Source organism: Phoenix dactylifera, chromosome 4 (genome assembly GCF_009389715.1).
Source record: "Phoenix dactylifera cultivar Barhee BC4 chromosome 4, palm_55x_up_171113_PBpolish2nd_filt_p, whole genome shotgun sequence".
In the NCBI taxonomy this organism is placed as follows: Eukaryota; Viridiplantae; Streptophyta; class Magnoliopsida; order Arecales; family Arecaceae; genus Phoenix; species Phoenix dactylifera.
Window position 1 is genome coordinate 7,214,396 of NC_052395.1, and position 141,310 is coordinate 7,355,705.

Sequence of the window (141,310 nt, forward strand, 5' to 3'; positions counted from 1 at the left end):
TTATGTACACTGATGACCAAACATACTTTAGTGTTGGAGAGCGTTTATTTGATGTATCAATACAGGTAGCTTTCTTTATTTTTACAATCTTTAGGTCTCACATTTTTTTTGCTTACTCTAATAATACTTTAAATGCTACGTTCATTATATTCTGTATATATATTCTACCATGTCAATGTCAAAAAGTGAGCATGTAAATAATACTTCTTGTATGATGAAACTGTATATTTGTGCAGGGAAAAAAGGTTTTACAGGACTTTAATATTGCAAAAGTAGCAAATGGGACTGGTAAGAATATTATTCTACCATTTTATGCTACTGTAAATGGCACCTTGGAAATTCACTTCCAGTGGGCTGGCAAAGGAACAAATGCCATTCCACAATTAGGTGTATATGGACCTCTTATATCTGCAATTTCAGTTACACCAAGTAAGTCTTTAAAAGTGCATTTCTTATTTCCTTTTGAATTACTTATATAATGATGAGGTCTGATAATTTCTTCTTCAAAATAATTTCTTCTTTGAAGACTTCAAGCCAGATACAGAAGAAAGCAATCTATCTCTTGGAGCTATTTTGAGCATAGTTGCTGCTTCTTGTGTTGCAATTGTGTTGACCTTAATCCTGTTATTGCTTTTCTTCAGAAGGAAGAATGCTGAGAACGATGGTAAGATAATTAAGCTCAGTTTAGTTGATTGTGCTTTTAAAGTTTCCTTTAGGAATTATTGCAGAACATTTATTTTCAATGGAGACCTTATGCCTTCAAGAGTGCAGCTAGAAGACTGTATTGTCGGCATCTGACATCAGTTTCTAGGATCTCTAAGATTTGTGTGTGATTTGCAGTTTGGAGACCGAAGCAAAATGGTTTCATTCTCAACCATTTTTTTCAAAAAAAAAAACAAGTGGCTGAACGAAGATCCCCATCTATTTGAGATAACTGCTTTCTTTCCTTTTAAAATACTCTTTTGAGGGGTTCCTAGGAATTACACTCATCAGACAATCTCTGGTTCACCGCATTAAATATTCTTCAAGTTGGAGATAAAAAGAAGCAAATATGATTTCAGCAAGTTTATGGGGAATAAGTTTAGTGGAAGCTCTATATTTATGGTTAGGGTATTTTACATTTCACGTCCAATATTTTATAACTATTGCATATAACAGCTCCTCTTATGTCTATTTACAAATTGAACCAGATAAACATATTTTTATTAGTGGAACCAAATGAAGGTAGCGTCAACCTTGCCCAAGGTCTGTTTGCAAATAAAAACAGGTTTATCTGGCGTGATTTGTAAATAAGCATTAGGAGAGATGTTGTACACAATACTGATAAAATATGTAAGATGCCAAAGAAAACTTATGGTTATCATATCTCATATGTTCCACTTGACAGCTGTATTTGTCTAGAACTTTATTAAATTATATCTTGCATCGATATTTCTCATTGTATGTTAAGAAATTAGAGCAATATAAATCATGGGCATAGGTGGTTGGCATTTTGTTCATTGCTTTCCCATATATAGGTGTTTCAAAGGCCATGTATTAGTAATACATGCATTGATCTAATAGTTTCTAAACCATAAAACCTATACATGCAGAACTTCGAGGCCTAAAGCTGCACACCAGTTACTTCAGTTTAAAACAGATCAAAGCTGCCACCAATAACTTTGATCGTGCAAATAAGATAGGTGAAGGCGGCTTTGGTCCAGTTTACAAGGTATGCATAAGCAATACTAAATCGATACTTTCATTTCTCCCTCTTTGTTGTATTTTGATTACTTTTTCTCACTTTAAGTAATTTTATGTTTAAATATTCTACATCTTATCCTTTGGTAGAGCTTTGATTGTAAAATGCAACTACCTGGTCACAGGGTGCGGTGCCCGATGGTTCTGTAATTGCAGTTAAGCAGCTTTCTTCCAAGTCTAAACAAGGGAACCGTGAATTTCTCAATGAAATAGCCATGATATCAGCAGTGCAGCACCCAAATCTTGTGAAGCTTTTTGGTTGTTGTATTGAAGGAAATCAATTATTGCTAATATATGAATATATGGAAAATAATAGTCTAGCTCGTGCTCTATTTGGTAAATGTTGCTGTTGTTTTACCATAATTTCCAATACTTTGCATTCAACACCCTTTTTCATTTTATGTTTTTTGTTTTGACTAATTATTTTTTCCAGAAAGGATAACAAGAGCATAATTTTAACAGGTCCTGAAGAACACCGACGGAAATTGGACTGGCGAACAAGGCGTACGATTTGCCTAGGAGTAGCAAGAGGTTTGACATATCTCCATGAAGAGTCGAGGTTGAAGATTGTTCACCGAGACATCAAGGCGACAAATATTCTGCTTGACAAAGATCTCAATGCAAAAATAGCTGACTTTGGTTTGGCGAAATTGGATGAAGAAGAGAATACCCACATCAGCACCCGAATAGCTGGTACATTGTAAGTAGATGATGTATAAGATATTAATTTGTCAAAATGGTATTTTATGCATTAATTAGTGAATAGAATATACAACCTGAGAAGATACTTAGTAGCAAAATACAGTTCTGTGGTACTTATGGTAATTTACAGTGTCATGCACTGTCAGCCTTTGAACACTTAATATCATTTGGTTGGTCTTACTGCACATTCAGTACTTTTTGTATACTGTATGAAGATGATCTGTATTTATGCAGCGGATACATGGCTCCTGAATATGCAACAAGGGGTTACTTGACAGACAAAGCAGATGTTTACAGCTTTGGAGTTGTTGCGTTGGAGATTGTTAGTGGAATGAGCAACACAAGTTATAGGCCCAAGGAGGACTTCGTTTTTCTTCTTGATTGGGTAAGGGTTATTGGATCTCATATTTTTGTTCAGGAACTTTTGTTGACATGATCATTGTTAGGTGAACGACAAGATCTTACTTTTATATACTAACAAAAACGTGAATGTATAACTTTGAGTTCATTTTTTTATCCTCAGAAAACAAAAAACTACGAGTTGATTTTCATAGTAGATCCTAATTGCTTTGGGCCAGTAAAGCAGATAATAATGTTAATTTGTTGTAACTGTCTAAGCCTCCTTCTGAATGGTCATTTCTGACATTTAAAGGAACATGATAGAACCACCTAAGTTGAAGTCCTTCCAAAGCATTCACTTAGGGATGCCCTCTTTATTATTTTAAAAAGAATCTCAGGAGCAAGAAATGATTAGGGGTTGCAAAAACTGAACCAACCCAACAACAGATCTGACTTGACCATGTTTATGCTGGGTTTTGGTGAAGATTTTTCCAATTTGGGTGAGGTTTGGGTCAAATTTTTTGACTTGAACTTCAGATATAGCTCCATTGATCTAAGGTGGGCGCCAGATCCTCTTAAACTGGTTGGGTTTCTTATACCCAACGGTTTGGTCAAATTAGGTCTACCTAGATAATTTGTTCCATAGGTACCCTGGAACGGCTTATGCCCAACAATTTTATTTAACTCATAAATTCCCCTTACAATCTCAAACAGTACCCTATGTTTAATAACAGTAGTATTATTCAATGGTATTGTTATAGTATAATATTTTTATGTTACATTATATGAATATATCCTTATTATCTACCAACTAATATATAAATTAACATTTATATTCTATAAAATAATACAATATTGATAGTACATTTGTTATTAGAATATATTACATGGTATGGTTATATGTTATATTGAAAAATGTATTATATTATTATTATGTTGGGTTTGTACTTGATATGTTTAATATCAAAATAATTTAATATCATTCTTTATTTTCAAATGGCCCAAGAATGAAGGAAATTGCAAGGGCAAATTTGTCTATTTTTGAAAGTTACCCCTTTCTTTTCTTATCTTTAGATAGCATCGAATAGCACAATAACAAAATTGTAATCATTACTTTGATAGCAACATTTATCCTCGAGAGAAACTAGACGATATCCTGCTAAATTTGTATTGGTTGCACCCACCTGCGATAACAAATCACTGAAAATGCATGCCCTTCCAAACTTGGCCTAAACAGGTTCGATTTGGATTAAAGATTTTGATCCAACTTGGACCATGCAGATAGAGTTCTTTAATTGTGTGAGTTGGGTCATGCCTAGTCGGGTAATGACCATGACATTAGGTTTTTAAGAGTAGTTTGTCTTTTCAATACTATTCGTTTAGTTCACCTTAGAACTGAGACACCAAGTCTTTAGTGCCTGGATCTGGATGGGTGGAGTAGGTTTGCAGTTGGGTCATGCAAAGTATAGTAGGTTATGGGACAATGTAGTCAGGATTGTTCATGCAGGTCAACCCATGGGTACTTATGGGTGAAAGAGTTCTTGTTTGACGCTGACTCACATTAACTCTGGGTTAACATTATATATGGTATTATTCTAAACTGACCAAACCCAACCAGCAACGGCACCTATTTTCATGCCTAGAAATAATTGAAAAGAATCCCTTACCGCCACTGTATCAAATATCATCAATTCCCAGTTTCATTTATACTCGATAACCAACTTTCATTTGACCATTGTGTTGGAGAGACCATTATAGACGAGCCAATTTAACCATGCAAATCTCTCTTCCCAATCCTTTTGTTAATAAACTTCCTCGTCCCTTGCTGCCTAGCTTGGATTAAGCCATCTCCAGCAGCATTAATTTCCTTGTATTGAATATTTTCTGTAGGATACCATTCAGCAGCGGCCAAATTGGCTTACCAGACTCATCACAAAAATTTATCCAATTGAAACACATTTGTATGGTATTTAGTTTAATCCAACCTGCTTTGAAAACTGCTGACAGAATATCTGCTGTTTGCTTCGCCTGAATCACTGAATTAACCTTTGCTTTGTACTCCCAAGACTCGCCAAGTTCTTCACCCATCTGGCTGTGTTTTTCATCCTACTGCTGGGTCATGCCATAGCCTTCCTAACTGTCAACAAAGTGAACATCCATGCGATACACTCTTATGGGTAGTCTACTTGAGGTGACACAAGTTTATTAAAATATAGTCATTCTTTTTTTTCCAAATATGACATTGCCTTCACTTTAATCTAAATTCGTATTTTGTAGTGTTTTCTTTGTCGATTTATCACTTGGATGTTCTTTTTTTCTTTATTGTAAGATTTGAATTGAACATTGATGCTTACTCATTTTTCTTCTACGTGGCTTGCAGGCCTATGTTTTACAAGAGGAGGGAAGACTGCTTGAACTCGTCGACCCAAGCCTTGGTTCGAACTACTCAAAGGAAGAGGCAATGCAGATGTTGAACCTGGCTATTATATGCACCAACCTATCTCCAACTCTCAGACCAACAATGTCCTCTGTGGTGGGCATGCTAGACGGGAAGATGCCTGTGCGGGTACCTACTACAGAGTCCAGAGGCTTCAGGAGCATGGATCTGAGAAACAGGTCCTTTGAGGAAATATCCCAAGAAAGCCGAGCACAGAGCATCCCGACTGATGAGCAAATGTTTGATACCTCAATGTCTGCCCAAAGTAGCAAGGAAGAAATCGCTCCACTTTCTTCATCAAGCAACCTTCAGATTACAGAGATTAGTTTATAGTTGAGGGGTTGGGGAAAAGTAAATTAGGAGATGATATAGTTAAGAACAGATCATGTGGACGCATATCTGTCATCTCTTCTGTTATAGTCAAGATTAAAGTGGGTGTCTTGTCTCAAGCAGACTAGTGACTCTCCATTACAGATACAGTGGTTCTCGTGCAGCAAAAGCTTATATTGTTATGAAGCTAGAGCTCACATGGTTAGTTTCGTCTTACAGAAGAAAATAGAAGGATATTTTTCTTAAATTTCCACTAGTTGCATTGGTTTTTAGCAGGAAACTGTGATATTTGGAAGAACAATAATACAAAGGCTTCAGTATTTCTGCTGTACTTTGAATTGGATCAAGTAGCTCTTTTTTGCTAATATAACTATAAATTTCAATGGCAATTAAGTATTTCATATAAGCTTTTTTACTGACTATGGCTGATTCTGGTCTTTGCACACCGGACGCTCAAATTTGTAAGCCGCACCAACCTGCTTATTGTGACTTGTGGACTGGAGCAAGACCTTTGATCATATAATTCCAGTGCCTAGAGCCGAGGGATTTGGTCCACGGACTCAAATAATAAAGCTAACCTTCTCCGGTCCATAGTTGGCTGCTAATTACAGTTGAATTGATTAAATTAAACTAGATTTCTGATGCAAAAGATCGAGTTTGCTAATTAATTAGGTCCGTCTATAATTATATTTTGATGAAAGGATTTCGGCAAATGGCCAAAATCATCTATAACTACAACTGTGAATTGGTGGTGACTTCAACATTTGGCTTCAAAAAATAATGCTTCGGATCCTCGACTGTGATTCTATGATTTGATAGATAATTCTTAATTGGTTTCACCGAGGTCATTAGTCATAATCCACCATGGTGTGCAACCAACCGTCTCAGGAATTTGTCATGCATAAACAAGATGGGCTGAGTGCTTTGGGGGAAAAGAAAAGAAAAATAAAATTATTTTACCCGTGTAACCTCAAGATATTTTGATGCAAGTTTCATCGTGATTCACTGAAAATGCCATGATTCCCCAGTAAGGCCATGCCTGCTTCGCCATCGACACCTCTAACGATGGAAAAGATGACCGAGGTGGTGACCATTTTGCAATGCATATTACTTGTACCCCAGAGGAGCTGAATGTCGGAGTCATAACAAGAAGTTTATTATTTTTATTATTTTTATTTGCTGATTCAAGTTAGCTTAGGATGAGTCACAGGCTCAATAAATTCAGCCTAATAGAATTTTGTCATGTAGTAATATTTTGTATTTTAATGAGAATTATAAAAGAGAAGAAAGATGTGTGACATGAGGTGTTTTTTATGCATAGTGTGAAGTTCTAGTTGTTTGTAAGAGAGCCGATCTCGATTTATAATTTTTTAACAATTTTTTTTCTCTTCTATATTTTTTCTTCTAGTATTTTTTTTATTTTTTATTTTTTTGATATTTGTTTCGGTCCGCAACAAGTGTTCTATAAAGATTTCACCAAAGATCGGTGACACCCAATGACATCCATTGACTCGCAAAATATATTTATTATTTTTCAGGGTATTAAATAGCATATTATGTAATATATGAATGAAAATTTAAATAAACATGACCAAACTTAATTGTCAAATGATAGTTATTCTAAAGACTCAAATTAATTTTTTCTCAAAAGGATTGAGATTACCAATTCGATAAGTTGGTATAGATTTATCTACAATTTTAAGAGAGGTTTAGTCCCAATCTCGCTCAGTTTTGCCCTAGCTCTTGTTTATCCTGCGAAAAAGAAATCAAAAATTTTATTCTTAGAACTCTATTGAATATTTTAAATAATATTTCTTGCATACAATATGCACAATGATTTAAGAATAAAAAAAAAATTTGGGGCCAAATCTAGCCTAGCATATCTAATTTATAAAGATTTTTTTTTACCAAGCTTGAGCATACTCTTTAAATGAACATGGGTGCTTCGCCACCTTTACGGAAATGATGCACGTGACCCAATAGGGTGGTTGCCATTTTACGGTGCATATTAGTTGTACCAAAAAAAAAAGAGAGTAAATATTGGAGTAGCGAACTCGACAATACTTATTATTATCATTTTTAATTTTTATGTGCTGATCCCAGTTAACTGAGTATCGGCTTTAGGTCAGCCTAGCATAATTGTGTCATGTAGTCGAATTTTGTCTTTTAGTAAGAGTTATAAAACAGGAGGGATGCCTGGGGGCATAAGGTAAGCGAGAGAAAAAAAGATAGAAAATTTTGTTTGTTTGTCACAAAACCAACCTTGATTAAATATTTTTTTAATAAATTTTTGTTTCTTGCCTCCTAAATTTTTTCATCCAATTTTCTTTTCTGTTATTTGTTTTCTTTTATGTTTGTTTTAGATCCTATGTAGGAAGGAACGATCTATTTTATTCCCTTCCTTCCGGACCCCGGTGAAGTCTATGCGTGCGTGCGAAATTCCTTTTGTCAGCTTGCGTTGCACGGAAGCTACAGGTCCCACCACCTTATCCGGCTTCTATAAATATGCCCCCGTTTCAAACCACCGCAACTTCCCGTTCCTTCTCCCCCCTCCCGGTTCTCTTTCTCTCCTCGCGGGCGGTCGTCTCCGCTCGCACAAGAAATGGAAAGAGGAAGTCGAGGAAAGGTAAACCGAATCGCAGAGGTGAGTGCTTCCAAACCCTCGATCTCCTCGTTTGGAATTCCCTGGCCAGATCTCGTTCTTGATTGCATTTCTTTTTTCTTGAGTCAGCGGATAAAAGTTTGGTATCGTTCTTGGTACGATCATTTGCGAACCCTAGTTTTCTTTATCCCTGTCAAAGATCCTTAAAGTTCAATATAAAGAAAAAAAAATCAGATCGTTTGCGAAATCCGCGGCAGGGCCTTCTCTGTCTCCCGCTCTTCTTCTTCGCTGAGGCTTCGAGGCTTTCCATGGCGTCGAACCGAGGCGCCTCTCGGCCATTGATGGCGGGGGAAGGTGGAGGAGGCCCATGACATCCCCTATTATCAGAGCAAAGCAAGCGGATAGCTATGGAACTGTCCGAAACCCTAGTTTCCCGTTCGTTCTTCGTGATTCCTCTGCTCTCGATGAATAGATTTCACGTTTTTGGTTGGTTTTCAGTGGTTTTGGTTCTGATCGTTGGACGCGTCAAGACTGTGTTTTTGTCTTCATTCTTCCCATGAAAAAAGGTTGGAAATTGCGATTCTTTTCTTTCTTTATTCTCTCATTCTTTTTGTTAGAATAATTTCAAAATATGGGCTTCCTCTAATTGCCTATTTTTATTTTATAAAACGAGTTAGACGTATGGTTCACAATAGTACTATAGTTAACCCTAATATAATGTGTGATCATTTTGTTTTATGGGCTTTTGTGCATCTTGGACGTATAGGATTGAGTTATATTTATTGCGGTAATTTTGGTATCTAGGCCAGAAAATCCAATTCGAATTTTGGAGCCTTTAATGGGAAAGCTCTTTTATGTTTTCTATATAAAGGCTAGGTCCCCCTCTCCTCTCCATATAGTTGATAGCTTGCCCTATTGACGGCTATCTTTTGAGAGGAGCAAGAAAGGGAAGATCCAACGGCTATTATTCCAGGTGATTGAAGAACGCATTCAATATGTCTTCCGCAGGTATATATCTCAAACTTGAATACGGTGTTATTGTAATTCTAAATCTCAGCATTTTATTATTTATGATTAACAATTGGTATCAGAGCCATTATGTTAGGTTAGAAATCTTTATACACAATTATTATTTTATCTGGATTTACGGATTGATTTTATGCATTGGTGATATATGGTGCATAAATCTTCATACACATATCTCCCATTGATAATCAAATATCTGATTTGATTTGATTTTAGATTTGCATGAAATATGATTGTATATGATTTTTGGATTAAAAAAAAAAAGAAAAAAGGAAAAGGATTTCACTGTTCATCCTTTTTTTTTCCTTCCCGTAGACTTCTCCTCCCAACCGCAGGCCTATTCCTTCATCTTCTTCGTCGTTTTCTAATCACTCTTTCTAGATCCATTCATGAGGATGAGTAAACATAAGGGAAGATGAGGAGAATGGCATAGGATCTTCCTCGCCGCCGGCCGGCGCCTTTGCGCTGTGCGGGCCGGCAGAAGGAAGCCGAGGTGGCTTTCGCATTTCCGCCGCAGAAGAACGCCCGACCCCACGAGCCTGGCCACCCCATGGCCAAGCTCGGCAACTCCACGGACTGGCCGCGCGCCTCGTGGCGTCGCGTTGACCTAGAGATGGGGGTTGTCGTCCACGGGTGGTGGCCAGCATGGTGGCTTCCATGGAAGGCAGCCACAGGTTGCTTTAAAAAAAAAGAGGGCCTTCCTCCCCGCTCGCCGACGCCTCTGTGTCGTCCAACGGCCGGCGGAGGGAGGCCGAGGCGGCTCGTCCGCCACCACCGCGGGCGGACAGCCGCCCCATCAGATCCGCCGCGGGTAGAAGCGGCCGCCTCACAGCACCACAGCGGGCAGACGCCGCCGCTGCTGCGGGCCGGGGCGTGTTCCGAGCCACCCCACGGCCGGCCGTAGGCCGTGGGGCATCGCGGCAGCCCGGTGAGTGTCGCTGGCCACTTGTAATGGCCGACATGGTGGCGGCCATGGGTGGCAGCCACGAGATGCCTCCCCAAAAAAAAAATGGGAACAGTGACGACGCTGGGAAGAAGGAAAATAGGAAGGAATCATTTAGGATTTTTTGGCCTACTAAGCCCAAATCTAAATAGGTCCATAGTTGCAAGTTGGGCCTTTTATTTAATCAGCCCATGTTTATTAGATTATTTTATTTGCATTGCATCCTATTGGATCAGAATGGGTTTTGAGCCTAGGGCTAAAAGTTAGTAACCCATTTAATTATTGTTTAAATACTGAATAATTTGAATTAGGCCCTCATCCATATTAATTATTAAATTGTTAAATTAATGAGGTGATAAATTTTGGACATATCTTGTTGTCATATATGCCATAAATTTTGTGATTAATATTTTTGTTTGATTAATCACATGTGATTTTGATTATGATTGTAGCATGTTTGATGGTTATGTTTTTGTCACATAAACCATTATTTTGTGATTGAAATTGATGGGGACATCAGAGTCCCTCATTCAGATGATGGAGTTAATTAGTTGCTTTTGTTATTGGTCGAGTCGATTTAGTCATTTGCTTTAGTCAAGTCAATTGGGTTAGCTATTAAGTCGTGTTGAGTCAAGTGATTGGATCAATTGATCAATGGAAGGCCTAATTACAAAGGTCAAATTTTGGGTGTGATCAATTGGTTTAATGGTCTAATGTTAGTAAGGTTTAATTTGGTTTGTAATCAGTTAATTGACTGAGTCAATTAATTGAAGGGTCCAAGTTTGATTATTTGTTAATTGTTGACTTGGTCAACTCATGATGTAGGGCCTATATAAGGGCACCCCGGTCATGAATTAGGAAAGTGGAATGATTGAATAAACGCTAGCCTCCTTTTTTCTTCTTCCTCCTCTCTTTCTCTTCTTCTTCCTCCTCTTCTTCTCTTCTTCCAGCGTCTCTATAACCTCTTCTTCCTCCTCCTTTCCTTCTTCTTCCTCTTTCTCTCTTCTCCTTGCAGTGGTCCGCCATTAGAAATTTTGTTGGGCATAAAGACTATCCTTATTTTTCCATTAAGAGAATATTTTGAAATTGAAGTGACTAGTAGCCGTCAAAGTGGCACACTCACTGATATTTATCTGATTTCCTCAAAAAAAAGGGTAGCATTGCATTTTTTCAGATCATTGCATGCAATATCTTGCCCGAAGGTGTTATTGTGTATGATGATTTAGAAAAATGACATGAAGTGATTAATTGGATTGCATTAGCCTAGAATCATCCTTCTACCCAAAGGTGATGGTGTTTCGAAAGTTGATGTGATTTTGTTAATTAGCTTCATATAGTATGATGTATTGTCAGCCCAAAGGTGGCTTTACAATGATGCACTAAGGCTCTTACCGTAATTAAACTTATATGATTTTCAAGTTTGATTACAGACTATCTAATTAATGGCCCAAGTTGATTAGATAGATATGTTGTCATCCATTGATTGCATGCATCACATTTGGATGATATTAAATAAAAGATGTTGTTTCCCCAGTTTTAAATGCCTCTTCCCTTTCAAGCCAATTGTCTGCCATTGAAACCTTGACTGAAAATAATTATATGAGATGGAAACGAGACATAGAAATAGCACTGGGTCTTTTGGGTTTAGATTTTGCTTTGGAGGAGTAGCCTTCAAAACCAACAGATAGGAGCACTGTCAAATACAAAGCTAAGTATGTCAAATGAGAAAGAGCTAACAGACAATTCAAGTGCTTTGATATCTGTGCGATATGTGACCCATTCAATAGTGGATTCGCACCAAAAATACAACCCTTCTCCGGCGTTGTTTATGTAATTAACCATCTACATCCAATTCAAGTCTGGTTAGAGGGAGATTCAACGACAATTGTGCAATGGATCATTGGTGTCTTAAGGTTGAAGACCAGACTACCCACATTTATTGAGAGATATACCTGCGGAAGACATATTGAATGCGTTCTTCAATCACGTGAAATAATAGCGGCTGGATCTTTCCTTTCTTGCTTCTCACAAAAGATAGCCATCAATGGAGCAAGCTATCAACCATATGGAGAGGAGAGGGGGACCTAGCCTTTATATAGAAAACATAAGGGAGCCTTCCCATTAAAGGCTTCAAAATCCTAATGGGTTTTCTGGCCTACATACCAAAATTACCACAATACATAGGACTTAATCCTATACATCCAAGATGCACAAAAGCCCATAAAACAAAATGATCATACATCATATTGGGCTAACCATAGTACCATTATGAGCCATACATCTAACCCGTTTTATAAAAAAAAATAGGCAATCAATGGAAGCCCATATTTTGAAATTATTCTAACATTCTTCCACTTGGGCGAACACGGATTGCCATATTAATTTTAAAATTTTGTTTTGAAAACGACTCTCGGGTTAGACTACATAGGTGGCCACACATATAGCTCAAATGATAATCACCTCGGATACATGATCCGGTCCAATAAGAACATCAACATCGAACGTGGAAGTCATTACACCATTCAATCGATGTAAGACCACTCCACAGCTACAAATGCTAACATTCTTATCGTCATGAATCCCCATCCTCCAACCAATGTGACAGTATGTAGCATGAACTTAGCACCAAAATATGATCAAAAGGTGTGCTAATTCACATCGGTCCACATAAATGCTTCAAAATGAAGCCACATGTCTCAAAAGAGACTCACATCATGTCTTTATGCATTATATCTCGAGATTAAAATGATATCATAATAAAAGACATAGGTGAAATGCATGCTCAAATATAATTATAAGTTCTGTGCACAAAATACAAAATTATAAATAAAGAGATAAATATTATTATTATTGGAAGAGGCTATACCCGAAGCATATGGGTTGCCTACATATCCCATAAAAGGGAATCAAGCCAAAATGTAGTTCTTTTACATAATTAACTCCCACTAACAAAAAAATCAAAAGTTTCCACAATGCCCATATTAGCAATATGTGTCTTAAAGATTTTTGGTGCGATTTTTTTAGTCAATGGTTCTACAATCATTACCTCCGTATTTATATGCTCTATTTTTGCCTGCCCTTCTTTAACTTTATCTCTGCCACCAAGTACTTGATGTCTATATGCTTGGAGCCACCAAAACTCTTGTTATTCTTTGAAAATAACACTGCTGCACTATTGTCACAATAAATAATAATTGGTCTCGAGATGGAATCAACAACTTTCAGTCCCGAAATAAAATTTCTCAACCAAATGGCTTGGACCATAGCTTCATAATATACCACAAATTCAGCCTGCATAGTAGAAGAAGCCACTAGAGTTTGCTTAACGCTTTTCCAAGAAATAGCACCACCAGCCATCATAATAACATAACTTGAAGTTGACTTCAGATCATCTTGACATCCTACAAAATCAGAATCTAAGTAGCCTACCACCTCAAGATGACCTGTACGCTGAAAGGTAAGCATGTAACCTTCAGTCTTTTTCAAATATCTCATAACTTTCGTAGCTACTTTCCAATATTCTTGTCCTGGATTCGATTGAAATTTATTAAGGACACTCACTGCATAGGCTATATCTGGTCTAGTGCAAACTTGAGCATACATCAGGCTCCCTACAACACTTGCATACGGTTTGTTCTTCAAAGATTTTCTTTCAAGTTCATTTTTTGGACACTGGGCTTTGCTAATATGGGCATTGTGGAAACCTTTGATGTTTTTGATAATATGTTTTTAAGATACATATTGCTAATATAGGCATTGTGGAAATCTTTGATGTTTTTGGTTAGTGGGAGTTATTTATGTAAAAGAACTACGTTTTGGCTTGATCCCCTTTACGGGGTACGTAGGCAACCCATATGCTTCGGGTACAACCTCTTTCAATAATAATAATATTTATCTCTCCATTTATAATTTTGTATTTTGTGCACAAAAATTATAATTATATTTGAGTATGCATTTCACATATGTCTTTTATTATGATATCATTTTGATCTCGAGATATAATGTATAAAGACATGATGTGAGTCTCTTTTGAGACATGTGGCTTCTTTTTGAAGCATTTATGAGGACCGATGTGAATTAGCACACCTTTTGATCACATTTTGGTGCTAAGTTCATACTACATACTACCACATTGGTTGGAGGATGGGGATCCATGTCGATAAGGATGTTAGCATTTATAGCTGTGGAGTGGTCTTACATCGATTAAATGGTGTAACGACTTTCATGTTCGATGTTGATGTTCTTGTTGGATCGGATCATGTATCCAAGGTGATTATCATTTGAGCTATATGTGTGGCCACCTATGTAGTCTAACCCGAGAGTTGTTTTCAAAATAAAGTTTTTTAAATTAATATGGCAATCCGTGTTCGTCCAAGTGGGAGAATGTTAGAATATATTTAAAATATGAGCTTCCACTGATTGCGTATTTTTGTTTTATAAAACGGGTTAGACGTATGGCTCATAATGGTACTATGGTTAAGCCCAATATGATGCGTAATTATTTTGTTTTATGGGCTTTGGTGCACTTTGGATGTATAGGATTGAGTCCTATTTATTGTGGTAATTTTGGTATGTAGGCCAGAAAACCCAATTAGGGTTTTGGAGCCTTTAATGGGAAGGCTCCCTTATGTTTCCTATATAAAGGTTAGGACTCCCTCTCCTCTCCATATGGTTGATAGCTTGCCCCATTGACGACTATCTTTTGTGAGGAGCAAGGAAGGAAAGATTCAGCCGCTATTATTCCAGGTGATTGAAGAACGTATTCAATATGTCTTCCGCAGGTATATCTCTCAAACTTGAATACACTATTGTTGTGATTCTAAATTTTGCGATCAAAGGGAACAGTGGCGTCGCGGTGCCTTAGGGATAAGTTATTGTTGATCATAAATAATAACATGCTCCGCTGCGCCATGAGGATAAGTTATTGTTGATCATAAATAATAACATGCTAAGATTTAGAATCACAACAATAGTGTATTCAAGTTTAAGAGATATACATGCGGAAGACATATTAAATACGTTCTTCAATCACCTAGAATAATAGCGGCTGGATCTTCCCTTCCTTGCTCTTCACAAAAGATAGCCGTCAATGGGGCAAGCTATCAACCATATAGAGAGGAGAGGGACCTAGCCTTTATATAGGAAACATAAGGGAGCCTTCCCATTAAAGGCTCCAAAATCCTAATTGGGTTTTCTAGCCTACATACCAAAATTACCACAATAAATATGACTCAATCCTATATATCCAAGGTGCACCAAAGCCCATAAAACAAAATGATCACGCATTATATTGGGCTTAACAATAGTACCATTATGAGCCATACATCTCACCTGTTTTATAAAATAAAAATACGCAATCAGTGGAAGCTTATATCTTAAAAATATTCTAACATTCTCCCACTTGGGCGAGCACGGATTGCATAAGGGAAAAGCTGACTGTATGTTTGTTTGCTTAAAACTTCTTCAGTTGTAGGTCATGCTGCTGTGAGGAGCTTTATTTGATCATAAATGCTGCTCAACTATTCAAGACTTTTGATGTTGCAGGGATCTTTCTTACAACTCCTTTACAGGATCCAATGCACTGTCTACATGTCAGCAAGGCAATGTGTAAGGATTTTCAGATTTGCTCTTTCTCTCTCTCTCTCTCCCTCTTATGATCTATGAGTTGGTGATTTTGTTTCTTCTTACTCTTAGAACTCTCATTCTCTTTCTCGTAGGAATCTGGTTTCTAGTTATTTATCAGCAAACAGTTATTCGTAAGCTTCTTATAGCATTGTCACTTCTTTCTTGAATTGTTGCCAATTCCAATTAACTTGATTTTTTAAGTTTCAAAACTATGCCTAACATTATTTTTTTTAATTTTGTCTTATAGGATAGCATCATGATTAAGGAGGAACCTCCCTTGTTCTGGAAAAGCTGAAAGTGAGTAATTTGCAAAAGAATTTCCACTCTCTGAAAGTTTTGAAGCTTTTGTCTCATATCATGAGGGTGTTCTAATTTTACTTTAGAAAAACCATATTGACAATTAAATATATTTGCAGACTACAACTTGTTTATAAATTGTGGTGGTAGCAACGTGACTATTGGTGGCAATGAATATGAAGAGGATACCACTCATCTAGGTTCATCAATATATGCTGAATCTAATAGTGGAAAGTGGGCTTATAGCAGTACGGGAGGCTTTGTAGGAAATAAGGAGGCAAAATACATTGCTATAAATTCATCAATATTGAACATGGCAAATCCGGAATTGTACATGACTGCTAGGCTTAGTCCTCTGTCCCTTAAATACTATGGTCTCTGCTTACAAAAGAGATATTATACAGTGAAGCTTCATTTTGCTGAGGTTATGTTCACAGATGACCAAACATATTCCAGTGTTGGAGAGCGCTTCTTTGATGTATCAATTCAGGTGACTGTTTTCACCATCGCATATCTTACATCAATTCGTCACATTTCTCATGTTTTATCTGCGGCATTGACTGCTTTAAGTATTACATTTATTGATTTTTATGCATATCCTATTATGACAAGATTAAGATTTTTTTTTTTTCTGATATTTCTCTCTAAGCCTTTATATATATTAATGTGTTGCTAGTAGTTAGAGTATATAATAGTAACTTATATGTTTCATTGTGGAGGGTGCGACTACTTTTAATGTTGCATTCATTGAATTACATGCATGTGCACATAAGTATGTACTTATGCACATACAATTTTTATGCCAACATTGAAAATATAAGCCAAATCTATTCATTTTTATTTTCTTTGACTTTTTACATAGACTTTTTTCTACGTATCTCTTATTTATCAACAAAGAGCACATAGAAATAATACTTCTTGCATGGATAAAACTATAAATTTATGCAGGGACAAAAGGTTTTGCAAGACTTTAATATTGCAAAAGAAGCAAATGGGACTGGAAAGGAAATAATCAAGTCCTTTACTACCATTGTACATGGTACTTTGGAAATTCACTTGCAATGGCTTGGGAAAGGCACAAATTCCATTCCATGGAGAGGTGTATATGGACCTCTCATATCAGCCATTTCAGTGACACCAAGTAAGTTTTCAAAGCACTATCCTCTCATTTCCTTATGCATTATTCATAACGATGACGTAAAATAATTTCAAATTTGCAGATTTCAAGCCTGATAAAAGCAAGTTATCTGGAGCTTTTCTGGGCATTGCTGCTGCTTCTTGTACTGGGATCGTGCTGACAATAACATTAATATGGTCTTTCTTCAGAAGGAAAAACAATGAAAACAATGGTATGATCAATTGTTTAACCGAAATATGTTTAGGAAAAATGGAGCTCGAATTTTCCAAAGATGATCTATCTTTTTGAAGATGCCATGTATCATATACCGAACATCCTAATGCTTGAATATGAAAAAAGAACAACAGTTTTAAAGAGTTTTTGGCCAATTGGTTGAATTTGTTCTTGTGAGATCATCAATCTGCACTGCCATTATTAGTTAGCATATGCACTCTATGCAGATGATTATGATATCCTATACATGTTAGGGCTGATGACCTTGTTTGCCACAAATTCAATGTCAGATTAATATCTCATTTATGAAACGTAAATCAAGGTCGTAAATGTTGTTTGCTTTATCATTGCATTTTGTAAAATGTTTTTTGAAGGTTATTCATCGTTCATTCTTATCTTATATATAATAATTTTAAAGAAAAATTACAAGATGTATGCATTCAGGCCTCAGAGGATTAGAGTTGCAGACAGGTTACTTCACTTTAAAACAGATTAAAATAGCCACCAAGAACTTTGATCCTGAAAATAAGATAGGTGAAGGTGGCTTTGGTCCAGTCTACAAGGTATGCACAAAGCATTTTTAAATTAAGGCTTTTATATCTTGCCCTTGGTTGAACTCTTGTATCTTTTTCTCAGTTTAAGTGATATTCTGCGTATGAAATCCTAGATCTTATCCTTAGGTAGAATTTTGATCCTTTTATAATTTGCATGTCTCAGGGGGTGCTGCCAGATGGTTCTGTAATTGCTGTGAAGCAGCTTTCTTCCAAGTCTAAACAAGGGAACCATGAATTCATTAATGAGATAGGCATGATATCTGCCTTGCAGCACCCAAATCTTGTTAAGCTTTTTGGGTTTTGTATTGAAGGAAATCAATTATTGCTAATATATGAATACATGGAAAATAATAGTCTTGCTCGTGCTCTATTTGGTAAGTGCTTCCATTGTACTAAATATCTTTTTCAAAATTTTGCACTCAGTGATTTCTTCTCTCTCTCTCTCTCTCTCTCTCTCTCTGTGTGTGTGTGTGTGTGTGTGTGTGTTTGTGTGTGTGTGCTCTGACCAATTGTTTATGCCTTGTGGATGACAAAAAAATTTATAATGTTTACAGGTCCTGAAAGACATCAGCTGAAACTGGACTGGCGAACAAGGCATAAGATTTGTCTAGGAATAGCAAGAGGTTTGGCATTTCTGCATGAGGAATCAAGGATAAAGATCATTCACCGAGACATCAAGGCCACAAATATTCTGCTTGACAAAGACCTCAGTGCTAAAATATCTGATTTTGGTTTGGCTAGACTTGATGAAGAAGAGAACACTCACATCAACACCAGGATAGCTGGAACTGTGTAAGTAGAAATTATTGCTTTGAGGAAGTGATTCTTTTTCTCTAGTTATGCTTTTCTCAAATGTATTGACCAGACAATAAAATATAATTAAGGGTAGTTCGTCAGGATTCTAGAATAACATAATAAATTAGAGTATTCCAAATCATGTAGGACACTATAAAATTCTGAAAGATAGGAGTCAAGAGTATGAACTTCTAATGTTAGCATATTATACAACAGTTGAGAAATGAAAAATATGCAATGCCAGATTATATTTAGTATCAAACATACAGAATGCTAATTTTCTGTTTTTGTAATGCATGCTAACATCTTCTAGGCTAATCTTCTTGTCTATCTAGAAAATATAATTTATTTTTTTTAATTATATTTGCCTGACAATGGCTCCTAAAGAATGCATGAGTCCTTGATTGTTTATTATTGAAAGTATGATTTACAATATTCTACACTTTCTTCCCTAGAGAGCTTCTTTATATACTTTATGAAAAACCTACTCGTGCAGAGGATATATGGCTCCCGAATATGTAATGAGGGGTTACTTGACAGACAAAGCTGATGTCTACAGCTTTGGAGTTGTCACGTTGGAGATTGTCAGTGGAATGAGCAACACTAGTTATGGACCGAAGGACTTTGTATATCTTCTTGATTGGGTAAGTGAAAATTGTAGAATCTCACATGATCACGAATTTTACTTGACATACTCATTAAGTGAAGGATTATACCATATATCTTTTATAATAAAACAAAAAGGTGACAAACACTCGCACAAACAGAGAGAAAGAGAGTTAGGTTAGAATATTTATGAGAATATTTAGCCTCAAATGTTTCCTTGTGAAAATCAGTGATAAACCTCTCAGAATCAAAATCCATATCATTGATCATGATTTACATTATATAAAACGCTTGGAGGCAAAAAAAAATTATGCATTTTTAGATAGTTTCCCTGTGCATCAAATAAAAATGGATGATTTTAATGATGACATAGCACATTTTGGTTTGATATATATTTTAAAGACATCCAAACCAGCTAAAATTTGGTTTGTATATATTTAGGTCAAGATCAATGGTTTAGATTTATAAATTATGCAGCCTATAATATTATTTTTCTTATTAGGTTTATTTCTACTGTCATTTTGTTCAAGTTCGATGCATGGAAAAAAGACCTTCAAAATAAATTATGTTTATTCTCTAGATACTTTACACAATGTAGATCATAATCAATGGTGTGGACTTTGATTTTGAGAAGTCCTTCATTGATTTTTGCCGGGAAGTATATAAGGCCAAATATTCTCAGAAGAATTATTCTAGAAGGGTATCTACTCTTTTCAAATCCAAAATTAATAATATGGCATGCCAATCGAAGATCGGCACCATTGATCATGATCGATCCTAGTAAGATAGTTTAGCAATCAAAAATCATGTATTATAGTAGCTTCTAATCTATGCATTAAGTGGGTACAAAAATGAAGAGTGAAAATGATGTAAGACCTTGTTTAGCTGGAATCTGAGCATTAAAATCTATTAATTTTCAATTATATAAGTTGTAGCATGTGTAAATTATGATAAATAAGTTGAATTTCCAATTTAAATGCTTCATCATCTATTTGAGCATACTTATATAATGGAAATTATTTGTTTTTGTATCCCGTTGATGCACAGGTTGCAAAAGTGCCAAAACATATAATATTTGGCTTCTAAGAGGTTTTTGTAGTATAGATCATGATAAATGATATGAATTTTCAATTTGAATAATTTATTATAGTTTTGCACTTGAGAGAGTAGATGCATTCTCCTCTCGAGAGAAGCATTATATGTATTCATGCAAGTATGCATACATACAGACATGCATGTGCACACACAAAGTTCACGTATATCTTGAACAAGGATGTAGCTATTATATGTCAGGAATCAGGATGTTCTTGCTAGAGCCAGTTTCACAACTCTGCGAGTTCTCAGAAAAAGTTAATTAAATAAAAATAGACTTTATAACAATCAAGTTATGCATATATTTATGTATATATACATATGTGCTTATAAGACATGCACACATGCATATGCACATCCCTTAAACAAAGATATAGCATATTAATTGCCAAGATTTTCTTGCTCGAGCCAATTTCATTACTTTGCTAGCTGTCAAGAAAAGTTAATTAAATTGTACCCAAAAAAAAAAAGAAAAGTTAATTAAATAAGAATATTTATTATAATCAGGTTCAATTTACATCAACTTTCTCACTTAAATAAACTATGTCGTGTTCTTACTTACCATTATTATAGATGAATCTGGTGATAACATCCATTCCATGTGTACATCATCCGCAGGCCTATATTTCACCAGAGCAGGGAAGCCTGCTTGAACTAGTTGACCCCAACCTCGGTTCAAACTACTTCAAGGAAGAGGCGTTGCGGATGCTGTCCATCGCCCTCGTATGCACCAACCCATCTCCAGCTCTCAGGCCCACAATGTCCGCTGTGGTAAGCATGCTAAAAGGGAAAACGCCGGTGAGTTTCCCCGAAGTGAAGCGCTCAATCGACAAAACTGAGGATTCGAGATTCAAATCCTTAGAGAGAATGTGCCGTGAGAGCCAATCAAAGAGCATTGTAATGGATGGACCATTGATCGATACCTCGATATCTACCCTAAGTGGTAAAGAAAGCGCTCCACCTCCCTCAGCAAGCAAGAGCAAAGAGATATTACAAGCAGGCACTTCTCAAAACTGAGCAAAGAGACGTGTATACGGAGCAACTCTTTTTGTAGTCGGTTCTGTGAATAGATCAAGCACACATACACCAATCTTTTCATCCACATCTATTGTACTTAAGAACAAAGCGAGTGAAGCTCAAAATAAAGTGTTTTAAGTTCTTAAATATTATTTCTAGCTTCACCATGCCTATGCTTCTTTTCAAACTACCAATCGATCCATTGGGAAGGCAGGAAGGAGGATAAAAGATGAAAGAACTTACGGTAGGCAATTAGTGCTTGGCTCAGGCAGTTGCGCACAGCTTGGGGGCGAATCAGCTGGAACTGGGTCACGTGGGCCTTGAGGCACACGCACACTGGCCATCAGGCTCCCGAAGGGAGTGCCGTCATTCTTCTCGGCGACCAGAGCGGCTCCGCTGCGCAGGGCCGGCTTAACCCTTAGGCGACTGAGACGGTCGCCTAAAGCTCCGGCCCAAAAAAAGCCCACCATAGGAAAGGCCTCAAAGATAAAATAGAAAGGAAAAAAAAGTCCTCCTTAGTGAGTTTGCCTCAAGTTGGCCCACTGCAGAAAGGCCTCAAAGACAAAACAGAAAGAAAAAAAACTTCTCTTAGTAAGTTCGTCTAAGGCTTTCAAATGTATTGAGCTGTTCCTACCGCTGCAGCACATGAAAGATGGAGTGTAGCTACTACCATTGCAGCTGGAGAAGGGTGCGAGGCACAGAACGAGCAGCATCATGACCACATCACAGGCATCGACGGCACCCACTGCCGTCGCATGCTCCGCAACGAGAAAAAGGAGAAAGAGAAGGGAGAGGAAGAGCTGGGATTTAGAACAAGTTGAGGCCATCTCGAGGTAGGTTTTATTCAGGGTTGGTTCAGGTTTGGGGACGTGGTGGTGCTTAAATAAGAAGGCATGCATGCACGTAGAGAGAAAGAGGAGATAGGGAGATTTGGTTGATAGCGGTTAGGTGTTTATTGGTCGGTATGACCGTGACGGGACAGGCACAGCAGCAAACCCAGAGTAATTAATGAGGAAGTTGAGGGGGCTCGGTGATGATGAAACTGGTGCATGCCCGAGCTTTCAATTTTCCGCAATGCCAACCTCCCAAAATGTTAAACGTCAGAATACCCGTGGATTATCCGGAGTACTTGGATTTCATAAAAACTGGCTTTTATCCACTATTCATGCAGCCTATTTGAACCAAAATTTTTGTATTATCCAACTAATGTTTCACACACGAGATGGACGAGTTTTGATTTATACAAGTCTCTGTAAAACACCAAAGAGCACACAAGATCCTTCAAAACCTCTGTTAATTAGGACAGTATATAATTGACAAGTCCAAAAGACATTATAAACTAGTTCCTGTTTGATCCATCATCATCCTTAAGATCAAAGATATTAAAACACCGTATTTACTATTTTTAAATGCTAGGTCCTCTTTGACAGACATTGGGAAAATCACCTTCTTGACAAGGCACATGAAGTTTTCAGCGGGTGGGATTGTCGCAGCAGAAAAACATCTAATCCACCATAATAGATTTGGGGACGCCATTAATCCCTCTAGAAAAGTTTTGAATGAATCCCTCTAGCAATTCGCACAAGCCTATGATCCAAGTAATGTGCAATGCTGGAGAGCAGGAGGGTCGAGTAAATAGAAATGTATGCATATCTTTCTCGAACATTTTTACTTCGGCAGGAAACAGAGGCCTCTGCGACTTCTCTTTTTCTTCATGCTCCTCCAAACAGATCTCATTTTTGACAACCATGATGTCAAAATCTTATGAAAAACTTTTTGTTTTGCAGAAATATGTTTGTTTTTAACTCATCTTGCAATTACGCTCTGTTCCAGCTTCTCCAAACAAGAACATTTTCGATTTAATCTGGGTTGCAGCCTTCCAGGTTTGAGTACAAGAGTCACCTTGGCAAGCAGTAAACAGAAGCATAATTACTGCATGAAAATAGACAGTTCTGATGTATTGCTTGCAACCATAAACTTCGGAATCTGAGCCTGCAAGCATCTCAGCCATAGCATGCTATAACTTTCATATTCAAATTTGATGCCACTAATATTTAAAGGAGTAATATGTTTTCCTTCGCTTTCACCCAAAAAAGAGTTTTAAGACTGTTCACCAAATCCAATTCTAAGATTATTTCTATCTTATTAACAACAAAAGGGATGAGACCCAAAAAATCCAAAATCAATTTTAAATCCACCATCAGAGACAAGAAACAGGCAAAGAAATAAACTTCTGCTGAAACACAAATTCGCATATGAGGTAATCGAATACTTCTTGTTCATTAGAGGCTGTAAATTTACCAAAGAACTAGACTGTATAGGCTGCTACTGTTATGTGAAACTGCAAGTACCTATAGTGGATCAGCTAGCCATTACTATACAAGGCTTAATGGAGATTTGAGGAGAATCTAGGAAACTTTTCCAGAAAGTTGACAAAATAATTAAAATTACACCGACCAGATATTATGTATATGCAGGAAACCATCAAAAGGATCCAATACCGATCATCTAGGCAGCAAGGAGTCAGGATCTTCAATGTGCAGTTAAAGCATGAAGAAGAAAATGAGAACTTCACTTTTATATCAGAAACTTCCGTACCTTTTAATACGCAAATGATCAAGCCATGTTCTCTCTCACAAACATTAGTGTCCTTTTCTTCAATAAAATGTGCTTTTTCTTGAGAAAAAGATTAGGCCAGAAGACCAAACCATCTTTCATTAAGAGACTGGAATTTACAACTCCAAATCCTGCCCTAAGGCAGGTAAAAGAGGGAAAAAGCCTCTGAGACATCAGTATGTAGACAACTATTCCATCCTTGAACTCATTGGCCTCTTGCCTTTATCAGCTTGACTTATAGATGGCACCACAAGATGGAAATCTCTGTATCTCTTTCTTACGTTTCTGTTATGCACAGCTTTTAATGCTCCTGCATTTATTAGATGCAGTAATGTTAGTCGGTTTACAGTTATGGCAAGTTAGACTGGTTTTGGCATATACAGCATCATACTTCATGCATCTAATAGATGTGGTATTAATATTTTATTCTTACACTTGTGATAACCAAGAGGATCCACCAAAACTATGCACGCTAGGCTTTAACCTCATTAATAGATGATAAACTTCAATCTCATTCGAGTCCTTCTAGACCTAATCAACAATCAAAAGCCATGGACATCGAGATGGCTACCAGAGTTTCATGCAAAACAAAACTTCAATGGGGGCTTTTTTGGCATCTGAAGGTATTCGTTACCCACAAAGGGATTTCATTTAAGACAACCCTGAAGACATAGTTACAGCACTCAAAGCATTGCCCATCATCATAAATGACACCATTTTGATGATTTTTCTCCTTGTGTTGACAAAAAATGAATCTTATATTACATTTACAATAATCCTACAAGGATTTTTTAAAGCCCCTCAAGGATTTATACACCAACTTAGGGGGAAAAAATACCTACAAGGCTTTCCTTAAAGCCCCTCAAGGAATAACTGTCTACCTAATTCAGTCAGGCATCCATTTGATGAATACTTTAAATTTAGAGGAGACTAGAGACTCTTGATATCTTAGTTTTATTGGTCGCCTACTCGTTAACTGTAATTTTTCTGGTTTCCCATCAAATGTTTATTTAGGCCATCCAAATTCCGTTCTTCAAATCTCTATTCTGATCCATTTAGAATTGTTTGTTTTGTGTTACAACACAGTCAAGGTTTCCATCTCAGCTGACATCCCTACCGAGTTCTTGGTTTGTATCAATACCGGACAACCCCCAATATGATATGTATGAAATTCTTGGTTCTAGTCTGATATAAACCGATAAAATCCAAGATATCAGTGGATACAATTTTATTCCTATCAATCGATATTTTTCAACTAGTTTCTTTTTTCAAAAATAAAGTTTTTAATTAATAAATCTTGAAATTAATGCTCAAATATAGTTGATAATCTCCGATCAACTATACCAGCTGAGATACTCATTCTAATATATCAGCCAAGATCTCAAAAAATCTTGGTTTCCTTCAAATTTACCCACTTACCACGTCGAACAAGATAAACTGAAATCTCGGTTCATCTCAGTCCTTGTCGTGATTCATCTCCACCTGCCAACTATGGAAACTTACTTATGAATCTAACTCTTCTGAATAAACCATCGGCTCATAGAGCTACTAGCTTCAATACAGACCCCGAAAATACCAATAATACTAGCAATCCTTCCTATCATATTGGATGACCAGAGGTGGAACCCAAGCTAAAGGAACCATACCCAAACAGGGACGCTCTGCAAGTGGTCTTTGCGGACATCCAATCCTCTTTTCCATTTTCTTAGGATGAGAACCCAACAACCAATAAGTCAAGCTCTACCTTGGAGCACTTTGGAGCCATTTTCCCCCAGCAGAAATTGAAACAGAAAATAGCCATTCATTTTGGAAATGATCTCAAGAGCTCCTCTTGGTAATCACTGCTCTTTGGGCAATAAACCCTTCCTACTTCCTTGGCCATATGTTTGAATAATACAGTTCTGCCCCTAGCTGTTGTTACATTTGGCATGAGAGACATTTGGATAACCATAAAGGCTATTGGTGGAATCGATGTGAAGTTTTTTGATTTATATGGTCCATTTCAGCTAACTTTCACATGAAATTTTTCAATTTTATACTTTCTGCACGGAAAGCAGAAAAAAATGACTTCTGTCTACCAAGTGAAGCTTGAAACCATACATCCGCATACTCACTGACCAAAATATTAGAACATATAATACCTTGATAAGCAACCAAAAGGTGATGGTAAGGCTTTCGAGCGATCCACTGGGCTCCATTTGGTTGCAGTGGCAAATAGATGCACTCTCTATCAGCATTTTGCAGTCAAACTCGAAAAACTATGAGCAATTCGACCTAGGCATGGTGACTCTCAAGAAAAATTCTGGAAAGAACTCTATAAACAGGATTTCAATAGAAGAGGACAGCTTGTGACAATTCCAAATCATTTTATCATGGCTATTCAAATGATGATTTGTGTATTTTTCTTTTCTTCACATGCGCCAAGATTCAATGGTTCTATTCTATTAATTATCACAGTTCCTCTTCAAACCGCTAAATCAAGGAAATAAATTGAAAAAAGAACAACAGGCTCGGATCAAATAAGCCCTTCTACTGGGGGTACTTTCAATCGAAGACTCATAATTGACCCCGATTCACCAATCTTTGCCAAGACTCCTAACATTGTAAAACAACTCTAAACTTCGATCGGATAAGAGCACCATCAACTTCCATTGCGTCCACAAAATGATAGAGCAAAACACGAGATTTAGAAATCAAAGCACACACATATCCGAGGTAAAGAAAAGTAGATCCGGGAGAGCGAGAGAGAGAGAGAGAGAGAGAGAGAGGAAGTCGGTGTCACAACACAACAAGTAGTACAAGTGAATCGGAGGATATGAAAAGAAATTTAAGGGGAAGGCGTTCAAATCAAGCGGACTGGTTCGCAAGAGAAGACCTGGTGGGGAAGCCGCCAGGCCTCGGCGGATCCGAAGCACATGTCGTCGAGGGCGTCACTGCGGCACCACCGGCAGCGCCTGGAGCTCCGCTGGCACTCGCTCCTCGACGCCATCTCCCGGCACTCGGGGATCGCCCCGGAGCCGCTCTCGTTCTTGGCCGTGGCTACGTGGAGGAGCAGCATGAGGAGGAGGAGCAAAAGCCCAGGCCAAGATCTGGCCATCATCGGGGGAAAAGTGGTTGGGCGATCGGTCAAGCGGGCGGCAGCTATTATTAGTCCATCTCTAATGCCTTCCTGGACCTGGAGGAATATGTTCGAAACCCGATGGTTCCGGTGGGATGTAGCAGATCAGCTCTGGGATTATCCGCACTTCATTGGCTCAGTCACAAGCTCAGCTCAAGCTAAACACAAAGCCCAAGCGGGATGTATTAATTATTATACATCGAGCTGAACCTAACAACGCAACCTATAAAACGTTCTGATTTCCAATGCCGTGTCTTGCTTAATCTGGACAACATAAAATTCAGAGGCCCTTGAATGACATGATAGGACCTCCCGGTACAATCATGAAAGAATCCTCAACTCAAATAAACGAAAACCACAAAGACATGAACCTGTTTCATGAAGTACATCAATATTCACATCTGCTTTAGTCCAGACAGACGTGTGCAAACTACTCTACAAGAAAACATACTTCACCGCCAAACAACCAGTAGGAAACATTGATCAATGAACTCGATGAAGATTATGCCTGGTCGGGTCATCTGCAAATCCTTCAAAAAATACTTCAGCCAATCCTATGAGAAAACCAGAAACAGACATCCAGGAGTGGACAATACCATGCTAAAGTGATATCTTCTGTAATTAATTCTAATTTCTACTCCATACAAACCAACAAATAGTTCAGTACGCTTGCACATTATATCAGCTGAATCTAAACATCATTATCTTAGTTGTGTTTACAATTTTCCGGGGAAACAAAATTGCATGAGCTCAAAACTGTTGCATTATGGTTATACACAATTTATGTGTCAATACTATCCGCTTATGGAGTGCTGGATGCTAGAACGAAACGTCAACCATCACAAAACCGTGGTCTGACAGGCGCAATTGTTATAGGCATCAAAAAGAGGGAAGAAATGGCGAGCAATCCGAGTATCAGGAAATACTGATGTTACGTTCAGAAGTCTTCCTAGACCCAATTGCAAGCGACATTTCCCGGTCCATGGAATTCAAATTTTCTTCTGAGTTCATCTTGGCTTCCCTCACCTTCAAACTGTTAGGACCACTTGGTTCTGGACTATATCTCAGCAATCAAGATGCCATGGACAAGATGTCTGAACACTCTGAGAATCTTCAAGAGGTGAATTTCTTGGTAAAATTATGAGGTGGCAAGAAGGTTAAAAAAAAAATGAATTTCTGATCAAACATTTGGGTATAAGCAGTATATTCACAAATATGGACGTCGGTGCTTGATGATATGTACAGATATATATACATTTGGCGGTGTAAAGAGTCAAAACTCAAGACCACTATTTATCTGAACCGACAACGATGGCCTGCCAATATTGCTGAGAGGCGTTTCCACTCTAATCACTACTCCTGAGCTCCCTAAATGCCCATTCCACTTGGATCTCCCAAGCTGCCATGCACAGACGTGTATTAGTATCTTTAAAACATCAGATACGTTCCAAACATAATTGAAAAAAGAGCTATATTATGATAGAAAAGAGTTCAATAAGGGCCGGACCATGCCACCAGTCCAGGAATAATTAACTTACAGATAATGAGGCAAAAGCAGAAGGATGCACCGTGCAAGAACAACCACAAATCAGATTGAGTTCTTCCTTGATAGAATGGATGAGCTCTACATGAACCCCAGGATTGCTTCCACCAAAAGTGGGGCATATACTAAAGAAAAGGGTAGGAGAAGAAAGAAAACAAGTTTCAACAGCAGGAAATCAAAGTAGTAATAAGCAACCAAATCAAGAGTTAGCCACATGATTAATGTAAACCAAGAGCAAATTATATGTTTTACCATTAACTGCCTCCTTTTCCTACAGCAAATAAAAAAAATGCGTAAAATATCAGCAGATAATTCATCTTGGACCATGGTCAATCTATGTCAGAAGTAAGATTACTCAGATTTGTTCAGCATTTCATGAAAAGCAAATTTCACAAAGTATCTATCTTCACTGACCAGATCGGCGTTCCAGTCCTCAGATTTCCAATCTCTCTCTCTCTCTCTCTCTCTCTCTCTCTCTCTCTCTCTCTCTCTCTCGGTTATATACAGAAAAAGAGGAAATTGAGGTTCATTTACAGAATGCACTTGTTTGGTAACGCTTCACATATCATAGAAAGCAGTAATATCATATATTCTTTATTAACAAATAAATCATAAGAACAAAAGAGATTTTAGCATTAAAATTACAAGTTACAAGGGCAGATAGAGAAATTATTTACTGAAAACCAGAAGAATGAATCAGGATGTCAATAAAAAATTAGCATCTTTAAATCCATAAGCTGCTTAAAATGCAGGTCATTACTTGGTTTATATGAAATCTAACCAAATTGGAAAGCACAAGTTTATCCTTCCAGCATATGAGGATGAAAGAACTGATTACTATCTACCTGAATTGGATGCTTGGTCGCACCATGAGACCAGATCTCTTCCATGCTATGGCTTGTGCAACCCCAAGAGAAAAGGACTTGTCAGGCAACTGCATCATCGGGGTAATCCGTGTTCCATGCTTATTCTATAAGGTAATGACAAAGTTGTCAGGCATATATATCAGTGGAAGGAGACATAACAAGGACATAATACAAGTGAAGATACTGCAGCAGCATGAGTACAAAAATGCCCCAATGAAGAAACACTATCATCCAAAACATAGAAAATACAAAAGAAACACAAACTGATTTTATAGCAGTAAACCAGCAGAAAATTCCATGGAATCTACTTAATATATCGAGCTCATTTGCATGCTTTGTCGAACTTAACAGCTAAGATAAGAAAATAGTCAGGTACAATAACATAAAATGGTTTACATCATTTCCAAGTTATGGTGTCCCATAACTAATACTCAAAGTCTTTCTTCGTTGATTTGGCAGACAATCTTCTTGGATCTAATGGCTAACCTTGTAAGAGAAGCTAATTCTTGTTTCTCCTGGATATTGACCTTGAGCTTGAAACAAGCCACCAAATACAGGAAGAAAAGCACTAGAAGTCAACCCTTCACCAGCCACGTAAGTAAGCTGCCCACTTGGGAATTGCAAATCCATGAATGACTGGAGGGAGAAAAAAATGCCAGGTTAACAAATTTCATTATTAGGATAGAGCTGTTGCAAAAGAAATTACTACAGCTGCTCCAAAAGACTGAACATATGAAAAAACTATAATCACACTCCCAGAAATGGGCATTTAAAAATCAATTATACAGAAAAAATGAAATTAGAATAACCAATTGAAATGCCTTGTGCTGATTATGCATAGAATACAATTATGCCGTTAATATGATTATTCGGTAAAAAGAATAGCAAAAGATCAGTTTTGTCAAATATCATGTAGCATAAAGGATCATATAAATAAGTCTACTACTTCACATTGCCTTGTACTTTCTGATTTAGCATGGTTGTGTGAGTAATCATCTCCCCACAAACAAAATGCATTGGGTCATCGGCTGAGCCATTTGCAAAGTTACTTGGCAGAGCTTATAGGCAAGAAAATCATAATTAGTCATTAAAATAGCCAAGAAGCATCTACCCGTATTATTTGGGCCGCTAGAAAAATAATTCATAATGAAATTATTTTCATATTCCTAGGAGGAGTGCTATGATACAGAATTATAAACAAAAATAGCTCGGAGAAAAAATTATGTAGCCTTACACAAGCAGGAGGGTTGAGACAGATCATTGACATCAGCAACCATCTTCTATGTTTGGACCATAGTGCTGGACAGAGGGAATGCATTCCATTCTAAAGACAAAAACATTTTGTCAGTAAGCCGAAAACATAGAACCATGGAATAGCTATCGCCATTTAAGTCCACAATCAAGAACTTGCAAGCCTTCAACTTGACTGGTGTGTAAAAGAGTCATAAACTTTGGAAAGAGAAAACTAACTAAAACTGTTCTTGTACATTACAAGGAGAATGCAACTAGAAGATATAGAAATATAAATAAGGAACAAATCTACCGCCCTGCAAAATTGGATAAAGTAGGGGAAGTAACCTGCAAAGAATGCAGGAAGGAGCAAATTTTGGTCAACTTATCATAATGGAGTAAGAATTACCCCTTTTTATGATAAATATTCTGCAGCATCAGGATGATCATAAAGAAGAACATCAGAAAATTTCAATTAAGGAAAGAAGAGACTTAGGAAAATTCATGCCATTTAGCGACTATGGTCCATGTGAATGTGACTGCTTCGCTCTATTAATCTCTGCTAAAGTTTCTGACAGTCCAGAGCTGTGGTTAGTGTTGAACTGTTGACCATATCAATCTCCAGCTGCAACAGTAAGGTGATATTTGGAAAGACTGCATGGTTGGAAAGTTTGGTAAGACTGCCATTATACAAGGTACAATGGCATACTGAATCCTCTCAAAGTGAAGTTCACTGTTGTTAATATTAACTATGATTTTTTTTGTTGTTTTTTTCACACTTTATAATAGAGAACCAACGTTTGAAATGCCGGTGGGATGGAAGACATCCCCACCATCTCAAGTATCGGGACAGGAAACCATCCGGAGTGTTGGGATGGGATAGGTCAGGAAATAGATCGGCACACCATCCTAATTGTTGGTATGTGGGGTTTCTCTTTCCACGAAAAAGCCAAGACGTCATACAGTATTTACAACCTTATAGAGAATACTTGGAAGTTGGAGCTTACCACTTAGCCGTTTTTTGGTGAGGATGTTGTCCAACAGGTTAGGTATATGCCTCCATTTCAAATTCAATGGATAGTTGGGGGTGGAGAGATGCCAAGGCCAGTCAAAATCTCTTACTCTGAAGAATGGATTCCGGTTCTCCGATTAACTGAAGACTATGCTCTATTAGAATAGATCGTAGAATAAGAAAGCGGATTCTTACTAAGCAAATCTGCAACTATTTGTCTTCTCAGCGTAGTGGTTGGGTCATCTACTGATAGTATGGAATCAAATTTGGAAAGTTCAACTCTCTCAGAGAGTTAAGAATTTTATTTGGAAAATGGCTCGAGATAGGCTTCCTACCAATTCTTGGCTAAGCACCTTGCATTAGAATTCCCATCCTTCATGCCCTATCTGTTGTCAACTTGATCGTGAAGTTAATAACAATTTGTTTGCTAACAAACTTGGCAACTACTTTCTACCAAGTAGAGTGGGAGGCCACAAATCCGAGCCTACAATGGTGGCTTGCTGTTGAGGACCCCGCTCCGCCAAGCCAAATTTCTTGCATGCACGATGACTCGGCGGAGCATAGCATCGAGTTCAGGCATGATCCAGGCTAGATCAGCAGCTTGGAGGCAAGTCTTCAGCTTGCTGGCCAAGCAGCCCAGCAGCCGACCGAGCCATGCACAGGCCTAGACCAACGCCCGTGCAAGGTTCTCGGCCCGCCAGTAGCATTCGCGCGTGCCCAGCACTTTGAGCTCGCGCGCACCTTGCACTCAGCGACCACGCGCGCCCAACGCTCTGCGCCCGCACGTGTTTGGCGTCCAATATCCAAACGTGCCCAGCGCTCAATGACGGGCAGCAGCCAGCTTAAGCCCGTTCACATCGGAGCGCGCCCGGCAAAGCCCGGGGATGACTTGAGAGGCCCGATAAGCGGGGCCGAGCAGTAGCAAGCGCGCCCATGCGCACCACCTGGCTTGGCCAGCCATGCAGAAGCCGAGTCCAAGGAGGACTCTACCTCGGCCACACGCCCAGCAGAGTCCTAATTTCAGCAGGACTTTTCCAAGCAATCAGAGGGTCAAGGGAGATCTCCAATGGGTGCCACGCAGGGAGGCACCAAGGGCCAAGATCGCAGTGGAGTACACCACGCCAAGGAGTCTTCCATGTAGGCCATATCCAGCCCAAGTCCGAGCCAAGGGGACTTCTCATTCATCCAACCGAGCCACATGGAAACCGTCCAAGGGAGCCACATGGGACGGCGCCACAAACAGCAAGTTCAATCCTCATGGCAAAACCAGCCAGTCCACCATACCAAAGATCAGTGGACCATGCGCGCGCCACATCACCCATCCGCACACATGGAGAAATACTTTTATGGAAAGAAATCGAGCGCCAACTAAAGAGGCGCCAAGAGGCAACAGTGCGCGCACATGGGAAAATCCTTTTATGGAAGGAAATCAAGTGCTAACTAGAGGGGCGCCAAGAGACGGCAGTGCAGCCAAAGGACTCTTCGGGCGTGAAACCTCAGCGATCCAAGGGCCTAAAGATCCAACATGAGCAACGACCGAGAGAAGTTCCATTGCAGAAAGAACTCTTCATCCCACGGACACATGTCCTGACCAGCCGGGTCTCGCATCCCGGCCAACCAAGACTAACCAGGATGCACGTCCCGGGAGACTAGCTTACCAAGTTGGGAAGATTTGCAAGAATCTTCAAAGGGAAAGCCAACAAATCAATGGAGGAGTCCATGCCAAGCAAGGACTCTTCCATAACCATCCGTTCGGGGAGATTCAGTGGCCTAGATTCATTAGGCCTTGGTGATCGATGACCCAGACCCATGTGCACAAGCCACGTCACCAATCCGTGGCATGGAAACTTCCATATGCAGAGGGACTCTACAAATGGCAGCATACGGCAGAATTGGCAGCAATCCTAGGCGCAATTCAGCATGTGTTTCATGCCGTTTTGGACTCCTTTGGGTGCCATTCATAAGCGCCAACCAGCGGTTCAGATTTGCGCCACTTGGATCCTTCAAGGGTGGTCGCAGAATTTAGTGATGTTTTACCATCTTTAGGAGTCGTCATGAGTCATGAGAATATTTTCCTTTCTTAGGAGTCTTAGGTCTATATAAAGATGTATTAGGGCTTTTTGTGAGGATCTTCGAGTAGAAATCTGATTATTGTCCTTCTCTTTGTAAGAGTCGGTCGTAAGGCTTGGGAGGCGCTTGCGCCTATGTTTCTTCGGTCTTAGATCTATGTTCTAGGACTTGGGCTAGTATGGGATACATCAATCCCTACTAGATTATGGGCTATTGAGGGATCCTTACGATTCTTCATTCGATTGGGCTAGTAGAGATCCTTGAATGCTCTACTAGATTTTCTTTTCTTTGTGTGTTCTTTGTTCTTTGTTCATCAATTTGAGAGTTGAATCCATCAGTTTGCTTTATTGACTGTCTTTGTAATTGTGTGATTCAACGAACGTTACCTACAAATCGGTCCAAACCATCCACCATTGCAAGGGCGGACGCCAAGGAGCGGCGACAAGGGCTTGGTGTGGGGCTTGGGACTGTAAGCCCCCCATCACTTGCTTGAACCTTCCTTTTGGAAATGGTTTCCTTGCCATGGATTGGGGCATGGCATTGCTTGCCAATAACATTTGACAACTTTGGAAAACTAAAAAACTGCTATGTTTGATAACATGCTCTAAATGCTCAAGAGCTTGGGCTATGGCTTCTAATTATTACAACCCAATTCCCTAGTTGTCCTTAGATAACTATGAAATTTGGGTTCAATGGTTGGCGCCAGCTAAGGACTGAATCACTCTTTGTCAAAGCTACTCGTGTAGACCTCCTTTGTATTACGATGGAAGCTTGGGCCATTAGACAAGCCTCAATTCTTGCCAAGTAGAAGGGCTACAATTGCATCATTATTGACACTGATTGCCAGACGCTCGTCCACCTTCTTAACTCTCATAGATCCCTGTTGCAATACATTTTCCCTAATTTCACATTTTTTGAAGGCTAATATGCTTGCAGATTGGGTTAGGTGAAATTTATGCATAGGAAGGAATTTTTCTCGTGTAACTGGGACAATTGCTAAGGTCTAACATCTCTGGTGCTCACACCAGGAGAGAGTTTTGTAACATAAGGTCTGCTTTAGATCCTTTTGTCAACAAAAAAAATCCTAAAACCAAGATTTGCAATCTTGATACCGGACCCATATGGTACCACATTGGTACAATATCAATATATGTCCGGTACAGAGGTCAATTTGGCGCACCAACACTTGGTACGTCCCCTTTCCTAAGTATCGGTTTGACACTAGTACAATATAATGGGCTCGATAGGGGGTAGCATGCATTGATACTGCAAAACTTGCCTCAAAGTTAATTGACCATCTTGGAGGCTTTTATTTTGTATTGTTCATTTTGTATCATTCTCCATTCTCATTGTCACCTTGGTAATGATTACAAGTTGGTTATGTTGCATCCTCATTGATTTTAATGATTTTGGCTGCTTTCAAGAAAAGTTAAAGGCATGTGCTTGAAACTTAAAAGTCATCTTCAATATACTTGATAAGAAGTTATGATATTAGCTAATAGCTACATTACATAGACACTTGTGTCTGGCGTGTCCGCATGACAGATATGTATCCAAATCAAATGCTCAACACTTGGATAATCCTTTTTCTTGATTTTATAGATCGGTGGGTAATTTGACTCTTCCCATGATGAGTTCAACCCACCCTAACAATGTCAAAAGTGACTTTTTCCTTTCTAACAATTAGTCGAGGATGTAACTCTAAAATAACTCAGCAAAATATCTTTTTATTGTATCCCTCAATAAATTAAGAACTTCATGAAACACATATTGAAAGATACTACCAAGTGTTGAAACACATCTTTTATACAAATATTTAAAATAAATACATATTTTAATTAAAATTATTTTTCAACGTATCGCCTTTTCTCTTTTTCCCTATTGCCCAATCAGATACTTGGACACGTGTCCGAATTTAGTTACTATATCCTTGTCCATGCCACAATGGAGAGTACTTGGTACAAAGCAAATAAGAGTCATTTGCAGAATGGTTAAATGTAACAAGAAGTTGCAAGTTACCTGTTAGTCATGACAGAAGGCACCTCTAATAACATGGGAGCATAACAAGACCATGTTTTCACAATGAAAAGAACTAGCATCATATGTGAAAAGAAGAACTATCAACTGATATCCCAAAATCAGTGTACTTCTCATCAGAAAATTGCAAATAGTTTCAGGAAGATGTAATCTTGGAACCATAATGAGATCGCCTGCAATATAAACCAATAAAATGACCAACTACCTTTGTCCATCTTCAAATCCTTGTGACACTTGTTCCAACAAGGATTGCACCTTCAACCCATGCAAGCTAATCGAAATCTTGTCTTGTGACTTCTGTTTTAGTTAGTTGGATCCTTTCCATACTCTTCTTCGTTAAGAACATGCTCATGACCTTGTATAATACTATCTTGCATTTTGATATTTTATTTGAAGTCCTTTTAAGACATTTTATTAAATCCTTCTGCACAAAGAAGTTATATTTTAACAGCAGCCTTTTCAAATCCCCTCTTGCAACTTCCAGAAATATTTTCTTCAAAAATATACATCTTTCTCCTTCGTTATGTTTCATCTGTCCTTCCTTGCATGTGTAAGTCCATCTAAAATCGATTCCGTGTTGTTATACTCTTGATTATGGATTTTCATGCTCATATACATTCTCCATTCTGAACATTGTCATTCTTATTCGTATCACACATCGACCATAACATTCTTATTTCTGGTTAAATGCATAATCTCTCTGTATGGTTGAATATTATAAGACATGTGACATTTATAGAAAGAAAGATTACAAGTATAAAATGATTCAGTTGATGAAAGAAGACGACAAAGAAAGAGCACTTTAACAAGAGTCACAAGAATATAAACATTGCACAATTAAAATTCATTAAACAAGCATAAAAAATTAGAAGAAAAAATTCTACGAAAAGTCAATAGAAGTTCATCCTATGTACTTGCTTACAAGCCACTTCACCGGAAGATAAATTAGAAGAAAAAAAAGTCCAGACCAATTACGACAAATTGTCTTCACATTAAGTAGGGCAGTAAACAAATGGATTTACCTTCCTATCATAACCATACCAAAGCAAGTGTTGCTTTGACAAATGAACTGGTAAAAGAAGTGTTGTATCCCGAATAAATAGAACAGGTCCCAGCTGAATGAGGAAAAGAGGTGAGGTCTCACTTCCTGTGGTTGAACCACCACGTGATGCCTCTACTCTCCACAAGTCTCCCCTTGCGACCAAGGAGCTTTCCATTTCATGGGTTCTAGTGTCATATGTTGATGTGATATTAATGATCCCCTGCATTTGACATATTACAGCAAAACTTAAGATGGTAATCAGTTCTATGTCATAGAGTATGCATGAATTTAGGCTAACCAAGCATTAAGGAAACTACTATTCAACTCCAGATGCAAGTTGCAAACTGCAAAAGAGGTAAGTCCAAATAATTTGTAAATATATCCTTGGTAACACATAAGCAGTGCAAGAAGTTGATAGCATACCAACTGATGCATAGAATTAATGCATATGAACAACAGCAAGAACTATAAAGCCAGCCAACCATCAGTATCCTAGAAAACACAAACTGCATTTCAACATGATTTTCGTACTGGACGAACAATATGACAAGTTATGCATGATGCAAACAACAGTCAAAGAAGACACTGCAGTTTGCCCAACAAAGTGGGGGAAATGCAACTCCCTCATCCATCAAGATACTTTTAAGGCAAGTGGAACTTCGCAGATACCATGAACAAAAGATAAAGTTCTGAATCCCAAAAATAACTCTAATAGTGAACCACAAGATTGACCTCCCTCTCAACCGCACCTTTGTTTTTCTTCCACAAATCCAAAATGAGGCGTTTTTTATCCCAAATTTGTTCCCCAAGAAGAAGATATGGACCAATCTGTGACATCACCTCAACAGTGAGTCTAAGAATATATCAACTTTGGCTCATGACAACTGATTAGTGGAATCCAAAGCAATCGCCTTGGACATTTTATCTTGCTCCTTGGTCTTGACGAGGCACTTAATCCTAAACTTTCACTAGTTAGACTCCTGAGTCACCTAGGAAATCCAGGAGTCTGAACTTCATAGAAATGAACCGCCTTGTAGAAATTTCAAAAAGGTATTGCTGAAGCAGGTATTAAAGTTGATGTCTAGGAGTTTTTCTAGTAGGGAGGATTGAATTTAGATACTCTTTCTTATCATGCCTTTGGGGAATGATATTGAAGGGCAGTTTGCCCACAATATATGGAGCTACAGATTCCTTTGGTTTACCGAGGAGATATTTATCCTTTTTTTTTATTATTTGGTTGGTGTGGGGGGGGGGGGGGGGGGGGTGTGCGGGGGGAATCGGTGAGCAGAATCAGCGTACGTATAGTGTGCGATTAAGAAAAAATATTTGAAGATGAAAAGAGTAAGATGCTGCTAAGCTTACCTGCGGCCTCTTCAGATGCCCCGGAGTTCTGAGATCACATCCGAACCCCTCGTCATCACCCCACTCATCCGAGCTACCAGCGGGTGCCGCTGCCTCCGAGAAACCCCGATCTCCAAACCGCTCCACCGCCAGTCCCATCACCTCCCCATCATCGCCGCCGCGCCTTGCCGGCAGCACGGCCGCTGCCGCCCCGCCCTCGTCCGGCCGGAACGGAACCGGCAGCTGGCGGAAGAACTGTTGCACAACACCGTTGATGCAGGCGCCGAGTTCCGCCCCGGCCTGACCAAGGCGGCTCCCGATGTCGAGGATGGCGGAAACGCCGCCAGCGGCGATCTCTGACTGAGCTGTGACGTGGATGGCGGGGAGGTCAAGGTCGAAGGGCTTCTTGTGGGGGGCGGGCCAAGGGAAGGCGGGGGGACTCATGTGCGATTGGATCAGGCCGGCAAGGCCCTGGGCGAGGCGGTCCGCGAGGTCCTGGCCATGGCGCTGGACCTCCTCCCAGGCCTCCAAGGGCCTCTCCACGGACATCGATGGCAGCCGCCGGAGCTAGGGTTTCTCGGATCGATCGAGGGGCGGCTAGGATGTGGTGGGAAAGATAGATCGACGGAGAGGAGAGAAGCCGCAAGCGAAGAATAGATAAGAAGAGGAGACGGAGAACGGCCCTAATTTTACGGCAATAGACTGAGAGAGCCAGAGAGAGATACTCCCATTCAAAACTGAGAGCGTGAAGATGGAATCGGGGGTTTCTCCGTTAGGGGTCGCACACTCCACTCCTCCGGCCCCATGTGGACTGATGAGGGACGAACGAGAGATTGAGGGCCCGGTGAGAGGCGGTGACAGGTGTCTTATAGTAACGTGGTCGGCATGGGATCCGGCACTGGGTTTTGGACAACGTTATGGGATGTTCTGGTTCAGTATTCTACCCCATCCTGTGGGTGAAGCGACGAAGCAAACCAAACTGATAAAATTGGGTAACTTCCTGCTCCTATCCATATTATCCAAAAATAAATAAGTAAATAAATAAAATTACGTACATATCCTTCTACATATTAAGATTTATATAAATATTTTTTAAATTGATATTTATATATATATATATATATATCTCTTTTTTTCGGCATATGTATCCAAACCATCTAATGTCGTCAAGAAGTTAACAGTTTAAAATTAAAATGACGAAAATATTATTAACAAATAAACATGCAAAAAAAAAATTTATAAAGATATACATGTAAATAGCAATTCTGAAGAGTATTCATACAATTTTATCTATTTAAGAGGTATACACACAAAAACAATTCTTAGATTTTTGCATACATATTCTTCTAAATATTGAAATTTTCATGAATGCCCTTCAAATTGAAATAGAAATTGCATGAATAAAAAAATAAAATTAAAATTTTTTGCATGTAAACCCTTCTAAATATGTGAAATTACACGAATATCCTCGCAAATTATTATTTGCATATATACTCTTATAAATATTTTTTTTGTTAATTGCTTAACGGTGTTAAATGGTGTTAAATGGTATTTTTGTCATTTTAAATTTTAAACTGCTAATTGCTTAACAGTGTTAAATGATGTGGGCATATATGCCAGAAAAAAAGAAATTGAAGGCTATACATGCAAAACAAGTATTTTATGAGGGTATACATGCAAATATCAATTATGAAAAGATATTCATACAAATTTTAATTTTTAGAAGGATATGTATTCAAAAAAAACTCTATCCAAAAAAATATATATAAAAAAATAAATACGTACGGAAGGTGTGGGAGCTCGGGTGTCTCCCTATGGTAAGTGTGGAATTCAGGTAGCTTCACTTTTTTCACTGCCACGTAGCATCTCTATCTGGCATAATAATTGATTGTCTAAGGCTCCGTTTGGAAGAGCTTTTGGAGGGCCAAAAAGCACTTTCTGCCCCTCCAAAAGCACTTTTGGATGAAAAAGAGTATTTGGTAAAATTTTCAAAAAACTATTTTAGCTTTTTCAAAAAGCTAAAAACAGCATTTTTAAGAGAAGCTCCATTTTGGAGCTTTCCAAAAAAGTTGATTTGAGCTTTGTCGGAAAGCTATTTTTTGACTAAAATACTCATAATAAAATATAATAATTACATATTTTGTCTCTTTATAAATCTAAAAATTTGTTGGAGCCCTAACAAAGAACCCTAGCCGTTGTACCTTTATTATTGTATTATACTATAAATATAATATAATATTACATTATATCTGATGGGAGATAAAATAGATTGTCCTACCCTAGCACGGGACCACCCCATTCCAGCCAAGCAGATCTTAGCGCCGAGCAGGCCATACCTCGAACCTCGCCGAAGGCTGAGCTGACCTCGGCCCCTTTCCACAAATCAAGTCGCTGCCACGACCTGCAGCAACCTTCTCTGATGACATAATAACGTCCCAAACCTAAGTTCGGGGCGCCCTGCAGTGTCGACCAAAAACCGAAGAGGCTTCGTCGGCCGCAGGTATCCATAATAACATCCCGGGCCTAAGTTCGGGATGCCCTGCAGTGTCGACCAAGAGCCCAAGAGGCCCCGTTGACCGTTCGCAAGTATCTTCAAGGACGCGCCCCGACTTGAGCTCGGGGCGCCCATTATCTTCGACAACGCACCCCGACCCGAGCTTGGGGCGCCCGGTATCTTCGACGATGCGCCCTGGCCGGAGCTCGGGGCGACGAGTATCTTCGACGACGTGCCCCAGCCCGAGCTTGGGACGTCTCGGGGCGACGAGTATCTTCGACGACGCGCCTCGGCTCGAGCTCGGGGTGCCGAGTATCTTCGACGACGAGCCTCGATCCGAACTCGGGACGCCAATGTCTGAGTGGGGGCACCCTGCAGAGTCAACTAAGAGCCGAGAAAGCTTGGCCGACCTCAGAGTCCGCCAAGTCGACCTCACCAAACATATGTCGTGGCCTCCAAGTCGGCCCGACCTTATTGCTCACCAAGCTGACTTCGCCAAGTATATGCTACGGCCTCCAAGCGAGCCCGACCTTGCCCACGGCCGCATCCACGTGCGCTCCTATGCTCGCATACATGGCCGTACATTCCAACCTCACTGCGCCATGCTTTGCTTGCTGGCCACTCCATGACATATCAACCAGGGCCATGCCGTACTGTCAAGGGCCATACCCTACTACCTCTGTCAACGCCATGCCGTTCACAAGGACGGTCTACACCGTGTGCCTCAAGCAAGCCCTGGCTGCATGCCACCTAGCCAAATACCAACTCCTCTCATGATGAGGACGGGCCATACCCGCGCTACCTGGGCACCTCTGCGGGGACTATAAATAGCCCCATCAGGCAATGTCTAAAGGACTTTTGGCCAACAAAAACTCCACGCTAACTTTAGCATCGGAGGACCCTCATCGGAATCACCGGTGAGGCTTTGTGCAGGTACGTCGGTGCATGGGAGGTGGCATCCTTTCTCCGTCTCGACCGGCAGCTCCCCCGACTCCTCCAGCGTGGTCACCCTCGGGCCAAATTTGAACCACAACATCTTGCTCTAGAAAAAAGGGCCCTCACTGGAATCACCGGTGAGGCTTTGTGCAGGTATGTCGGCGCACGAAAGGTGCCATCCTTTCTCCGTATCGACCGGCAACTCCTCCGAATCCTCCGACATGATCACCCTCGGGCCAAATTTGAACTACAACATCTGGCGCTAGAGGAAAGGCCCGAGTCATGGCTATGAAGTTGATGAGCCAAGCAACTTCAAATGCATCGAGGAGCCGGGCACCAGCTCCCCACAACTCACTCCAAAGTCCACCCCCTGCAGAACCTGCAGACCAAATTTCTTAGGTTTAACCGGAGTAGTTCAACATGCTTATCCAACAAGTCCAAGCACTCACTGTGGCCGTTCAAGGCCTGCAGCAAGCGGGAGACCAGCCTGTACTCCCTCCTCACGAGCATGAGTCCTCAGGACACCGCTCGCGATGTCATTCTCCTGTAGAGCGTCGCCACCACCAAAGCTCCCACCAAGCTCGAACCCCAAGCCAGGAGGGCCCGTCGCGAAGCCACTATCCTGAGAGCTTGCACCAAAGTTTGAAGCCCCGAGCAACCCTTAGAGGTGGGGTCTGCCCCAGGCCGAGCACCCTGCACTGCCGACCGTGAGCTGAACGAGCTCCCTCGACCACAGGACCATTTGACACCATTCGATGCCATTTCGACGCCATTTCAATGCGATTCGATGTCATTTCGATGCCATTCCAATGCCATTTTGACGCCTTCTATGATGACACAGCCCGATCTGAGTGGGGGCACCCTGCTGAGTCGACCACGAGCCGAAGAAGGCCACTGAAGTCGACCCCAGCGCAGAGTTACTTAGCTCGGCTCGAAAAGCTCGGCCTAAAGTCGTTAGGTCCAACGACACAAGAAGTACACCCTACTCGGCACATACATCTTCACAAATATTTGACTGAATTATAGAACGATCAATGACTTGGCTACTTTCTTCCCTTGAGCGAAAGAATAACTCGAACTCAAAAGTCAGAGGGTAGATGATGGGAGATAAAATGGATCGTCCTACCCCAGCGTGGGACCACCCCATTTCGGCCAAGCAGACCTTAGCACCGAGCAGGCCAGACCTCGGACCTAGCTGAAGGTCAAGCTGACCTCGGCCCCTTCCCACAAATCAAGTCGCTGCCACGACCTACAGCAACCTTCTTTGATGACATAATGACGTCCCGAGCCTATGTTTGGGGCACCCTGCAGTGCCGACCAAAAGCCGAAGAGGCCTCGTTGACCGCAGGTATCCACAATGACGTCCCGGGCCTAAGTTCGGGTGCCCTGCAGTGTCGACCAAGAGGCCCCATCGACCATTCGCAAGTATCTTCGACGATGCGCCCCAACCCGAGCTCGGAGGGCCCAGTATCTTTGATGATGCCCCCGGCCCAAGCTTGGGGCACCGAGTATCTTCGATGACACGCCCTGGCTCGAGCTCGGGGCACCAAGTATCTTCGACAATGCGCCTCGGCCCAAGCTCGGGGCACCAAGTATCTTCGACGATGCGCCTCGGCCCGAGCTCGGGGCACAAATGTCTGAGTGGAGGCATCCTGCAGAGTCAACTAAGAGCCGAGGAGGCTGGGCCAACCTTAGAGTCCACCAAGTCGACCTCACCAAATATATGTTGCGGCCTCCAAATCGGCCTGACCTCAATGCTCACCAAGCTAATGACTTCCCCAAGTATATGCTACGGCCTCCAAGCAAGCCCGACCTCGCCCACGGCCGCATCCACATGCGCACCCACGCGCGCTCCTACGCCCGCACACGTGGATATACATTACAACCTCACCGCGCCATGTTTTGCTTGCTGGCCACTTTACGACATGTCAACCAGGAGCCATGCCTTACTGTCAAGGGCCATACCCTGCTACCTCTGTCGATGCCATGCCGTTCACAAGGATGGCCTACACCGTGTGCCTCAAGCAAGCCCTGACTGCATGCCACCTGGCCAAACACCAACTCCTCTCATGATGAGGATGGGCCATACCTCCGCCACTTGAACATTTCTACGGAAACTATAAATAGCCCCATCAGGTAACGCCTAAAGGATTTTTGGCCAACAAAAACTCCACGCTAACTTTAGCATCGAAGGGCCCTCACCGGAATCACCGGTGAGGCTTTGTGCAGGTACGCCGGTGCATGAGAGGTAGCGTCTTTTCTCTGCCGCGACTGGCAGCTCTCCTGACTGATCCGGCATGGTCACCCTTGGGCCAAATTTGAACCACAACATCTGGCGCTAGAGGAAGGGCCCTCATCGAAATCACCGGTGAGGCTTTGTGCAGGTACGTCGGCGTACGAAGGGTGGCATCCTTTCTCCGTCTCGACCGGCAGCTCCCCCGACTCCTCCGGCGTGGTCACCCTCGGGCCAAATTTGAACCACAACAATATCATAATACATTGATATGTTATGTTAAATAATTTAATATTATATTAAATTATTATGCTATAGTATACAATGTCATATTACTATATTATAATAATACTATATTACATTACAGTAATATTATACTATATAATATATTTATGTATCAATATATATTTTATTTTATTATGCTCTGTTGTATAATACTATGCAATATCCTTTATGGTAATTTTGACATACAAAAGTACTTTCTCAATTTGTTTACCAAACAAATATTAAAGTACAACAGTACTTTAGAAATGTAGTTACCAAACAACAAACAGTTTTTTATAAAGGTTCTACTTCAAAAAGCTTTACTTCCAATAGCTCTACTTCCAAAAGCTCTACTGCCAACAGCTCTCCAAATAAGGCCTTTATATTTCTTCATGTATCCCAGCACGTATATATACATAGAATGAGTGGTGACCGGTGACCTTGAGAATATTTCTTGCATAACCATGTGAAAGAAAAGATGGGCCAATGGACATGCTTATTAGGTATGAAATAATCAAGTAGAGCCTGCAAGAATATTCCTTGCATGAACATGAAAAAAAAAATGATGGCAATATATAGTGGGGGCGCCATAGTCAAGGATTTTTATAATGAATTGGAGTTTGTCTCATTATTCATTATCTTTTTTCTCATCAACAAGAGGTTGTGGGTTCAAGTCTTAATTATTAGAACCAAAATAATTATGATGTAAATGGGTTTCGATCACTTGCACCATACAAAGGGAGAAAAAAAATCATGGATTTCTTGACAACATCTTGAATAAAAATGTAAACCTTTTATGAACGATATGTATATTTCCTTATCAAAATTTCTGAAGTAAAAGATGATGAATAGGGTTTGGGCTTCATTGACAGTTCCCACTGCATTACATGTACAATGTCCACAAGTACATGAAGGCAGTGGTCTATAGTTGTGTAATTTTTCCCAAATGGCATTGAGTTGAGTGAAACAATCACTTACTGATTGGGTTCCCTGCATAACCTAGCTGAGTTGTTATTGAAGATGGTATATCCTCATATTATCCGGTTGTGCAAACTGGGTCTTTAGAGGGGATACATGAGTTGAAGATTCTCCATCTGCCATTTTAGAACAATCCTAAGACAAAAAGGAATGATTAAAACAGCTTACTACATCTTCAAGGAAGAAGAAGAAGAAACTTGACTTAAAATTCTAGCACCCGCTCTGATACTATGTTAGAAAAGGAATAACGGAAGCTGGAAACTGGGGAGAAGAATGGAAGATGGAAAATAGGGGAGAAGAAAAGGCTGATTTTATTTTATTTTTCTTACTTCATCACAGTACAGATTGGTGGCATTTATAAATATTCGAACTGGATTAAAGTGTAACTAATCTAACTATTAAGCAATGTAAATTGTAACTGTGGGAAAAATTAATGGCATTTAGGTTTATTGGGCCACGTGCTCATTTAAACTTGGAAACGCCCGTTGGTTTCTTTGGAAATAATGGACGCGCGCAGCGGGCTGGCGCACGTTGCCAACGGACGCGTGCCAGCCCCTTTGGCCTCCGCGTTTGAGAACGAAAACGGCCGGGTGTTTTGAGGAAAGATTTAAATGTGCACGCGGCCGAGTCTCGGGCCGCATGCGCGTTTGAAAATAAAAATGCCCCACGGTGTTTTGCGCGGAATTAAATGAGGCGCTTAATTACCGCGGACGGGTCCGCAAAAGACCATATTGCCCCTATAATAAATCCCTATATAAACCCCCCTATTTCATCCTATTCAAACACGGAAAAATTTGAGAAAAATAGTGGAAAAATTTTGAAAAAAAATTCTTCTTCCTCTTAGCCACTTCCAATTTTTGTTTTTACATTTTTATTAAGTTTATTTTGTTCTTTTCATTCCGCTCTTTGCTGGATCTGCAAGTCCGATCGGGTTCACTTTGACTTCTTCCGAGACGTGCCGAAGAAGAAGTTGTAGGGTCATCATATCTCTGAGAAGGATTGCCGGAAGACCCGTACGTGGGGGCAAATACTTCTTTGGGACAGCGTCTACGCGCTTCGACCTGCCTTCAATCAGGCTACTTTCTTCTACTTTTATTTTTTTCAATATTAGTAGATTTGTAGGATTTGAAATTTTATGATATAAATTTATTAAATGCATAGATTTATTTTGTGCTAAATTAGATTTATTTTGCATTGAAATAAACTTATTTGGATGACGAATAATATGCATGTATATTATTCCCTTTAAGATTTTCCATTAATTGAATTAATAGATTTATTTGTTTATTTATATGATATATTGCTAACAATTCAAAGAAGTATTTGTTTTTATTTTTTGTTAGTAATATATAATTCATTAAATTCTTTATTACAATTGTGGCATATTAGATTTTAATTGCAATAATTGTCTTTGCTAGCACATCATTAATAATAAATTATTCTAAAGAGGTAATAATTTGGTTAACCTCCAAGAGGTTTATTATACCTCCATTTGGACTCCTCAAGAAGTAATTTTCAGATCCTATTCAAACGAAAAATTCGGAAATTGGTTGATACATAATAATGAATCTATTGAATTGACTTATTAGATCTTAATCAATTAGTCTAATAAAGAAATAAATCTTTTAATTCATTGAATTGACATCTTAATTACAATAATTGATTTGCTACAAAATTAGTAATTAATTATTCTAATAAGTAAATAAATTAATTCTAATATATATATATATAATTCATTGAATTGATAAATTAGATTTTAATTATAATAATTGTTTGCTAGAATTAAATTTAGTAATCAATTGTTACTAATTCGGAAAGGTCAAACAAAAAAAAATTCAAAAAAATTAGTTAATCCGTTTAAATTTGCATTAGGTTATTTTAAATATTGAATTTGTGTGATTTCTAGTGATTATATCCACTAACTAATAGTGTCTAAGAAAAGCTTGTCAAAAAGCCATACGTGCCTAAGAAAGGCTGGTACTTAAGTGAGCCTAGTGCTCTACCACCGATCTGGAGCTGATCTGGCTATTAGTTTTTTGGATATATTAATTAGACATCCAAAATTCAATATAAACATTAATGCAATCTTTTGACATAATTTTTTTTTTTTTACCTTCAATTAGATTTCTGTCTCCATTCTATAACCCTGATCCTATGGCCTCAAACACTAGTGACCATCTTAGTGCCAAACCTGAAAAATTTGATGGTCATAACTTTAGGAGGTGGCAGAACCAAATGCGGTTCTGGCTCACCACATTAGGGTTAATCTCAGCCATAGGTGAAAGTACTACTGAAGTTGATAACGGATCCAACCCAACCACCTCTTCCAATACTGAACATTCTGCCTCCACTAGCACACCTTCTAGGACACCTGATGAGATAGATTATCATTGTATCCATAGAATCCTAGGTGCTCTTTCTGAGAGTCTGTATGATATCTATTACACAGCCAAGAGTGCCAAAGAACTCTGGGACATCCTAGATAGCAAATATGGTCTTGATGATGCTGGGGTAAAGAGGTTCAAGGCCTCCGACTTCAATAAGTTTAGGATGGTGGACTCAAAGCCTATGAATGACCAAATTCATGAATTTGAAACCCTGATCCACCAGCTTAGGGCTAATGGAACCAATTTGGATGAATCATTCCAGGTAGCCTGTCTGATAGATAAACTACCTACTTCCTGGTCTGATTTTGCCAAGACCCTGAGCCATACCCAAGAAGTTCTCACCCTAACCCAAGTCTTGAACTCCATTAGGATTGAAGAGCAGCACAGGCTCAGGAGTAATACCTCTACTGGACCCAAGAATAATGTATATAATGTAGAGGCCCCTCCTAAGAAAAATCAGAACCGACCCTTTCGTAAGAATTTTAAAAAGAAACCCTACAACCCTAGAAACCCTAACCACCACTACAATAGGAAACCTATTCAATCCCAGGAGCAGAAGAAAAAGAAAGAGGAAGGTGGTGCTCGTTTCTGTTATGTGTATGGTCGGACCAACCATTTGTCTTCCCAATGCTTCTATAAGAAGACTGCACCTCTTCAATCTAAGAAGAAGGGTCCACACACAACCAGTGCTCAAGTCAACATGGTGACTTCCGGCGCTGTCTCCTCTGAGATAGCTTTCAGGTCTGTTTTCTTCACTCCTAAAGTTAACATGACTTTACAAGCACTTAATTGGTGGATTGATACCGGAGCTGGTATTCATATTTGTTCGGATCGCTCCTGGTTTTCTTCTTACCAGATCTCAAGTGGAGGAGTTGTGATCATGGCAAACAGCTCAGAGGCACATGTGCTAGGAGTAGGACGTGTGGACTTAAAGCTTACCTCTGGAAAAGTCCTGTCACTACACGGCGTCCAACATGTTCCAGTTGTTAGAAGAAACCTCATTAGTGGTTTCTTGCTTGTCCAGCAAGGCTTTCGTCTTGTCTTTGAGTCCAATAAGGTTGTAATTTCTCATGGTGTAATGTTTATTGGAAAAGGATTCCTTAGTGAAGGATTGTTCAAGTTGAATGTAATAGCTCCTTCAATAAATGAAAATCCTTTGATTATGAATATAGAACCCCCTTTTATTTGGCATGGTAGATTAGGTCATGTAAATTATAATTCAATTAAGCAACTTATGAACCTAAATCTAATACCAAAAAGTGATCTTAAGAATCATGAGAAATGTCAAATTTGTGTAGAAGCTAAACTTCCTAGGAAGCCTTTTAAATCCGTTAATAGGGATTCAGATCTATTAGAGTTGATCCATAGTGATATTTGTGACTCTAGTAGAACTTCTAGAGGAGGTAACAAATATTTTGTGACCTTCATAGATGATCTATCCAAATTCTGTTATATCTATCTAATTAAAACCAAGGATGAGGTGCTCAGCAAATTTAAAATATTTAAGATTGAAGCTGAGAACCAACAAGAAAAGAAAATTAAAATTCTTACATCAGATCGGGGAGGTGAATATACATCCAATGATATAACTCAATTTTGTGGAGATCATGGAATCATTCATGAAGTGACTGCACCCTATTCTCCCCAATCAAATGGAGTAGCAGAAAGGAAGAATAGGACTTTAATGGATATGGTGAACTCCATGCTTATAAACTCAGGAGTGCCAGAAAATTTGTGGGGGGAAGCTCTTGTTTCAGCTTGTTATATCCTTAATAGGATTCCCTCTAAAAATAATGATCTAACCCCATATGAAGTTTGGAAACATAGAAAACCTAATCTTAGCTATTTAAAAGTGTGGGTGTGCTTGGCAAAAGTAAAAATACCTGATTTTAAGAGAAAGAAAATAGGGCATAAAACAGCGGATGCCATATTCATAGGTTATGCAGCCAATAGTAATGCCAATAGATTTCTGGTGATAAGTTCAGAAGTAAATGATATTAGTAACAACACTATCATAGAAGCCAGAGATGCAACATATTTTGAAGATACCTTTCCACTTAAGACTAGAGTAGATAGCGGTATAGCTAGTAGCTCTAGTAGAATAAGGACAAGAGAAATAGAAGCAGAAGCAGAACCTAGGAGAAGTAAAAGATCCAGGGTAGAGAAAATATTTGGAGATAATTTTTATACCTTCCTAATAGAAGACTCTCCAACTACCTTTGAGGACGCAATGAAATCTTTGGATTCACCTTTTTGGAGAGAAGCTGTGGACAATGAGATGCAATCAATTATCCAAAACCATACTTGGAAATTGACTGATCTTCCTCCTGGTTGTAAAACAATAGGATGCAAATGGATCTTTAAGAAGAAACTTAGGCCTGATGGCTCTGTAGATAAATTTAAGGCTAGATTAGTTGCCAAGGGTTTTACTCAGAGACCTGGTGTAGATTTCTTTGATGTTTATGCACCTGTAGCTAGGATTACTACTATTAGGATCCTTATAGCATTAGCCTCTATTCATAAATTAGTGATTCATCAGATGGATCTTAAGACAGTTTTTCTAAATGGAGACTTAAATGAAGAAATTTATATGGACCAGCCAGAGGGATTTAAAATCTCAGGCCAAGAAAATAAAGTTTGCAGACTACTCAGATCTCTTTATGGTCTTAAACAAGCACCCAAGCAATGGCACTTGAAATTTGATGAAACCATACTGATATTTGGATTTGAAATCAATAGTACAGACGAATGTGTATACCACAAGAGAGTTGGACACAAATTTGTGATCTTGTACCTCTATGTAGATGATATACTGATCTTTGGGACAGATCTTCCACTACAAAAGAAAGAAGCAAAGTCGACGCTTCAATGCCGACGCTATGGAAAAGCATCGGCAAATTTGGCCTCCCCTTGTACTTTTGCCGATGCTTATCATAAGCGTCGGCAATTCAAAGGAATAAACGACGCTTTTAAGCGTCGTCATAGTCCATATTTCCAACTCACACTCGGAAGCGTGGGAATTGGTTATAGGGCGACGCTATTACGCGTCGTTGTTCTTCCAGACCTACAACGACGCGTTGTTCTTCCAGACCTACAACGACGCTTATAAGCGTCGTCGAATGCGAGCACACCACCCTAACCCAGCGACCGACCCCGATCGAGCCCTTATTTCTCCTCTCCGGCGCTGCTCGAGCTTCCGTGTTCACTTCCGTCTTGCTCCTCTCCGGTGCCGGCCGTCCGACTCCAACCCCTTCTCCTCCTCCCTCCTCTCCGGCGCCGACCGACCGACCAACCGAGGTATTTTTCTCCTCCTCTCTGTGCTCCCTTCTTCTCGCTTGTTCTCCTCCTTCTCCGCCTCCTTCTGCAAAGCTTCTGTGTTGCCGAACGACCGACCCCAGGGCCTTTGAGAGGAAACAAAGGGGAAGCTGGTGAAGCGCCCCTGGATTCGGTTCTTCGTACCATATCCAGAAAAAAATTCCATTATGGAAAAGAAAGAAAAGAAAAGGGGATTCCTCTCTAGGGTTTCAAGTTGGGACGGTAGCAGCCTTTAATTTTAGGGTTTTTTGGGCCACGGTAAGGGTATCGTTTGCTCTCACTTCGCTGCTCCCTGCATTCCCATACCCAATCTCACCTCTTATTCTTCACCCCTTCTTCCTCCCTTCTTTCAATCTTCGCAGGGTTACAGTGGATCGATCCAGAGGCGTCACCAGTGGCTGGATTCTGAAGCTAATTACCACATCGGAGCTGTTGGGGAACAAGGGTTAAGATTTTGGAACAGATTAACGGCGTTGAGATCCGAGTTTGAAGCTCGCGAGCCGTTGTCTTCTCTGATCTCAGGTATGCACTTCTTTCTTAGGCAAATGATGTTTCTCGGTTTTTCTGAGGATTTTAATCGGGAAAGTATCGGGTTCCCTGTTGTTCATTCATGTAGTTCAAATATTTTTTGTCCATTGAAATTAATATGAGTTATTTTTGGAAATATATGGGGGAATAGGTGTTAAGAGTTTTTTGTGTCCTGAAATACTGATGGGAATCTTGATTATAATTGCTGCTATGTGGAACAGTAAAAATAATGTATCTTGTTATATGGTAAAAGTGAGGAGCTTGAGGTCTAGCTTACTCCTTTTTTGTTCTCATATCAGGGATTGATTAAGCTTTTCTATTTGTAAAATTCCTGTCCTTCGAATTCTGGTTTAGAGCCGGATGAGGCGTTTCCCTGGTTGTGGGAAGACCGATTCAATTCCGAGAGTGATTTATTTTCTGGTTGGCTGTGTATGAGCTGCAGATGCGTCTGAAATTTTGACTGCAGGATGCGGTCCAAGTTATGTTCCGCCCCGGCTGTAAAATTGATCTCATTAGATGTTGTTAGGGCTTCAAGTTTGATTCTAGGGCACAAAAAGGTATCTGAGTTTGTGGGATCTAGATCTCTAATTTTGAGTTGTACTGTTGAAGATTGAAGCAGGTTATTGGTTGGGTTGGCGAAAGTATAGAGTTGGCCTTGTGGGTATATAAGCTGGTCGAGATGGCTCATCTCATAGTGCGTTTGGCAGGTTCTGAAATTTGCTGTGAACAGCGTGAAAGAGTAGAAAGAATAGTTTCTTTTGTGGGTTTGCAGGTTTTGATGTTTGGAGCATTATCATGCATTTGAAGGGAGATGGAGAAGGCATAGATGTCTAGGTCCTCTATGAGCTTGTTGGCAGGGACAAATGGGTCGAAGTGGCGGTCGGAAAGAAAGCTGGACTTGCAAATGAGGATGGGAGAGGGGTTGAGTTGAAGAGTTTGTGAGGGGATTAGGGGTAAGACAGAAGGTTTCTTGTATATGATTTCTCATAGATCAACCAAGCAAGCTGAAGGAATGTTACTTTCAGAAACTCTTATAGATTTTTTTCAAATGAAGTGCATCCAAAAAAATATTCTGTTTTATGCTATAGTACTCTATTTCATATTACAGAGCATTGGTATTGGAAGACAGGAAGTGTAGATGTTAAGAAACAGGAGAGAAAAACATCAAAGCTGGAAAGGTGGATACAGGTTATAAATGATGAAGGGGAAAACACACATTATTGGATTTTTCTTAACTATATGTGTGGGTCTGTTGGGCCTTTGGTAGAAAACTAGCCTTATTCAAGTTGACTATGTGGCATCCTTAATTATTCTCGTTTTCAAGACCTTATTAGTAATGTTTTGCCATGTCGATGAGCATTTCAGAGATCTCCCTTGGAGGGAGTGATAAGGACTGTTTGATTGCATTTATTTATATAGCAGGATTACTTTTTTCAAGATAAGTCAAGGGCCATCAAGACCAAACTAAAAGTCTTTTAGCATTGCACATTGCAGTACGGTACAAGTACTGCTGAGCCTTTGGTAAGTAGGAATTACACTGTTTATAGCAACAAGTAAATGCTACGGATATAATTTGCTTGAAAGTGATCGCAAGTTCAAAAGCTTTAACAGGTATAGGGATTTTAAGTTTGAGAAATGATTTTGAAAAACTAAATGACTAGATGATTAGGACTAGGTTTAATGTGCACAATGGTGTCAGTTCAATTTTAGCCGGACCTTTGCCTGTGGTGAAGAACCTATCTTAGCTTCTTTGTCCTAAACCAGCTACACTGAGATTGTAAGTTTGCTTTATGATGTCAAGGAATGCATACCAAAAAAATGTGGTCCAGGCTTCCAAATATGAATATATGATAAAACTTGCTGACACTGGAGACAAAAAGATTGCCTATGCTTCTTATTTTCTTACTCGTTTTTGCTGAATGCATTTTTGATTATTTTGTTATGCCCTTATATCATTTAGTCCCTTCAATTTTGTATTGCCCTTCTTTATGTTGATACAGTAATAAAACCTAACATTTCACTTTTCTAGCCAATGATGAATTCAAGTAAATTTTTTTTCTTACCCATGTTTAATCGAAAGAATTTTGATTATTTTGTCATGCCCTTATATCATCTAAATCCTTCAATTTTGTATAGGCCGAAAGCTTAATTTGGTATGAGAAAATTGAACTTCGATCACAAAGAAGCAGTACATAATAAGTATGCAAATCAGACCTGAAGGCATAAAAAATATAATGAAAAAAAAGGATAAATCTCAGCAACTTATCCCCAAAGTAACAAATTTTCGAGCTATTTTCTAATATATAAAATAATATAAATAAATTATTTTCTCCTCTAAATATTGTCTGACTAACATTTATTCAAAAAAAAAAAGCAGATTTTCGGGTTGCCTTCCCTACCCCCCCCAAACAACAGTGTAAACCAATTATTCCCTCTGCTTTGCTTGTGGTGAAGAACCTATCTTAGCTTCTTTGTCCTAAACCAGCTACACTGAGATTGTAAGTTTGCTTTATGATGTCAAGGAATGCATACCAAAAAAATGTGGTCCAGGCTTCCAAATATGAATATATGATAAAACTTGCTGACACTGGAGACAAAAAGATTGCCTATGCTTCTTATTTCACCTCGAAAGGATTTCACTGGAGGGTACAACGCAAGATGAGATTTTGGTCCTCAAATTTTGAGGTATTTTCCTCTTATACCAAGATTGAAAAGGATGTTTGCATCACCGAAGACGGCTTCCTCGATGAGATGGCATGACGAAGGCCGTACAAAGGATGGAATGTTACGATACCCAGCGGATATCACTTAGCGGCGGAAGCTAAACTTGGTGGCCCGGTTCACTAACGATGGATGTATCCTATTGAGAGGTGATTTTTCTAAACTCTAATATAATTATTTAATAATCAGTTTGATTTTGATATTTATTTTAAAAATTTATTGTTGAAGGTTTCTTATGCGCTTAAAAGATTATGTACGCAATCGAGCCTATCCCGAGGGCTCGATTGCTGAAGGATATATTGCTGAGGAGTGTTTGACATTTTGTTCGAGATATCTTGAAGGTGTTGAAACGGTTTTCAATCGACCTCAAAGAAATTGTGATATCATAGAGAATGCAGATGTTTACAAGTTCTCATCTGGCGGAAGAGTTTTGGGAAAAGTTGAAAGTGTTGTTCTTGACCAGAAATCGTTGGCACAGGCACATCACTATGTCTTACTTCATAGTAATATAATATCCGAGTCTCGCAGGTTAGTACGGTTAATTGAAATCTAAATTTACTGTCATGTCAGGAGAATGCAATATTGGTATTTAATTAAAGATAACCTTGATCGTGCAGAGAATTTTTAATAGCTCAGCGAAGTCTCAACCATAACATTCGTCCTACACCAAGGATTGAGCAACGATGGTTGGTTGAGTTATTTCCAGAATGGCTTTTCAAACAGGTTAGATGTCTAATATATAAAGCTTTTTTTTAAATTTTATAGAGAGAAATTAATCATTTCTTCTTTAATTCTTTTTAGGTACCAATGATGATGGAGAGGAATTGTTCCGAGGAGTTAATAGTCATTGCTTGAGGTTCGAATAATATTGTTAACAGATATGGTGGGTTCATTAAAAATGGTTTTAAATTTCATCCTAAAGAGCGTGAGAAATTTAGAAAAACCCAAAATAGTGGGGTTATGGTTGAGGCAGATGGAAAAAATTATTATGGTGCTCTAATAGATATTTATGAGCTGGATTATTATGGAAATTTTAAGGTAGTATTATTTCGATGTGATTGGGTGGATATAAACTCACCTAGAGGTTTGAGGCAAGACATAAATGGATTCACACTTGTAAATTTTTCAAGGTTGATACATACTGGTGTGTTATTGAAAGATGATCCATTTGTTTTTTCATCTCAAGCTCGACAAGTATTTTTTGTGCAAGACTCAAAAGATAAAAATTGGTCTCTCGTTATTAAGACGAAACCTAGGGACTTGTATGATATGGAAAAAAGGTTGGAAGAGGAGGACGATGATACTTATACTCAGTGTATGCCTTATAATGTTGTGCCAACTGATGAAGTAAATGCGCCAATGAGTTTGATTAGGATGGATGTTGAATGAGAATGTAGTTTCATAATGGTAAGTAAAATTTATGAAGCATACGTTGAATGAGTTATTATATTCTCTTTTATTAGCCCTTTATTTAGTATAAATTTATCATTTAACCAGATATTGATTCTTTTTTGTACATACCAGGTAACAATATGCCCCAAGGGAGGCGATTTAGAGATGTGGAGTTCCAGCATTCTCAGGTGGGATCTACTTCTGAGCAGTCCCAGCAGCCATATGAGCACCAGCAGCACGAGTCAGGATCTCAGCGCGAGCCTTCTGCTGATTGTCCGGAGGATGAGCTCCGGATCTAGGGTAATTCGATTTAAAGTTCATATTTTATGTTCATATTTGTCTTCAACTTTTTAAGGCATTTTATTTAATTTGAATAGATGGACAAGGGACAGTGAGGACGAGACGGGGACCCACTCAAGCAAAGGATGTGTGGAAGCTTCCTCCGGGTGAGAAGATCATCATCCGATGCAACGAATTGGGGCAGCCCATCAATAGAGCTGGAAGTCTTCTATCAAGCTTTTTAGGATCGGTTGCACGCAAGGGTCAACTGTGTCCGCTCAACTATACGAAGTGGAATGACATGCTTCCTTCGTATAAGGTTGAGCTTCTTAGACTCATACAGGTAATAAATTGAATTTGTTCTTTTTAATTTGACACCTCCTGCATATTAATTTGCTTACTACCATGATTTTACTTTTGAGGTTTAATATTATTATAACATTCTGTATCTTGTTGTAGGGTAAGTTTGTACTCCCTCCAGAGAGCCATGATTGGGTGCTAAAGTCCCTCAACCGCAAATGGAAAGAATATAAAGCAAAATTGAAGACGGACTTCAAGCGTGAGGGTATGACAGAGGAGGAGGTTGCTCGTGTGACTCCTCCTGATGTATACCCTCAGCAGTGGAGGGAGCTTGTTCACTACTGGTTTTCTGAAAAAGGACAGGTCACGTATATTGTTTCAATATCTTATATTATCTTTATTATTAATATAGATTGCAAATATATACATTGAATAATATTATACTGTGTGCTTTTATTTTGGCAGACATATTCTAATATTGGTAGAGCTGCACGAGCATCTCAAGCAGTTCCTCATACTTTAGGCTCGAAGAGTTATGCGAGACGTAGAAATGAATTCATAAGTTTGTTTGAAACTATTTGAAACTCTACTAACATATAGCACGTATCATGATATATAGTTTGGCAATATACTTTCCGTATGTGTAGATAGTAGAGCATGGAAGGGAGCCTGGTGAGGTAGAGTTTTATAAGATGACCCACACTCACCGAGATGGCAGCTTTGTCCGGGACGAGTCGAGAGATATAGTTGTATGTATTCATTTTTTATTTGATCATAATTATTTTATTAATTTTACTTCCTTTAAATTATTAATGTGACTGTTTATTTTTTTGAGAGAGATATAGGAAAGAGCTACAAATCTCATTTCAGAGCGCGTCGGGGAGTCATCATCATCCGACGCGGCCAGTCGCGTCGAGGCTCAGGTCTATGCAGAATTGATGGGCCCAGAACGTTATGGACGCGTGAGGGGTTACGGTATCGGAGTTACCCCCACTCAGCTGTCTGCAGTGAGCCGATATACCCAAGATGCCAGACAAGGTACTAGCACTGCAGAGGTTTGTAGTTTGAAGACAGAGATGGCACAGATAAAGCAGTCATATGAGACAAGGATAGAGGAGATGAGGCAGAGTCATATGACTGATATGGCAGAGTTGAAGCAGAGCCAAGAGTTGAAGATATAATCTTTGCAGGATCAGCTTGACCATATTTCATCTTTTTTGCAGAGATTTGCTCCTCCGGTACATAACTAAATATATTTGAATATTTTATATAATTATAATGTATTCTTGTATGAGCGTGATGACTTTCGTATTTTTAGTTTCTAAAGTATTTTTTTTCTTGTAGGTTGCTGATACTTCATCTACTCGTAGAGATGATGATGCCGTCGACTCTTGATACATCGTAGATTGTGTACTTACGATTTTGAGATGAATGTTTTTAGATTGTTTTAAATTTTTTTTTGATACTTACCTCAATTTCCAAAATACGATTATGCCAGAACTTTGATAAGTATAGATCTTGGAAAGGACTTTAATTAGTATGTTCTATGTTGACTTGACAGGAACATGGTTTCCAAAATCTTATGTATAACAATTAGTTTGTAGAGTTTCCTCTGAAGATATTCCTCTGTTCTTTTGTTCCTTTCTATTCCTCATGAGAGTATGATGCATTTCTTTTGTTCCTTCTATTCCTTGTAAATTGGATATATGACTTATGAAAGTTGGATTATGATTGTCACGCCCCGGATCCGGATCCGTGACACGGCCGTGCTATTGCCGACTACCGCCCACAATAGCACGCAGCCTCATACCTGGGAAATAGGGTAGTCAAACCAACCAAATCTTTTCATATGAAAGCATTCTTAGTACAACATGCTGGTCAGTACCCAAATACAGAGCTTCTACGTAGTTTATATACACAAAAGTATATACTTGCTTTACCCCAAAAGAAAGAAGCGCTAATACCAAATTAACGTGTCTCTGGCAGCTATCAGTGGTGAGGATCTGAAAGAAAAAAGTAAATAAACGGATATGAGCTACACGGCTCAGTAAGTAATCCTGCATAATCCTACCGGATCAACCAGTAGACTAAACATGTAAATCAGGGTTTTGAGAAGCTGACATGCATGTTTATCTAATAATCATCATGGCATAATAAGTATGCGATTTAAACAAAGCAGTAGTGCAAATCACAACAATTTTCATAATATATGCATATGAAACCGTGCCCCGGCATGCCGTGGTCCATTCTCTCGGATGCTACTGCGAAGTCAGACTCGACCACTGGCGGGGCCAGCTCAGTTACTATTCAGCCACTGGCGGGGCAGCTCAGTTACTATTCAGCCACTGGCGGGGCAGGCCCAATTCCAATTCAGCCACTGGCGGGGCAGGCTCAGTTACTATTCAGCCACTGGCGGGGCAGCTCAGTTACTATTCAGCCACTGGCGGGGCAGCTCAGTTACTATTCAGCCACTGGCGGCTCAGTCATTCTCAGTAGCATCTTTGAGCCCATTATAGTGCCTCTGGGGCTAGCTAAGACTTTATAAACTTACATGCATGATTAAAATATCAATATCATCAGGTTGCATACATAGCCATAGCTTCTGGGATCATGCAAGTTACTTATGCATTGTAACATATCATGCATGAAACATATGTACTTAAAATAAATGCTTAGGAAAACATTAATAACATGACATGATCCATAATAGGATTAGAACAGGTTACTTACATTCTTCACTAATCATGCATACAATTCAAATTGTATAAAAAACACTGGTTCATCTTATAAAACGTATTACAAGATCTACGATAGGATTAAGACAGATTACTTACATACATGATTCACAACAAGATTAAAACCAGTTACTTACTTTCTTCACAAATCATGTATACAATTCAAATTGTATGAAAAACACTGGTTCATCTTATAAAATGTAATACAGGATCTACGATAAGATTAAGGCAGATTACTTACATACATGATTCACAACAAGATTAAAACCAGTTACTTACTTTCTTCGCAAATCATGTATACAATTCAAATTGTATGAAAAACACTGGTTCATCTTATAAAATGTAATACAGGATCTACGATAAGATTAAGGCAGATTACTTACATCAATTCGCTTTCCAAATTGCTCAAGTCCAGGTGACAAATCCTTAATCACCTAAAACAACATAATAGGGATTACATTATTCCCTATTTATTTATTATAAAATCTCTTAGTTCATCATATTATGAATTTACTTGCTTGGATCCCATCCAAGGATTTAGCCCAAGTCCAATTTGAAGCCTTTGGGGTTCGATTTAAAACCAGATTGGGTCTGCTGGAACTAACTCAATTTAATTGGGTTCGGACCCAAATCAATTTGGGCTTAATTCGGTTCGGATTTGACCCAATTTGCAGTTTGGGCTCGTCCAGACTTAGCCCAATTTAATTAGGCTCGGGTTCAGGTTCAATTGGCTAAATCAATTTCTTATTATTGGGCTTAACGGGTTTCGGACCCGAACCCGATTCCGGCCCGTTAACCCACTCTTTTCTTTTCTCTTCTCTTTTTCTTTCTTTTCTTTTCTTTTTCTTTTTCTTTTCTTTTCTCTTTTTTTTTTCCTTTTTCTTTTCTTCTCTTCTCTTCTCCTTTTTCTTTTCTTCTCCTTCCCGAAGCTTCCTCCCCTCCTCCTCTCTTTCCTTCCTTCTCTCCCGATCTCCCCCTTCCTCTCTTCTCCGACGATGGCAGGACGGCGAGCGGAGGGGAGGATGGCGAGCGGAGGGAGACGGCCCACGACCGGCGGCGTCCGCGGCCAAGCCCCGCGGCATCCCCGGCCGAGCCCGCGGCCGAGCTCTTGGCTTCCCCGGCCGAGCCCGCGGCCGAGCTCTCGGCTTCCCCGGCCGAGCCCGCACCGGCGACGCTCACGGCCGTACACGGCAAGTCCCCTCCTCCTCTCCTTTCTCTCTCTCTCCTTGGTTCCGATCGGAAGCCCTAGCCATTTCGGCCGGTCCTCCGGTCTTCTTCTTCTCCTCCGGCCGGATCTACGGCCTCTTCCTCCTCTCTCTTTCTTTCTTTCTTTCTTTTCTTTGGTCCTTCCCTCCGGCACCACCCCCTATTCTCTCTCTCTCTCACTCCCAAACCCTCTCTCTTCCTCTCTCCATTCTTCCCCTGTGAAGGAAGAAGGGGGTTTTGGGAGGGCCGAGCCACAGTCGGCAGTGCCACGGCCGAGCTCGCGGCGTCCACAGCCGCGCCTGCGGCTGAGCCCACGACCGCGCCTGCGGCCGATGCCCGCGGCCACACACGGGTGAGTCCCCTCTTCCCTCTCTCCTTCTTCTTCTTTCTTTCATTTTCTTTTCTTTCCTCCCTTCTTCTTCTTCACTGAGACCCCCTATCCCACTGAAGAAGAAGAAGGGGAATGGACTCCGGCCGACTGCAGCCCCCTACCGAGAGCCGGCAGTGACTGCAACTGAGGTCCATGGAGTCCCTCCTCTATTTTTATTTTGGTAACAGGAGCTTACCATTTCCGGGGATGACCTGCGGTGCCTCCTCTCCAACACCTCTGCCGACTTAGGGGTTCCTCCTTCCTCTTGGAGCTTCCGGGCTCTCTCTCTTTCTCTCGTTCGGTGTTTAGGGGGTCTGTCATTTTGGGGTTGCCGGCATAGGCTTAAAGGACTGTTTAAGGATGAGACCCCCTCTGAGAGGTCCCTTCCCTCTCCATTCCTCCATACCTCGGGACTGGCCGCCGCCCCCCTTGTCTCCGGCGCGCCGGCAGCGGCTGTCAGCAGGGGTGAGGGTCACCCCTCCCTGTCGGTCTTATCCCTTCGTTTTTATTATTTTTTTATTTCAATCCTTATACAGCACTGCCCACAGTGGAATTTGGGCCCAACCCTTAACTGGGCCCATTTCTTATTGGGCCTAGTAGGTTCTGGGCCCGGACATTACATCCTACCCCCCTTAAAATAAATTTCGTCCTCGAAATTAAACATACCCTAGGTTCTGGTTTTCAAAAGTAGTCAACCATTGAGTCATCCTCTAGTTCTCGGTTAGTCTCCCTCTTAAAATGCTTGCTGATAAGATTTTGGCAAAATCATGGCACCTCAAAACTTGAACCTTTCCATCTATGACACGTAGGAGTTCTTTGATCTCTTTCAAAAGAGGACTAATCTTCCTGCCTTAGATTTTAAATGCTATGATTCTTGGCCCAAGAAATTAATTGCTCTCGATTAAGTCCACACAACGGTCGTAATCGGGTTAATAGAAATAGGTGAGAGCATTAGCATCACATACTTTTCATAATCTATAATCTTCTTTCTTCTCTTAACCTTGCCTACAATTTTATGATCAACTTTTATCCTAGCAAAACTTCAAACCCCTTTTAGATAGGTAGATCGAAGATGTCATAGCTAGGAGTAGGGAACATTTCAGGTCTAAGCCCAACCAAGGCACCATCCATCCGTTAATACTAAATTTAAGATGCTCAAAATCTTCCAGGAATTGCCACAGTAGAAAAAACTCACTGGTGAAATTATATAGCTCTCTCTCCAGATTATTCATAGAATCAACATCTTAATTCTGAATAAGAAGATCAAGTTTCTTTGTCCAAGTATCAACTGCTCTCGATTACCCGATCTATCACAAGATTAGATCATAAACAACTTCAATCCACCCTTGATAGTTATTCATCAAAGTCAATTGACAACCTTAATTTCTTTCAATCAGATGGAGGGTTGATATTAATTAAAGAAACTCAAGCTTCAAGTTTAGGAGGACGGAGGTTTATATCAGCATATTCCAGATCTGAGATCAAAATTGATGATCCGTTAATTCTAGTCTCGAGATGCTAAGAATTTCTTAGCATGACATAAAACTGGAGAATTTAAGGTAGCACAGCGATATCCCAAAAAATCCGATCATTTTCTTTTCATTTATCAAGGAAAATCCTACTACAGAAGAAAACAGATCAAATCTTTTATTATTACAACTTTCCGAATCAATGGAATAATACTACAGACCAACTTAGAGAACTAATTCAGCCCACTATGTTTTCGCTGCGCACTCTGATTCAAAACATCATTTTTTTTTTTTTTTTTTTGAATTCATTAATAACTTTTGATCGCCATACTATTTGTCTACCAACAGAACTATTTAATCCTTCATATGTATTTGCACTTCAAATCTTTCCTCCATCTAGATCATATGTTACTTAGCTAGAACTTCCTTTTACCTTTTCATGAACGAGTAAAGAAAGGGTATCCCAACATAAGATCCCCTTAAATAAATAACAATGCTTTAAATAAATTTTTACATTTTCAGCGACTTCATTCATATAAAATGAGCCAAAAATATTCTTCAAGATTGGAAATTATCCCAGAATTTACTAAATGACTTTCAATCAAAATACCAATCTTGCATTGTAATTTGAAAAGATCTAATATGTCACATTCCAAGTAAACAAAGGAGAAACTCTTAAATGTCATTCTCAGATATATTTTCTTTCTATACAATAGTTTCATGCATAATTGTCATACCGATTTTAACCTCGAAGAATATAAAAGCTTTCCTTGTCCAAGCCTTAAACAACTTATGAATGAACCCTATCTTGCCATCAAAATAATTAACTTCAAACTAGAAGTATTATCCACAGTATCCGGTATCAAGTTAAACTTCCAAAATCACCTATATACTGATACACCAATAATCACCATGTACCTTAATATTCCATAGCTAGTACTCCACTTTATATCAGTCAAAATATACTTTAATCATAATCCAAAATACAAATTACTCCATCGAGAAATCTCCAAACTAGCTTATTTTTATTTTGGCATGGCTCGTTAGCATTCTGATTCAAAACACCAAAATCCTTAGTAGTCTTAAATCTTAAACTCTGATATCATACCTGTCACAATCATGCCCCGAGAATGATTTTGTATTAGCCTTAACTTCTTTCTTTTTGTTGCTCATTGTCGTCTATCAAAATATTTATGTCAAGCAATTTTCGTGACTGACCGATGATGCAACCAATAAAATCTTTTCTTTCTTTCCAATTATACGGAATTTCACTAAATGAGATTTAACTACCTCTGCCCTTATTAAAATTTGAAAAATTTTTTACTCATGATTAACCTATTGCTCTGATACCACGAAAATGTCACGCCCCGGATCCGGATCCGTGACACGGCCGTGCTATTGCCGACTACCGCCCACAATAGCACGCAGCCTCATACCTGGGAAATAGGGTAGTCAAACCAACCAAATCTTTTCATATGAAAGCATTCTTAGTACAACATGCTGGTCAGTACCCAAATACAGAGCTTCTACGTAGTTTATATACACAAAAGTATATACTTGCTTTACCCCAAAAGAAAGAAGCGCTAATACCAAATTAACGTGTCTCTGGCAGCTATCAGTGGTGAGGATCTGAAAGAAAAAAGTAAATAAACGGATATGAGCTACACGGCTCAGTAAGTAATCCTGCATAATCCTACCGGATCAACCAGTAGACTAAACATGTAAATCAGGGTTTTGAGAAGCTGACATGCATGTTTATCTAATAATCATCATGGCATAATAAGTATGCGATTTAAACAAAGCAGTAGTGCAAATCACAACAATTTTCATAATATATGCATATGAAACCGTGCCCCGGCATGCCGTGGTCCATTCTCTCGGATGCTACTGCGAAGTCAGACTCGACCACTGGCGGGGCCAGCTCAGTTACTATTCAGCCACTGGCGGGGCAGCTCAGTTACTATTCAGCCACTGGCGGGGCAGGCCCAATTCCAATTCAGCCACTGGCGGGGCAGGCTCAGTTACTATTCAGCCACTGGCGGGGCAGCTCAGTTACTATTCAGCCACTGGCGGGGCAGCTCAGTTACTATTCAGCCACTGGCGGCTCAGTCATTCTCAGTAGCATCTTTGAGCCCATTATAGTGCCTCTGGGGCTAGCTAAGACTTTATAAACTTACATGCATGATTAAAATATCAATATCATCAGGTTGCATACATAGCCATAGCTTCTGGGATCATGCAAGTTACTTATGCATTGTAACATATCATGCATGAAACATATGTACTTAAAATAAATGCTTAGGAAAACATTAATAACATGACATGATCCATAATAGGATTAGAACAGGTTACTTACATTCTTCACTAATCATGCATACAATTCAAATTGTATAAAAAACACTGGTTCATCTTATAAAACGTATTACAAGATCTACGATAGGATTAAGACAGATTACTTACATACATGATTCACAACAAGATTAAAACCAGTTACTTACTTTCTTCACAAATCATGTATACAATTCAAATTGTATGAAAAACACTGGTTCATCTTATAAAATGTAATACAGGATCTACGATAAGATTAAGGCAGATTACTTACATACATGATTCACAACAAGATTAAAACCAGTTACTTACTTTCTTCACAAATCATGTATACAATTCAAATTGTATGAAAAACACTGGTTCATCTTATAAAATGTAATACAGGATCTACGATAAGATTAAGGCAGATTACTTACATCAATTCGCTTTCCAAATTGCTCAAGTCCAGGTGACAAATCCTTAATCACCTAAAACAACATAATAGGGATTACATTATTCCCTATTTATTTATTATAAAATCTCTTAGTTCATCATATTATGAATTTACTTGCTTGGATCCCATCCAAGGATTTAGCCCAAGTCCAATTTGAAGCCTTTGGGGTTCGATTTAAAACCAGATTGGGTCTGCTGGAACTAACTCAATTTAATTGGGTTCGGACCCAAATCAATTTGGGCTTAATTCGGTTCGGATTTGACCCAATTTGCAGTTTGGGCTCGTCCAGACTTAGCCCAATTTAATTAGGCTCGGGTTCAGGTTCAATTGGCTAAATCAATTTCTTATTATTGGGCTTAACGGGTTTCGGACCCGAACCCGATTCCGGCCCGTTAACCCACTCTTTTCTTTTCTCTTCTCTTTTTCTTTCTTTTCTTTTCTTTTTCTTTTTCTTTTCTTTTCTCTTTTTTTTTTTTTTTTTTCCTTTTTCTTTTCTTCTCTTCTCTTCTCCTTTTTCTTTTCTTCTCCTTCCCGAAGCTTCCTCCCCTCCTCCTCTCTTTCCTTCCTTCTCTCCCGATCTCCCCCTTCCTCTCTTCTCCGACGATGGCAGGACGGCGAGCGGAGGGGAGGATGGCGAGCGGAGGGAGACGGCCCACGACCGGCGGCGTCCGCGGCCAAGCCCCGCGGCATCCCCGGCCGAGCCCGCGGCCGAGCTCTTGGCTTCCCCGGCCGAGCCCGCGGCCGAGCTCTCGGCTTCCCCGGCCGAGCCCGCACCGGCGACGCTCACGGCCGTACACGGCAAGTCCCCTCCTCCTCTCCTTTCTCTCTCTCTCCTTGGTTCCGATCGGAAGCCCTAGCCATTTCGGCCGGTCCTCCGGTCTTCTTCTTCTCCTCCGGCCGGATCTACGGCCTCTTCCTCCTCTCTCTTTCTTTCTTTCTTTCTTTTCTTTGGTCCTTCCCTCCGGCACCACCCCCTATTCTCTCTCTCTCTCACTCCCAAACCCTCTCTCTTCCTCTCTCCATTCTTCCCCTGTGAAGGAAGAAGGGGGTTTTGGGAGGGCCGAGCCACAGTCGGCAGTGCCACGGCCGAGCTCGCGGCGTCCACAGCCGCGCCTGCGGCTGAGCCCACGACCGCGCCTGCGGCCGATGCCCGCGGCCACACACGGGTGAGTCCCCTCTTCCCTCTCTCCTTCTTCTTCTTTCTTTCATTTTCTTTTCTTTCCTCCCTTCTTCTTCTTCACTGAGACCCCCTATCCCACTGAAGAAGAAGAAGGGGAATGGACTCCGGCCGACTGCAGCCCCCTACCGAGAGCCGGCAGTGACTGCAACTGAGGTCCATGGAGTCCCTCCTCTATTTTTATTTTGGTAACAGGAGCTTACCATTTCCGGGGATGACCTGCGGTGCCTCCTCTCCAACACCTCTGCCGACTTAGGGGTTCCTCCTTCCTCTTGGAGCTTCCGGGCTCTCTCTCTTTCTCTCGTTCGGTGTTTAGGGGGTCTGTCATTTTGGGGTTGCCGGCATAGGCTTAAAGGACTGTTTAAGGATGAGACCCCCTCTGAGAGGTCCCTTCCCTCTCCATTCCTCCATACCTCGGGACTGGCCGCCGCCCCCCTTGTCTCCGGCGCGCCGGCAGCGGCTGTCAGCAGGGGTGAGGGTCACCCCTCCCTGTCGGTCTTATCCCTTCGTTTTTATTATTTTTTTATTTCAATCCTTATACAGCACTGCCCACAGTGGAATTTGGGCCCAACCCTTAACTGGGCCCATTTCTTATTGGGCCTAGTAGGTTCTGGGCCCGGACATTACAATGATGATTCCAGATTCAAGAGCGTGATGAGGGAGCTCTCAAGTATCTAAAGGATATCAAGTGGTGCAGAATAGATAATCCCAAGGGTTTCAAGCTTGAGTTTTTCTTTGATCCTAATCCTTATTTCAAGAATGCCATCCTGACAAAAACGTATCATATGATTGATGATGAAGAACCGATCCTAGAGAAAGCAATAGGGTATTTTCTTTTCTATTTATTGCTAAATATTTTTCTTATAAGTTTTTCCTTCGCTATTTAAAATCTCATGCCGTTGTTCATATGTTGCAGGACTGAAATTGAATGGTTGCCAGGAAAGTGCTTGACTCAGAAGCTTCTGAAAAAGAAGCCAAAGAAGGGCTCAAAGAATGCCAAGCCCATTACCAAAACTGAAGAATGTGAAAGTTTTTTCAATTTCTTTAGTCCACCTCAAGTCCCTGATGATGATGAGGATATCGATGAAGACATTGTAAGTTGACATCATTACCTGCCTTCCTGGAGAAAAATAAGAAACTATAAGGACTAAATCATATTAAAACAATGGCTTATCTTTTGCCTCTTTGAACAGGCTGAGCAGCTACAGAGTCAGATGGAGCAAGATTATGATATTGGGTAAGCCCTTTTTTCTCCCTCAAGCAGCCAACCAAACCTACTGCAGGTTGAAGAAAAAACAGGTTAGAGGGAGGTGTTGATTATGGAAAAAAAACAAAATCAAGTTAACATTTGCAGAGGCAGTTTTTGATTATCTCATCTCTGGCATTTTGGTTGCTAGTTCTTATAATGATTTGCCTATAAGATCAGGATTGAGATAAGCCTTCTGATTACTGTGTAAGCTCATGCATGCTCCTAGATGATGCTGAGTGGGTGGTGTCATTGTCCTGCAGGTCCACTATCAGAGACAAGATTATTCCTCATGCTGTTTCGTGGTTCACGGGGGAGGCTGTTCAGGAGGATGATTTTGAGGACTTAGAAGAGGATGATGAAGATGAAGATGGGGAGGATGACGAGGAAGAGGATGAGGAGGATGAAGATGATGATGAAGAAGAAGAGGAAGAGGAAGGAAAGACCAGGAAGAAGGTATGTGTCTGAGATTTCTAAATTTTACTCTTTTTAGGTCTGAAATATTTGAGAATGGTGTGCTTACTTTTCATCTGCTTTTTTTTTTTTTTTTTTTGGTAAAAACTTTTGATCTGCTTTATTGTCCCAAGCAGACAGCTACAACAAAGAAGGTGAGATATCTACTCACCCACTTGATCTTAATCTGCATAGTTCTTAATCTATATTCTAAATGATGGTTATCTTACTGCAGAAGAGTGGAGGGGATGGTCAACAAGGGGATCGGCCCGCGGAGTGCAAGCAGCAGTAAGGCTTTTCTGGAATGAAGTATTTTTCGGGCTTTCTAGAGTGTAGGTTGAAGTATCTGTTTTCAGGTGTTGGCTAAGTGAAGTGATGCGTTCTCATTCCATGCTGTTGTTTTATGTGGAAAATATGAAGAAGAGGAAGTTTTGGTGTCTTCGACATTTTTATACTACCTTTAGTTTATTCTTTTACTCGCCTTGCGGGAGACGGTTGTTAGATTATTTGTATGCCTTTTTGGTCGGGGAAGATTTTTGTACTGCCTTTCTAGCGTATACCCGGATGAACTATTAATTGTTATATTTATATATAATGATTATTGTGCCTTCCTGATTTTTGAATATGATGCTAGTATGCTTTCATGGTTCTGAATGTACTGCAGAGGCTTCTGTAATTTATGTTCCTTCTCAAAGTTGTAGAGGGATCCATGGTTTATGGTGAATGCCTACATCCATTCTGTCTTGAGAATTTTGTAATTCCTTTTTGTGCTGTGGTATTATTGTCTTGAATTTTAGGGAAAAATAAGAACAAGACGATGCTTTTTTTTTTTGTTAAAAAATAGTACGGAGAATAATTGATTCAAATAGTTTTGTTGTGAACTGTGAAACATGGATGCCCCTTGAATCGACATCTAGTATATTCTCTCCCCTCCCAGGCACATCTACTGTATTCTCTTCCTTTTATTAGTCATTTCTCATAATATGCCAATAAAATGCTTTGGAGATTCGTTATCGCGGCCTACCTCATGCTATTGCCAATGTTATGTTCAGCTGCTCTCCAAAAGTTACTGCAAGTTTCTGCAAGTTACTCCAAATGTTATACTATTGCCAATGCTTTGTATTTAATGTTATCGCGGCCATTTGGATTCTAAGGGAGACCACCCCCAAAAGTTACTGCAAGTTGCTTGGCCAATCTTCATACAGCACTCTTGATGGAGCTCTCAATCTTCCCACCATTATAGAAATCTTTTTGGTCTGGATGAAAATACAGCATGCCCACCTGTCTGGAGGACTGCAAGAAGAACTGCCATGCAACGAGTTTCTCGTTCTAACCCATGGTTAACGACGCTTTATTGCGTCGCTCAAGTAGCATACACCGACGCTTTTAAGTGTCGGCATAGTCCAACACAAAATACGGTGGGAAGCGTGGGTTGAAGTACGCCGACGCTTTTAAGCGTCGGGTTTGTATAAAATGAACGACGCTTTTAAGCGTCGGCATAGTGGTTGAAGTACACCGACGCTTTTAAGCGTCGGGTTTGTATAAAATGAACGACGCTTGAAAGCGTCGGCATAGTCCAACACAATACGGTGGGAAGCGTCGGTTGAAGTACGCCGACGCTTTTAAGCGTCGGGCTTGTATAAAATGAACGACGCTTAAAAGCGTCGGCATAGAGCGACGACGCTTTTTTTACGCGTCGGGTTAAACCCGACCCACGCCCACCTGCCCGACGTCTGACCCACGCTTTGCGATGCGTGGGCTGGAAATTCGCCGACGCTTAAAAGCGTCGGAAGAGACCAAAAAAAAGCGCCGGGAGATATTCTTTCTTTTGTAGTGTTCAGATAATTGATGAAGTAAAACAATTCTTAAGTCATAAGTTTGATATGAAAGACTTGGGACAAGCTGACTTAATTTTAAATACCAAAATAATTAGAAGTGGAAATAGTATTGAGCTATCCCAAAGTCATTATGTTGATAAAATACTCAATAAATTTAATTATACCGATTGTCAGCCTGTCTCTACTCCATTTGATCCCTCTACTCATATTAAAAAGAACTTAGGAACTCCTGTCCTTCAAAGTCTATATGCTCAAATCATAGGCTCACTAGGATTCCTAACAAATTACACCAAGCCAGACATAGCATATGCTGTAAATAGACTTAGCAGATATACTGTTAATCCAAATAGAGATCACTGGACAGCATTAGAAAGGATCCTTAGGTATCTTAAGGGTACTAAGTCCTATAGTTTGCACTTTAGTGGATTTCCAGCTGTTCTAGAAGGTTATAGTGATGCCAACTGGATCAGCGATACCTTAGATATTAAATCGACCACAGGATATGTCTTTCTTCTAGGAGGAGCTGCTGTGTCTTGGAAATCTACCAAACAAACTTTAATATCTAGGAGTACCATGGAGTATGAACTGATAGCTTTAGACACTACTAGCACTGAGGCTGAGTGGCTTAGAGATCTACTAATAGATCTTCCAGTAGATGAGTCACCTTTACCACCTGTCTCCTTACATTGTGACTGTAAATCTGCAATAGATAAATGCAACCAAGAAAATGCCAATGTAAAAATGAACAGGCACTTAAAAGTACGTCATAAATCATTAAGATATAAATTGAAAAATAATGTTATTGCCTTAAATTTTGTAAAATCAGAAAATAATTTGGCTGATCAGCTTACAAAAGGTTTATCTAGAACAGTGGTTCTAAAGTCGTCGAGGGGGATGAGGCTTAGCCCATAAAGATAAATCACCACGGTGGGAACCCAACCTTAAGAGGTTCAATGGGTAGAAACAAACCGGAGTGGGACTAAGAGGAGCACTATTTCATGTTTTCCTCATCCCTATGGCACTAGTGCTCATAAAAGCAAGTGGTAGGATGAGTTCGTTTGTATAACTCTTAATGAGTCCGAGACCCAAGAGGCAGGAGCTTCCTTGCTAGCTTCCTTATTAGGACTCACCTATATGTGCAGTCGTGAGGCCGCGATTATGGAAAATGGGCGATTCCCTAAAAAGCACATGATAGATACCTGCGCATGGCCATAATAACGCAACCCTCTTAGAATCCAGATCGGGCTATATTATGTGTGCTGTTGATTTAATCTGAGCCATGGACTGAGGTTCAAGATTAAGACCACCTTAGCTCCACAGATGTAATCAATTGTCACTAAGTGAAGGTTCAAGCCGAAAGGTACCTACACCTATTACATAATATAAGATATCCAGCATTTTGTTTTGATTTTAAAATTATAAAAAAAATTAAAATTAAAAAAAATATTAATTTTTGTGGGGGATTGTGGGAAAAATTAATGGCATTTGGGTTTATTAGGCCGCGTGCTCATTTAAACTTGGAAACGCCCGTTGGTTTCTTTGGAAATAAGGGACGCGCGCAGCGGGCTGGCGCACGTTGCCAACGGACGCGTGCCAGCCCCTTTGGCCTCCGCGTTTGAGAACGAAAACGGCCGGGTGTTTTGAGGAAAGATTTAAATGCGCACGCGGCCGAGTGTCGGGCCGCATGCGCGTTTGAAAATAAAAACGCCCCACAGTGTTTTGCGCGGAATTAAATGAGGCGCTTAATTATCGCGGACGGGTCCGCAAAAGACCATATTGCCCCTGTAATAAATTCCTATATAAACTCCCCTATTTCATCCTATTCAAACACGGAAAAATTTGAGAAAAATAGTCAAAAAATTCTGAAAAAAAATTCTTCTTCCTCTTAGCCACTTCTAATTTTTATTTTTACATTTTTATTAAGTTTATTTTGTTCTTTTCATTCCGTTCTTTGCTGGATCTGCAAGTCCGATCGGGTTCACTTTGACTTCTTCCGAGACGTGCCGAAGAAGAAGTTGTAGGGTCGTCGTATCTCCGAGAAGGATTGCCAGAAGATCCGTACGTGGGGGTAAATACTTCTTTGGGACAGCGTCTATGCGCTTCGACCTGCCTTCAATCAGGCTACTTTCTTCTACTTTTATTTTTAATTCAATATTAGTAGATTTGTAGGATTTGAAATTTTATGATATAAATTTATTAAATGCATAGATTTATTTTGTGCTAGATTAGATTTATTTTGCATTGAAATAAAATTATTTGGATGACGAATAATATGCATGTATATTATTCCCTTTAAGATTTTTTATTAATTGAATTAATAGATTTATTTGTTTATTTATATGATATATTGCTAACAGTAACTGAATGTAACTAATCTAAAATTCAAAAAGAAGAAACTTTCGGATGATGGAGTTCTGAGTTAGTTTCAACTGGTTTCCATTTCAACAGTCACTGTCATGAAACGTTTAAACCGTTTGAAACGTTATGGCTGTTTGGATTGGAGTTCTCATGGGAAGAAGCTGCATTGCTGGGAAGAGAGGTTCTGGTGTCTTGAGAAAGAAGAGTAACAGCTTTCCTCGATCGATGACTCCTCAAGTCCAGAAATGGCTCAGGCCCCCAAATGCAATGCAGACTCAGCTCCTCAAGTTTCTGGAGATCGGAAGTTAGGACAATACTTTTACTATGACTCCCCTCTCTATGAAGAGACTGGTTTTTGGATCCCTGTTTCAGTCCCACCCATATTGGAAATTGATCACGAGGAGTGGAGTAGGGGATTCTGTTCCAATGGGGCATTCTTCCCTCAGGGTGATATTGTTGGGACCACTTTGCTGGAGAAGAGAAGGAGATGACCATGTGGGATGTGGTCTCCGGGATGCTACTTGCAGTCAGAGGCAAAATGAAGGCCCTTCAGTCAGGTGAGCTTCAAAAATACAGGATGTCTTCCATATCGGCCGGCATACTTGAGCAAGCTTGGAAGGAGATGGCACATACTCTCACAGAGACTAATTTTGGGAACGTAAAGGATATTCTTGATGCAGAGCCACCAAAATGGTTGCCTGATAGTGCGGCATCTGCTTGGATGATCTGTAATGTCCGTTTTCATCCAATATTGTGCTCTTGGCACCGCTGCCGGTTTTGTGGTGGCATTTTCTTTGATGAGTGTTCAAAAGGCAGGAGCTTGTTGCCTTCAAAATTTTCTATGTGCGGCTCGAGCCTGTTCAGCTTTATTTGATGGATCAAGTTAGTCATGCCTCGCAGTTGCCCACTTATAATCTGATAGATCTCAGCACCTTAAGTAGAGGTGGCAAAATATGACCCGACCTGCCAACCCGATCTGTGTTCGACCTGCCATAAACAGGTTTGGGTTTGGCCTAAATAGGTTTGGATCATAAACAGATCGACTCGTTTAACCTGTTTATTAATTGGGTCGGATACAGGTTTTAGATGTCTGACCCGTTTAAACTGTTTAACTCGTTTAAATGTTGGGCAGATTAAACAGGTCTAAATAGGTTAAACGGGTTAAACAGGTCTAAACAGGTTAGACGAGTTTAAACAGATCTAAACAGGTCGGGTTGGGCAGGTTAAAAAGGCTGGGTTGGGCAGGTTAAACAGGTCTAAATAGGTTAAATGGGTTGGATTGAGCAAACAGGTTAAACAAGTCGGATCGGATTGGGCAAACAGGTTATCTATTTATTAAACAGGTTAAACGGGATGGGTCGGGTCGGGTTACCTGTTTATTAAACATGACTGGTTCAGGTTGTAATTTCTGATCTATTTAATAAACAGGTCGGATTCAAATTTATGATTTTCTGACCCGACCTGCATGTGACCCAACCCGTTTATGACCCGATCCGACCCGATTGCCACCCCTAACCTTAAGGTCATGGTTGAACTTCCCATGGGGACAGACTATGGAGTATGAAATTTACAAAGCAGCAAATATAATTCATGGTTATGACAAGGTAAACCTCGTTTCTTGAATTTCTATTTCTGATTAATGCTAATGTGCTCGGGTGTTGCGTTTTATCAAATTCCACATTAAGCTTTTCTTACTTGCAACTGAGCTGAATTCACCATTCATAGATCCATAAATTTTCAGTACAACTGCTCGGCTTGTACTTTTGGAATGTGTCGGGACAAAAAAATAGAAGTGCCTGTCAGTGCTTAACAAAGGTGGTCATGCTCCATTGTGACTAAAATCTTGTTAGTTTATTATCATATGATAGTCATCATTTAGAAGGGCACATTTTTACTCCTGCAGAACCTGCTTAGTTGCTACCACAACTGTAGCTCCAATATATCATATAATCATTAAGATGTTCTCTGGTATTTTTAATCCATTTGACAAATGACTTTTTGGTTCGGCGACTGAGGCACCATCTTTCTGATGGGGCCATTGTGGGATGCCTTAATATTTCCTTTATCTGTCTGTGTAAATTAATTTGTGGGTCCAATAAAAGAAAAATCAATATTGAGTCGTCTTTGATCAGAATATTAACTTTGAATAAAAATAACATATTACTTCTACATCCACTATTTTCTACCATAACATGATCTTCTTACCCCAACAAGCACTTTTTAGAAGTTTTTTGAAGGCTTGAAGTTGTGTTGTCTTTCCATGGAATATGATGGAGATTAAGGCCTTGTCTGTATGTTGATTTTCCTTGTTGGTGTAATATCATGCAACAGTTTGGAAGGATTAGGAAGAGGAGACAAAAAAGGAAACGTTTGTTAGATCAAGAGAAATTAGTACATTATAGGAATACTATAATTTGATATTTTAAGTGGATTTGAATATCCTGAAAAGTTGGAGGTTATAGGATTGGTGGCTTCTTCCTGCCTCTGAAACTTTTTCCTCTCCATGCTTCCTCTTCTCACCCCTTCCCTATCATATGAGAGAAATCCTATGCATAAGGGCAAGGAGCACCTGAAAAGGGCCTAATGTATTCTGAACTTAAAGAGTTGATGTTTTCCGGCTTTGCAATGGTTCTTACAGCATGTTGACAATAATTTCTCGGATTGGTTCAGACCTGAGAAGTCCATTCCCAGAGCTATTCTAAGAGAAGCAAAAGGCCTTGCAATACTTACCATTATAAAGGTTGGAGTAATATTGGGACTGGGCTGGCATTGTTGGGTGAGCAGCTGAGACCAATTTACGTGCTGGTGATGTTGGTTATGCTTCTTGGGACACGTACGGTTGCAGCAAAGGTAATTTAAATCGGTTATATTTTCTTGACATAATCAAAGAAAATTTTTTCTTACATTAATTCATTTGCATGCATTTCAAGAGAATACTCCATGAAATAGCACAATAACTCTGATTTATGTCCGCTGTTCTTTGTTGCTGGCTGCAAATAGCTATACTTTTGATATTATGGATAAACCATAGGTGATGTCTTATGAACATGCATGATTTCCAATCAGAAATTGGTGGATAATTTTAGTAACAGATACGTGGTATCTTAGAAATTGGTGGATAATTTTTTGGAGCACACCACACAAAAAAAATGGTGCCGAACATATAGAAATCAAGATGAAGTTAATTGCTGGCAATTGAAGTTGTTGAGAGGATTTAGGCAAGAAATATGGGATTGCAATAGTGATAACAACTGAGTTACACACATTTATTGGGCCTATCCGATGATAGATGTGAAGTAATGATGAGTGCGGCAAGTAACACAATTGAAAAACAAGGTTAAGTTGACATCAGAAATGGATTTCACTGGAGGTTTATATTGGTCTATTTTTTACTGTATTTGGATATTTGGACATCATTTATCTTTGCACACTAAGCCAAAAGAGAGAAAACCCCTGGCCTGGGAAGAAAATTTTCTCTCCTTTTTTTCTTTCTTATTGAAAAAGAGAAAAGGAGAAAAATTTCCCCTTTAGAGTCCCTTTTCCGTGAGGCCATATTACCACCCTTCTCTTGCCTTTCTCTCACCCCTTCCCCTGTTTATTCTTTTCTCCAGTTTCACTCCCTCTCCAGCAATTATTGCCCTCTCTGACTTCCCCATGATTTTCATTTCTCAGTAGAGTTGCTACATATGTAAGTGCAATCCATGGTATGAATCGAATGTGTAAGAGCATCGTCCATGACAACACAAATCAAAGAGTCACTGCTGTAAAACCATATCAGTCCTCAAGTATCCCATGTCTTGTATGAAGGGCTTTGCCATCACTAGTTGAAGAAGGAAAACGCTTGTTTGATGAGCAAAAGCTTTGTTGTTGTTTAGGTAACATAGGATGTACCCGAATTTCCTTCATATTGAAAGATCATCTCATCTACAGCTCAAAATTTCTCCTAATTGAATCTGTCCTCTAGTTGCCTCACACTTATGCCCATCACTTTTCGTTGCTGCCCCCATCTTCAACCCTCTTCCCTAATCATGCACTTACCATCAAACCTGTCATCACCTAACGCAACTGTCCCCTAGCTTCTTCTGCTTGCAACCGTCTCTGGATGGACATGGTGGTTGGTTTGGGAGCAAGAACAATCATGGTACATGAAAAAAATGTATTATATGGGCATCCTTTCGTTGCTTGTGCTTGAGCATGTTCTTAATGTAATTCAACTCATGTTTATCGATGATCCCTGATCCTGTCCAAATGTGTTATTCGGGTGCCGTGCCAAATGAAACAGATATAGTCAAAGAAAAAAAAATGAAACAGATATAAAGCAATTGACATGTTACATGACAAATGGCAGATGACAATCCTGTTCACTTTGTTGTCTTACTAAACCAGTCCTTTGGTAAAAAAGAGAGAGTAGATTTAAGGTTTTCATCCATTAAGAGCTCATGAGTTATCATAGTATCAACTCAATCTCATCTTGCTATTCTTGTTTCCCTGGTCCCTTTTTGCATGAGCCTCCAAAGTTTTTTCTTTATGAAACATACTTTTTTTAAGTCAAAAACGGCTTTTCATTTCATATAACTCCAACGTGAGTACAGTTAGCCAGATCAAGTAAAAGTAAACAAGATAATGAGTGTAGAATACTGTCTGCACTAGTCCAGATAACCTCTCCGGAGTATCGGCCTACATAAGAAGTAATCCAATCAACTACGTTGTTCGCCTTCCAATATACATGAACTGTCTGACAGGAGGTCAGCTCCCTCACTAATCTGCAAGTGTCCCGTATCAGCGGATGGTCATCCTCATATCTATCCACTCTCCGAATTCAATCAATCAGCATAGAGGAATCCTCCTCAAGGTATAGACAGTCAGCCCCCAGCACTCGCCTAGCATGCTGAATACCCTCCTAGGTAGCCCGTAGTTTCGCTCCCACTGCAGTCATACCTAGTGTACTCCATCCTCCCGCAGCAATAAAACTGCCTCCCTGGTCTCTAATCACAAAACCCACAATACGAAGAGCAGTCCTCCAATGCTCTTTGATGTATAGGAAAAGTCAAACATAAAAGGAAGAAGACATGATACTAAAATTAGATATTGCATCTATCTTAGCGGTGCAACTTGCAAGGACCCAAAAAGTGTTATGCAGTACCAACTACCATGCGCAAGAAATTTGATTTGTTTCTTTTAAGCTATTGTATTAAGTATAGTATGTTTTGCAGGTGCAATTGTAGGATGCTCACTTGAAGGAACTCAAGGAAGTATGGTGGCAACCCACACTTCTGAAAATTGCCGTTTCTATGGTTCATCAATCATGGTATCCGGTATACTTCTTGGCTCATTGCCTAAGCCACCTGCTGCTGCTGTTATTTATCATGCTTTATCCGATCTATTCGAGAAGCTAAAACAATACTGACTCAGCTTCAGAGTTGGGTTCATTCATACACATAAAGGAAGAGAGAGAGAGAGAGAGAGAGAGAGAGAGAGAGAGAGCCCCGTTGCCTTTAAGATCTTGGTGCTGGCTTTTGGTTCGAGGGCAGCCCAGACTCTTTTCGTTCTCTCCGCAGTTTCTAGTGCGTGAATGATTGTCCAGCTAATGCTTCAGAAGCCGATTTATTTATAGATGGAAACGCTCGGGAATTGGCAGAACTGCTCTGCTGGATCGACTTGAATATTTTGTACATAAAACTGCCGGACTGACTTGAATATTTTGTACATAGGTCTGTTGCTTTGAATTCCATTTTATGCTCCGCTTGTTTTCAATATGCTTCTTTTATGTTGGAATCTCCTTGTTTGCAATCTTTATGATGGATCCGCATCAAGCATAACAGTCGTCAGGAATAAATTTCCAGTGTAGTTTTTCTTCTTATCATTTTCCCGTGATCTCAGCTACGTTTGCCTGCAGGTCCCAGACATTGTTGAACATAGGTTTTTGGGACGACTTCTGACAGGGAAACCATATTGTTCTAGCTTGAGCCTGCTGCTGAAACATTTCAAAACTCTGACAACTGATTCTCTTTCAGCTGCAGCTTATATAACAAAAGAATGGATAAATGCTTGCGGTTTAAGATCTTATTTAAATTGCTTGGCTGGTGTTTATAAGCGTGAGCATTGTATTCTCTCGCTGGCCAGCACAGCAGACGACTGACAGACAAGAGGATGCCATCTTATTCCATACTTCAACCTCATCTTTCTCCATACAAGCTCAGAGAACGCAGAACCCATGAAAGAAAGGGATATTATCTCGCACAACATCAACATCTGCTATGTTCGATTTCTGAGAATTTAAATTGCACATCGCTCTTCAATAGGCAGCAAAAATAAAGAATTGCCATCCTGAAGAGCATTTTTTTTTGGAAAGAAATTGACTCTAGGTAGATAAGCCTTGACACAGGTAGAACTTATGCTTTTTAACTGCCAATTAAAAAACAAGACATTCTCACAGCTTGAGTACAACGTTGCAGGGGATGAAACGCAAAAGAACAATAAAAGTGCTGCATGGATGATGATATATAACAATGCGAATTAGAAAAACGGGTGGTAAAAGTAAATCCATGTAATCTAAAATATAATGTTAAAACAGCAAAAAGAATTCCACACGAACCTTACTCACAATACCCTGTCCCTAGTCCCCTCATTCTTCTCAGAAACTTCTAATTTTTGCCATTCCTTCTACCGCACTCTCTAGGGCATAACTCAGATTCACTGTTTTTTGAAACAGAATTAACCTATTTCAATCTCCTGAAAGGGGACGAGAAACTACTGATGGCATCTTGAACCCTCTCTACCTCTCTATTAGCAGCACATTAACAGAAACAGGAGAAAGAGATGTTTATGATCTTGAATGCTGGTCAGGCACCAGATCTGGTCCTTGAGCTTCCAAGGGTAAGCTCCAGCTCATCGGATGCACATTCCTCATGGATCCTTTCTCCCTCCCAGGGCTTCACCAACCCATTTGCTGGAAGATCGCCATTGCTGCTGCTCCCAAATGCAAACTCATCCGAAATGCCATCGGACATCTGAACATCTGCATGTCCTCCACCTGGCACAGGAGAGCACGTCCCGCTCTGTCCTGGAGTCAACATTCTGGACGATCCTGCACCGGCCGATGCCTCCTTGAAGAAGCCAAATGGATTCGAAGAGACAAGGCTGTAGGTGGGCGATGAAGGACCCCCAGATGGGAGGCGGAGCCCTGCAAGCCATGCAGGATCAGGAAGGACCTGACGGCCAGGGCTTGGCGGGGTGGAGGAAGGCAGGAAAGTGTACTGGGCACCTGCCCAAGGTGGCTGGGCTGCTGAGTCATCCCAGTCGGTCTTAATGCGAGGTGATCGAGCAGTTGGGGAACTTAGTGGAGGGGTTACAGGGGCACTGATGGAGCCTCCATGTATGAAGAGATGGTGGGGGTTGGGGAGCTTCGAGGAGGATGTGGAGGAGGAGGCTGAGGAGAGGTTCTTGAGCCAAGGGATGAGGGAATTGCCATCTGTTCCTTTGTAAGCATTGGTGATGTAAGAGGAGGATGGGCTTGGGAAGGAGGATGAGGCCGGGCTAGGGTTATAGGATGCACGAGGGCTTGGCTGGTAAGATGTGCATGGGCTCGGTGAAACTGAGCCCCCTACGGCAACAACATCCATGCGCTCAACTGGCTTACATCCCTGAAAATGATGAACAGAAAAATGCAGGTATTATGACAGGTTAGTGCTTTCAACTTCTGTTTGGCACTTCCCCAGAATCATATACATCTCAAGGCCAAACTATTTGGGATGAAGAAAAGGCATTTGATTTTGGTCGAAACGATATAATAACTATGCTATTATACTGTTATACCATGCATGAATGGGATTCGAAATTATAAGGAAAAAATGTGTAAATTTCGCTACGCAAGTTTTTATTATCAACACTGAACAGAGAGCTGTCTTTAACAAATCTGCCTTATCTAAGGCCGCAATTTTGATAATTTTGTTATCCAGTAACAAACTCGGAAAAATGAATGTGAAAAAGAAAATGACCCAACATGATTGCCTCCTGGAAGCACTAACAGGTTAAAGGATTAGAACTTCGTTAATTGGGTTTGCGGAGTGCACGAAATCATAAACCCATAACTTCAGAATAACTATGTCTCCGCAGGCATGAAGCAGTTGGCTGGGAAGTTTCAAGTTAAAATCCCAACTTCCAAATTTCCCAAAAAATATATATATATTTCTTCCAGCATAGTGGTCTATAATCATCACCAAGTTACCAAAAATTATACATGTGAAAGTGTGTGCGCGTGCGCATAAACCAACCCCAAATACATTGTACTGTCTATGCTCACTCCGCCTAATACCCATTTGATAATGCCTTTTCCCATCAATGTTATGAAACTACATAGTTTAAGGGTTGTTATTAATCCACCTAAACCTCACCTAACGCCTCCATGCGTCACCAATTGGATTCTCCAGCCATTATCGTATAAACCATTGAATGCCTCAATTGGGTTAATTGCCTCAAAAGGCACACAAAAAAAAAAAAAACAAAGGCAACGGGCCAAAGAATTGTTAATATCCAGAAGTGGACAAGATACCCACCACCCAAGTTCAGTAACAGTAACACCACTTGGTCCCAAAATCCTATCCCTTCCCCACCACATTGCATAATTTCATACATAGTGTACCATATGCCACTCCCTTCCCACGTTCCACGTTACGTTACCTAAAAAAGATCTTTAAAGATAACGGTCATATTATAAAGGAAAGTGGAGTGCGAGAGAGATCAGTCAATGTCCCCTCCACCACCACCAACGTACCCTTTACCTTTCCATCCCTTTCTCCCCCTCTAAACTATACTTTCCGGAATGGCGTTCACGTGCCATTCTTCTTTGCTCCCCCTAAATAAGGGAGCTTTAAGTCCTAAAGACAAACCACCATCTCTCTCTCTCTCTCTCTCGCGCGCGCGCGCGCGCGCGAGAAGGGGCATCGCAGCAACGCCTCGCGCGCCGGGAAACGCGTGGGCTTGCCGGAAAAGTGACGGAAAGGAGGGGCATTTTCGTCAGAGGAAGTAATGGGGACCGGCCACCGGACATGGCGTCGTGAGTGCTGCCTAGTGGAACGCGTGGGTTGCGTGACACTAGGGACAAACACCACCGAGGAGGGGCCTCTTCCGTATCACGTTTAAATGACGGATTTGCCCTCCATGCGCAATGGACGGAGGGAGGGTTGCCCTTGGGATATCTAATCCTTGTCAGGGTAAAATCGTCCGCACGGTCCATGCTCCAATAGTTGCCCCAGTCCGGCGCCCAGAATTATTTAGTATTCCATGGAAAAAGGGCAATTTTTTTAGGATTAAACTAGTCTAACGTGCACCGACCGATCTCGAGCCGTCCGTTCCAAACAAAAGAAAAGCAAAAGCATCGCTCCACGTGAGCAGTATATTTTAGCAAATCCAGGGAATGACCACTAGCATGCGCCATGCCGCGCATGTTAGCAAAACTTGGCGGATGAGAAGCGCCGGGGGTCGGAAGCGCGCACGGCGCCTCCCAGCCCCCTCTTCGGGGATGCACGATAGCATGGTGCGGCTATCGTGCACTTTTTGAAAGCTTAATTCGATTTTTTTTCATCTGGAAAATGGAATATATATTGCGTAAAAATAACGGAAATTAGCGAGAATGCGGAGACGGATGCAAAAAAAAAAAAAGCAGCAAAAGGGGGGAGTGGGGTGTGGTCACCTTCCGGTAAGTGGTGCCGTCTTCCTCGACGGTCCAGCCGGCCTCGTTGCAAAGGGCCTTGAGGACTTCGTTGTTGTCGCAGTGCTTCGGGAGCTTGTAGTTGCCGTACATGCGGAGCCCCGCAAAGATCTTCGCGGCGATCGCCCGCCGCCGCCGCTCCCTCCTCTTGTTGTTCTCCCTCTCCCTCCACGTCGGTAGCCTCGTCCCGGATGGCATCTCTCTTTCACTAGATCAAACGAAAAACCTTCTCCGCCGATGGAGAAATCGCTACTGCACGGAAAACCGCGTCCGCGGACCGGAATAACACCCGGTAACGGCAGCGATACAGGATCTGACTCAAATGGAGGAAAAATTTCTCCAAGGAGATGCCCGATATGGCCTTAGATATCCAGTTTCATGGCGATTGCCTACAGAAAACCACCGGAAAACTGGTGGATCCTGGATCTTAAGATACAGAGAATCGAGAAGAGGAAAGGAAGGGATCGAATAGAAGAGATTAGAAAGCGAAAAACGGTTTGGTTTCCGACGCCGGGGAGGTCGCCGGAGCTTGCCGACCGCCCAGCCAAGTTAGCTGAAAGCCAGGGAAGTCCGAGATAGGCCGCGACTGAAAGCAACGGAGGTTTATAGAGGGGATGGGGGCATTAAAGACATGACTGTTCGTAAGTACCCATAACTTTTAACTAAACTACGGGAACGCCACCAATATCAGTGCATATGTTTCGCGTGATCGAGGGATCGAAGGAGGGCAAAGTAGGAAATGATGGTAATTAATCTTGGAGCCATTTGGCACGAGCCGATGCCATCATTAGATGGCTCCTTATGGAAACCGAGACGATTCTGATAATTTCCATGGCATCTCACGGGCTCACGGCCTTTGGCTCAGAGAGAGAGAGAGAAGAAGCGGATAGCCTTGAAATTCTAAGCGGAGACTCGTCAAATCAGGTGCAGGATAATGGAAAGTAATGCTCAGAGGAGGAGAGTGGTGCCTAAAAAAAGCAATGGGCTACGGAAACCTTAGCATTGGCTCGGTCGGCTTGAATAGATTGACGGCTAGATCAGGCTCACATCCATGATCAGACGGTGAGAACAATGCTAACTTTAGCCGATCCGAGGGAAGCCGTGCGCGAAGAAAATGGGGAGAGAGAATAGGAAAAGGATCAGATGAGAGAGGCGGGAAGGACGTCCCTCCACGTGCCGCTCTGCGGCGAGAAACGGCTCCGGGCTCAACCAGTGGGGCCCGCAGACAGCGGACCGCACCCAGCAGCCTCACGTGTACGGCTCATCAGGACAAATCTCCGCGACTCGCGACCGCACACTTAAAATCCCGCTTTCGGTACGGTAGATCTGAACTCCCGCTTAGAAATCTGCGTGCGGGCGCTCGTATCGCCGGTTGCAACCGCAAGACACGGTAGCTTGGACGCAACGGTGGGAACGGAACGGTACCCATCCCACACCTCCCCCGAGCTCCACGTGACGGTGGGTCGTCGAAGGGCAGTGGGCGCTCGTGCGGGGGAGGCGTCGGGCTCCACCCGACGCTGCAGCGGTGGGGTCACATGCAGCCCGATCGGCCTGCCACCCACGTGGCACTGCGTATATTAGAGTTCTAACAATTACGCGATTGCCACGATTGGGGGATCAGGAAAGCCGGAAGAATGCGAGCCGTCGGATCTGAAACGGGCGTCTGCTTTTAAGCCGAACGCTGGACTCCACCACCGAAACGTGGCCTCACGGGCCGCCGGTCACGTGGTTTCGCTGCGCTCGCCGCCCGCTTTCGCGTGCGCTCGTCACGTGGCCCGCGGCCGGTACCGGTTTTTGGAGGCATCTTAGACCGGAGGTGAGGGATTGGCGTGGGCATCCAAAGTGTCACGAGGGTTGCGAACGAATCACGCAATATCTTAATTCTTTCTATTTAATTACGCTAATTAGAATATAATAGTCACAAATTGAGAAAAAAAGAAGCATGAGTAATAGTTTATTAGCACCGTCGTGTTATAATAAAGATAAAAGAAAGTAATAGTTCAAAGATGGTGACGTTAGCGCCTGGATCACCCACATTCGAAGTCAAGGAAACAAATTGAGGGTGAAAGGTTAAGACTTTGTTTGTTTCGTTCTCTACCTGCAAATCCACGAGATTGATAACAAGAATAAAGTGATCCTTCTGTTCTGGTTCCATCCCCTGTTCAGTGTTCACATGTGGAGACAAGTGATTAAAATCTCTGTTTTTTATCAGTCTTTAGCTATTATCCATCAAGGTGCCCCACGTGGCAGCGACTCATCGTTATCAAGGCCCCATGAAACAACTGTTATATCCTTCAGGAAAGAGTGATTGATCTTCTTTGATCTTTTTTTCTATGATAATGATCGTTGAACCATACCTTGCACATCTCTCAAAGAACTCCAAACTTTTTTATCCATCCATATATTTTAAAAAAATTATTGTACGGTCAAATAGTAGATTTATAGGAAGGAACATGAATTCTTTTTTTTGCACTAAAGATGAGCCTTTCTCGTGAGCTATTTTAGGAGCATATATTTCTTACCATAATATTTTAGGAGTTAGCCATGTAGATTTCTTCAATTTATAAAATCAGTTCTGTTTTATATTTTAGTCAAATAATATCTATGTTCCATCTATATAAATATGTGCATTTGATGCCAAATTGTACACTTAAAATAGTACGCATGATAATTTGGTCAGAGAAAAAAAAAAAGAGAGACTAATCTTACAAAAAATAAACAACATTTTTACAAATTTAAAAATGAATGGTCATTTATATAATATACCTTTCCTAGCAACTCAAGGCCCGATGCAACTTTTTCAGCAACTTAAATGAAAGAAATGAGTGGCCACCCATCGCAAATCAGTGGGTAAGCAAAATGGTAATAATACACTCTATGATTTGTTGCTGCGAGATCATTAGATACAGACAATTACCACAGATTGAGATGATAAAATCTCTTGCCTCTAATGCAAGAGCCTTGGATTTGATTCCATCCTAACTGGGATCTGAGATGTATGTTGTCTATGCTCCGAGCCAAGGTCGGAGCATTGCTCGGTCCGAAAAATTTTCAGTGGAGGACTTTTCGATACCTAAATCAGAATAGTGAAGGAATTGTGTGGAAATGAAAAAAATTGTATAAAAAATGTTAAAACGAATTTACATGAGGATTCTCAAATCATCCTTTTATATAGGATAGTATATTGATCTATTACCTCACGACGTGCTTTGATTGTAAGGTAACGGTCAGTTGCACGTTAATAATATAGAAACTATCCTGTGTGAGTAGTACAGGACGGTAATTATGCCGATCGTACATTGACTACAGTGCTACCATACTTGTCGGTCTTTATTAGCACCAACAATTGCACTTCAATTTTTACCAAAGTTGTTCGTCTCGGTTAATACCGAGGTCAAGAAGTCGGCCTAATTTGATATCAAGTTGTCCAACATTTCTTCCATCGGGAGGCATCTTTTCTATTTTCCTAAGAAAAATATCATCAAATGCAGGACCACAAGAAAGAACTGTAGACAAAATTGAAATGGCACGTACTAGATTCGTGTCCGGACCAAACTCATACCAAATCCTGCTCGCTCTTCTTGACTTGTTCCCTTCACTGGTCTTTCCTTTTCCTGCTAGTAAAAACATTCACATCAACCGGAACATTGTTTTCTTCCCTCTCCGGACTTCTTTATTGAGCTAATCTGCCCTCAAGCTCAAGTATTGCCAACTTTTCAAAGCCATCTCTTCCACCGAACAAGTCGAACCTCAGGGAGCAAGAGACTTTTGGTGAACGAAACATAAAAGCCAAAATAGCACCCGGGCAGTCCAAGAGGTTTTATTGAGCCAGAGTTCAGCAAATGGATGCAGTTTTGAGGAATCACCTCGTCATTTTAAATGGTCAAATGATGGCAGGGAAAAGGGATTGGGTGGGGGACAGCAAGTCTTCTTGCAGACTACCTTATCCCGACCAGCCCAGTGGCCACCACTGACCGGATGTCTGCTCCTGCCACCATGACGTCCAAGTTTTATACTCTCATGGCTCTGCCAAAAAATATATATATATTCACCACTCCAAACGGCTCCAGATGCCACCTGCACCACCTTTCCAATTCTCTTGCCAAAAAGCTCGTTAAGGGGAAAAAAAATTGGAATCAATGGATCAGTGTCTATACTTATAATTTGTAATCATACCTGCAGTAGCACAACAGAGCATCTATGTTACTTGTCATGTTCATCAGAAACAATGTTTAGTTCAACTAAAACTAAAGGCAACTGTCAGGAATACATTTGTAGTTTAGCCCAACAATATGCTGATGCTCCAAGAACTAGAAGCCAGGATTCGGTAAATTATATATGTTACGAGGTAGGCAGGCTTAAAAAATTTCCGTAACACAGGGTTTTTTTTCATTTGATGCTATTAGCACCGAAATAAAGGAGGATAAGCAAAGAGGGACAGTTGAAAAGATGCATCAATACCTCGCAAAAGACTGCCTCAAATAACTTGATGCAAAAATTATGCGCACTTCATGCATAATGCCCCTTTGGACCGTCTGACTCTTTGGACCACTGCATTTCCTGCTGGGACATGCTAAGGCATAACTAGATGCCTAAAGGTTTTGCCTTTGTTAGATTTTGGTCAAGGATCGCCTCTCTCTCTCTCTCTCTCTCTCTCTCTCTCTCTCTCACACACACACACACACACACACACACAATCTTTTGTGTTGGATAATCATAAGATTTTCATTGGAGTTTTAAATAACTATTGACATTTTTCTTCCTCCTTGTTCTTCCACTTCCTGTCCTCGTCTCTTATGTTCAAAAATCTGAAACCAAATTAAGAACAAATCAGACCAGGTAACTCAAGGCTTGTTTAATATTATTGATACCCAAATCCTGCCAATCATCTTCTGATGATCTAGAGGCATGGAGGGCACAGATCAACCTCCCCAGTCCATGATGGTGGAAGACGTATGGAGTGCCAACACAAAGAGAAGAGAAAAGCTTGCTGGGATGACTCTAGCCGAGCCTTTTCTGATACTTAAGTCAGTCAGTGCTTTAGAATAATTATGTGAAATAGTAAGAGAAGATATAATAAACAACATCAAAGCAGAGATAATCTGTTCGAATTGTTAGGCCTTGAGTGCCTAGCTTTGAATGCTCGGTCTTGAGTGCTCGGTAGGAGAGCTCGGCTTGGAGTACTTGACCCGGAAGCTTAGTTTGAGAGCTCGGTGTGGCTCTGGTCGGTGGTCACACGTCCCATACCTACAGTGCTCGCATCTCGGGTGACATGGAAGGGTGACCTCTAAGAATGCGCACCCTGGTCTCCAAGGACATGCGTTCTATCTGAAGAGGAGATAACGTGTGGTAATGTTCGTGGAAGAGGTGTCAGGCACAGAGGTAGCTATGAGAGCTTGAAAGCTTCTTCATGGGAACCTCTTACCCTGAGAGCCTCTTCTTGGGAGCTTCTCACTTTGAGAACCTCTCACCATCTATGCTTGGGAGCCTTTGGTCATTCCTCTCCTATTTTGGAGCCCTTTAGTTTTATTTATATAGAAGCGGAAGCATAGATCCATTAGAATTTGGAGGCGAAAATTAAGAGATTGTTGTAACTTTTTTCTTATTTGGATTCAAATCTGATATAATTTTCTTCTTTATTTGGATCCCAATAGAATTTCAAATTCAATTTTTTTCAAAACACTTGCTACATCGACCTATAATGGGCGAATTAGATTTAGGCCACATCAAGTATTGTTGTTGTTTTATGTTTTGTTTCTATATAAATTAGTGAGTGCTACATGGACTTGATGTCGTAGCATTTGCAAGCTTAAGCTACTTCTTGTTTTTACTTTTGCTATTTTTAGAAGCAATAAATCTTGGCTGCCAAAAGCTACAAAGATTAATTCATAAATAACTTAGAAACAAAATGCTTCCTGTTGAGGGAATGCAGGTTCCCCCGAGTACATGAGAACCTTGCCAGTACGGGACCGGATGACGGCCGACCTCGGGCGGCCGAACATGATGCCTGACTTAAGAGCGCCCGACCCCGGGAGTCGGACTCCACTAACTGTCCACTATGGGTACTTTCCCCTACGGACCGACGCAGGATCACGCCTTAGGTGGCTTACTCCACAATTAATACGCCCGACCTGGCGCCCCACCAAGCGTCTAGCTTCAGGCTCTTGACCTTGGAAGTCCGACCTCGCTGCCCACCTACCGCGGTTGCACCCTTCTGAAGTCCGGTCAGGGGCCATACCCTACCACCGCCTCCAGCATTTAATGCGCATGATCTCTGCAAACCTTCGGCTCACTCAACAATTAATGTATATCCCCGACTCACTCAACAATTAATGTATATCCCCGACTCACTCAACAATTAATGCGCGTGGCTCCTATCATCTACGGATCTTCAGTTCTCCACGGCAAACCAGCTCGGCAGCGTTCGGTCAGCCGTGATAACTCTCTGATCTCGACCTTGCCTCCGACGTCAAGGCATTAATTCACCTGGTCGCGCACCAACTCAAGCGACGTGCTGTGTCGTACGGCGACTTCGCCCCATCACATCACAAGTAATCCGACCCCCCTATAAAAAGGAACCCCTCCTTCTCAGTGGGGGGGGACTAAAAAAATTCTTCCTCTCTCCTTCTCCAAAATTAAGCCCCCTCTGACTTAAGCATCGGAGGGCCAGCGCCGGAAACCCCGGCCACCGGTTTTCTTTTGCAGGCCCCCACGGAGAACGCCACTCGCCAACGGTTTGCCGCCCGCCAGTGTTCGCCGGAGCTCCACCTCCTCGGTTCGTGACCGCCCCCGGGTCCAATTTCCAGCAACAGTTGGCGCTAGAGGAAGGGCCCGAGTCGCGGTCATGAAGTTGAGAAGTAAGGGAGCCTCCAATGCTTTCCGGCATCTTCCGCCGAGTCCTGGACACTCTGTCCAGAACTCACATTCTCCGGCTGATCCGGTTCCTCAAGTTCAGCCGGAACAGTTCAACGCCCTGGTGCAGCAAGTCCAAGCCCTGGCCGCCGCCGTCCAAGGCCTGCGGCGTGAGGAAGCCTCACCTACGCTTCCCCCGCAGGCCCAGATTCCGTCGGTGCTCCCTCCGAACAGCCCGGTTCTCCAAGGCCAGAACCTTCATGGCTCTTCCAGGGCTAACAACGAAGAGCGAGTGTCCCCCCAGAGAGAGCTGCCGGGGAGAAGTCTAGACAGAAGACCGCAGCTCTCCGAAGCCGAGTCGGCCCCGGACCGCCGTGAGCCGGAGCAAACTACGGTGACAATCCTCCGGGTTGGGGAGCTCGACAGGAAAGTCGAGAATCTGGAGCGCCAGATTGAAGCGCTCCACAGCAGGAAGGCAAGGCACGAGGGGGACTTTGAATTCACCACCAAGTCCCCCTTCTCTCGCCAGATCGAGGACGAGCTGGTCCCCCCGAGGTTCAAGATGCCTCAAGTGGAGCCCTACAGTGGAACCACCGATCCCCTCGACCATTTGGAAAGCTACCAAGCTCTCATGGCACTGCAAGGGTCCTCGGAGGCCGTGCTCTGCAAGGCCTTCCTAGCGACCCTCCGAGGGACAGCTCGGCTTTGGTTTTCCGGACTAAAGCCGAGCACGGTATCCTCTTTCGAGCAGCTCGGCAAGCAGTTCGCCACCAACTTTGCTGCCAGCCGGCGCCAGCGGCGGACATCGGACTCCCTTCTAGATATCAAGCAGAAGGAGGGGGAATCTCTCAAGGAGTATCTTGATCGCTTCACCGCCGCCACGTGGGAAGTTCGTGAGCTCGACCAGTCAATAGCCATGTCGGCACTGAAAACTGGGGCTCATTCCTATAGATTCCTCTTCTCTATCGAGAAGAACTTCCCCACCGACTTCACCGAAATGCTGGCCCGAGCTCGAAAGTATGCGAAGGCCGAGGAGGCTATTGCCTCCAGGCGGGGTACAACTGAACAAGCTTCAAAGAAGCAGAAGAAACGCCGCGAGGAGCGCGGCCGTCAAAGAAGCCGGTCCCCCCGCCGAGAGAAGAACCTTCTCCGGCTGAGAAGCCCGCCTCGACAACGGGGACAGCTTCTGCCGAGGTCCCCGCCTCGGCCAAGGTCCCCACTACGACCCCGGATGCATCCAGGGAGGTACGAAAACTACACTCCTATTAACGCACCCCGGGCCGAGATTTTGATGGAGATTGAAGGTCGGGACTTTTTCCGACCCCCGCCTCCTATGCGGGATACAGGAGTCCCGCGCAATCTCAGGAAGTACTGCCGCTTCCACCGAGACCACGGGCATGACACGGAGAACTATTTTCAGCTCCGAGATGAGATTGAGGCGCTTATTCGCCGCGGAGTACTCAATCGGTTTGTAAGGAACCGACGTGAAGAAAGAAGGCCAGTGAAAAATGCCACACCGCCCAAAAATCCGAATGACAACAGGCCTATCGCCGGCACCATCAATGTAATTGGAGGAGGAACCTCGGCTGGAGAGTCAGCCCAAGAAGAAATCCTCCCAAAGCGCCCGCGCACTTCTGAAGCCATCTCGTTCTCGGACGAGGATTTGGAAGGGGTTGAGACCCCTCACGATGATGCTGTGGTCATCTCCATGATTGTAAATAAATTTGATGTAAAACGTGTCTTAGTTGACAATGGAAGCTCGGCTAATGTTTTGTACTACCACGCCTACCAAAAAATGGGGTCAACGAGAAGCCAGCTTCGGAAAATCAATACCCCGCTGGTCGGATTCACCGGGGACTCGGTCCCGGTCGAGGGCGAGGTCAGCTTTCTTGTAACGGTCGGCCTCGCCCCCCGAGAAAGTACTATGAGGACGGACTTCCTTGTGGTCCGCCTACCCTCAGCCTACAATGCTATCCTCGAACGACCAGGGCTAAATGCCCTCCGAGCCGTGGTCTCGACCTGCCACCTACTTGTGCGATTCCCCACCAACCAAGGAGTGGGCGAGGTCCGCGGGAACCAACTGATAGCCAAACAGTGCTACATGGCGACCTGCAAAGCGAAGCAACCAATTGAAGCATCGAGTCGGCAAGAGCTATCAGCCAAGGCGCCAACTCAGGCAATGGGCCGCACGCTGCCCATAGAAACCTTGGACGCGAGGGACGACCTTTGGAAGAAGCAAGTAGAGCCTGGTGAGCTTCTTAATCAAATCCCTTTACAAGAAAATTGCCCAGAGCTAACTGTGCAAATCGGCTCCGGCCTAAGCCCCTGCGGAAGGAAGCGCCTGACCGAATTCCTCCGGGCCAACATTGACGTCTCCGCCTGGTCGCCCGCTGACATACCAGGAATCGACCCTGAGGTCATGGTCCACCGACTCCAGGTGAAGCCGACCTGCAGGCCTGTAAAATAGAAGAAACGGGGCTCTGCCCCGGAACGGCAACAAGCAGCAGCCGAGGAAGTGGATAAGCTCCTTGAGGCCGGCTTCATCCGGGAGGTCTCCTACCCAGATTGGCTTGCCAATATGGTCCTCGTAAAGAAGGCCAACGAAAAATGGCGCATGTGTGTGGACTACACCGACCTGAACAAGGCCTGCCCAAAGGACAGTTTTTTCCTCCCCAGCATCGACCAGCTCGTCGACTCCACCTCGGGACATCAGCTGCTAACCTTCATGGACGCCTTCTCAGGATACAATCAGATCCGAATGGCGCCAGAAGATGAGGAGAAGACGGCCTTCATCACCGACAAGGGCACTTATTGTTACAAAGTAATGCCATTCGGGTTGAAGAATGCAGGAGCCACATACCAAAGGCTGGTCAGCCAAATCTTTGAAGATCAGATCGGCCGAAATATGGAAGTCTACGTGGATGACATGTTGGTGAAAAGCCGAGCGGCAGAGCACCATGTGGCTGACCTCAATGAAACATTCTCCAAGCTCAGGAAATACCAAATGAAGCTCAACCCTGCGAAGTGCGCGTTCGGAGTCACCTCGGGCAAATTCCTGGGCTTCATAGTAACCCAGCGTGGAGTTGAAGCCAACCTCGAAAAGATCCGAGCACTGCAAGAGATGACACCTCTAAGGACAGTCAAGGAAGTGCAGCGGCTCACTGGGCGGGTCGCAGCCTTGGGGAGGTTTGTCTCCAGATCGGCCGAGCGCTGCCTTCCATTCTTCAAGATCCTTAAGCGACAAAGAACTTTCTGCGGTCGGAGGAATGCCAACAGGCCTTTGAAGAGCTCAGGTGCCTTCTGGCCTCCCCCCCGCTACTCACTAAGCCTCGGCAAGGCGAGGTTCTTTATTTATATCTGGCCGTCTCCCCGGTCGCAGTGAGCTCAGTCCTGGTCCAGAAAGAGGACAAGCTCTAGAAGCCAGTTTACTATACCACCCGGGTCCTCAGGGATCCTGAGACCCGATATTCTAAGCTTGAGAAGATAATTTTTGCCCTGATCATTTCAGCTCGGAGACTCCGGCCCTATTTTCAAGCACATACCATAGCCATACTGACCGACCAGCCTATGAAGCAAATACTGCAAAGGTAGAATCGTGCCGGAAGGATTGCCAAACGGGCGGTTGAGCTTGGGGAGTTTGACCTTGAATACCGGCCTAGGCCAGCCATTAAAGCTCAAGTACTCGCCGATTTCATCGTGGAGTGCACCTTGCCAGACGACCCCGAGCTGCCACTCACACCCACAGAGGAGACCCCGAGGCTGCCATGGGTCCTATATGCGGACGGCTCCTCGACCTCGGGAGGTAGCGGAGCAGGACTCATCCTCACTAGCCCGGATGGGGTGGTGGCTGAGCAGGCCCTACGCCTCGAGTTCCCAGCCTCAAACAACGAGGCAGAGTACGAGGCGCTCATTGCCGGACTCAAGTTGGTAAAGGAGCTGAAGGTAGAAGACCTAAAGGCCTTCAGTGACTCCCAACTAATAGTGAGCCAGGTCCAGGAAGATTTCGAAGCAAAGGAGCCATTAATACAGAAATATCTTCAAAAAGTGCGGGAACTTACATCTGCCCTAGGCTCCTTCAGCATCCAGCATATCCCCAGAACGGAGAACCTCAGGGCGGACCAACTGTCAAAGCTGGCGACCTCCCGCATGAGTGAGCTCTCTAAGGCAACGGTGCTCGAATACCTCTGAACACCCAGCACAGAGGAACCTGAACCGACCATATGCATCGACATCGAGCCAAGCTGGATCGACGGGTTCATCAACTACCTCCAAGATGGGACCCTCCCTCACGACGAGCTGGAGGCTCGCCGGATCAGGTGTCAAGCTCCCCGGTACGTGCTATATGAAAACAAGCTCTATCGTCGGTCATTCACTTCTCCTCTCCTTAAATGTCTCCGCCCCTCGGAGGCAGACTATGCTCTGCGAGAGGTCCATGAAGGGATTTGTGGGAACCACCTGGGAGGCCGAGCACTAGCGCATAAGATCATACACCAAGGTTATTTTTGGCCCACACTTCAGAAAGACGCAACGGACTTTGTCCGGAGGTGTGATCGGTGTCAACGGAATGCCAATATCCAGCAACGACCTTCGGCCCCGCTGACCTCGATTATCGCCCCCTGGCCGTTCGCCCAATGGGGGATCGACATCTTGGGACCCTTTTTCCTAGCCACAGGGCAAAGAAGATTCCTGGTCGTCTCCATCGACTACTTTACCAAATGGGTCGAAGCCGAACCTGTGGCCCGGATCACCGAACAAAAGATGCGGGACTTTGTTTGGAAGTCCATAATCTGCAGATTCGGACTCCTCCGTATCCTTATATCTGACAACGGCCGTCAGTTCGACAACATCCACTTCAGAGAATTTTGCTCCGAACTCGGCATTGACCACCGCTTCACCTCGGTCGCCCATCTCCAAACAAACGGAGAAACCGAGGTAACAAACCGCACCATTTTGCAGGGACTCAAAGCCAGGCTCGATCGATCCAAGGGGCAATGGGTCGAGGACCTGTATAATGTTCTCTGGGCCCATCGGACTACATTTCGACTACCTACCGGCGAGACCCCCTTCAACCTGGCGTACGAAACGGAGGCTGTTATCCCTCTGGAGATTGGACTCCCCTCACCAAGGGTGGAGTACTACGATGCTGTCTCCAACTCCTCTCAGCTCAGGAACAATCTGGACCTCATTGAAGAAACAAGAGAGGTCGCCCGGGTCCGCATGGCAAGGTACCAGCATGTTGCCCAAGGTGACAAGCCAAGAGGGGGGGGGTGAATTGGTTTCTTTTAATTTTAACTAACTTACTTGAGTCAAATGAATGGTTAGCAAGTTGAAACAAATCACAATACAAACAACACAAAATATAGTGGTTCGGTGCTCTCCTTAGCACCTACGTCCACTCCCCAAGCGACCCCTTGGGAATTCACTATAATCTCGCGGATTACAGTTGGATTGTTTTCCGGGCTCACAATCCAAAAACCTTTACACTTTGGTTTTCCGGGCTCACCAAAAACCTATACACTTTGATTTTCCGGGCTCACCAAAAATCTTTGTTGGTTTTACGGGCTCACCAACGAACCTTTACACTTTGGTTTTCCAGGCTCACCAAAAATCTATCCCGTTGGTTTTGCGGGCTAACCAACCAACCTTTACAAGTAGTTTAACAACCAAAAAGAAAGATTTAAACTCCTAAATGAGCAAATGAAACAATATAAACTACAAAGAAGAATTAGAAAATATTTATCGCTTTGAAGTGGCTTCTCTCTTCTTTGTCAAGGATGCTTCACTCTTCAAGCGAGGATGGAGCTCTTGATGACTCTTTGAATCTGCTCAACCCCTTTCTTTAATTCTTGAATGAAGCACTTGGATGAAGAAGATTAGGGCACTTTTGTTTTCTTGTGTACTCTTTGATATTCTTTGCAAAAGTTCTTCTATCTGATGAATAGTGCCACTTTAAATAGCTTCCTACATCCTTTGGACAAGCCCCAATGGTTAGAATTCAAAAACTAGCCGTTACTCTCTTTTGGAAGGACAAAAAGTACATCTGCAGAACTAGCCGTTATGCTTCAGCTCGTGTTTGGGTCGGCTCAACCTGTCCTTGGGTCGACCCAACTTTCACTTGGGTCGACTCAAACATTCCTTGGGGCCTCTCAGAATCCACAGAAACTTGTAATTCAGCCTTCCTTCACTTGGGTCGACCCAACCTTTCTTTGGGTCGACTCAAAGTTCACTTGGGTCGACTCAACTTCTTCTTGGGTCGACCCTCTCAGTAATTCCAGAGAACCATTTTCTGTCTTCTTTTCTGTCTTGCCTTTGGGTCGACCCTCTCAGGGTTTGGGTCGACTCAAGCTTGGGTCGACTTAACTACTTCTTGGGTCGACCCTCTCAGTAAATCCAGAGAACCATTGTTCTGTCTTGTTTTGAGGATCTTGATGTTTGGGTCGACTCATGCTTTCCTTGGGTCGACCCAACTCACTGTTCATTTTGGCCATTTTTGCAAAAGTGTGCCAAATGTTTTCTTGATGTGCCGGGGTCGACCCAATCATTCTTTGGGTCGACTCAATCCACACTTTGCTGCAACTCAAGGTTAGATTCATTCAAATGAACAATGAAATGTATCTATATTAATTCATACAAATATACTGAGAGTAATGGACTTATGAATGAAGTATCGATTTAACTTATAACATACTCTAGATAATTGCTTGTTAATCGTCAAAATAACACTATCATCCCCAATCTCCCCCTTTTTGATGATTACAAAATAAAGAGTATGAGCCTATTGATACTTGTCTTTTAAAATCCGTTTTTGAAAGGGCTTACCTTGCTGAATTTCAGTTTTTCATATATAAGAGTGAAGTCTCCCCCTATATTATTTAAATATTGCCAATTTGACTTTTTGAATTACTCCCCCTTTCATTTATAATTCATTAAAGATGAAACTCCAAAAATTTGAGATAAAACATGAGTTTCAGGTTATGTATCGAGGTGTGAAAGGTGCGTGCCAAATTCTGAAATTATATGTGCCAAGTTCTGAAATTTGATAGAGGTTTTGGATTTGAAGATTTTCATTGTTACAAATTGCTCCTCCTTAGATGTATATGCTTTCTTATATGATTTTCAATTTGTTTCACAAGTTATTTCTCTCTTCTTACACAAGTTCATAACTTCTTATTTCAACTTCTTATATATATATATATATATATATATATATATATATATATTACTTCTCCTTTCTTTACTTCTTCTCTCTTTTCTTCTCCTCTTATTACTCTTTCTTTACTTCTAAAGATATCTTTACTTCTCCCCTATTACTTACTTCTCCCCTATTACTCTTTCTTTACTCATTTCTTTACTTCTCCTCTCTTTTCTTCTCCTCTTATTACTCTTTCTTTACTTCTAAAGATATCTTTACTTCTCCCCTATTACTTACTTCTCCCCTATTACTCTTTCTTTACTTCTCCCCCTTTTTGTGATCATCAAATAGGTACACGGGAAAAGATGCAATAAATACCAAACTTCAAACTTCATTGATCAAAATAGGAACATTTTCGTACATTCATGCCAAAAACAAAAACAAATACAATGTTCCTTAATCAAAGTTTAAAGATACATGATAAAAGCAAAATACATACGAGAACTAGATATCTAGCCTAGGCTCTAAACAGAAATGCTAAAATCAGCCTAGGGAGACTCTAACGGCTGGGATCTAGTCCTCATCCGCCTAGTGTATGTGGCGAGGGGAGGTCGAGTCTGGTGAGACTGTGTCTGGCGTGGAGCACGACGAGCTGGATGACTCTGTGCCGAAATCTCTGACTCGGCCGCCTGTGGCACAGATGGTCCATGGGTCTCTCTCTCTCCGGAGTGCTCCTATCTGCTGCCTCAGATCACTGATCTCAGCAGACATGATGTCCAGTCGGTCAGTAATAGTCCTGGCCTGAGCTGACATGATCTCAGTCATCCTACTCCAAAACTCATCCGTATCTCTCGGAGGAACGGATGACGATGGTCCAGCCTCTAAAGGTGCAGTAGGATGATCCATATGCTCCTCATCCTCAGCCTCTGGTGCATCGCCCTCTGGTGCCTCACCCTGAATGCCTGCTCCAGTGTTAATCCACTGCCCGTTCACTTTCTCATATCCCATGCATATAAGTGTCCGTGCAGTGTATGTGTCAGTATGATGCAGACTCTTGGATGCCTCCCCCTCGAGAGATATACCGTGCTGTCGAAAAATCAAAGTGAGTATCATACCATAAGGTAGTGATACCCTCGAGTTGCAGATCACCTTCCTCATCTGTCTTAGTATCATGGCCGGAAGATTTAGGGGAATCCCCTGAATCATACACTCCATCACTGCTAGATCTCGCTCTGTGATGAGATCGAATCTCCCGATCTTTGGAAATAAAATCCTATTTATTATACTGAGCAGTAATCTCATTTCAGCAGAAAGAGAACTAGCTATTACCTTCTCGGAAAAGTCGAAGTTCTCATTTTCCATGATCCGCTGTAGGGCTCTCATTTTATTTTCAGGCTTTTTCGGAGTGGCTCCTACGCAGGGTAGATGAAGCAGCTCACTCAAGCTCTCCTCGGAAACTCGAACTCGAACTCCTCGAACTTCCGAAACAAGCCCTCCCATACCAGTTTTAAGGAAGGCATAGAACTCCTGAACCAATCCGGGGTAGATCATCACATCTAGGGAGCAAAGATACTCCCAACCTTGCCTTTGGATCCATTCCCTCAACCGAAACTCTTCTTGATCAAAGAACTCGGAATGGATCCTTCTCCCCGTTGTAACCGGTCTCCCCGCAAATCTTGCAAGTATCACTGAGGGGGAAGGAGGAGGAGGGGGCTCCGCACGTGCCTCACGTCATGGAGACACGGTAGATGGCTCCGTAGGTTGCCTTTCCTCCCGTTGGATCTGTGAGACTCTTCCGGATCTCTTGGCTACGGCTCTTTTGGGTCCCATTTCTCCAAGATCTTAAGGTAATCTACTGTTTGGAGGAGTTTGGAGGAGTTTGGAAAGTGGGGATTAGAGTATTCAGAAGAGGACAAGGGCAAACAGTGCCCTAACTTTGCTCTCGGGTCCCCCTTTTAACAGTGGGGTCCCGACGTTGGGTCGACTCAAGAATTTTCTTGGGTCGACTCAACGTTGGGTCGACCCTATTCTGGGTTGGGTCGACCCAAGTGCAGAATTTTTCTTTTCTCTTCCTTTTTGCTTCTAAAACTTTTCTTTGCTTTCAATCCTTATAAATTCTTTCTGGGACAATGATACATGAGTAAGGAATCTACAGATAACAAATTTGACTCATGTTTCATGGGATTTAGAAATTGGAGGAATGTATCATGAGACTACTAGCTCCCTTTTATATTTCTTCAATAAAAAGGATCACATATGCCTAATTTCCTCCTTAGCATGCAGAATCTATCTTCACTCAATGGTTTCGTAAATATGTCGGCTAATTGTTTTTCAGTGCATATATGCTCAATACATATATTTCCATTTTGCACATGATCCCTAATAAAATGATACCTTATTTCTATGTGTTTGGCCTTGGAATGCTGAACTGGATTTTTCGTAAGATTGATGGCACTAGTATTATCACATTTAATAGGAATATTATCTAGCTTAACTCCATAGTCTTCTAGTTGTTGCTTAAGCCATAATACTTGAGCACAACAACTGCCAGCAGCTATATATTCAGCTTCAGCTGTGGATAGTGCCACTGAATTCTGCTTTTTGCTAAACCATGATACTAAGTTATTTTCTAAGAATTGACATGTGCCACTTGTGCTCTTCCTATCTAATTTGCATCCGGCAAAATCAGCATCTGAATATGCAAGCAAATTTAGACAGGAGTCTCTTGAGTACCATAATCCTATATTGGTAGTTCCTCTTAAATATCTAAGAATTCTCTTAACAGCACTTAAATGTGACTCCTTAGGATCCGATTGGTATCTAGCACATATTCCTACACTAAATACGATGTCGGGTCTACTAGCAGTAAGATAGAGCAAGGATCCAATTAGTCCTCTATAGAGCTTAATATCAATACTCTTCCCATTTTCATCTTTGTCTAGCTTACTAGTAGGATTCATTGGAGTGCCTACTCCCTTATGATTTTCATTCCCAAATTTCTTTAGTATTTCCTTTGTATACTTAGTTTGATGAATGAAAATGCCTTCTTTAGTTTGTTTGATTTGTAATCCTAGAAAGAAACTTAGTTTTCCCATCAAACTCATTTCAAATTCTCCGTGCATTAAATCAGCAAATTTCTTGCAAAGAGTATCATTTGTGGCACCAAAGATTATGTCATCTACATATATTTGTACCACTAATAGATTTTTATCCTTTCTTTTGAGAAATAGAGTTTTATCTACATTTCCTCTACTAAAATCATTATTAAGCAGAAATTTGCTTAATCGATCATACCAAGCCCTAGGTGCTTGCTTTAATCCATATAATGCCTTATGTAATTTAAACACATGATTTGGCAATTCATGATTCTCAAAACCAGGAGGTTGTTCTACATATACTTCCTCCTCAATAAAACCATTTAAGAACGCACTCTTCACATCCATTTGATATAATTTAAAATCCATGAAACATGCAAATGCTAGAAGTAATCTAATAGCCTCTAATCTAGCTACAGGAGCAAATGTTTCATCAAAATCTATTTCTTCTTCTTGATTGTATCCCTTAGCTACAAGTCTAGCCTTATTTCTTATAACCAATCCATTCTCATCTAATTTATTTCTAAATACCCATTTTGTTCCAATTACTGAGTTATGCTTTGGTCTTTCAGTTAATGTCCATACATTACTTCTTTTGAATTGATTTAATTCTTCTTGCATGGCATTTATCCAATTAGTATCTTTTTCAGCTTCTTCATAAGTCTTAGGTTCTAATTGTGAAACGAAAGCAAGATAATCATTTAAATTTCTAAGAGATGATCGAGTTCTTACCCCTTGAGATGGATCACCAATGATTAAGTCTTTGGGATGTCCATATGCATACCTCCATTCCTTTGGCAAGCTTTGGGATTGTGGTGGCACGCAATCATCTCCCTTATCTTGATTTGGCACGTCATCAATATTCAACTTTTCAAAGTCGATAATTCCTGTATCATCATCAACAATATTTTCTTTCCTAGCAGACTCACTATCAGACTCATCAAATATAATATTGACTGACTCTTCCACTACTAAGGTTCTTTTATTGAATACTCTGTATGCCCTGCTAGATGTGGAGTATCCTAAGAAGATACCTTCATCTGACTTGGCATCAAATTTGCTTAGATCCTCCTTACCATTGTTTAATATGAAACATCTACATCCAAATACTTTAAAATATTTAGCAGTTGGTTTCTTATTCTTCCAAAGTTCATAAGGAGTTTTCTTGGTTATTGGTCGTATTAAAACTCGATTTAGAATATGGCAAGCAGTGTTTATAGCTTCAGCCCAAAAGTACTTTGGAAGATTTGACTCACACAACATCGTGCGTGCCATTTCTGCCAATGTCCTATTTTTTCTTTCAACAACCCCATTTTGTTGAGGCGTTCTAGGTGCTGAAAATTGATGTGATATACCATTTTTAGTGCAAAATTCTTCAAAGTGTTGATTTTCAAATTCAGTACCATGATCACTTCGAATTGCTACTAAGGTGAGTTTCTTATCATTTATTATATTGTTATATAGTTTCAAGAATTCAGAAAATGCTTCATTCTTATGTGCCAAAAATGAAACCCATGTATACCTTGAAAAATCATCAACAATAACTAGCCCATACTTCTTCCCTCCTAGACTTGTAGTTCTAGTAGGTCCAAATAAATCCATGTGTATGAGTTCGAATGGTCTAGTTGTTGATACTACATTCTTCGATTTGAAAGATGATTTAGTTTGTTTTCCCAATGAACATGGTCCACATATTTTGTCCTTTTCAAAGATCAATTTTGGCACATCTTTTATTAATTCCTTCTTAACTAGTTTTGATATTAATTCCATACTAGCATGTCCTAATCTTCGATGCCAAAGCCAACTAGTTTCATTTTTCTTTTCTTCATTAGTAATTAAGCATAAACCATTTTTCTTGCCTAACTCATGAAGATCTACTAAGTAAATATTTCTTTGCCTTTGTCCTACAAGTACAATGCTATTATCTTTAGGATTTGTGATTATGCATACAGATGCTTCAAATGTGACTTTAAACCCTTTATCACAAAATTGACTTATGCTAAGAAGGTTATGTTTCAAACCCTTAACTAATAAGACATTTTCTATAAAAATAGATGGAGCAATGAAAATTTTACCCTTTCCAATGATATGCCCTTTACCATTGTCTCCATAGGTTACTACTCCACCTTTCTTTGATTCCAAGGTGACAAATTGATCTACGTCACCGGTCATGTGTCTTGAACAGCCGCTATCTAGATACCATCGTTTTTCCACTTTATCAGCTGCAAGACACTCCTGCAATCATAATCAAGAAGAAACTTTAGGTACCCAAACTAAGTTGGGTCCTTCAGGGTTAGTACTCCATGTTCCTTTTGGAACCCAAACTTTCTTGAATTTAATCTTTTGATTATTACTTGATTTGTTTTGACTGAACTTTCTAAAGTTACATTCATATGCTCTATGTCCTAACCTATTGCAGCAATAACAAGTGATATTTTCACTTTTAGCTTTTACAAAAATGTTCTTTAAGAATTTTTGTTTCATATTTGTTCTATATCCTAAGCCAGCCTTATCATATACAGCTTTTTGACTATCAAGAATCATACTTAATTTGGTAGAACTAAGTGTAAATTTATCTACCAAGAATTTATATTTTTCAGCATCTTCTTTTAGCTTGATATTTTCAGCAATCAGATTCTTGATTTCATTTGTAAGTTTCCTACTTAATGTTTCACAGTTATGAGACAGTTTTAACTTATCTTTGATAAGAGATTGATTTTCTTCTTTTAGAACTTTATTTTTATTAATCAGTTTCTTATGTTCTTCCATGAGTTCTAAGAATGCATCATGTAATTCATCAACAGTAAAATCACAGTCAAGTTCAGAATCTACCTCATCGTCATTGGCCATATGACACATTTGGGCCGTCTCTTGATGATCTTCCTCCTCCGAACTTGATTCCTCACTTTCACTCCATTCAGCCATGAAATTCTTCTTTTTCAGCTTTCTTGCCATCCACTTCAAATCTGGGCAATCTATCTTATAATGCCCGGGTTTGTTACACTCATAGCAAATGGGAGTTTCTTTTTCCTTTTCTTTGTCCTTATCCTTTTCTTTGCTTGAGTTACCTTTAAGGAAGGGTTTCTTTTTATGGAATCTATTCTTACCTCTCATAAATTTTCTGAATTTTCTTCCAAGCATAGCCATCCCTTCTTCATCAATTTCTTCATCATCATCTGAATCTTCCGATTCAGTTTGTTGTTTAGGGGTGGTAGTCTTTAGGGCAATGGGCTTTCTTCTCTTGACTTCATCTTCTGAATTTTGCCTCATTGTCAACTCATGGGTCATGAGTGATCCTAGAAGCTCCTCTAATTGCAGTGTGTTGAGGTCCTTAGCTTCTTGAATGGCGGTTACCTTGGCCTTCCAATTCCTTGGTAGAGACCTGAGAATTTTTCGCACCAAATCAGAGTTAGAGTAAGACTTTCCTAAACTCTTAAGCCCATTTATAATGTCAGTAAAACGAGTAAACATATCAGTTATGGACTCAGTAGATTCTATTTTAAACAATTCATACTTGTGTACTAGTATGTTTATCTTTGACTCCTTAACTTGATTGGTCCCTTCATGTGTGACCTCAAGTTTGTCCCAAATTTCTTTGGCAGTAGTGCAAGTAGATATTCTATTAAATTCATTTACATCTAATGAGCAGTAAAGTACATTTATAGCTTTTGCATTTAACTGTGCTAATCTTCTATCACTCTCATTCCAATCCATTTCTGGTTTGGGTATGATAGTGCCGTCTATGTTAAGTGTGGGTGTGTGAGGTCCTCTAGTGATGATATACCATAGTTCATAGTCTGAAGTTTGAATGAATATTCTCATTCTAGCTTTCCAATATGCGTAGTTTGTGCCATTAAATAGAGGTGGTCTATTTGTGGATTGCCCCTCACTCATAGAGCATCCCACTTGGGTTGTCATGATCTTTAACTCTTGATTGTGAAATCAATGAGTACTATTAGAGCACCTTGCTCTGATACCACTTGTTGCCCAAGGTGACAAGCCAAGAGGGGGGGGGGGGTGAATTGGTTTCTTTTAATTTTAACTAACTTACTTGAGTCAAATGAATGGTTAGCAAGTTGAAACAAATCACAATACAAACAACACAAAGTATAGTGGTTCGGTGCTCTCCTTAGCACCTACGTCCACTCCCCAAGCGACCCCTTGGGAATTCACTATAATCTCGCGGATTACAGTTGGATTGTTTTCCGGGCTCACAATCCAAAAATCTTTACACTTTGGTTTTCCGGGCTCACCAAAAACCTATACACTTTGGTTTTTCGGGCTCACCAAAAACCTTTGTTGGTTTTACGGGCTCACCAACGAACCTTTACACTTTGGTTTTTCGGGCTCACCAAAAACCTATCCCGTTGGTTTTGCGGGCTAACCAACCAACCTTTACAAGTAGTTTAACAACCAAAAAGAAAGATTTAAACTCCTAAATGAGCAAATGAAACAATATAAACTACAAAGAAGAGTTAGAAAATATTTATCGCTTTGAAGTGGCTTCTCTCTTCTTTGTCAAGGATGCTTCACTCTTCAAGGGAGGATGGAGCTCTTGATGACTCTTTGAATCTGCTCAACCCCTTTCTTTGATTCTTGAATGAAGCACTTGGATGAAGAAGATTAGGGCACTTTTGTTTTCTTGTGTACTCTTTGATATTCTTTGCAAAAGTTCTTCTATCTGATGAATAGTGCCACTTTAAATAGCTTCCTACATCCTTTGGACAAGCCCCAATGGTTAGAATTCAAAAACTAGCCGTTACTCCCTTTTGGAAGGACAAAAAGTACATCTGCAGAACTAGCCGTAATGCTTCAGCCCGTGTTTGGGTCGGCTCAACCTGTCCTTGGGTCGACCCAACTTTCACTTGGGTCGACTCAAACATTCCTTGGGTCGACCCTCTCAGAATCCGCAGAAACTTGTAATTCAGCCTTCCTTCACTTGGGTCGACCCAACCTTTCTTTGGGTCGACTCAAAGTTCACTTGGGTCGACTCAACTTCTTCTTGGGTCGACCCTCTCAGTAATTCCAGAGAACCATTTTCTGTCTTCTTTTCTGTCTTGCCTTTGGGTCGACCCTCTTAGGGTTTGGGTCGACTCAACTACTTCTTGGGTCGACCCTCTCAGTAAATCCAGAGAACCATTGTTCTGTCTTGTTTTGAGGATCTTGATGTTTGGGTCGACTCATGCTTTCCTTGGGTCGACCCAACTCACTGTTCATCTTGGCCATTTTTGCAAAAGTGTGCCAAATATTTTCTTGATGTGCCGGGGTCGACCCAATCATTCTTTGGGTCGACTCAATCCACACTTTGCTGCAACTCAAGGTTAGATTCATTCAAATGAACAATGAAATGTATCTATATCAATTCATACAAATATACTGAGAGTAATGGACTTATGAATAAAGTATCGATTTAACTTATAACATACTCTAGATAATTGCTTGTTAATCGTCAAAATAACACTATCATCCTCACAGCAGAAAACGGCCCAGTACTACAACTCCAAAGTCAAGCCTAAGCTTTTCAAAGTGGAAGATCTCGTCCTCAGGAGAGCCAAAGCCTCCCAGCCGACCGAGCAGGGGAAGCTAGCCCCAAACTGGGAAGGACCGTACCGAATCGCCCGAGTACAATGACCAGGAGCATACAAGTTGGAGTCCCTCGAAGGGACCCCCATCCCGCGAAGCTGGAATTCGGAGAATCTACGGATGTATTATCAGTAAAACCCTAAGGGGTCTCTGGTGATCAGGAACATGAATCCCGTCTCCTCCTTACAATGATTTACCTCCTCTCAATGATTATTTTATGACACTCCTAATATTGGGACGTTTGTGATCCTCAGATTCCTCGACTAAGTTCAGGATGCCCCGTGTGTCGACCGTAGAGTCCCAAACTCCCTCGACCTCGGGAAGTGCCACTAGGCCAACGGTGAGCCCAAGCTCCCTCGGCCTCATGCTCGAGACCCCGACTAAGGTCGGAATGCCCCGTGTGTCGACCGTAGAGTCCCAAACTCCCTCGACCTCGGGAAGCGTCGCAGGTCGACAGTGCGCTCCCAGACCCCTCGACTTGCCGCACGATTCCTCGACTAAGGTCGGGATGCCCCGTGTGTCGACCGTAGAGTCCCAAACTCTCTCGACCTCGGAAAGCGTCGCGGGTCGACAGTGCGTTCCCAGACCCCTCGACCTGGCGCACGATTCCTCGACTAAGGTCGGGATGCCCCGTGTGTCGACCGTAGAGTCCCAAACTCCCTCAACCTCGGGAAGCATCGCGGGTCGACAGTGCGGTCCCAGACCCCTCGATCTCGTGTATGATCCCTCAACCAAGGTTGAGATGCCCCGAGTGTCGACCGTAGAGATCCAAACTCCCTCGACCTCGGGAAGCGACGCTAAGTTGATAGCGAGCCCAAGCTCCCTCGATCTCGCGCTCGATGCCTCGACCAAGGTCGGGATGTCCCATGTGTCGACCGTAGAGTTCCAAACTCCCTCGACCCCGGAAAGTACCGCCAGGCCGATGGCGAGCTCAAGCTCTCTTAACCTAAGGAGACCGGGGACAGTGCCTTGACGATCCTCCGGGACATTCGACAGCAACAACGGAACAACGTTCGCGAAAACCTTCGACAACGGCAATACCTCCCGGTTCGATTGATATTCCCGAAACAGACCCCAAGCTAAAGGGCGACTTCGAAGGCCGGCCAGGAAACAAAACGATCTACTCCACTACGAAGCGCTCGATCTCGGAGGTGCAAGAGGTACATCCCACTTGACACCCGCTTCGTTATACTCACCTACTTATGTACTGCCAGCGAAATCCCGATTGAGATCGGGCCTCCTCCGGCCAAGGCCGGGATGCCCCTCTGAGTCGATCAAAGACCGAGGTCCCACCGACCTCATGCGTGCCTCCTCCACTAGTGATCCCCATGTTAATTCATACAAACCTTTCTGCATAAGGGCTCGATTCAGCCCCCATACGTTGAGACATCGACGTTAACCTGCGGAAACGACCTCGACCACGGGCGCGCTGATCGAGCTCAAGAGGGCCGAGGCACTCTCTATAGGTTCCGACTCCGCTCGCCAGAACCTTGGCTGAGCCCAAGGCCAATAACCATGAAAGCCCCGACGACAGTTCGACTATTGGCTCACGATCCCCTTTTTGGGATCAACCCTAACATTTTTATGGACCTATGCTCGAAAAAGCCGACCTTAAAAGCTTGGCCAAATACCCCAGCAGTGACCCATGCAGGTCTAACAATACCCCTTTTGGGGGTCCGAGGCCCGAGCCTGGTGCCTTAGAAATCCAGAAGCCAAACCCGGCGACCCCTGCGAACTTCAAATCCGAGCTCCAAGACTTGGTGAATCTTCCTAGAGTCCGAGCTCGGAGTCCCCCTAATCAGCGTAACCGGAACTCGAATACTTGAACAAGTCGGAGGAAAGAAAAGCAAAACACATAGCCAAAAAACATGTTTTCATTGATAAGCAGCCCAAAGGCTAGGATACAAAATTGAGGGTCGGTAGAACAATAAGTTGAAGCACCGACCTCGCATATAACTAAAGAAAACGAATGAAAAAGAGAAAAAGAATCTAAGTCCTAAGGGGCGGCAGTTGTGTCGGCGTCACTCTCGGGGTCATCTATGGTGATGACCTGGGAGCCTTCAGCGGACGCGGGCTCGGGATCGGTCGCAGGGACCTCGGCGGGCGCCTCGGGAGCGTCCTCGGCGACTTCCCCAGGAGGAGCCTCCATCGCCGCCTGCTCGGCTGCATCCGCCTCGGCCTCGGCAAACTCCTCCTCGGACGCGAGGGCAGCGGGGACGTCGTCATCGAATTCGGCGCCCAACTTCATCCCCGGACGGATCGTTGAAAGATCGAGCTGGGGGCAGAACCGAGCCATCTGCCTCCGAAAATTTTCGAAGCCGCGGAGAAACCCATCCACGGTCTCCTCCTCCAGCATGTCGCGGAATTCTTCCGAGTCCTTGAAGAAATCCACGGCATGCTCGGCTCGCTCGAGTGCCCTCCTCTCCCGGGCCTCAAGTTGCTCGATCTTCAACCGCAAGACCCCGCCTTCGTATTTCAGGCACACAACTTCAGATCAGACCTCCATTAGACGCGCCTCCGAAGCGCGCAGGGCCGACTTGGTCAGGAAGTGAGCAGCCCTCTCCTCCTCAAGCTCCTCAACAATGGCCAGTCCCCCGGCCTCCGTTGCCTCCCTCCGCGCTTCGGCCTCCGCTAGCGCGGCCTCCAGCTCGGCGACCCTTTTCTTGACCGGCTCCAATTGCTGGCTGAGTCGCCGAGTCTCTTCCTGACATCCTTGGGCGATAAATATCAGGGTGTCGACCTCGTGAATATGCTGCAGGAAAAAAGAGAGAAAGCAATCATAAGTAATATATATATATATATATACACTAGTAGCCGAAGGAAAATTAAGAAAGTGGCTTACCCGAACAGTATTGCAGTAAGTGCTGTCGACAATTTCTTCCAGCGACGAGTTCCGGAACTCGGCCCGGTCCGCTGGAAGCATAGCGCGCCAAAACACCGCACGCGCAACATCAGCATCGTGGAAGGCCGAGCTCCCCTCAAGGAGTGGGGACCCTGGCTCGGCCGATTCTCCCCTTGGGCCCCTCGAAGAGCTCGGCTCGCCCGAACTGGGGGCCTTGGGGTGAGCGGCATTCAGGACCTCGGGGCCACTGATCGACTCGGGCTCCGAGCGACGCAGCTGGATGATCGTCGGCCCCTCCCGCTGGGAGACGGGGGCAGGGCAAGATGGGGCCGCCAAGCCCACGTCCCCAGCGGCCGATGTTCGCCCTCGAACGGCTGCCGAGGTCCCCGCCTCCGGGCCTCCCATTCCGGCAGAGGCAGAAGTGACGCCCGATTTGGACTTCTTTCGGGGCCGAGGAATAGCCCCGTCGGCCTCGGCTTCTCGCCTCTTCAACCGAGAAAAGAGGGATGTGTTGCTGGTCGGCATGTGAGGAATGTCTGAAACAAAGAAATTCTTCTAAGTGTTAGACCAACATCAAAAGAACGAGAGAAAGAAACGAATAAGGCGAAGACAAAACAATGTGACTGCTCTTACCCTCGGGACGCGCCGAACTCAGGCCAACGCTCGCCAAGCATCCTCTCTTAGGAGGTCGGTCAGGTTGAAACCCTTTCCGAGGCCCCGCAGAGCGTCAAGGACCCTCTGATCGCTCGCCGAGGGCTCGGAGAGCCTGTTAAGGGCCTTCAGTCGGGGGTGCCCCCACCTTGGGTCGAATCCCCATGGCACCTCGGACGCAAGAAAGAAAAACTTTCCTTTCCACTCATGGATAGAGGAAGGGGCACCTTGAAAAAGTGACATACCACCCCGAAAGGCGAAGTATAGCCACTCTCCATCCGCCGGGTTTGTCTTTAATAAGAAACACTGGCGGAAAATTCTCACCGAAGTCGGAATCCCGTGCGCAAGGCAAAGGGACAAAAATCCGACTATGGTCCTCCATGAATTCGGAGCAAGCTGTGCTGGAACGAGTTGGTACTCCACCAGTAAGCTGTTCACAAACTCATGAAGGGGGAACCGCAAGCCGGCTCAGAGCGTCTCGAGATGAATCCCGATCCGACCTGGGGGCGGCCGCGTCACCCTGTCCTCCCGCCCCGCAGTTTCGAGACGAAACCCAGGCCGGAAAAAGAACCGGGAGCGGATTAACTCTAGCTCCTCCCCCGACAAATTAGATCCAGCCTCATCCGGACCAAGACCCATTTTGGAAGAAAGAAAAAATGACCGAAAGACGAAGGAGACGGGAAAAAGGAGGAAAAAGGAGGACCCCCTAGCTAACACAAGGAGGAAACTTACGGGAGGAATCGCCAGAAATCGCTCCAAGCACCGCCGGGGAGGTTTTGTTGTGACTGAGAAAGAAGACGAGGATAGAAACGGCGGAAAAGAGAAGGCGACTAAACAAGACTTCTCTTAGGGCCAGATCGAGGGGTTTATATAAACCTTTCTAACGGCCCAGATAAACAGGGCTGGTTTCCACCCCCCATCCAGATCACGCCACGTGTCGGCCTCGGAAGCCGAAGCATCGCATTCATTCTGGGCTGACGCCTCGAATACAGAACCGAGGCACCGTCCCATCGGATCTCGCGGCCTCATCATGGACCCGCTACGCCGGATCACCTCGAAAGGCGAGCAAGAGCCGCCCCCGCTCCCCTCATTAAAGGAGCCCCGGGACGCGCGGAGCGCCGACATAATTTCAGCCTCCCAAGTTCCCATTCGGTCGATACGAGACTAAGTGCATCCGACCTCGAGCAACTGGCCTAATTCTCAGCCCCGGACGACCGACTTGGCTTTAGGCCCCGAACGGCTAATCTAACATTCGACCTCAAGGCGTTCGATTCAATAAACATCCTCCATCCAGATCACACCATGTGTCCGCCTCGAGGATTGAGACCGCGTATTTATTCAGGAAGGACGCCTCGAATACGGAATCGAGGCGCCGCCCCACCAGGTCCTGGGACCCCATCATGAGTTCACCATACGAGACGGCAACGAAGGGTCAAGAGGCGCAACCCCCCACCTCCCCTCCGTTATAAAAGCTTCGGGGCGCGTGAGGGCGCCGGCATAGTTCAACTCTCCTCGATCCCTGCCACCATAATAAAGACCACTACTTCCCACGTCCGAGCTCGCGCGCAGCTCGAACTCGGAAGTTGGGGGGTAGTGTTGAGGGAATGCAGGTTCCCCCGAGTACATGAGAACCTTGCCAGTACGGGACCGGATGACGGCCGACCTCGGGCGGCCGAACATGATGCCCGACTTAAGAGCGCCCGACCCCGGAAGTCGGACTCCACCAACTGTCCACTATATGTACTTTCCCCTACGGACCGACGCAGGATCATGCCTTAGGTGGCTTACTCCACAATTAATACGCCCGACCTGGCGCCCCACCAAGCATCTAGCTTCAGGCTCTTGACCTTGGAAGTTCGACCTCGCCGCCCACCTACCGCGGTTGCACCCTTCTGAAGTCCGGTCAGGGGCCATACCCTGCCACCGCCTCCAGCATTTAATGCGCATGATCTCTGCAAACCTCCGGCTCACTCAACAATTAATGTATATCCCCGACTCACTCAACAATTAATGTATATCCCCGACTCACTCAACAATTAATGCGCGTGGCTCCTATCATCTACGGATCTTCAGTTCTCCACGGCAAACCAGCTCGGCAGCATTCGGTCAGCCGTGACAACTCTCTGATCCCGGCCTTGCCTCCGACGTCAAGGCATTAATTCACCTGGTCGCGCACCAACTCAAGCGACGTGCTGTGTCGTACGGCGACCTCGCCCCATCACATCACAGGTAATCCGACCCCCCTATAAAAAGGAACCCCTCCTTCTCAGTGGGGGGGGGGGGAGGGGACTAAAAAAATTCTTCCTCTCTCCTTTTCCAAAATTAAGCCCCCTCTGACTTAAGCATCAGAGGGCTGGCGCCGGAAACCCCGGCCATCGGTTTTCTTTTGCAGGCCCTCCACGGAGAACGCCGCTCGCCAACGGTTCGCCGCCCGCCAGTGTTCGCCGGAGCTCCTCCTCCTCGGTTCGCGACCGCCCCCGGGTCCAATTTCCAGCAACACTTCCATTGTAATTGTTGTTGTCCAATCTAATTCATTTTTCTTCTTAGATTTTGAAAATAAAAATAAAATACAAATACAATACCAAGGAGACCCCTAGTTTACCCCCGTATTCTTTTCTTTTTCCTTTCTTTCCCTCGTCACCACCCTCATCCTATTCCTAAACTAGTTCTTCAAAAGGCCCTATGTATCTAAGACTACTCCATCCAGTATTCGAAACTTAGAAGATTGAAGAAGAAATATATAAAGGATAACAAGAAGCCTGAGATATTGAATGGGAATAAAGGATAATAATTAGCTATGATCTCTCGGTGGTCTTTCCCAATCTTCCCGAGTATTTGAAAGAGTGGCCAGGCTTATCGCCTACGGGTGGAGTTAGGGCTAAATGGAGTCAGCCCACATGCGCCTGGACGGCAAGCCTGCCTGGGCTCGGCCAGCCCAAGCTTTTACATGAACAGATAGTCTTCTGGTCTAAAAGTTTAGACAAAGATCCAATACATCAATAGGTGGGTCTAGATCGGGTAGCATCTGAATTGGATTTAATTTTGTTTAGGATGTATCTAGATTTTTGTATTAATTTTTATACATTAAATCAGGTGTCTCATATTTGCTCCTATCGCCTCCAATTTTATGTGATCCATATTTGAACCAACTAGAAGATGGGGCTTAATTTGGGGCCGTGCAGAATCCCCTATCTTAACTTCAACCATGCGTCGAGTGAGTTGGATCAACAATTTTTCTTTTCTTTTTTTGTGGCTAAGACGGATAATTATACTGTTCTAATATAAATACATTCAAAAAAGTCAAAAAAAATAACATATTTATGGGAGGCATTTGGAGCACATGTTAAGTGGCCCCAAATTACGTAATTTAAGTGATCAATTACGAAAGAGATCATTTAATCCATAGCTCTATTTACCTTTCGATAGATATGCTTTGCAGTAAAAAGATGCCTTTTTGATTTTACAGTTTTTAATGCATTGTTTTCCATGCCTTGCTCTTTAGATTTTTGACAAAAAGAATTTTAGTGTTTGGGCTTCATATCCTTTCCACATCATCTAGAAATGGAGAGCCAGTTGTCTATTTAGTTGAGTCCGATCGATCAACAACGAGTGACCAAGCAAACAACAGGTAACGAATTGGAGATTTGCATGAGATTTTTTTTTTTTAAGCAAAGTGGTTTGCAAGTAATTAGAGAGGATTCTAATTCATTTTTATCTCCCATAGCTTCGGATGTTTTATGATTTTCCCTTAAATATAACTTGCAGCATCAGCACTTGCAAAGGATGGAAAATCCTGAAGCCCGCAACCGATGTTAGCGAAGATTAACTTGGTTCACTTCTCTATATCCATTTGAAGAATTGGAAGCTCAAAATTTATCCATGGAAGCATGAACAGGATGCAGAAATGGTGATCACAATTTCTTTTTCTTGAATCCAAGTGATGTTAATAGCCCAAGAATCTCCTTCAACTCAAACCTATCAAACAATCTAAAGAAGCCCATGTAACCTGTAGCTCCAGGATGGGTGCAGTAATTTCTGGTGCAAGTGAGTCCCCATCAGCCACAATTGTACCTTCATGATTTCTAATTATGAAACCTTTGGTGATCGTCGAAACTAATTTCCAATGTTTCTGATTGTTGGAGAACCTAATAAACAGTTAATGGATAAATTGGTAGATTTACTCCACCAATGAAGGCTCCCCAGTTGCCAAGGCCATTGTGAGAGAGCTGTAGAGTTCAAGATGAAGAAATAAATTCGGAGAGAATTGTTGATCACTCTAAGAGGCGAAGCTATGATAGTTCTAAAAGTTTTTTGGTTCCTCAAATGTGGTAATTGTTACGCAATGGAAGATCAATTCAACGAGTAACATTGACAAGCTTTATATCGTTCAAAAAACTCAGATCCATAGGAAGAATTCAACTCACAAAATTTGAGATGAGTTTATATGGTGCCGGCAATGATGATAATGACGATTGCCGAAGGTCTCGCTAGCCCTATCCTATCATTATGAGCATATATAGTCACACAATTTGGTTAATGAGCTATCTTAAACATTACTTATCTTTTGCACTTATTTCCAAATAGTTTGAACATGTAGATGACAAAGTAGGATCGCATTAAACTAACTAATCTTTCCTTTGTGGACAAACTTAAGTGAAGTCGCCACACCCAGCTGTAACTAACAACGTTTAACGGAGCGACATTCACACCCAGCTGTAACTAACAACGTTTAACGGAGCGACATGTCGCAATCACGACATGTAGTTCTACATGCTCAACATCCAACGGCTCTCTCGAAACTTTTCTAGAAGTCGATGAAGAAGAAACGGGGGGGGGGGGGGGGTGTATCGGCTAGTAGCGAAAAAGTTCTGTACCTTAAATAGGGAGTGGAAATCCTTTCCTCTCGAGTGCCCTTTTGTGGGGGGTGGAAATCCTTTCCTCTCGAGGGCCCTTTTATGGGACAAAATCGTAAGGGCACCAGTCTCCCCCGTCTGCTCTGGACGCGCGGGCCGGAGCGCCCAAAGCGGACAATACCTCGGGAGGAACGCAATCCTCTTTCTCTGCTAGCTTAATGTGGGCTATGCTGTTGTGTGAGGCTCCGGCCAAAGGTCGTCCCCGCAACAGATGGCGCGCCAGGAAGGGGCGCCTCCTTTCTCCATTGACTACCCCTCAGGTTGCCTAGGGGGCTGGCGGGTAAAATCCGACACAGGACCTTCCCGCTGGGGGGGCTATGTTGTGGGGGGAGAGAGCCTTGAATTTAGTTCCACATCGGCTAGTAGCGGAAAGGTTCTGTGCCTTAAATAGGGGGTGGAAATACTTTTCTCTCGAGGGCCCTTTTATGGGACAAAACCGTGAGGGCACCAGTCTCCCCCCGTCTGCGCTGGACGTGCGGGCCGGAGCGTCTTCTTTCTCTGCTAGCTTAATGTGGGCTATGCTGTTGTGTGAGGCTCCGGCCAAAGGCCGTCCCCGCAACAATCCCTTTCATTTCACAATCCCAGAGACCGTGCAAGAAATTGCCCTCCACATTTGGCACCAGAGTGACATACAAAGTCCTAATTCTAGAGAGATGGGGCAAGGTCTAAACCTTCCTGGACACCGTGACGAGTCAGCTGATGAAATCCAAGGATTTTTAGAACCAAAGTCTATGGTGCCTTGGAGGGGAAGAAACATTGGACCGTTACAATCCTGGTGACATCGAAGAAACTTCAAATATATCGCTGTCTTCAACTTGCTGAATAAAATTAAAACCAGAATAGACAGATTGGAGCCCAAGTTGAAGGAAGCCGTGGGGGTTCTCCTCTTGGACCCGTCTATGGACTGGCTGGGTCCCATGGTATCACCATATTCTAGCGGGAAAGCTCCATTCTTTAAGATTCCAGGCATTTCCTTGTTCATGAGTCTTTGGACAAAAATGTTCATCTTTTACTTCTTTTTTTTTCATATCTAGAAATGACGCAACAAATTATGCCCATGATTAATGCTTATCATAAGCTTTGCACCGCGTAAGTGTTTTAAGCAAAATATTTTGATGCTACTTAGATTTGATTGGCATAGGCTGAGGTAGAAATCAAACGACCTTTTTGCATCCAGAAGCAATACTTGATGCGAAGATGTCGCATCATTTATTCTATCATCCTATCCTCTTTCACCTCTTATTTCTATTCTTTAGAAAGCTGTAAAATAGAGTTACAAAAGTCATCACCATGCCCGCCTATCTTAACCAATTCTTGAATTTAGAAAGGTGTGGCCAATGTTATCGGAGCAACTAATAATTTTTGCTTTGATAAATCGATTTATTAACCTCCAACTATTAATGTGCACGAAAAAGATAATGGATTCTTCTCTTTTTTAAAATCATGAGAGTTAATTAGAAAGACGTCCTTATAGGCTTCATCTCCACTTCATTGACTAATTTCGATTCATGCAAAAAGTCCTCTATTCTTTCTCCCTTGGATCAAATCACTCATAAAAATAATTACAAATACGTGGGAAAGCATAGAATGCCAAAGGGAAAGGAAGCCCTAGTTCTTTGTTGGAGTGCACTCCACCACATCAGCAACCCCACTCAAGTCAGGATGAGTCTGGCAAGTCCGGAGCTCAAGGGCGACATAAGGCATGACGTCTTGGAATAATTCCATGATAGCAAGCCAAAGTTTCCCATAAAGCCCAGAACATTTACAACCTGTCCTTGGTTTCCCTGAAGACGTAACGAGTTTGTATTCCAGAAAAGAGGGAAGCATAAACTACAGCTTGCAGGCACTGTGGGACCGTGAGTGGGAAATGGTGCATGAGAAGGCTGCGGCATTGGAAATAAGCTGTGCTGCACCAAAATGGAGACACGAAGTGGGGACCTGGCCATAAAAAGAAAAAAAAAAAAGGTAAAATATATGTCTGAAAAAATAGTTTTTGTGTATCTAATTGATCAAAAAAAAAAAAAAATATATTTTAAAATGACTTAAATTTGATTGAGCATTTATTATTTTAGAAAAGTTGTATAAAATACCTATTATATCTTTAATAAAGAAAAAAATTTATTTATAAATTTTAATAACTTAAATATATTTTTTTAAAAAATATATAAAATATATAAATAAATCTATCTTTTCCTATTAACTTAAGTTTTTAGGACAAGTGGTGATTGTAATATGGTATCAAAGTAGAGGTCTTGGGCTCATCCCTTAAAGAAAAGTTCGGCCCATATATGAGGAAGAGTGTAAAAAAATATAAAATATATAAATAAATTTACCTCATTCTATTAACTTAAATTTTTAGGACAAGTGGTGGTTGCAACAAAAAAAACTCTAATTTTCAACCGATGAAAAGTAGCTTTTTTTTTTGTTTTTTTTATGAACTTTTTTTATAAAATATGAAAAATTTATTTTCATAAAAATACTATTTTTTTATTTTTTTTTGATAACTTTAATTAAATCAGGTCGCATGAGATTGGAATGCTGAAGGCTGCCCATCAACAATTGCGAATGCCTCAGCCTCTGAATACATGTGGTGGACATGGCTGACATAAAGGATGATGATGGTCTCAAGTTGGGGATAGATTTTCTTTTGTCGTATATAGTTTTGATAAATTAAATAAATTGAAGGATAAGCTCATATAGGAAGAGCGTGCGTGGAAACGAGCCTCATGGCTACATACCATACTGCTTTTTTATTATTATCCTTCTTTTTGTCTCTAAAATATGGTATAAAACGAGAAGTGGAATTGAAAAGAAGGGCTCGTTATTATAAATTATTATTTTTCTTTTTTTGTGTCTCTTTCTAAAATATGGTATAAAATAAGAAGTGGAATTGAAAATCAGAATTGGCTATTAGTTTATAATATTTTTAATATTAAATCATACTAAAATTACTTTGCTGCCATTTGGCGATGGCGGCATTGTGGAATTGGTTAAGATATTTCTTTTAGAATAATATAGTCAAGAGCATAGATGAAAAAGAGGATAGAAGAAGGTTTCTTTAATTCATTGCAACAAAAATGAGTTGGCTTGACTTTCTTACCCTAGCTACTGTCCTCTATTATTTCTATTTTTCACTCCATCATTCATCTCATCTTATCAATAAGAGGCGGAAAGCTAAAAAGGTAGAGTTCCTTTTTATCTATTTAACTTAGTGAAAATACATGAAAGCTATATTTCTTTCTGAACTCAAGAAAGCAAAAACCATATTACTGAGGAATAAAACATCACCATTCACCAAATCTATTACGAGAGATTCTGTCACTTTCAACCACTCAGACACCCATCATATTAGAGCGGTTTTTCTCAAATAAAATTATGAATCCTATAATTATACAAACATTCATAAAATACAACAAGAACAATAAATTGAATAAGTTGGACTATGCCATCATATATAGACCCATTAATTTTGATGGCTTCTCAAAAAAAGCCTAAATAATTCTATTAAGAGAATTTTTTCTCTCGTGCGAAAAACTATTCTATTAAAAGACAAAGCAGGTACTAATTAATTTTACGGATACCTCTTTATAAATGAAAAATAATGCAAATATGAATCATTAATTATGACAGTCCCTCCAAAAAAAAACCCAAATAAATTTATTAAAAAAAAATCCCAACATCCTTCAAAAAAAAAAAAAAACACCCAACCAGCAATCACCAATATCATGGATAAGAATATTGGTTTGGACATCGGTGATAGTCAAAAGATAAAAGATAAAAAGAGCGGTCTACTCCCCAAAGAAAACTCGTGACTCCGCGCTGTAACCCGGGTTATTTCCGAAGTCTCACGGATGTCTCCTCTATTCTTCTATTCTGTTCTCCATTCTTCTTCTAGAAAATTCAGCAAAAGTCTCGCAGTACTATAAGAACATCGTTTACGCGCGCATCAAATTATCGAAAAAAAAAATCTTTGTTTCGCGTTACCGCTCTGCTGCCTTTTGATAGGTACGAAAAACTCGCCTATTTTTTTTTCCTCCTCTCCTACTGCCGAAATTTTCAGGGGCTGGTGATGAATCCATGAAAAAAATCTAGGGTTTTTTAGGGTTTTGACCTTAGATATCACGCAGTCAACTGAAATCCAACCCCAATTGTAGATGTGAAGGCGTTCGCGGATCTGAACTTGTTTGGATCAATGGAGGTTGCAGATGGAGAGAGAGGATTCCGATGAGGGTGGGATGAGAGGAGGGGAATTGGCCGTGAGAGATTGGTCGGATTGGATTGGATTTGATTGATTGATAGGATGGAGGGGTCGCAGGGGGGATCAGGATCGAATTCCCCGCCGCCGTTCCTCACCAAGACGTATGACATGGTGGATGACCCGTCGACGAATTCCATTGTGTCGTGGAGCCCCACCAATGCCAGCTTCATCGTGTGGAAACCGCCGGAGTTCGCCAGGGATTTGCTGCCCAAGTACTTCAAGCACAACAACTTCTCCAGCTTCGTCAGGCAGCTTAATACTTATGTAAGTGAGCCTGATTGGAAGAATGAAAGAACTCATCTTTCCAATGGGATTTTATTAATTGGTCTCGAATCCTTTGCCTTTTCTTGTTTCTCTTATCATTTGAACTGGTTTATGCTGTCTCTATGAACAGCATGATTTTTCTTGGTGATATATGAACAGGATGTAATCTAATACACTAGATTACAGTGCTTTAGGGTAGAATTTTAATACTATATGCACATTCGACTCAAATATGCACTCCCTGTCGATAATCCCATCCAAGAATATGAGTTGCTTACTTTTTATGCGATCCTGAACCTTTTTTGGGGGGGTGGAAAAAGAAAAAACTTTGAATTGGTTAGTAATGGTTTTATTTGGCTTATATTGCAGAATGTTTTCCAGAACTTCATTGAAAAATTTAATGTTAGTATTGAGTGTATAACTGAAATACGGCACTTGCAATGCATGCAAGTGATCTAAGAGGGGGCTGTATTCCATGGACAGATCAGGAACCTTTTCATGGATGGCCTTATTGATTTACATACATATAATCCCTTCTCCTTTGGAAAAAAAAGATTTACATACATATAATCCAGGATAATGGAAACAGTCTTTCATCTATGCCCTTGATCACTTCTCTCATTTTTTTCCTTTTTTTGCTGTTTGTGCCTTTGGTTTATAATTCAGTTTTGCATTTAGGAATTGTAATGGTCGCTGATATACTCTTCTTAGCATGAATTCATATTTCTTCTGTCCCTTTCCAGGGTTTTAGAAAAATAGATCCTGACCAGTGGGAATTTGCAAACGAGGACTTTATAAGGGGCCAGAGGCATCTCTTGAAAAATATTCATAGACGCAAGCCAATACACAGCCATTCGCTGCAACACCAGGGCAACTCAGGGCCGTTAGCAGAATCAGAAAGACGTGAGCTTGAGGAGGAAATTGAGAGGCTCAATTGTGAGAAGGGTTTGCTTATATCAGAACTTCAGAGTCACGGTCAGCAACAGCATGGAATGGAGCAGCAAATGCAATCTTTGGAGGAGAGATTACACACTATGGAGCACCGCCAGAGACATATGATGGCCTTCTTGACCGAAATCGTGCAGAAACCTGGATTTTTCTCTAACTTTGTCCAACAATCTGAATTTCACAGCAAGAAGAGGAGATTGCCCAAAGCCAATTACTTCTGTGAGGATGCTAATATGGAAGAGAAACGTATCATGTCTTTCCAGGGTACGAGCAGTGAGAAATCAGACATTGCATCTATGCATGCGTTCGACATAGAGCCATTCGAGAAGATGGAATCATCCTTGAATTCGTTGGAGAATTTGTTCCGAGGTGTGAGTCAAGCTTCTGGTGAAGAGATGTACTATGACAGTGTTTTACCTTCGCTGCCGTCTGGTGTAGTTCTTACAGAGATGCATGCATCGTCAGGGGACACTGATGTGAATCTGCAATCACCATCACCTAAATTGCACCCTTCTTCACCTTGTCTGGGAGATATTGATTCATCGCCAGAGCTGGCAGAATCTACAAGTTATGCAGAAAGCCCAGCTCTTCCCTTAACAGAGATTCACACAGATATAAGGAGTAAGGCTTCTGAGATAGATGTAAATGCAGAGCCTGCCGCTCCTGAGTGTGATTCATCGAGAGATAGAGCTGCTGGGACTGCTGCTTCTACCGTGCCTACTGGTGTAAATGATGTGTTCTGGGAACAATTTCTCACAGAGACTCCTGGTTCCTCTGACACTCAGGAGGTCCAGTCAGAAAGACGAGATGCAAATGACAGAAGATCTGAAGCAAAGATGGCAGAGAGGGGAAATATTTGGTGGAGCAGGAAGAATGTCGACCACCTTGCAGACAAGATGGGACATCTCACTTCAGCTGAGAAAACATGATGACAGTTCTTTTGTTTTAGATTTGACTGTTTTTGGTGGTAGATTTTGCAGCTTGACAGTGAGGTATGACTGGTTATATTCATGTACGATAAAGATGTTCTACATTCAACTTCTATTTCTCTTGCTTGCATCATTAGTACAAAAGTAATTTGTTGTTGCACTGTTATGATATTTCATTAATTTATGGATTCATCTTGGTGCTAGTGACATGAGATGGATTTAAGCATTAAGTTAGATTTTAGCGCACCTCCTGTTTAGCCTTATCACCCAAAAAGAAGGGGAAAAACATTCTAGTTCTTTATCTCGCATGTTTCATGTTAATTTAAACTGCTACATGTTCATGTACTGAATTTGAAATATATGTTAATAACTGAAAGTGTCCTTAGTAGGCATTCACAGCATCGTGGTGGATGTGTTTGGAACTTCTGAAGGTTAGAACTGACGGATTAGAGGAAGCTTATTTGTTGCACAAATGTTAGGTAAATATGTGCAACTTGGATAATGATGCATAATGAACACCACCGTTCTCAATAGAGGAACTTCGATATGCATGGGAAAATTAGGAAAACATGTGCAACTTGGGCAGGCTAGGTGGGGCCAAATGTAATTTCAGGCTCAACCTTGATGCTTCTTATTGATGGTTTGAGGCCAACATGCCCATTTTTTGTTCAAAATCATGATATATAATCTAGCCTTGCTTAACTTGGACTGTTTGTTGTTTGCTCATTAGAAGCCTGAGCTCAACTGAAATGCCACTGATTTGATGACCATCTTTATTTTTATTTTACATCAGAAAAAAATGGATCCTTTTCCCTGGTCCCAAAGATATACTTCTGTCAAGTAAACCTGTTACTTTGTATTATCTATCTTATGATTACCTCTTCACTAGGGCATAATACATTTGAACATATCAATATTGTTGCAATGTCAGAAATATGTAGAATATAAGGTCTGTCCAAATCATTGGTTGGCATATAATGAAGCAGTGCATACCAAGATTTTTAAGGATCAATAATTGAATTGACCCATTTTTGTTTATTGATTTCTAAAGGAATTTATTCTTAGTGGCTACATGTAGTTCCATTACAATTCTTTTTGAAAAATCATTTATCATGTTAACCATTTGATGCACAAATTGATTGATTTGTTTTGTGCTGTAATTATACTAAGCTTTGATAGAAAATGTGAATTAATTGTAAGATAATAATTTTGATGCTATATTTTGTCGAAATTCTGCATCAGCAGTGAGTTGTTTGCATGTAGCCATAATCATTTGTAGAAAGATAGAGTTTGTTACTGTTCCATCAGTCCTGTCTCTGATTCAAACTAAAACAAAGAACTGCCTCTAGCTTTCGCTCCATTTGCACGCAATCCATTATGGTAAAATCTAGAAGATTTTCTTTAGGCTCATATTTGGACCATTGTCTCTTCTCTGGTACATGTTTTAAGAGTTCTAAAGAGAATGAGATATCAGGAGGACCCTCTTCATTGTGATTTTCATTATATGCCCATTAAATTGGACCACATTTTGATCAACTATTCTTGAACTTTAACAAAGATTATGGGTGGATTGGATTCTGCCTTGGTTAATGAGACAGCTGCTGCAAGTATCAACATTATTTTTTATTGTTTTACACCTCTATGCAATTTAGTTTCCTTTAGAGGCATCCAGTCCTGTATGCTAAATAAATAATTAGTTGCCTTCCTTCTAGGAACATAGATATGGTTTAGGATGGGGTGATTCCGAGGGGCACCTTTAGATTGTAATCATTTTATACTAATTCTTCAAATCTAATCAAGAGTTTAGATAATAACTTTGAGAATGGAGATTTATAGGTCTGTGAATGACTTACGTATCTAAGATAGTAAGATTGCCTGATTGCAGTAATCAACGAAAGGTCCATCATGATCCATTTTGGTCCTTTACAAATTCACTGAAACTTCCAATTATGTAATTTGGATGGGAAGTTTAAGAAAATGACGGAGAATATGTAATGATGTTTCAAGGCCTGTTTAGTTGTCAATAAAAATAACACTTTACCACCAATGAACATTGGGAGTTTTTTCTTTCACTTTTTTCTTTTCGAAGTTGTTAGTTATGTATTGATAAGATGTGGTGCTTTGTCTCTAGTGAATGAATATGGGATTGTTTCATTGGCTGGTTTGATATTCTAGTAAACTTAAGATCTTGAATGGGTTGCAATATTCTTGGATTAAGGTTGAAGGTTGGTTTCTTCCAGAGACTCGCGTTTTCGGGCCTTTGGAAACGGGAAGCTAATAGGTGTGTACATTTGGATTTGTGAAAAGCGTATCAGCTTTCTTCCTGCCTTTTCACCAGTGTGTAGGAGACGCATAATAATTAATGTCTGACAAAATATTTTTGGTGGGTTAAAGGGATTTCCTTTATTGAAGTTCTTGGACTATCATACACGATGCATGCATCAAGAAGAAACATGCAAGAGGACATGTCTATCCTTTCGCAATTACTTTTGTCGAGTCCAGCATAAGAAATCTTTATATATATATAATTTTCAAATTGTATATTGCGATGCATTCTTAAAAAAATACGGTAATGGTGGAAAGATGTTACGAAAATTTAGAAAAGTTACTTGATGGATAATGCTGATGGGGCTGAATAATAAAGATTTGGTGAAAAAGGTCTCTTGCATAGAAGACCAGAACCGATCACCTCAAATGATCTTGGTTGTAGTATGGGAAAAAGTAAACTTCTGAAAGATGTTGACGGGTGGTAGTGCAGTTCCTAAAGAGGGAGCTTCACTATGTTATCAGCTGCAGAATTTCAAGCTGCCAGAGAAGTCTGGTAAGGTAGCAGATTTGAACTTTGAGAAGAGATACAGGTGAGTGATGCTAAGAGCGCAGTGATGCATGGATTTCTGATACATTGGAGAGTTGTTCTGCAACTAGGCTTTACTGGAGAGTACTTATAGGTGGTCTCGGAAAACATATTTTGGAAATTAAGGTTTACCATCGAACTCCCTTGGTATGATGTGCGAAATTTTTTATCACATGGGTAAGGCTACATATATTAATTTTGGCTAATTCATGTTTTTTGTTTGCAGTAGGTTTTTGCAAATGTTGCAAAACTGTAACGTTTATTTTGTTGTTGCGAAGGCCTTTCTACATATTACTAGCATTAAAAGAGCGCGTGCACCGTCATTTGGATGTAATGGTTACCCTAATCTTGCTTTTTATGTCTAATCCATTGTGTAGTCCACCAATATAAAGATTATGATTATTGTGCACTCCGGCGACTGGAGAGTTAAGTGATAGTTGGTGCTAAGTTATTCAAGTTCTCTTTATGGTTGGCCAAAGGAAAGCCTTGGATGCTTAAATCGAAAGTTTTCTCTTTATCCGTCCCACCATCAGAGGCAAGGGAGGGGAATTTCCAGACGACGACAACTACGAGCTCTTGTTATCAGAGGTTAGGCCATCGTCTTCAGAAACTTTCTAGTCATCGGGTGGCCAAGAAAAACTAGTGTCAAATGGGTTGGTGACTTCGATGGTTGCACGTCTCTTCCCTTCGAAGGAATCAGGTTTGGATATGATGATAGTTGTTAACCAGCTCGTACTCTCCAATGGTACCTTGACTAATATCATAGGGCTATTCACCATAATTCAACATTTCTGCCATCTTTTCATGTCTCTATGCTGCAGCTGGTTGTGTGCGCGGTTATTAGGATTAGTATCTACCTAGAAGTATCTACTTCAGACTGTTTTCTTTGGTAGGATTGACGCAATGTGCTTGATTCCTCCTTTCCAGCGCTAGTGAGAAGGTTGCCATTCATTACAAAGTGGATAAATCTTGGATTCCAGTTCTATTTTCCCCTTATTTTTGTCTTTTCCTCCAATTTATTTATTTACTTATTTTATTTATTTATTTATTTTTTGGTACAGCTGATTATTTATAATATGGGCACGAGGACGAGAAATTATATTTCGAGCATGCCAGCCACCAATTACAGCTGCTCGTTCTTGTGGTCTCTATTTGTTAAGTGCTCATCTTAATGCCTCACTACATGAAAGGACGGCCAGCTGTGATTGGCAGCTTGTATAGCCACATGGTGCATGCCGTGTAGAATATAATTTTTCGATGAGAACAACCCAACATCTATAAAAATAAGATCATGGGGATAATTTCCCATCCAGATGGAATACGCCATCCTTTTCCACTGGTTGGCTATTCTATTTATATCTCATATGTCCAAAGAGTAATAGTTGATACTTGCTTTGAGTATTGAGTGGCTGTCGATCCATTTGATGACCGTAGATAGATCGCCTTCGATCTAGTCAATACTCGGCCGGTAGAACCATCTCCTGTGTGATGTCTATGAATGTTGCCAACGTGGTCTTGATTAAGTAATCCAAGCTTCTTTTTGTTTGTTAACGATGGAAGAAACACTAGAAATGGGTCCTTTAGCCCATTATACATTGATGCATACCAGCCTGATGTTAACAATATTTGTTAGGCCTAATAACCTGGGCCTCTTTGGAAGGAGGGTCGTTCCAAGGGCTTTGGTTTCTTTCTATCATTCCATTCACCTTGTCACCTCTGAGGCTGCAAATAGGCTAGGTTGATTCGTGACCCAACCCGACCCGCTTAGACCTGACTCGGCCTATTTTGGAGGACCCATGGAGCCAGGTCGGGTCCTAAAATTGAACTCGTTCTATTTTCTAGGTCGGAATCTGGATTTACTGAATTTAGATCTGACCCGACCCGAGCTATTTGAAATTTTGGTAATTTTGGATTTTTAATCCTACGATCCGCCCCGATCTGAATCTGTAAAATTATTTAGGCCCGCGGGGTGCAAACAAGTTTTGAAACCATGGATGGGTTGACCCGAACCGGATCCGAATTATTTAGGTTGAGTCCGGATTATACATGGTCTCAATTCGACTCAAATGATCCGTTGGGTCAAAAATTGTAGCGGTGGACCGGAGCTGACCTGACTCAATCTTCTATTGGACTGGATCTGAGTCCAAAATTAGGACCGGAACAGAGAACCGAGTTAAGTTGGAGTCACTCATACCCGATCCGACCCATTTGGACTCCAGCACCTTAAACAAAAAATAAAACACCTTCAAATTATTATAGTAAGCCGCCCTTCAAATTGATTCTCGTGGACTTCAAATAAGCATTGCATGCAATACGGCGGAGTAGTAAGAGACTTCCCCTCAGATGTGTTTGGATTGACTCGGTGCTTCCATCTTAAAGATCAGAACTGGATGGACAAAAGCCACCGTCCTTTAATATACCGATCATCAAATGCTCTATCCTTTCTCTTCGGTCCGACACATCGAAGCCATCACAGCAACGCCCGATAAGTTAGACAAATATACCGATCAATCAGAACTCACATGGGATCATGTGTTTTCCTGACATTTATCATCAGTATACCTTCCCACAATAATTTCAAATGTCATTATCTTATCCAAGAAAACGTTTGTCTCTATTAAAGATTAATTATTGGAATTAATTCTCTGGCAGGAAAGAAATGGTACCGAGTCCCTCATCATCTCGGACATGCCAAGTTTCTTGTGGGTCCTACATCAAATACAAATTCGAGAATCCTGTGCCTCATTTTGAAGTCCAGCATGCGCAATAGTTTGATAGCCATCCGACATCAAAAACGCAAACATTACTTCTCACGATGGAATTCATCAGCTGGGAGTGGAAGAATGAGCTCAACTTTTATTCCTACTTCTATTCCTCCTTCCCTTCCTCACATTCATTGGCGTGTCCTCAGCCTCCGATTTCGGATACCCACCACATGATCTCAACCAGCCCTATATTTGCACCCTGCCAACAATGCTTATATAATCCCCCTAACATCCCCCAAGTCCTCATCAACTCCAAGAAAGAGCAAATTAAACCTTCGATCTCTTTATTCCATCCCTTATTCCATGGCCATCACCAACTCCCTTTCCACTCTCCTCCTCCTCCTCCCATTCCTCCTTGCTCACCGAGCCCTTAGCTTGACAAGCACTGTTGCTGAGTTTTTGAACTCGCACAATGCAGTGCAGGCACGGCTCAGGCTCCCCCTCCTCTCCAGTGGAGCTCTGAGTTGGAGAACTTCGCCGGGTCGTATGCCAACCAAGGGTGAGGGGACTGTGCTCTTGTGCACTCGTAGGGGAACTTAGCATTACAGAAAAAGAGAGATTTTCCGATGCTTTTTTTCCAATGCTAGAGAAAAGCGTCAGAAAATTTTGGTTCAATGCCAAACTTTGCCGACGCTTCTAAAAAGCATCGGTAAAGCTTCAGAATTGACGACGCTTAAAAAGCGTCGTCTAAAGGTTGGACCTGCAACGACGCTTATAAGCGTTGCTGGAGGCCATTCAAATATCAGTCTTCTCTCGATTGATGCCTTAGTGCTAGTGTCTCCTCTCCTCTCCTTCTCCTTCCCGCGCCGATATCAATCCACCGCCTCCATTCAGAAATAAAGCAAATTTGGTAGATCAAGTCAGGCTTCTTGGAGCCAACGAAACACTAACATCTTTCCTCCCCTGAAACCCTTAAACCATCGCCACTCTCACCACTTCTCATGTGATTTAGGGCAAAGCAGCCATGGCCACTCAAACTCGAATCCTTGAAGATCCCAAGCCTCCAAGAACAGTACAAATCCTGCTTCTCCTTCTCCTTTTCTTATTTTTTGCCTCGTACTTTCTCTCAGCAATCTTTTGATCATTATGTCATTTTTTCCCTTTTTGCTTTCATTTTTTTTTCTCAAGTAATAGTGAAATATTTCAAGATATACTCTGAAAAGGAAAGGACAAAGGCCAAGTCCCGTGAACCAGGTTTTGAATCATCGAGGTATATCGTTTTTTTTCCGCCCCTCTTTCTTCTTTTTTAATTGACCGTCTTATAAGAGTAGTAGCTCTGCTTTTGCATTTTGTTCGCAGGAAGGGTTTAAGAAAGGTCTCGATGGCTGCCTCTCAGTATTTTTTTTCTTCTTTTCTTTCTTAAATAAAGTTTTATGTGCAAGGTTATTGTCCCATGGGCGAGAACCTCTTTCGAGGGAAAGGAAGCAATGGAAGATAGCAGATGCCGTCGCGGCCTGGGTGGCTGAGCAGGGATCCTACAACTATCGAAGCAATACGTGCGAGGCTAACGCCGACTGAACCCATTGTTAGCCTAGATGCACAAATATAATTGATAAATGAAATATTTCTAATATCAAAAATAGTAAATAAAAAGAATAAAATTAGCAAATAATTAACTTGACAATATAATAATAAAATGAAGAAAGAGAGAGAAGATGGTCTGTGGATCGAAGCACGTTGATGCATTGTCCCAGAAAAGTTTATACCCCCCACGCACGGGTCTGCTGTACAGATCTCCTAGAGATACGACGACCCAATACAGAATCACGTCTTCCCCATCAGTGCGCCTTCAGAAAAAGAAAGTAGAGCACGTTCACACTTGCAGATACCTCAAAAGAAACTTAGAAAAATTATGAGGAGAAGAAAAAATTTTCTTTATTTCTTTTCTCCCCAATGATCCCTAGAACCCTTTTTATCTAGACTCTTGGAATAGGAAGAAGAGAAAATTTTGATTGTATTTGAAATGATCCCTAGAGCCCTTTATATAGGCTCAGGCTCGTCAAAAGAAGAAGATTCCCCTCCTGCGGATTGATGACGTGTCTTCTTGTGCTCCTTTGATTCTTCGGTTTATTGCATCTTGGCCGTTCATGCTTCCTTCCTTCTTCGATGGGCCTTTCCATGCTTGCTCTTGCGCTGGATGCATGAGACTTATCATGGTTTGCTTTCTTTGGAAATTTTTTCCATGTTTGTTCCCTTGCTTGTGCACGGATGCTTGCCACTTGGCCGTTGACTAATTTAGTTTTCAAAATTTTAAAATATTTAATTTAATTCAACAATCCCCCATATAAATTAAATATTTAAAAAATTTAAAATCAAAAATAAAATTAAAAAAGAAATCAAAATAAAGTGCTGAGTATCTTATATTATGTAATAGTGTAGGTACCTTTCGGTTTGAACCTTCACTTAGTAACAATTGATTACCTTTGTGAAGCCAAGGTGGACTATGCCTTGAACCTTGGTCCATGGCTCAGATTTCATCAACATCACACATAATATAGCATGGAACATGCTCGAAGAGGGTCTGCGCTTTACGGCCATGCGCATGTATCTTTTCATGTGTGTTATTAGGGAACAGCTCACTTCCCACAGTCGCGGCCTCACGACTACACGCATATAGGTGAATTTTAAAAAGGGTAACGAGCAAGTAGGTATCCTGCCTCATGGGTCTCGGATTCATTAAGAGTAAAAAACTCAACCTAACCCTTGCTTTTTATGAGCACTGTTGCCCTAGGGATGGGAAAAATAAATAGTGCTCCTCATTAGTCACCTATCTAGCTTGTTTCTACCCATTGAACCTTTTCGGGTTGGGTTACCACCGTGGTGTCTTTACTTATAGGCTTAGCCCCATCCCCCTCGACAACTCTAGAACCACTGTTCTAGACAATCCTTTGGTAAGCTGATCAGCTAGATTCCTTTCAGATCTTACAAAATTTAGTGCAATCAAGTTATTCTTTAATTTGCATCTCAATGATTTTATGGCGCACTTTCAAGTACCTATTCATTTTCACATTTGCATTTTCTTGATTGCATTTATCTACAGCAGATCTGCAGTCACAATGAATAGATATAGAAGGTAATGGTGAAGTCACAAAAGGTAAATCTATCAGTAGATCTCTAAGCCACTCGGCTTCAATGCTAGTGGTATCTAAGGCAAATCATTTCAGATTCCATGGTGCTCCTAGCCACTACAGTTTATTTAGTAGACTTTCATAATACAGCTGCACCTCCTAAAAGGAAGACAAAACAGTGGTGGATTTGGTGTCAACTGTATCACTGATCCAGTTGGAATCACTATAGCCTTTCAGAACAGCAGGATAACCACAATAGTGTAATCCCAAAGATTATGGTACCCTTAAGGTACTTGAGAATTCTTTCTAGAGCAATCCAATAATCATTATTAGGATTGTGAGTATATCTACTCAGTCAGTTCACTAGAGTATGCAATATCAGGTTTAGTATAATTTGCAAGAAATCCTAAAGAACCAATGATCTGGGCATAGAAGCTTTGATTGACTAGATCACCTAAGTTCTTCTTTAGATGAAGAGATGGATTATAGGGAGTAGATACAAGATGACAATCAGAGTAGTGAAACTGTTTAAAATCTTCTCCACATAGTGCGCTTTGGGACAAAGTTATTCCATCTTCATTCCTCATGATTTTAGTATTAAGTATTAGGTCTGCTTCTCCTAAATCTTTCATGTCAAATTTTAGAGATAAAAATTGTTTTACTTCATTAATAATTTCTAAGTCTGTTCCAAAATTAGGAATATCATCTACATATAAACATAAGATTATAATTTTGTTATTCTTCTTTTTATAATATACACATTCATCTGTGTTATTAATTTTAAAATCCATTAGTTAGGATTATTTCATCAAATTTAAGGTGCCATTGTTTGGGGCTTGTTTTAGACCATAAAGAGATCTAATCAACCTACATTACCTTTTTCTCTGACTTGGGACAATGAAACCCTTCGGGTTGGTTTATATAGATCTCTTCATCTAGGTCTCCCCATTCAAGAAAGCGGTTTTGACATCCATTTGATGTATAACCAGCTTATGAATGGAAGCTAAGGCAACAAGAATCCTAATGGTAGTGATTCTAGCTATAGGGGCATAAATATCAAGAAGTCAATTCCAGATTTTTGAGTAAAACCTTTGGCTACTAACCTAGCCTTATATTTGTCTACAGTTCCATCTGGCCTAAGTTTCTTCTTAAAGATCCATTTACACCCTATGGGTTTACTTCCTGGGGGTAGGTCTGCCAATTCCTAAGGGTGGTTTTGGATTATGGATTGCATTTCATTATCTATTGCTTCTTTCCAGAAGGGGACATCTTAGAGATTTCAAGGCATCCTCTAAAGAAGTAGGAGAGTCTTCTATTAGGAATGTGTAGTAGTCTTCTCCAAAGTTCTTTCAACTCTAGTTCTTTTACTTATTTTAGGTTCAGTTTCTTCTCCTTCTTCTCTAAATCTGATTCTGCTAAAACTAGTCCCTAAATTATTATTGGTATTTATTTGATCATTTTTTCTTGTTTTAAAGGGAAATATACTTTCAAAATAGATTACATCTCTTGCTTCCATTATGGTGTTGTTATTAATTTCATTTATTTGAGAGTTAAATACTAAAAAATCTATTAGCATTACTCTCAATTGCATATCCTATAAATATTGCATCTACTATTTTGGTCCAATTTTCTTTCTTTTATTTTCTGAAATTTTTACTTTAGCTAAGCCCCCTACACTTTTAAATATTTTAAGTTAGGTTTTCTATGTTTTCAGATTTCATATGGAGTTTTTCATTATGTTTGAATGGAATTCTATTCAAGATATAAGATGCAGTTACTAGTTGCTTTCCCCCAAAGATTTTCTGGTGCACCTGAACTAATTAATATAGAGTTAACCATATCCATTAAGGTTCTATTCTTTCTCTCAGCTACTCCATTAGATTAGGGTGAATAAGGAGCTGTCACTTCATGAATTATTCCACGTTCTTCACAAAACTGGGTCAGCTCAAATGACGGTATATTCACCTCCTTTATCAGACCTTAAGATTTTAATCTTTTTATCTAGTTGGTTTTTAGCTTCTGCTGTTATAGACTGTGAATTTATTTAAGATTCTCATTTTTAGCTTTGATAAGATAAATGTGACAGTATTTAGAAAAATCATTTATGAAAGTTATAAAATATTTGTTTCTACCCTTGATGTTCTTCTTGAGTCAACATATATCACTATGTATGAGTTTAAAAAGATCAGAATCTCTACTTACAGAGTGGAAGGGTCTTTTAGTAATTTGGCCTCTACACATATCTCACATTTGTCATTATTCTTAAATTCTAATTTTGTGATTGAGTTCAAGTGCATTAAAAGTAAATACAATGATCAAAGATGTATCCTCACAAAAGGCCTATGACTCCCTTATGTAGACTTAAGACTCATGTGCCATACATAGCTTGTTGGCGGGATAATTGAAACTACTTCTTAATCAGCTACATGGGGTGGAATTCAAATTCAAATTCAAACTTTTTCCATGCGGAGCACATGCTGAAAATCAAATAGAAAAGATGAGCATGAAATAAGTCCTAATCAACTACATGGAGGGAAATTCAAATCAAAATCAAACTTCTCAGTTTTAGTACTAAGGTTTTCAGATGTGTGGGAAGCCATTAATTTATAGCTTAACACAGTTTTGACGCCTGTGAAAATGAGAAGGTTTATATCAAATTATTGCACTGATATCTAATTTGAAATTTAGATGTCTAGTTGAAAAAATCTAAAAATAACAGCCAGATCAGCTCCAGATCGGTGGTGGAGCACTTGGCTCACTTAAGTACCAGCCTTTCTTAGGCACATATACCTTTTGACAAGCTTTTCTTTAGACAACGTTATTCAATAAATAATTTTACTAGATATTGTTCAATTTCATCCTAAGTGCAATATTAAGCTAGCTCCTATGAATTAACCAATTTTCGAATTTTCGTTTGAATGGAATCTGAAAATTACTCCATGAGGAATCCAAATGGAGGTATTAATAAACCTCTTGGAGGTTAAGTAATCTAATATTTTGCTTAAAAAATTAAGTACTAAAGTAAAGCTAGCACAAAAGTGGAGCAGCTAAAATATAACAATTTACAATTATGCAACAAAATATATAATAAATGTAGCAATTTAAAATCTAGTGCTAACAATACATAAACTTTCATGGATTGTTAGCCTAGATGCACAAATATAATTGATAAATGAAATATTTCTAATATTCAAAAAATAGTAAATAAAAAGAATAAACTAGCAAATAATTAACTTAACAATATAATAATAAAATGAAGAAATAGAGAGAAGATGGCCTGTGGATCGAAGCACGTTGATACGTTGTCCCAGGAAAGTTTATGCCCCCCACGCACGGGTCTGCTGGCACGGATCTCCTAAAGATACGACAATCCAATACAGAATCACGTCTTCCCCGTCAGTGCGCCTCCAGGCGAAGAAAGTAGAGCACGTTCACACTTGTAGATACCTCAAAAGAAACTTAGAAAAATTATGAGGAGAAGAAAAATTTTCTTTATTTCTTTTCTCCCTAATGATTCCCTAGAGCCCTTTTTATCTAGACTCTTGGAATAGGAAGAAGAGAAAATTTTGATTGTATTTGAAATAATCCCTAGAGCCCTTTATATAGGCTCAGGCTCGTCAAAAGAAGAAGATTCCCCTCCCGCGGATTGATTGACGTGTCTTCTTGTGCTCCTTTGATTCTTCAGCTTATTGCATCTTGGCCGTTCATGCTTCCTTCCTTCTTCGAGGGGTCTTTCTATGCTTGCTCTTGCGCTGGATGCATGACACTTATCATGGTTTGCTTTCTTTTAGAAATTTTTCCATGTTTGCTTCCTTGCTTGTGTACGGATGCTTGCCACTTGGCCGTTGACTAATTTAGCTTTCAAAATTTTAAAATATTTAATTTAATTCAACACCCATTACACCCAGATGGTGTAGGGGACGAACAAAGAGGCTTGGGTGCGCCAAGGTCATTTGTAGCGGTGGGGAGACACTTTCGTCGTGTGCGAGTATGATCCCCATGGCAATATCATTGGCCAGAGGCCATATTGATTCCTGGGGTATGTACGTATATGCAGTTCAAAGTTTTCTTTTTTCTTCTTCTTCTTCAGGTGCATGGTGTAGGAGATGTTGTCTTCCTTCTGTTGATTAGGGTTGGGGCTCTGCTTCACTAGCTTTCTAGTTCATGGTTGAACCTTGGGATGGGTTTTGTCCCAGTCAGCAGAAATGGTTGGACGTTGGCGTGACATTTTAAGAGAAGATATAGAGGTTCAGTTGCTTATATGCCTCGTGTATACAGAATAAAATATCAGAAAAAAAGTTGGTCCCTTACCATTGTTATTAACTACCTATTTGGCTACAGATGGCTAGATCATTAATTTCATTAATATTCTGGAAGTTGATCCTCGAGACTAACTACCACTAACCAATCTGTCTACCAGAATTTTATTACTTTCCTTTAGATTTGATCATCTGATGATAGCCTTGGTCTCTAGCTGCTCTATATAACACAACATACAAGTGGGTATAAAACATAGCATAAGTGGATAATCATTAAGTAATAAAGATGAGGACTAGCGATTGAAAGAGCAAGCAAATATATCAAGCATCGAGAATATATTTGCTCAATATATAGTTTGCTAAAAGGAAGTTCCTGATGTAGGATATCTCACGTGATTGTCCCTATTTCCACATAGATTTCTAAATCACCCATTGATGGCCAATTCTCTATTAGCATCAACTGGTTCTAGTTGATGGTTGTTGGCCAGAAAATGATATCAAGCTATTTAGATATCCAAGGATTTGAGAAATTTGTTTGAGAGGTTAATTAGTGGACTTAAAAACAGTTCCTAGATTGGTTATTACGCCAGGTGATAGTTTTGTATCAGCAATTATTTAGCCTAGCTTACATTAATGGCAGTTGTTCAGACGGTGGAGTATAAGCCCCTTGGTTCATATGGAGATTTTGTTGTAATTTCTTAGTAATTTAGTGCTCTCATTGAAATGAAACCAGTGTCGGCATTTGGCATGCCGGGGACTGGTGCATTTCTTTTGGCAACCACTCAGCCAGCCAGAGTGGTGGGACTGGTTTCCTAAAAAAATAATTTAAGCTCCACATATGGACCCCTAGTAATACTTACATATGCTTAACTTTAAAAATCCCTATTACTTGAGCCTAAGCATTTTATTGTAGGTCTTAGTGAGCCTAATCTATGAATTAAAAGTGTGGTAATTGATTCATAGCCCTATTCAAGGCGTTTTTAATTTTGCAAACCATGTACACCATGTGAACGGCTAGCAGAATTATTTTTTATTATTTTTTGGAAAAATAGTAGGCAGCTTGCCTAGTTTCCCAGCTTGAGCTTCGCCTCCTTATTGGTCCAAGAAAATTTAGTTGACCTTGGTTTCATCTATAGCTCTAAAGATTTATTCACACAATTTTTATGGCTGAGATTTTTCTTTTCTTTTTTCTCTTCTAATCACATCTCACCATAGCGCTTCCTTCACATTTTGCTTTTGGATTTTATCGATAAGCCGAGGAAGATCTCCATCAAGAAGTGGACTGATAGCACAAAATTCTTCTTGATATGTGTACCTCCGTCCTGAGTAAATCTTTGCTCAAAAAAAAAAAAAAGAGATCCATGCTTTTTTTCTTCTTTCTTTTTTTGTAAAAAAAATCCCATCAGAATAAAAGTGGATTAACAGCCAAAAATTTCAAGATATATTGCACACTCATCCTTCTTGGATCATGTCATGGGATTGAGTTATTTATGAGATCAGAGTGGGCACAACTGGGACTTTAAAGTTTCGTTCCGGAAGCACGTTTTTATGTGCCCGGGCTGTACACGAAAATTATCCAGCTAGGCGTCACGGTCACGCCAAATGGCAACTTATTTCTTGGCTTCCTGGAGCTCATGATCTCCAGCTCAGCCACTTAGGTTCCATTGGTATATGCCAGACATCTGCCACACCAATTCCATCTAATAGATTAATGCCACGCGTCCTGACCTTTTCTCCGAAATTACTTTTTGCTCCCTCCTAGACGTATATAACAGAGGGAGCTTTTTCTTTCTCTCGTCTCCTCCTCTTCCTCTCTTCTGTTCGAAAACTCCAAGATTTCCTGGCTTGCGAAGGGTCGGTCTCTTTCGGGGCCAAGAAATCCTTCTCCCGAGAAGAGAGGGACCGGTTCTTTGGGCCCCATTGCGGGGGCGTCCAGCTGCTCCCTCGCTCTACTACCGGCCGGCGATCGGGAATCGTGACCCAACCCAGCGACGGAGCCTCCGGGAGGCTCATCAACTGCCACCGTCGCCTTCAAGATCCCGCCTCCTACGGTCAAATTCGCCGAATCCGGGGGCGCGCGGGTCATCATCCTTCATCTACAATGAACCCTGGGAGGATCGTCTTGGACGGAAGCCTTCTTTCCTCCTTTTCGATTCTTGTTCCCCCTTCATTTTTCGTTCTTTTTGTTTTTATTGCCTTCTTTCTTGGTTTTTATGAGTTGGGAATTTCTTGATTCTTGTCCAAAATTTTCTTTCGCTGTTCTTTAATGCACACACTAATGCGTTCTGGTCTATTAGTTCATCTAGCGTTTGAACATACTCTGATAAGCTTGGTTTTAGTATGCTTGTTGGATTCTTTTTCTTTCTTTCTTGATTTGTTTCTCGAATAAGCATCGAGTGGGTGTCGTTTTTTTTTCTTTCGTTTCTTTTATAAATGGGGTACTTCTTGGTTTCTTGCTTTGCTTTTCTTTGTGATGTTCTCATTGCAAGTCTAATTAATGTTGACTGATTTACATAGGGGTTAATTATATTCATGTGAATCTATATATCGTAGTTTCTTGCATTTAGGGTGGTTGTTCTATCACTGGGCATTGGTGGTGAGAATCATAGGCTGTCGTGAGAATTTAGCACAGTGACTGATGACTTGGGATCTCCGTTCATTCAGATAGAAAATAACGATTCAAAGGTCACTTTTCTCAGCTGGTAACTTATAACCACAGGACAGTTTTTTGTGTTTCTTCCTTTTCTAGCTGCTACAAGACCTAAGATCAACCTTGGGATTTTCTTGATTTTGGATTTTTGTACTTTAGTTCTTTTCCTGTTATCCCTTTACGTTGCAACAATGGCCAGTCTCTACCATGCTCGGAAGAAAGGAATTTATGAGCCAATCTTAGGAAAACTATATGTTTGATGATCTTTGTCTCCACAGGACAAGTTAACACATCTTAGCATGCTTTCAAACTTATGTTATGACTTGTGTAGTATTGCGGCTTCAATGTGCTTGCCCCAACCCTAACTCAACTGGTGCATTATCTGGCATACACATCAGGCCAGCATCTCATTTCTAAATGTTCTGCTCCTCGGCTGCTTCTGACCCAATACTCCCTATCGCAAATTATACTGTCCTTTTGGATTCTATTTTGGGCACTATCAGTTTGCTATTTTTCTTCTTGCAAACTCTGACAGTGTGATTTACTTGAAATTTGAGGGACTATTTGAGAAAGATAATACTTTATTTTATTTTATTTTATATAATGTTCATCAGATATTGTTTAGCATTTGACTCTGTTGCATATACAATGATACATATTCTTATATAGATATTTGATTGGATTTTGTAAACCCCTCAGGGAATGGTAAACTGATCAAAGTAAATGTAAATATTGCAGGAGAGTTGTGATATCCACTGGTAAGAAATTAAGATGGCGTATTAAATGAATAAATAACTGCAAACAAGGAAATACTTTGACATTGTTGGACAGAGTGATAGAACAAAGTTTAAGAAAATTGCAGTGATTTCTAAGAATCAGACTAGGTTTGTCCCATCATGTCTTGCGCATGCAATGATGGAAACAAGGACATTCATGAGAAAATAATTAAACAATATTAGTTGCAGAGAGAGAAGTTAAATTCCAGTTTCACAACAAGCCTGCACCAAGAGTTGGCACTTAGACTACAATTGCTGTATGCCTGTTACAAATGAATTGTGACAATTTTTGTTCTATTTTTATTTGCTGTAGAATCTGAGCATGGTGAATGGCGTGCTATTTACAAGGATGGTGTCAAAAAGGTTTATATTTTGTAACCGTGAAGAAAATTTTTTCAGGTATATTTACAATGATTGATAACCTTTCCAATATAATTTATAATATAAGATTAATGTTACAAAACATATTTTATTTGATCTATGGCCTTTTATTCTATATATATGGTGCGTCCTTACTTAGACTTCCCTATTCTGTTATTTTTGATAAGGCATTCTAGCTAATTTTAAGATGTTTTGGATTTTCAGATGCCATTTCCATATCATTAGTGTTAAATCTTGTGCTGAACATATTTATAGTTAACATCATGGGCATAATGGGATAAATAATTGTACACCACAAATAAGTAAAGCATGACCATAGTGTGCATATATGCGTGCACACATACATACACACGCATACATATGTGTATAAGTGTAGCTTCATGAGCAACAGAGAAGTCCTAGATCTATATATTTAGCAAAGAAGTCTATGGATCTATTAGTGCATTAGTGCTCACAGTCCCTTTGCAAGATTGTGGACCTTGAGCATAAAAAACTAGTGGGAAAAAACAAAGCCTGTTTTTGTTAGCATATTATTGGCTGTGCCAAAGAAAACTATGTCTGATGTTGTTAATTGGCTGAAACATGAATGTACATAGTGATACTATGTGATGGCACGAGATTGTGGGCACCCAGGGTATAGGGAGTCTGTAGCATGATGAATACCTAAAAATTTAGATAAAAAATTGTATATATTACAATTAAATTATTGCTTTTATACCTCCTTGGTATAAGAAGGTAGTTTTGGTCGTCGTCGTACACAAAGCAGGAAGACTTAAGATTTTGTAGGAGATAGAATATGAATCTGCTGAGATGCTAAAATTATTCATTATGGACTGAAATAGTCAAGAAATGTTGGGACCTTCATGTTTTACTTAATCCTAGGGGGTATTGGTACCTCCTGCTTTGACTCAGTTTTAGGTGGCAGGCAAATGTTTTAATCCTCCTTGCTATCCAAAAGCATCAAAAGCACTTTGATAAAGAGAGAATAGGTGCAAGTGCCTAAGGGAGAATGACACCCAATTGATGCTAGACTTATCATTCTGCCTATTTATGATTCCAAAAGAAAATTCAGACAGGTTGAGGTGCAACCAATAATAAAAAAAAAACATCAAAGAGAAACTGTTCAAAAACAAAGGCAAGAAAGTAAGAATTAAGCTTTGTTAATAGGGGGAAAAACTAACCCAAGTTAGATCATAGTATGCTCATATATACTTGACCCATAAGAAATTAGAGGCCAAGAAAAGGGGAAAAACATGAAATCTGAAAGATTGCTCACCATTGCTTGATTTGTCAAAGGAGCCTCCTCAACTACTCAAGTGCACGAGTGCATATAAATTTTTAGTGGGGAAGGTGTAGTTGCTTAATGGGCTTGTCCCTTCCTATTTGTCAACTTATTTGATCTATCTTGGTATGCCTTACATGGTTGAATGGGGCTCTCTGATTATGAGAGTTCAGTGTTACTCCTTGATTATATTTTTGTGAGTTCAGTATCTATAGTAATGAATATAGTGAGAAAAAGGGTGGGCACTTTTGGATCAAATTTTGCAGCAACTAACCATCTAAATTGGCAACAGGAATTTGGTGCCAAAACTGATTATTAGTGTTTTAGAAGGTGGTTGTAGCATGTGGCTGGCCAAGTGACCACCTTGGTGTCTTAGGTGATGCCCAAACAGATTGTGACAAAGAGACTTAACCAAACTTCATGAATAGTCCAAAATAACTAGATAATACATATAACTCTAAAGAGATCAAAGGAACAAAAAAGATAACTTTCAGAATTCAAGGTTCGCCGGTCTCAGTACAGGTACCATTCTATTTACAGTGTAGGTATGCGGTATATATGTTTAGATGATATGCCCTAGAAGCCAATCTAGCTGATACATTATTAATTATGGGACATAATTTTGTACTTGACTTTATTATTATGAATAATAAATGGGCATCTTTTCATTCATATTGTGTATGGTGTCTATGAATCGTCCGAAAAAATTAATAAGATGATGAGCATATTCTCAAGAGTTAAGAATTTGAGCCATGTGTCATTAGTGATAATTCCTAAATGCCTCTGATCGATGGATCACACAAGAAGGTGATTTGATCTGATGAGATTAGTGCGCAGATCACTTTTCTTTTGGACGAACAAGTCTCGAGTCCACAGTGTAGGGACACTGGAGTGATACTGCAGGTGCGGTACCGAGCGTGACCAAAGCAAGAAGTTACTTCTGTCTATCTACTCGTCAGTGACTTACTTGATGTTGCAGTAGTGTGACTGGTCCTTTGACCTGCTGTGCTTTGGCTATCACAGTGAGGTTGTGTTGCCCAGTAGATAACCCAAGAGGGGGGGTGAATTGGGTCTTTTAAAACTTTTAAACTACTTCTAAAACTTTTTGATTAACTATGCTAAGTTGTCTAGATGCACAGTGAAAGTTAAACTTAGCAAGGGTTTGATGTATAGACTTCGACTTGATTAAATATGCTTGCAACTAAAGGATGTGCGGATAAGAATTAAGCAAGCAATTTATCTAAGTAAGTAAGTGTGTTAGTTAGACAATAACTAGAGGCATTACAAACACAAAGGACATATAGTGGTTCGGTGCACCCCAGCACCTACATCCACTCCCCAAGACCTCTTGGGAATTTCACTATAATCCTACCGATTACAGCCGGTTGTTTTACAAGCTCACAACCCAACTTGTTGTTTTACGAGCGCACAACGAACTCGGTCGGTTTTCCCAGGCTCACCGACTAGAACCACTCCGATTGTTTTCCCGGGCTCACAATCAAACCCTTACACGTTGGTTTTACCCTCGGCTCACCAACAAACCTAAACCCCGTTGGTTTTCCCTTTGGCTCACCAACAAACCTTTACCCCTTGATTCAATCCCGTGATTGAATCAAGTTACAAGATATTATAACAAAGTTTAAGATAAATCAAAGCTTCTTAAACAAGCAAATATAACACTATAAGCAAATAGAGTAAAGTGAAGTCCTCAAACGAGTTTGGAAGATGAAGGAGCTCGACTTCTTCTTTACTTGACCCTCTTCTGATTTGGCACGAAGTGGAGGATCACTGAGGCAGCACACGGATGGAGAGGAAGCTTTGGGATTCACTTGGATGCTCTTCTTCCCTCTATTTCACTTTGAATGGCCCTTTTGTGCTTTTGGGAGATTTCCCTTGTAATCTGTTTGGAATCTCTTCCCTAAAAGTTCTCTCCCACTTCCATGCCTTCTTCCCTAGCTCTCTTCTTGTTTTTATAGCTTTAGATGGAGTGGAAACAAGAATATAGCCGTTAGAGACAAAAATAGAGCCGTTGGAACCAGTCTGCAGCTCCTGACAATATGACCGTTGGGTTTGGAGTCGACTCGCGCGATCAGGAGTCGGCTCGGCTGTAGCAGGAGTCGACTCGAGCTTTTCCGGAGTCGACTCGGCAACTGTTCCAAGTTTGAATTAAAGTTGCCGTCTTGACTGGGAGTCGACTCGACTTAACCCGGAGTCGACTCGCCAACTTCTGGCGCTGACCTGGCAATTTTGGAGTCGGCTCATCCTCTGTAGTCCGTGGATCCAAATTTGAATTTTGTCCACTCGGAGTCGACTCGACTGTCCTGGGAGTCGACTCGAATCTCAGAGCCCCGAACTCCCCGATTCTCTGTCTTTTGGCTCATCCAGTCTTGGAGTCGACTCGAACTTCCTTGGAGTCGACTCGGCTCTCAGTTTCCGAAAGTTGGTCTTCTGCCATCTTAGTGTAGCGCTGCCTTGGAGTCGACTCGAGCTGTTGGGAGTCGACTCGAATCTCAGAGTCGGAAAACTGATCCTCTGTATTTTGGAGCCGCGCTGCCTTGGAGTCGACTCGACTTGTCTTGGAGTCGACTCCCCTCTCAGAGACGAAATACCGTCTTCTGTCTTGGGTTGTTCTGTCTTTGGAGTCGGACTCGGACTTTGTGGGAGTCGACTCGAATCTCAGTGTCCAAAAACTGCTTCTCTGAGTTTTCCCTTGTGTACCACTGAGAGTCGACTCTCGCTTTCTTTGGAGTCGACTCGGCAACCATTGGAGTCGACTCGAATTCCTTAGGAGTCGACTCGAAGACTATTCTTTTGAATTTTCCTTTGAATTTGCTCCCTCCAATTTGAATCTTTTGAACTTTAAAGTTGGGCCAATGAATTGTAGCTTTCTTTCTAACTTTTCTTGAGTGCTTTTGGAGGCCTTCTTGTGTTCTTCCAACTTGCTATGTTCCTTGCAAAATAAATATCTTTTCTCCTTGCAACATAAACATTAGTATCTATACTTCAAGGTGTTGTGATCATCAAAATCAATCTATGAATCAATCTTTGGGTCATCAATCTCCCCTTTTTGATGATGACAAAACTTGGAGTATATGCAATATAAAAGATATTGTTTTCTAGAAGTAATACATAGCAAAGTTGCATGAAGTAGACAACATGTATATTTAAAACAAAACATACTTCATGATAATGCTTTAGATTTAATCAGCTTAACACAATCAATATATTTCAGTTCAAGCTGATTATCACAAAGCATTATAAGCATATACTTAGATATTTCTCCCCCTTTTTGACAACATCAAAAAGATAGTGAAACATTAAGTACAAAGATCAGAGCAGAACACATCGAGTGTGAATTCAAGAGATTTTCTAATTTGATACCACAGATAGTTTTCTAATCAAGTGTAGGTGGAATCTTCCTTAGGTTAATTCAAGAAGTACCACAATTAATAACCAAAAACATGAGTGGAAATCTAACCTCTCTTTAATAATAAGTATGAAAGCTTGTTCATTGAAGAACTTTTGCCCAATCTATTAAGTATTTTATCAACATGAGAGCAATTTAATTGATTTTCAGAGTAAAAGATCAAAACTTATATACTTGAAAAACATATCATCATGTTGGATCATGACTTCAAAGTTCTTTTTATGATAATAAGAGCATTGGGGCACAAATACCAAAATATGAATTCATGCAATTTATGATATATCTTAGAGCTCTTTTAAGGACTTTCTTTTATTCCTTTAGAAAATAAGCACGATTTGATACATATATAAAAATATGAATTGGCACAATATTGAAGTTCTAAAGAGCAAGCCAATTAGGACTCATTAGTGAATTCCAAAATAGATTTTCTACGAGATACTCAAGAAAATTTAACACGTTATTCTCCCCTTTTTTCATTAAATTAGAGGCTCTTAAGATCAACTATTTGAATTGCAATTTGGTTCATGATTTGTGCAGAAGATATATTAACCAAATAACATGCCTCAAGGTGTATCATAAAGATTTTCAGATTTAAATTTCAGATGATACATATTGGAGAGTATTAGGATCACTTTTCATTTAGTATTCTTTCCCTCTTCTATAGATTTATGTAATTAAGTTCCGTGAGACCTCTCCTTCTGAAATTTTCTTTCTCCCCTCTATTGATCATTCCATTTAAGAGTTTAGAATTTGAAGATAATGTTCATAAAATTGTCAATCTCAAAAATATATTTTCTATAAGTTTCAGCTCATTTTCATAAGACTCAAGGTTTGAGATAAGACAGCCTTTATAGAACTCATCTCAAGGTAATTAAAGCATGTCTTGCAATATAAGGAGGTT

General features: G+C 41.1%; 6 protein-coding genes, 2 long non-coding RNA genes and 1 pseudogene across 9 annotated transcripts in view; 6 read left to right on the forward strand and 3 right to left on the reverse strand.

Annotated features, from left to right (window-relative positions):
- Positions 1 to 5,879, forward strand: part of LOC103695886 (probable LRR receptor-like serine/threonine-protein kinase At1g53440) — an 18,759-nt gene extending 12,880 nt beyond the window's left edge. Inside the window, exons 17-24 of the mRNA XM_039125422.1 lie at positions 1 to 65; positions 237 to 429; positions 527 to 664; positions 1,593 to 1,711; positions 1,866 to 2,076; positions 2,203 to 2,440; positions 2,677 to 2,827; positions 5,162 to 5,879. The exon at positions 1 to 65 is cut by the window's left edge and continues 306 nt beyond it. Of these exons, the coding sequence (XP_038981350.1) occupies positions 1 to 65; positions 237 to 429; positions 527 to 664; positions 1,593 to 1,711; positions 1,866 to 2,076; positions 2,203 to 2,440; positions 2,677 to 2,827; positions 5,162 to 5,551 (1,505 nt within the window). The 3' untranslated portion in view covers positions 5,552 to 5,879. The remainder of the gene's footprint in view (positions 66 to 236; positions 430 to 526; positions 665 to 1,592; positions 1,712 to 1,865; positions 2,077 to 2,202; positions 2,441 to 2,676; positions 2,828 to 5,161) is intronic.
- Positions 5,880 to 14,262: 8,383 nt separating this feature from the next.
- On the forward strand, positions 14,263 to 21,603 carry LOC103695888 (probable LRR receptor-like serine/threonine-protein kinase At1g53440). The gene is made up of 12 exons (XM_039125235.1): positions 14,263 to 14,388; positions 15,664 to 15,726; positions 15,814 to 15,875; positions 16,010 to 16,041; positions 16,161 to 16,531; positions 16,990 to 17,182; positions 17,262 to 17,390; positions 17,837 to 17,955; positions 18,110 to 18,320; positions 18,501 to 18,738; positions 19,238 to 19,385; positions 21,058 to 21,603. The coding sequence occupies exons 1-12, from the start codon at positions 14,263 to 14,265 to the stop codon at positions 21,454 to 21,456; spliced, it is 2,091 nt and encodes a 696-aa protein (XP_038981163.1). The 3' UTR covers positions 21,457 to 21,603.
- A 2,404-nt stretch (positions 21,604 to 24,007) lies between these two features.
- Positions 24,008 to 27,196, reverse strand: LOC120110445. The gene is made up of 2 exons (XR_005511418.1): positions 26,948 to 27,196; positions 24,008 to 24,382 (listed from the first exon to the last, which is right to left on the reverse strand). It is a non-coding gene; the product is annotated as an uncharacterized LOC120110445 (long non-coding RNA).
- Positions 27,197 to 27,801: 605 nt separating this feature from the next.
- Positions 27,802 to 39,164, reverse strand: LOC103695887. The gene is made up of 7 exons (XM_008777329.3): positions 38,353 to 39,164; positions 36,971 to 37,210; positions 30,834 to 30,923; positions 30,086 to 30,235; positions 29,579 to 29,703; positions 28,729 to 28,858; positions 27,802 to 28,589 (listed from the first exon to the last, which is right to left on the reverse strand). Exons 1-7 carry the CDS (start codon positions 38,878 to 38,880, stop codon positions 28,464 to 28,466), a joined length of 1,389 nt encoding a protein of 462 aa, XP_008775551.1. The 5' UTR covers positions 38,881 to 39,164; the 3' UTR covers positions 27,802 to 28,463.
- An 18,190-nt stretch (positions 39,165 to 57,354) lies between these two features.
- Positions 57,355 to 57,766, forward strand: LOC103700132. The gene is made up of 2 exons (XR_005511295.1): positions 57,355 to 57,396; positions 57,503 to 57,766. It is a non-coding gene; the product is annotated as an uncharacterized LOC103700132 (long non-coding RNA).
- An 8,745-nt stretch (positions 57,767 to 66,511) lies between these two features.
- On the forward strand, positions 66,512 to 68,200 carry LOC120110446 (nucleosome assembly protein 1;1-like; the record flags this gene model as incomplete). The annotated part of the gene is made up of 6 exons (XM_039125424.1): positions 66,512 to 66,702; positions 66,793 to 66,970; positions 67,070 to 67,113; positions 67,386 to 67,578; positions 67,713 to 67,730; positions 67,811 to 68,200. Coding segments are annotated over 6 exons (681 nt in total), but the record flags the coding sequence as incomplete, so codon positions are not given.
- Positions 68,201 to 72,016: 3,816 nt separating this feature from the next.
- LOC103711625 lies at positions 72,017 to 77,910 on the forward strand (annotated as a pseudogene).
- A 388-nt stretch (positions 77,911 to 78,298) lies between these two features.
- On the reverse strand, positions 78,299 to 82,088 carry LOC103711616 (protein BZR1 homolog 3). The gene is made up of 2 exons (XM_008797844.4): positions 81,463 to 82,088; positions 78,299 to 79,414 (listed from the first exon to the last, which is right to left on the reverse strand). The coding sequence occupies exons 1-2, from the start codon at positions 81,676 to 81,678 to the stop codon at positions 78,614 to 78,616; spliced, it is 1,017 nt and encodes a 338-aa protein (XP_008796066.1). The 5' UTR covers positions 81,679 to 82,088; the 3' UTR covers positions 78,299 to 78,613.
- A 34,281-nt stretch (positions 82,089 to 116,369) lies between these two features.
- LOC103696735 (heat stress transcription factor A-4b-like) lies at positions 116,370 to 119,154 on the forward strand. Of its 2 annotated transcripts, none has more exons than XM_039125425.1 (3): positions 116,370 to 116,553; positions 116,641 to 117,070; positions 117,814 to 119,154. In XM_039125425.1, exons 2-3 carry the CDS (start codon positions 116,849 to 116,851, stop codon positions 118,945 to 118,947), a joined length of 1,356 nt encoding a protein of 451 aa, XP_038981353.1. In that variant the 5' UTR covers positions 116,370 to 116,553; positions 116,641 to 116,848; the 3' UTR covers positions 118,948 to 119,154. The 2 variants fall into 2 exon arrangements, with proteins under 2 accessions (XP_038981353.1, XP_008776669.2); XM_008778447.4 differs by having other exon boundaries at positions 116,703 to 117,070.
- The last annotated feature ends 22,156 nt before the right edge of the window (positions 119,155 to 141,310 follow it).

Excerpts from the sequence above, each read along its gene's own strand:
- LOC103695888 (XM_039125235.1), top strand. The coding sequence starts at position 14,263 with ATGGGGATCCATGTCGATAAGGATGTTAGCATTTATAGCTGTGGAGTG. Across the intron at positions 17,391-17,836 it reads GAAAAACAATGAAAACAATG|GCCTCAGAGGATTAGAGTTG; the intron begins GTATGATCAATT and ends GTATGCATTCAG. Across the intron at positions 18,321-18,500 it reads TCTTGCTCGTGCTCTATTTG|GTCCTGAAAGACATCAGCTG; the intron begins GTAAGTGCTTCC and ends TAATGTTTACAG.
- LOC103695887 (XM_008777329.3), bottom strand. The coding sequence starts at position 38,880 with ATGTCCGTGGAGAGGCCCTTGGAGGCCTGGGAGGAGGTCCAGCGCCAT. Across the intron at positions 37,211-38,352 it reads GGCATCTGAAGAGGCCGCAG|GGGATCATTAATATCACATC; the intron begins GTAAGCTTAGCA and ends TGTCAAATGCAG. Across the intron at positions 29,704-30,085 it reads GAATTAGCTTCTCTTACAAG|AATAAGCATGGAACACGGAT; the intron begins GTTAGCCATTAG and ends ATTACCTTATAG.
- LOC103711616 (XM_008797844.4), bottom strand. The coding sequence starts at position 81,678 with ATGCCATCCGGGACGAGGCTACCGACGTGGAGGGAGAGGGAGAACAAC. Across the intron at positions 79,415-81,462 it reads ACGGCACCACTTACCGGAAG|GGATGTAAGCCAGTTGAGCG; the intron begins GTGACCACACCC and ends CATCATTTTCAG.
- LOC103696735 (XM_039125425.1), top strand. The coding sequence starts at position 116,849 with ATGGAGGGGTCGCAGGGGGGATCAGGATCGAATTCCCCGCCGCCGTTC. Across the intron at positions 117,071-117,813 it reads TCAGGCAGCTTAATACTTAT|GGTTTTAGAAAAATAGATCC; the intron begins GTAAGTGAGCCT and ends GTCCCTTTCCAG.